Source organism: Hibiscus syriacus, unplaced genomic scaffold (genome assembly GCF_006381635.1).
Source record: "Hibiscus syriacus cultivar Baekdansim isolate YM2019G1 unplaced genomic scaffold, ASM638163v2 tig00111708_pilon, whole genome shotgun sequence".
In the NCBI taxonomy this organism is placed as follows: Eukaryota; Viridiplantae; Streptophyta; class Magnoliopsida; order Malvales; family Malvaceae; genus Hibiscus; species Hibiscus syriacus.
In genome coordinates this window covers 2,304,771-2,416,087 of record NW_024063159.1, presented here as the reverse complement: position 1 = coordinate 2,416,087, position 111,317 = coordinate 2,304,771, and the positions used below count along the sequence as shown (strand labels likewise).

The following is a 111,317-nucleotide window of genomic DNA, read 5'->3' as shown; positions in this document are numbered from 1 at the left end:
TTAATTTACTTAATTTTAATTTTTAATTTCATATTTTTTCAACTTAGTCCTTAAAATTATATTTGTATCTGAAATTGGCCTATACTTATTTATATTTTTGTAATTTACTTCAAACCCTATAAACAACCTAATAAAATTCATTTCAAATTCTACAAATTCTACATAATCTCCAAACCCTATAAACTTTTGTTCACCAACTTTTTAAATGGGTGCAATTTAGTCCATTTTTATATTAATTTCAAGTTTGTATTTTATAATTATTTCATTTTGATCCCTCATCCATAGTGTTGTTTAATTTATTTATATTTTTGTTTGTAATTTCATTTTTGTTCAGTTTAGTCCTTAACATTATATTTTTATCAAAATTGACCCGTAATTATTTATATTTTTGGTAATTTACTCTAAATCATATACAATTAAAAATTACAATTTGATGTTCATGAAAGGTGAAAAATAATTAACCCAAAAATGACCCGACCTGAAGTCAATCCGTATCCGATAAGATCCAACATGAATCTTGTCTGTCAATGATGCGACCCAATTTGAACGAGATCCGACCTGAAGTTCATCTTAACCTGAACTAACCTGGTATTTAACTACTTTGGACCTGAACCGTGTTGACCTGAACTGACATCGAACCCAACTGAAATTAACCCTGCCTGACCCGAACTTAATCTGACCTGAAAATGACCCAAACTGATTTGATTCGGACTTGACCTGATCTAAATTGAACCATTAAATTGATCTGATACAACATGTATCCGATTTAACCTGACCTAATAGGATCCAACTGAAATATGAACGAAGACCTAATTTCACATTCCTACCCTTCTCATCCATCAACATAATATCTATGTATGTGCCTATATAAAAATGGGTTATCCTCAAACATTATAAAAGCCTGGCCTGACCCTTTGATTAGGCCCATTGTTATAAACTACTTCAAAAGAAGAGGAAGAAACATTCACGTTCTCACCCCCTAAAATTAAGGGATAATGCTGTAGAAAACGTGATCCCATGAGGGTACTTTCCCAGATCTGCTATACCAATAACTCCCTCATCTCATTATAGAATATATTCCTACTTTGAATTTAGGATCTTGATACGACATAAACTTTCTCATATCATAACATTGTCACACAATAAATAGAAGTGTGTTTTTCTTGTTAGAACCGTGCATATGCACTCCACCCATCGACATGACCAAACTTCTTTTTCTATTTTACAGGTTTACACACATCAATTAAGATATTTATCTTCATTATCCTCTTGTATCCCAATTAAATGAATATTATATCATATTTTAAAAAGATATGATAAAATTACTTAATTATTTTACAACGTAAAATTATAAGGAAGATACAAGAACCAAACTACTTCATAGGAACTGTTGTTATTCCTAAAGGTCATTAATTGAGCACCAAAGACTACAAGGATAATTGAGCTTTTATTGTCGAATAGTTGATAGTACTTAGAAAAATTACTACTTTGTAATCACCTTAACTTAAATTAAAAAAAAAACTATAAGGAATATCATGAATGAGCATCGAAAAGTACACCCAATGTAAAGGGATCGTCTACCACCCATCACATGCCATATATTTACGAATGTTGTTCTTATTGACCAAATGTTGATGATACTTGAAATAAAAAAACATATCCACGAAATAATTCTGAAAATTCTTTTGTGTAGCATTGTGATTCGACTCCGGTTATTAAATATCATCTTCCTCGTCATTAATATTCATATTTTTCATAAACAACTTCATTTCTATGATATTGTTAATTGAATCCTAAAGATTTTTTATGAAAAAGAAAAAAAAATAAATGTGCTAACAGGCATAATCGTATCAGAAGACATAAACAATTCTTAGATTATGTCGTAAAAGTAGGTTTCACCGCCTAATTCTCACTAAAATTTCTACTGCAATCATGATAACACTTGAAGTCAAAAACAACATAATGTGTTTTAACGAAACATTAAAAAAACACACACACACACATGGATATGTTAATCTTATCTTAAAATTTTGCATTGACATAAAACTAATATTTTTACTTTTATTTAAGAGAGAAAAATATCCCAAACCAATCCTAAATTGACACAAACATTAGTTGCGAAAGTAGCTTATGCTATTCATTAAAATATTTACTTTTGGTCAAAATATTCATTAATATATTTAAGGAATCTCTTTTGATAGTTACCCTTTCCCACTTGGCATGGAATTCTCATACTTCACCCCCCTATTTACCACTTATGGACATCCAATTTCTCAAATTGATAGCTGATGTTCCTTTTACACAACACCTGAATTTTAACTTGAATGATATTATTATTATTATTATATTTAAAATACTATGAGTTCAAACATACTAAATCGTATTTTATTTTATGATTTCTGAGTAAAGTGGTGTCTTATTAATTTATGCATTGTATTAAAAATTATTATTCATCTTTGAAACCCCTGAAATTTGAGGATAATATATGTTTACACAAATATAACAAATAAGACAACTAAATTAAATATCAATCAACAAATATAATCTTTATATAATAAATCTTATAATTTTTATATTTTTTACATAAATTATTTTATCACTACACTATTTATTTGATTTGATAATAATCTTGTTTTTTATTTTATTTAAATAGTTTGGGGTGATTAAAAGTTATTATCTATTTAGAATCTTTCTTGACCATTAACATTATACACACAGCCTGTAAACAAAGTTGTTCGAAATCAAAATCTTCAGAGAAAACAACACTCCCTTCAACATTGAGTCCGTTTGATGTGTTTATAATAATATTATTATTTTTAAATGAATATGTATTTGACTGAATTTAGGAACTCCTTACGTATCTATTTTATTTCATTTTAATTGTCGGTTATACCAATGGAATGCTGAGGCATGCGAGATTATTGCTCCATAAGCCATTATTAAGCACTTTAGCCAACATAAATCAGTTTGGCGGATAAGAAATCTTTATGTTGCCTCCATAGTATCCTCCTCCTCCATTCTAGAAGCTGAAACTTGTTGCCTCCACATTGGGTTCTTTTCACTCGAATATATACTTAAGTAAAATGTGAAAAAGTGAAAAGGGGTTTATCTATCCATTTGTCCAATTGCTTCTAAAAGTTACATCTGGAAGGTCAATGATATCCGTTTTCTTTAATCCTTTGAAGCTAGAAAATTTTTTAAGGATAAGAGAAAAAATATAAAAATTTGAAGGATTAAAATGTAAATTTATTATAAGGTTCTTGCATTAATGCAAATATCACAATATGCCATTTTGAAAATGCTGATTTTCTCTTGTGTAGCTAAACACGTGATTAAATAGTTATTTTCAATTTTTAATTGATTATAGAAATGGACGAGTTTGCCATGTTCAATGAGCACTGCTGAGCGTCATTAACGATGAATCTTTTAAAATTTTAAATTTTTATAAATTAAATTTACGGTGATCATTGTCAATAATACTCAGTGGTGTTCGTCGAACATTTTAGAATTTTCCTTATATAAATTAATATATAAGACTCAAAGGCAATAATCTATACTGCTGAAAGTGCTTATTTTTGCTAAACTCATACATTTATAGCAAAATTTTTTATTCTCAGCTTTGACTAATGTTAGAGCATTGATTGTTAAATTTTTATAAATTTTAAAAAATTTAATTTTTATAAATATTTTTCATAAGGACTTGACGAGCACCGTTGAGTATCACTAAAGATGAGTAATATTAATTTAATTTATAAAAATTTAAAATTCTAAATGACTCAATGTACACTTATAAATTAGTTAAAAATTAAAAGTAAATTAGTTAAAATAAAATATTTATTATAATTATTTTCCATAATCTTTTTTAGGTAAAATATAATAGTGATCACCTAACTATTGTTCCTTTTCATTTTGACCGGCATTTTTTAAATTTTGTCGATCGGGTCACTAAACTATTTAAATGTATTCAGTCAAGCCACTTGCCATTAACAATTAACGAAAACGCTAACGTGGTAGTAATAAAATTTGTATAATTACACATTTAATCCTTATTACTTACACAATCTATAAAATTGGTCATAATTTTAAATTTATTCAATATATTTTGTCCTCCAATCATATACCTTCAAATCTTTTATATTGTAATATTAACAATTGATACACTGAGAATTATAATTTGATGATTTTATCATGTCAATTGTCTAATGACTAAATAAGATTTTTAAAAATAAAATTTTTATTTGAAGAATTATAATTTGATGACTTTATCAATTAATTGTTAGAAGTTCATCAATGATAAAAAAAATAATGTTTTACTTACTCTTTAAAGAAAATTTTAAAAATATATATTAATAAATATCAAAATTGTAACACAATCTTCGTATAGATATAGATATAAAAAATATTAAATAAAAACATCAAAATAATAGAAAATATTATAAGTATCATTACTCGAAAAAAATACCACGTGAAACTTGGTTTATTGTATACATACTGATATCAATAACTACAAAATCATCTCAAACAAGTTTCGTTGTTGATCCATCGGTTTTTTTATTTCCCTTATTTTAAATTATCAAATTATAATTAAAAAAATTGAAGTTATATGATTGGAGGATAATTCTTTGTGTATCATTTGTTAATATTACAATATAAAATATTTGAAGTTATATGATTGGAGGATAAAACATATTGAATTAATTTCAAAATATGACCAATTTGATAGATTGTATAAGTAATAAGGACTAAATGTATAATTATACAAATTTTATTAACTACCACATCAACACTTTGTTAACGTCAAGTGACTTTATTGAATGCATTTAAATAGTGTAATGATCTGATTGAAAAAATTTCAAAAATGATGGTCAAAATGAAAATGGGCAATAGTTAGGTGGTCACTGTTATAATTTACCCAAAAAAGATTATGGAAAATAATATAAATATTTTTATTTAACTAATTTACCTTTAAATTTTTAACTAATTTATAATTATATGTTTAGTCCTTCATAATTTAAAATTTTTATAAATTAAATTAATAGTGTTCATCGTTAGTGGTTCTCAACGCTGCTCGTAAGCGTTGTAAAATTTTCCAATAATTTTATGGTGCTTGTTTGTGTTCAACAGTTTTGGATGTTGACTATTTTCTACTTGTAATATGTTATGGATATGATTATATTTGGAAAATAAGGCAACAAATATAAGTGTTACACGTGAAAAGAAACTATCCGAAGAATCCAAGAATCAAGAGATTTGACATTCTTTAAGAATCCATGTAGATTTGTTTTACTTCATTCTATATTGGCTATAAGACCCCCCTCCCCCCTTTAAGGGTATATTGTGAAGACAATACTCTAAATTTTTAGGAGATTGAAGAGTTTGAAGCCCAGTACACCTTGCTCTTCTTGACTTGGTGTTTTACGTGCCCTTGACCCATACAAGATTTATCGGTTTGACTTAGAGATGAGGAAGGAAATTAAATGATTTGATTTTTAAAAAATGAGTACCATTTTAAATCTGATCTGAAATAATTAACAGGTTTGTAAGTGTTACATTTAACACATTGATTTTGAAATTATATTTTACTTTTAAACTCCACAGTTTTATAAATATTTTTAATTAGAAGAATGATCATAAATAATTATATTTTTTATTAAACTAAGGTGATTATAAAATAATATATATTCTACATAAATAATAATATTTTAAAATAAAATCAAATCTCTAATAAAAATGTAGGCAAAATATTTTAAAATAGAGTTTTCAAATTAACATAACGACTAAGGGTCCTACGAATATATACCTCCATAAAGAAATATGTTATTGTATTGTGATAAATTTTATGCTAAAATGTTCAAAAAAAAAACTTTTATGCTAAAACTCCTCGCATATGTTTTTGTTTTGACTCGATTATCATTAATAATATATTAACTTGCATCTGACACCATTGGTGGATAATCTATAAATTATTATGTAAATCTTAATTAGGTTTTGGGTATGCCCTGACCCTGGAATGGGGAGCCACCATGACCTAAATTTTTAAGTGACAAAAAAATATTATCAATTAAAAAAATATATATTAACTTATATACGGAAAAAATAATTTCATACAATGAGCTTTTCGGAGTTTAGTGGTCCACAATTTTCTAATATATCACTTGAAATGGATAAAGTTAAGCAGGTAAGTTATATATCATGACTAAATAGCTTAGACATAAATTGTAATGACCTGAAATTTCTAATATATTATTTTTGTGTCTTATATTAGTTTAAATCATTCTACAATTAAAATTAAAATATATATATTATATTATGTATAATCTTTCTACCGTTAGTATAAAACTTAATAATTGAGAGAGAATTTAAAGCAGTATATCAAGGGTGTATCAGTAATCAGATTTTCTGGTGTTATATATTGTACTCACTCATGCCCGTATCTATAGCTTAAAGTTCACGTGTACGTCGGGGTTCATGAGATGGAGGGAAAGAAGAAGAAAGAGAAGAAGATTATTTGAAGCTGAAGCAAATTAAAATCTTGGCTTGTTTACAATTCAAACCCTATCTTTTCCAATATTTATTTGCTTTTTCATTCATTTTTCTCCCTTTTTTTCAATTTGAATATGATTCATAATTTCATATATACGAGGATTGCCTTGTGAGTGAAGAAAAAATGGTAAGAGAATAAAAGAAAAGGAGTACTAGAGTCAATGAGAACGGCATCAGCCTCTCTCTTATGCTTTATACATCATTCAATCTTTAAAATATTTGTGTTCAAGTACTATTCGAAACCGTTGTCTACTTAGACCCATCAACCAACTCTCTCCTTCCCTATATTTTAAGCAAACCCCACATCCATCGCCATCATCATCACCACCATTTCCCACTCCACCTCTCTTTTAATCCCATTCTATAAAAGTGGTGTCCACTAATCGTTAATATCATCAAACTTATACTTAACAAAAATAACCCACCCAGGTTATCGTCATCGTTGTTGCTGTTGTTGTTCGATAGCATCCGAGGTTTATCTTCTCTTGCAGGAGATATTTATTGGATTTGATGATGAGGAAGCCTGATTTGTCGATGAAGGGCGGCGACCATAGTAACGGTGCTACTAAAAAGCATAAGAAAGGGTTATGGTCGCCGGAGGAAGACGAGAAGCTCGTCAACTATATGTTAACCAATGGCCAGGGTTGTTGGAGTGATGTGGCTAGAAATGCTGGACTGCAGAGGTGCGGCAAGAGCTGCCGGCTCCGGTGGATCAATTATCTCCGACCTGATCTCAAACGGGGTGCGTTTTCGCCTCAAGAGGAAGAGATTATCGTCCATTTACACTCCATTCTTGGCAACAGGTGTGCTTCTTTATCATCCATGCAAAGCTGGTTATATTTTATTAGATCTTTTTTCTACTGCAAAATTTTATGAAAAAAAACCCTTATTGTCAACTCTTTATTTTCTTTCCCAATCAGCTTTATGTGCAAAACCCTAATTTTAAATCACCTAGCTAGGTTATTAGGTGTTAGGTATGTAGTACACTTAACGTTAATTTCAATGGTGACCAGTGTTACTTCGTAGGAAATATTCTAATTGCTTGCATCATCAGGTAAAACGTCCTTTCTACCTTGTATATGCCATTCATTTCATTGACAAAATAAGCTCATTATAGTATATAGTCCCCCCAACCCTGATTATAGAATAAAGAAACTTAGGGGGCGGCCATCAGGGACTTGAAAACATGGTATAATTATGATAAATTTTCAAATATGGTATAATTTTCTTTCCCCACTCCAAATATTTTCAGTTAATTAATAGATATACTAACAATTATAATTCTGTTAATTAATATTTTCTTCTTCTTCTAGTAATAGAGAAATAGTTAAAAGAAAGTTAACGAGCAGCTAAAATTATATTTTTTAATAGTTTGAGTGACTAAAAGATAACATTTGTTCAAAATTTTTCTCATCCGATTAATAATGCACACACTATAAACACAACTGTTCGAACTCGAATACTCTAGAAAGAACACCATCCTCTTTACATGAGTGCAGGGGTAAAATATATTATTTTTACAATCTTTAACATAAATCGTAATTTAAGTTTTCATTTCACCTTTACATAAATATAAGGGATACCAAGAACTCAAAATCTAGATGTCGTGAATATACGTATATTAAAAATTAAGTTTAGGGTTTCAAGAGAGGAGAGGGATTTCCTGATGAGATGGACAATGATGAGACGAGTTATGATGAATCATACGAAGATGAAGAAATGTGCAACTTTGATGTGATGAGCAATGATGTAGAACAAGTTATCCCCAACAACATAAAAGGCATAGGCTCAGTTAAACAATAAACCTAAGATCTGTTGCATAGCTAAAGTGGATTTTGTTTATGTTATATTTGGTGCTTGGATCTGGTTCAGTACTGAGTTTCGCTTTAGTGTGGCGTTTGCTATTGGTGTTTTTTGGTTAATTTATTGGCTTTTCGTTTCGATTTTATGTTTGATTTTAGTGTTGTTTGGTCAAATTGTATGTACACTTTTCCCCATTTAGGCTTAAGGAGGTTTTTAACGAGACATATAATTTGATCCGGTATTCGGTTCAATTTTAATAAAACTTATTTTGTCGAGAAAAAAAAATTATACCTACATAAAACGATACTACTTCTTAAGCTCCCGAAGCTTATTATTAGGAAATAATATAAATGAGACAAACCATGAAGGGCAAAGTGATAAGAAGATGATGTGGGAATGACGTTTAGAGTAATTTAAGGATCAAAACAGATAAGAACCAATCAACAGCTCTCTTTGTCGTCTGGTCGCTAATTTTGCACATGCATGCCATAAAACACTCTAATCATGTTGTTGGTGGAGAGATAAGAAACAAAAGTAACTACAAAAATTAGAAAGAAAAAAGTTTATGGAGGAAAACATAATCCATACACGTGAATCAGTCAAAGTTTGTTCATTTTTGAATACTCTATATATGGAAATATAAATTATAAAGTTAATAAATTTCGTAAAAATTACAAGTTGTTTGTAATTGTCGTATCAATAATCTACAATGACATCTCTTGTGTAGGATTTAAGCATCCATGCATTTTATGTATGCAAGAAACATGCAAAGACCTAACGTCGACAATTTTTCGATATAGTATTGATGGAAATGGACTGACTCTAACCCTTTTCAAACCCCTTAATCAGGTGGTCTCAAATATCGGCTCGCCTTCCCGGTCGTACTGACAATGAGATAAAAAACTTTTGGAATTCAACGATAAAGAAGAGGATGAAGCATCTGTCATCCACCGCCTCGCCCAACGCCAGTGATTCGTCGGCGTCGGAGCATAACAAGGAAGTCATGGTGGGGACGGGGTTCATATCGATGTTTGAACAATGGTATTTTCCGACGTATAATGACTTATCGTCGAATTCTTTCTTGCAATCCATGGTCCCGAACCACAGTGAAAATACTTTGCCGATGCTCGAGCATGGTCAGAATGCAGTCGGGGCAGCTGCTGGATATTTCGATCTGACAGGTTCAGGTTTCGCCGGTGATAATGAGATATTCGCAAGTGTTGACAATGGGAGAAAAAGGGAACTACATGTTCCTCCATTAGAAAGCTTTGGAGAAGACCTAAAAAGCACTGAAAACACAATTCATAGGAACATCAACATCAGAAACAACAACAGTACTAACATGTCGGAAAACATAAACAGCGCCGATGTCGGGAACTTTTGGATAGGAGAAGAACTAAATGTTGGAGAATGGGACTTGGAGACTTTGATGAAAGATGTTCCCCCCTTTCCTTTCCCTGATTTCCAGAGCTCCATATAATTAATTATAATATAATGTATGTATGTACGTATTTATTTGAGCAGATTTTAGAAAGAAACATCTCAAGGAATATTATTGAGACTGATGTAGAAAGCGATGCCAAGTGGAGAGAGAAAATATGTTAGATAGAGATTACTATAACATTGTGGTAAAAAGATATAAATAATAAAACTTAATTAATTTATGCCTTCGAAAGGAAGCATTGCATGCATATAACTTCATTAATAGAAATGGAATGTTTTATTAATAAACATATAAATAAAATATCTAAAATATATGATATAATTTAAAAAATTTATGAGATGGTTGTCTCGACCACCATCCCGGTTCATCGCTATTTGGTCACTTAGTTAAACTAAGCTAACGGTTGACGGGTCCATTTCTATAATAACTACTTCGGGAAGTCTTAGTTAGCTTTGACTTCAATTGTCGATTTGTATCATTTTGCATTGTATAATTTGTTAGTTAACTTAGCTAGCCGTTAATGGTTGGCCCTCTAGTTGTAAAATTAATTATAAAGGTGGTGATAGTTCTCATTGATATCCCCAACTAGAGATGAGAATAGTATGAAATGATAAAGGTTTATTATTTTAAAATTTAAAGTTTAACTCCTAAAATGATTTTAATGGTAAAAGATAATGTTATCTCCTAAAAGACTCTAGGTTTAAATAACTATATTTGTAGGATGTATATTACCGATTAGTTAAAAAATTTTGAATATGTACTACCTTATAATCACATATTATTATAAAAATGAATTTTTTTTATATTTTTAATTTTAATACTTGATACCTTTCTATTATACTATTTAATTTAGAAAAATTGGTCCCTTCTTTAATTTTCTTTTCAATATTATCATTAATTATCATATAATTATAAAATAAAAACTAAGTCTCGTGAACTTATATTTTATAATCAACTTAGGGCAAGTTGGGTATAGCTTTTAAAAAGTGAATTTTAAAAGTGCTATAAAAACAAACTTTTAAAAGTGTTGTACACAAGTGCAATTTAAAATTTAATTGTTTGAGATTTCTGTTTGAGATCGTTGTTAAAAGTGAATTTGAAAAGATAAAATGTTCATCATAGACATTATGTTGTAAATTTAAAAAATATAGCATTCAAATTATAGTTACACTTATAAATAAATCATATCATTTTAAACTATAATGGATTCGAAAAATATATTATAATATATGAATTATATCAATTTAAATATAATAAAAATATAAAAAGTACAAATAAAAATATAATTATAATAAAACTATATTCTATGTAATTCACTATTAGTTTTTCAATATATAAATCATGAATTTAAATAATGAATTTTATTTATCTTTAAATAATTAAAATAAATTATTAAAGGGTAAACTACATGAATGACTACATAACTAAGGTATGGGATTCAAAATGATTACTGTTTTCAAAATTGTAGTAGTTTTACCACTGTACTATTTAAATGAAGCCAAAAAGACCACTAGTTGTTAGAAACAAAACGGCGAGACTGACGTGGATTTTTTTAAAAAAATTATTCCACGTTGGTTTTAATAAACCTCCACGTCAGAATACAACATAGACAAAATGAAAAAATCATGTGGAAAATTTAGGCATTTAAAGGAACCGTGGATTTTTCATCTTAGTATTTCATCCATTCTTTCTTATCATTTTGTGGAGAGGAAGAAAATCCAAAGGGGTTGTAGACGGCAATGGATGCAAATTTGGCTCGGGTGTGATTCTATGGAACTCGTTCTACGCTAACAACAGGTTGGACTGATGAAATTTAAGGTAGGAGATTTTGGGTTGTGGAAAATATGAAAAAGGGGTAAAGGGTTGTAAATTTTTTTGATGGTATGATCCACCGGTGAACCATAGATCAAAAGTGGTTATTGTTGGTCTTCTTAGAAGGGTTGTTGCTATGGATAAAGAAAGGAAGAAAGAAAGAGTTCTTGTATTTTTCTTCTGGGTACTGTGCTTTTGTTGGGTTTCATTTTGGGAGCAATCTTCTATTAATATGGTGGGAATGTGGTGGTTGTTGCTTGAGATTTAGAGTGCTGAAAATTTTCTTTTTCAAATGGAATGTTTGTTACCTAGGTTTTTGTAATTTAAAGGGTGATGTGTTTGATGTTATGTCACCAATTTCCATAAAAAATTAATTCGGAATATGTAATAAAAATATCTTTTCATATTAAGTTGTTGTTGTTAAATAAGAATATGAAATATGTAATGGTAAAGTAATAATGTCAGTGAATAAGAATATGAATTAAGAAAGTTGAAAAACACAAAAATACTTCATATCATAAATCCTTTAAGTTTGAAATGTAATCCATACATCACATAATGTTTAACCAATACATAATCACATCTTTAACTTTGAAATGTAATCCATACATCACATTTAGTCTGTGAAACATCAAAATAGTGACCAACTAAAGTAAGTCAAACAAAAAAACTTGTTTGGTCAATACAAAAAAATGAACCAACTGCTAAATATTGGTATCAACAGGGTCAAGGATGATCAATCCTTGGAGATGATTGGGTGTCACAACTCTCCTAACTCATATGTATGGAAGGGGTGGGCATCCATCTTATAACATAGCCTTGCGAAGATTGAGAAGGTTGAGTTGTTGTTAGAGTTGCCCTTAGGGAAATTATATATGATAATAAAGTCGTTTGTTGTTTTGTGATAATAACATTTTTCATGATCATGAAAATTGTCATAATATAATAAAATAACAATAATAACATAATTTTTTTTTGTTAATATCGATTTTTAAAAGAAAAGTTCAAAATTTTCTTTCATAATTATAATTATTATATTTTATAGAAAAGTGTATGAATTATAAAAGCCTTGGTCATAATAAATATATAACATCTATTATATTTTCGATTATAATAAACATAACACGATGAAAAATATAACCACAAACACATTTAAATCCGTAGCTAGACGATCAAACAGCCTAACGCAGTTAAACAACAAAATTTATTGAAATAAAAACCATTTGTGTGAGAATTCATACCGAAACAGAGAGAGGATCATGAAATAGAAGATATCTAACAAACTATAATAATTTAGGATAGTTAACTTTACAAGGCTTCGTTTTAGTGTAGTTGATTAGGATACTCGGCTTTCACCCGAGAGACCCGGCGGTGGAATTTATACGCGGAGTTTTAACTTTGGGCTACTTCTAATATGCTTGATGGGTCCAAAAATAGGGCATCACTTCTTCTCGGTTGAGCTGAGCTGAGCCGAGTTTGAAGCCCAGACCCATGCGCAATTTTCTTTTTTTAATCAGATCTCGACTTAATTCATAAACATTTCTATTTGAAAATGCAGTCAAGGACATCCGGCTGTTAGTGAATCATTTTTTTTTCAATCGACTATACATGAACGTGTTATAGATGAAGCTCGGAATCTCCTCAAGCAATATGACACAAATAATAAATTTGAATTCGGGTTTTACTCGACCAATATGTACTTGTTACATTTCATATAAAAAATGAAGAAAAACTCAAAGATTATTGTTTAGTTATTCAACGTAAACCAATTTTGCAATGTAGAATTATGTGATAGAAATCCCCTCGAATTGAAGTATGATGGAAGTGAGGCTCAAAATTTGTGTTGGAGGAGAGGAATTGATGGAAGTGTTGAGTGAGAAGGCAATGTTAGATTAGATAATATCCTCTGGGCTGTGTGTTCCCGTAGCCACATAAAACCCGACTCTTGGCCTTTCAGAAGAGTCACTGCGGAACTCAGCCACCTTGCCATTACGAAGAAGAAGACGACTGCCCTCAAGATTTTCTTTTTCCTAGCAAAATGGCTCTTCCTATCCTATGTATAATTATGTTATTAATCTATAAATTCAAATTAAAATAATTTTCCATGTTGCTATCACTAACTCGGCAACAATGGGCTCCACCGCCCACACATCACATGCTGAAACTAAGGGTGTGCAAAATTTCCCGACCCGGTTAATTCGACCTGCCGACCCGTCGACCCGGATCTAAAAAAACCGGATAATTCTCTAAAAAAAAATTACTCGGCCGGGTCGGGTACCCGGCCCGACATTTCCCGGGTCAGGCCCGGGTCACAAAATCTAGTTTTTTCAGGTATCCGGTTACCCGAGTACCCGATTAGTTTTTATTTTTTTTTTATTTTTTATATATAATTATATAAAATATAATGAATTATTTATATTATGATTATTATATTTTGTATTTCGAACTTTTAAATTTTATGTTCGGATATTAGAGTATGTAATTCGAAGTTTCGAACATTTAAATTTGTGTATATATTTTTTAAAATTAATAATTTGAAAATAAAAAATTAAAAACCGGGTATCGGGTACCCGATTACCGGATACCCGCAAAATCTAAGTACCCGTAACATCCGGGTTAAGACACGAATCGAGAAATCATCGATCCGAAAATTCCGGATACCCAAAAATTCGGGTACCCGAATTTGCACACCCCGGAGCTACACTTGCCGTTTTCTTCTGAATTGCTGTGGCTCTTGTTCTGCCACTTGAGGGCTTCCTCGTCATTTCCCTCCTCCCTCATTTCCGTCCCTTCATACGATATGCCCAGGCCAACATAACTTCAACACTCCCCTAGTGTTCAGTGCTCTACTGTCAGTCACCCAGCGCAGAAAAATCCACCCCAATCATACTACGCCACGTGGAAATCTTTCTTCACTCTGACCTCAATCATACTATGCCACGTGGAGTCTCTCCTCTCATTGATCCACTTACTCCCCCACGTCATTAGGAGGCACCGCTCCATCCAATAAATGAACGACACGTACGGACTTGGAAAATATGCATAACCATAGAAAAATTTGGAACCTCCTTGTAGACCCAGACGCGCATCACTGTCATTTTCTGTTATATGGAATAAACTATAAAGTTCCCACCTCAAAAGCCAACCATATATTCCTAAACCTCGCATCCACCGTCTGATTAAAATCAAACGGCCAGATTTAACCCTCTCCCTCGTTCACCCTTTTTAAATATTAATCTCCGCCTCTTCCTCCATTTATCGTTTCTCTTCTCCGCCGTCGACGCTACCGTTTCAAAGATGGCGTCCGCCGCACTCACCTCCTCCTGCCCTCTAGGCCATTCCCGTGTCAAATCAATCTCTTTCTCTTCCAGATCATGTCTGAACCCGGTTTTTTCCCCTTCGGTTCTCTCCAAATCCACTCCGAACAATTCCAGCTTGATTAAAACTTTGAGTCTCACTCCAATCATTTCTACTAACAGAATCCAGAAAAGTCACCGGAAATTAACAGTCAAAGCAGCGGCATCAAGTCCAGCTGCCACTACCCCGCCGCCGCAGCAACCATGGCAAGGTGCAGCAATGAAGCCATTGTTGGCGTCGATTGCTACAGGTGTCATCCTATGGTTCCTTCCCGTCCCATCCGGTGTCTCCCGTAATGCGTGGCAACTACTTTCCATTTTCTTAGCTACAATCGTTGGCATCATCACTCAACCATTGCCACTAGGAGCAGTGGCATTACTCGGACTCGGCGCTTCTGTCCTAACCAAAACCCTAACCTTCTCTGCTGCCTTCTCCGCTTTTGGCGATCCCATTCCTTGGCTCATCGCTCTCGCCTTCTTCTTCGCCCGCGGCTTCATCAAGACTGGACTTGGTAACAGAATAGCTTACCAATTCGTTTCCCTATTCGGATCCTCCTCTTTAGGTTTAGGTTACAGCTTAGTCTTCAGCGAAGCTCTACTAGCGCCAGCAATTCCGTCCGTATCGGCACGCGCAGGAGGAATTTTCCTCCCTTTAGTCAAATCTCTCTGCGTAGCGTGTGGAAGCAACGTGGGTGACGGGACGGAAAATAGATTAGGATCCTGGTTAATGCTGACATGTTTCCAGACTTCCGTTATTTCTTCTTCCATGTTTTTAACAGCAATGGCGGCGAATCCTTTAAGTGCTAATTTAGCTTTCAATACCATTAAACAGCAGATTGGATGGACGGATTGGGCTAAGGCGGCAATCGTGCCGGGTTTAGTTTCGTTGCTTGTTGTGCCTTTGATCTTGTATGTTATTTATCCACCATCGGTGAAGACTAGTCCCGATGCGCCAAGGCTTGCTAAGGAGAAGCTGGAGAAAATGGGACCGATGACCAAGAATGAGATTATCATGGCTGGGACTCTGTTTCTAACTGTATAATATTATTAATTACCCTTTGATTAATTATGAATATGGTTATTGTGTCTTGTTTATGTCTAATGCTTATAAAACTTGAGTAGTATGTTTTGTCCGCTATCACAAATCTATCAAGTTGAAATGTCGCACTGGAAAAATAATTGTAGGGGACCGTATTGGTATGTGATCACGGTTTTAGCCACATTTTAGTTGGAGAGAAGAGACATAATTTTGTGCCATCGTTTAAAGTAGTTAATCTAGTTTAATTATCAATAGGTGTCGAGTTTTAGGTGTTGATTGTGGTACTTGTTTTGTTGGATTCTACATATAGTTTTCAAGCTTGACCTTAAGGAACTGGCACGTTGCAGTTGCTTTTTAACTTGTCTTTCCTTGCAGAGCTACACTTAGAAAGTATTGGGTAGATTAATTTGGTGAATTAATATGGAATACTTCTGAAGATTGTTAGCTATATGTAGGATTTTGAGGAAATACTGCAATCTATCGGGTTTTCCATTTGTTATGTAGCTGGATTCAAACCTCCCGTTATCAAGACTGTGATTGCATTGCAGAAAGCAATGCTGCAATTTCATTAGCTGCAATTTCATTATTTATTTGAATCCTGTATTTCATTCACCTTTATATTCTTCAGCAATAACTAGATTGCTCTTAACTGATGAATAGAATTTTAATGCTATTTATGGTTGTATTTCTTTGTGCTCTCATTTGATGCAACTCTTTACTGTGCATATGATGGAAAGAGTAATAGTAGCTGCGGCTACCAATGAATGTAAAAGCTACACATGCGAGAGCTTGTATATTCCAATGAGTTTTCACATACCTTCCTCTGTTGCATTAGGTGGGGCTCTGGATTTTTGGAGGGATGTTAAATGTGGATGCTGTTACTGCTGCCATTCTTGGGTTATCTATCCTACTTGTGACGGGGGTAGTCACATGGAAGGAGTGTCTCGCTGAATCAGTTGCATGGGATACACTTACATGGTTTGCTGCACTCATTGCTATGGCTGGGTATTTGAACAAATATGGTCTCATCGCATGGTTTAGTCAAACTGTTGTTAAGGTTTGTTCCGTTTTCCTTTTACTCTTATTTTATTTTCTTTCGGTCATGTGCATGTTACTATTACTTCGTACCGAATCACCTAAGTACCATCGCCTTAATCTATATCCAGTCCTTCGCTTTTTGCTGAAATATAGTTGGTATCACTTCATGCTTTCCTCGAAATGAAAAAACAGAAAACAGTTGGCAATTTATAATTCTTTTAAAAGAATGCAAAATGTTGAAATACTTGTGCTTTACACTGTAATATATCTAAATAGTTTAGTATCTTCCTCTGCTGTTTTTTCAGGTTGTCGGTGGGTTAGGTCTTTCATGGCAAATGTCGTTTGGCATTCTGGTTCTTCTCTATTTCTACTCGCATTACTTCTTTGCCAGCGGAGCCGCTCATATCGGTGCCATGTTTACAGCCTTCTTGTCCGTGGCTAGTGCTTTGGGCACTCCATCGTATTTGGGAGCCCTTGTTCTATCATTCCTCTCCAACCTCATGGGTGGCATCACTCATTATGGCATTGGATCTGCACCCGTTTTCTTTGGGGCTGGCTATGTACCACTAGCCAAATGGTGGGGTTATGGTTTCCTAATATCTGTTGTGAATCTTATTATCTGGCTCGGAGTAGGAGGCATCTGGTGGAAGGCTCTCGGCTTGTGGTAATAAAATTTGCAAATACACTTGAGGTAGAATAATACCTCACCTAACTTTGCAGATCGCAGTTTCTTCTTCACGTCGAAAGCAGCTTTGTCTTTGATTCTTTAACTTTCAGAAATAACCTTTTATGTCAGGGTTTAGAGGGGTCGAAAATGAATATATATATATATATATCTGAGTTCGAGGTCCACAAAATAGAGCAAAAAAATAGATCTTTACCACAAATTTTGCATTTGATAATATTGTTTTGAATGTGAATTTTTGGTTTTATCATTATCTGAAGCACTGCGACAGTTTTTGTGTTCCTCATAACCTCACATGAACATCCTACTTTGGCTTTTTGTTAAAAAAATATTTTTTACTACAAATTATCTTCATATCTTTAATTTAAACCTATGTTGATTTGATTTCCCATGAATAGAAAGGTCCACCACTTACCACCAACGTTGGCCAGCATTGACCGTCGTCAATAAATATTAGAACCTAAAATTTTCAGTACACCTTTTATTTATTCTCGTACACAAAAATTTGATGTATGTTCAACTAGAAAATACTTCGATGTAAAATTGATTTATAGAAATTTAAGTCTAGATATTTTTCGGTGAAACGAGCACATGATTCACATTCAGGAGGTAAAAAAAGAGTGGATTGAAATTTTTAAAGTTCAACTACTATCAACAATGACAACTAATGGTGGTCGATTACAATAACGTTAAATGGTGACCGATAACAGGGATTTAGATAGAATTCTAGGTCAAATTGATATATCATCTTAAATTTAGAGGTGAATTAGAAATTAACAATTTTATTAATATGTCACGCTATCAAAGTAACAAGAGTTAACTACTCAATAATCAAAATATGACAAATGAACAATATAATTAACTTAAACATATATATTTTTAAAATTGATGATAAAACTAGATAAAATTGAAACAAATGTGAGTAAACTTGTAGCTTACCCAAATATAAAATATTATGTTATAAAAAAGATATTATAATTATTATCAAGTGACCTCATAATTATGAGGCCCACACCATGTTGTAAGTGAAGCCCTTTTTTATTACAAGAAATGAAACCCACCAAATTTTAAGAGAGGAGAAAACCCTCCATTATTAGTGGCTCTCACCATCATCTCATGTCGTGAACTATCATCGTCCATCACCCTAAACTTTTATGCATCAACAATAATTATTTTTTTTAAATTAAACCACTAATTTTAAGTGATGTCAGTTCTTGATTTCCTTGTAAAAATTATATATATATTAAAAAATTGAAAAATGAAATAAAAAACAAAGGGTCAGTTAAATAATAATAGAGATGCTCCCCTTTAAGATTACGTGATCTTTTAAAGTAAAGAAGAGGATAATGTGACTGTAAAGGAAGCAGTGAAGGTCAATTTTGGTCTAATATGGAATCTTAGTTTGGAAAGTTAAATTAGAAAGAAAGAGATGTCGTCTATCATTTAATTTAATATTGCACAAAAATGGTAGTTGAGAAGACTCCACTATGCCCATATGATCATGCCAATTTTTAACCTTTACATAAATAATGTACCATTTCAATAAATATTTAAGTTGTTGAATTCTTAAAAATTAAAATAAAAAATTTTATATAATATATATTAAAGATTAATTTATTATTATGTTAATTAAAATTTCTTTTTTTTAAAAAATAGTAATGTCATAATTAATTATTTTGAATTTATTTAAATAAAATATTCCTTTTTTTAATACCAATTTACTTAATTTTAATTGAGAGACTTAATAAATTATTTTACATGATGGCTTTTCATATAGAATAAAAATACAAAAATTCTTAAATTTATGTAATATCGTAATTAATTTATTAAAAAATTATATATTTATAATAAATAAAATAGTGTAATATATATTATTATGGAGTTAGAATTTCGTTTGATTGAAATGACAATCCAGCTCAGTTGGTAGAGCACAAGGTTCTTAACCTTGAGGTCGTGGGATCGAGTCCCACGGAGAGCATTTCATAATTTGGAGGTCTCCCACGAAAGCTGTTCTCAACCTGGTGTTGGGGTAGCTTACTATCTTACCTCCCCCTTACCCCATTACATATGGGAATAAGGGTCAGCTAATTTTTTAATTTCGTTTGATTATTGGTGTGGCCATAAACGATAAAATTACATTAGACGCAATTTACCCTTACTTCTACTACTTTTGTCACACATTTATTTCGTACCTATTTCTATGCTCACGGTTCCCTCACTTGCATCGCACAACAGCGTCTCAAAAGCACTAAACCAGAAACAAACAAGGGGCTTAAAGGAAAAAGGGTTCTTGCATGTGTCAGCATAATTTGGCATGATCTTATCACTTGCAATAATAATTTGTTCTTTAATAACGAGTGTTTTCATTCATTCTCTGCATGAAACAGTGGGCCACTTGCCCATTGCAGAGGATTCTAATGCATATGGCTGTTACTTTCTTCTTCATGAATCCGATACTGCCAGTTCCAGGATTTCTAGTATTCTAATTCTTTCCAAGATCACTTGTGTCTTCTTCTCCACCAGACGAAATACATCCTTCTAAATTAGTTGTTCAAGTTTTTTCTCTCTCTCTCCCTTTCTTTTTCCTGTTTTAAGTCTATTTAAGTGACACTGTCTTCCGAGTGTTAACTCAGGTAGGTGGTGAGTTGATGAACACCTTTGGTCATTTGAGGTTTTCAAAGTCCAAATTCTTTTTGACAGTTTCACATTAGTACGGTGTTTCTTCTGGGCGTTGTATTAGGTAAAACAATATACGGTTCTTTCTATTATTATGGAAAATTGCATAAACAATATAACTGACTAGGGTTCTTTAATTTATTATATAAATTAGGCTCCCCAGGTGTTCAACAATTTATAATCTTTTAGGCGATAGAATCAGGCTGAGGGACTCAGTTCTACGAAGAAGATGAGCTATATCCATCTAGTGTTAAGATGAGATTTCCCGTTTTCATTCTCTTCAAGGATATCAGGCAGGTTTCCCAGAATTTGCTTTGCATGCATTTATAATCAGATTTATCTCTGGAGAAGTTTCCCTTAACAGATATTAACAAAGGATTAATGTGTGATATTCTGCAATTATATGAGCAGACATGTTTTTAAACTCGACCAGCTCGGATAGGAGATAGCACAAATTGCTTTGCCTGCAGCGCTTGCTTTGACAGCTGACCCTATTGCTTCTCTGGTTGATACTGCATTTATTGGCCAAATAGGTATTTTTTTTTTCATTCTTTACGTCTCAAATACGCCTGCAGTTTCTTTTCGGTTTATCTTCTGGTTCATGTAGGTTCTGTGGAACTCGCTGCTGTAGGAGTTTCTATTGCCTTGTTCAATCAAGTGTCGAGAGTTGCGATATTCCCGCTCGTTAGCGTCACGACATCGTTTGTGGCCAAGGAAGATGTGACCGGAAGAGTGGATTTGTTGGGAAATAAAAAAAAAACCGAGTAATTTCCCTATAATCATATTAGTGATAATTCGAAATAAAAGTAAAAAAATAATACCCGAAATTGATAATGGAGTTCATCCAATTGTGTTTACGTCTCCGGACTGCTGCAGATCTTTTACTAAAGAGATAAAATTTACAGGTGTTTACAAAACACTCACAATTCACAAGAAAACTCTCTAAACTCTTTAGTGTTGGGAGAAAGAAATGATTTGGGATAATTTTGAAGCTAAATGAGCTAGAGTATTTATAGTTGAATCTTATAGACTAATCTTGTAAATACCCTAAAGTGCAATGACTAATTGTATGATTTAACCATTATAAAAAAATCAACAATATCAGCCCCTTTTGACTTTCCCATTTTCGGTGCCAAACATTTGTTGAAAACCAATTTTACGGTGCCAAACATTTGTCTTGACTTTTCAACTTCAACAATCTCCCACTTGAAGACTGATTTTAATCTGTCTTCACACCTCGATCAATGCAACAACATTTCTAGTCTTGTTATTCTAGCATGCCAACTCAAGCTGGACACAACTTCAGTTTGTCCGTGGTCACCGTCTTTGTCAACATGTCTGCCGGATTTTGAGCTCCACTAATCTTTTCAAGTTTCAAAATCCCATCTTCCAGAAGAGACCGGATAAAATGATACCGTAATTGTATATGCTTCGTCCTGGAATGGAAAGACAAATTCTTTGCTAGATGGATAACACTTTGACTGTCACAATACAAGACATTGTTTTCTTGTTTCTTGCCTAACTCTTCCAAGAAACTTTGGAGCCAAACCATCTCCTTGCTGGCTTCCGTAACAGCGACATATTTTGCTTTAGTTGTGGAGAGAGCAACTATCTTCTGTAGTTGAGAAACCCAACTCATTGCGGTTCCTCCTAGAGTATAGACATACCCTGTAGTGCTCATTCTAATGTCAACATTTTCGGATAAGTCAGCATCTACATAGCCTGTCAATATCGTATCTCCACTTTTGAAACAAAGTGCTTTGTTTGTGGTACCCCGTAGATATCTGAGGATCCATTTGACTGCTTCCCAGTGTACTTTGCCTGGATTATTCATGTACCTGCTAACAACTCCCACTGCTTGAGCAATATCTGGTCTGGTATAAACCATGTCATACATCAGACTTCCAATTGCTGAGGCATACGGCACCTTCACCATGTGTGCATGTTCTTCCTCCGTCTTTGGTGACTATTCTTTGGAGAGTCTAAAATGAACACCTAAAGGTGTACTTACTGGTTTAGCATCTTGCATGTTGAACCTGAAGAGTACTTTGTTGATGTACTCAGCTTGTGATAACATCAAAGTCCCCGACTTTGTGTCTCTCTTAATCCCCATCCCAAGAATCTGCTTTGCATCGCCCAGATATTTCATTGCAAACTGCTTTGATAATTTTCGCTTCAAGTTTATAATCTCTTGCATGTCTGAACCTGCAACGAGCATGTCATCAACGTACAACAATAAAATAATGAAGTTGTTGTCGAACTTCTTGATATAACAACAATGATCTGTTTGGTATCTGGTAAAACCACTGCTACCCATGAAACTATCAAACTTCTTGTACCACTGTCTAGTAGCTTGTTTTAAACCATACAAGCTCTTCTTCAACCTGCATACCAGATTTTTCTTTCCTGCCTCTATGAAGCCTTCTGGCTGCCTCATATAGATTTATTCCTTCAAATCACCATGAAGGAAAGCTGTCTTTACATCTAACTGCTCAAGATGTAAATTTTCTGCAGCTACAATTTTCAACACCAGTCTGATTGTAAACAGTTTTACGACTGGAGAGAAAATTTCATTGTAGTCAATACATTCTTTTTGCTGAAAGCCTTTGACAACCAATCTTACTTTGTAGCGTTTGCTCCCATCGTGCTATTCTTTGATCCTGTAAATCCACTTGTTATAGAGTGCTTTCTTGACTGGTGGTAATTCAACTAATTCCCACGTCTGATTTGACATAAGCGAGTTCATCTCATCTTTCATGGAAGACTCCCACTTGACTGAATCCTCTACCTGCATTGCTTCATCATAGCACTCTCGTTCACCATTGTCAGTCAACAACAAGTAGTGTAATGAAGGCGAATATTAGGAATTCTGGAGGAGCGTCTTAGTTCTCGTGTGCCTGGTTCTTCTTGAACTGCTTCAGGACTGATCTGAACATCATTTCTAGAAATCTCCTCGAACTCAGCAAATTCCTTTGTTTCAGCTTCGGTATTGGAGCTACTTGATTCTATGGTTGACCTGTCTTTGTACATCACATTCTCATTAAAAATGACATCTCTACTTCTGATGATCTTCCGATTTTCGTAGTCCCAAAACTGGTAACCGAACTCATCACCACCATAACCAACAAAGACACATTTGTTGGACTTGGCATCAAGTTTACTTTTTTCAGCAGAATTTATGTGTACGTAAGAAATACAACCAAACACTCTTAAGTGTGAAAGGTTTATTTCTTTTCTACTCCAAACTTCTTCTGGTATTCCGCCATCCAAAGGAACTGAGGGCCCACGGTTGATCAAGTAAGCTGCAATGTTGATAGCTTCAGCCCATAGCAATTTAGGCAAGCCGGCATGTATAATCATGCTTCTGGAACGTTCATTCAGAGTTCTATTCATGCACTCTGGTACGCCATTATGCTACGGTGTCATGAGAACTGTTGTCTCCATCTTGATCCCATTGTTTACGCAGAAATATTTGAATCTACTATTTCTGTACTCTCTTCTATTGTCAGACCTCAACCGCTTGACTTTCAAACCAGTCTCATTTTCCACCATTGCTTTCCATTTTTTGAAGGTATCAAAGACTTCTGATTTCTTCTTCAGAAAATAAACCCACACATTTCTTGTAGAATCATCAATGAAGGTGACATAATATAGTGAGCCTACAAGAGATGGAACTAGAGATGATCCCCATACATCAGTATGAACCAACTCTAACTTTTCTGCCTTGGGCATCTTGACAATCTTTGCAAAACTGGCTTTTTTGGTTTACCAAATATGCAATCCTCGCATAGCCCGACATCTATATTATTTAGATCTGATAGCTTCCGTTTTGATAAAAGTGTCTTCATCCCTTTCTTGCTAATATGGCCAAGCCTTTGGTGCCATAGGTTTGATTTTCCATAAGCATATGCTACTGTAATGATATTCTCTAAATTTGAGGTTACATAGAGAGTATCAGTCTTCTTACCACGAGCAATGACGAGTTCTCCTTTGGTAATATTCCATTCACAACCTGAAAAGGTTGTACTATATCCTTCTCCATCAAGCTGTCCTACAGAAATCAAATTTCTTTTAAGATCAGGAATATGTCTCACACCTTTCAGCGTCCAGGTGGTCTGGTTTGGCAGCTTTAATCGGATGTCTCCTTTTCTGATGATCTTCAAGGTTTCATCATCAGCTAGATGAACCTTCCCAAAATCACCACTGACATAATTCTCCATGATTTCTTGGCATGGGGTGGAGTGGAAAGATGCCCTTGAATCTAAGATCCATGATTCAATTGAACTGTTGATGCTTAGAATCATGACATCACCTATCTCTTCTATCATGTTGGCAGATTCCTATGCACCGGTATCTTTCTTCAGTGCTCGACAATCTCTTTTAAAGTGACCCTTCTTGCCACAATTATATCAGGTAAAATCTTTCTTTCCCGTTCTAGATTTTTCCCGTCTAGATTTCGATCTGCCACGATTTGAATTTCTTTATGAAATTCTCCCTCTAGACTCTGTGTGCAAGGCTGAGCAACTTGATGCTTCACCCGATTCTCTCCATCGAATTTCTTCACTCAATACCAGATCCTGAACGTCGTCGAATTTTAATTTGTTGTTTCCCGACGAGCTGCTAACTACTGTAACAGTAGCATTCCAACTGTCTGGTAGAGATGATAAGAGAATTAAAGCTCAAACTTCATCATTGAATTTAATTTCCACGGAACTCAATTGAGTTGTGATTATGTTGAGTTCATTTAGGTGTTGAGCCACTGATGCCATTTCCGCCATCCGTAAATTGAATAATCGCCTCATCAAATGAACTTTGTTTGAGGCTGATGACTTCTCATACATACTGGAGAGAGCCGCCATAAGACCCGTCGTGATCTTTTCCTTTTCTATGTTAAAAGCAACATTGCAGGATAACGTCAGTCGGATAACTCCGAGGGCTTGTCTGTCGAAAAGAGCCCATTATTCATTCTTCATGCCCTCTGGTTGTTTTCTTGAGAGAGATTGATATAGATTTTTCTGGTACAGAAAATCTTCAATCTGTATCTTCCAAAAACCAAAGTCCGTACCAACGAACTTCTCAATTTTCACCTTCCATTCGTCTGCAACCATCGCTCTTACTCGAATCTGGCTTCTTTTGGATCGTTTCTGACAATTCTTGCGAACCACCGTGTATTAGAACACCCCCGTCGACAAATTTGTATCGCCGACAAAATTTGTACTATTCACGAAATTCACTATTCACATGAATAGTAATGAATAGTAGCCTCATAACAAAATTGACAAAATTCACAACCAAAACTCTGATTACTAGTTGTTGGGAAATAAAAAAAAACCGAGTAATTTCCCTATAATCATATTAGTGATAATTCGAAATAAAAGTAAAAAAATAATACCCGAAATTGATAATGGAGTTCATCCAATTGTGTCTACGTCTCCGGACTGCTGCAGATCTTTTACTAAAGAGATAAAATTTACAGGTGTTTACAAAACACTCACAATTCACAAGAAAACTCTCTAAACTCTTTAGTGTTGGGAGAAAGAAATGATTTGGGATAATTTTGAAGCTAAATGAGCTAGAGTATTTATAGTTGAATCTTATAGACTAATCTTGTAAATACCCTAAAGTGCAATGACTAATTGTATGATTTAACCATTATAAAAAATCAACAATATCTGCCCCTTTTGACTTCCCCGTTTTCGGTGCCAAACATTTGTTGAAAACCAATTTTACGGTGCTAAATATTTGTCTTGACTTTTCAACTTCAACAAGATTCCGAAGCACGAGAAAACTATTACATAGAGACAGGTTCATGTGTAGATACTGAAAACAACGAGTTAATACCTCGAAAAGGCATGACTGCAGTTGTTGGTCTGATCAATTTCATTTGAAAGTTTGAACATGTGAACATTAAGTAATCCTATGGTGTTCTGATCTTTAAGATGACTATCCATACCGGGCTAAAACACATGGAAGCAGTTTCGATGTTGATAAATTCGAACTCGAAAGAAGGCATATCCCATCAGCATTAGTACTGGTTATTCGTGGCATCTTTGGTCTCCTCCAAGCCATATTTCTAATTTCTGGAGAAACCGTTATTGAACTTCATGCAAATCGGTTCAATAAGTAACCTAGATTGAGATAACAAGAATAATGTCTTGAACCTATGTTTTTATTCAATGCCTTAATATTGGTGACACGGGATTTGTCAATTTTGTGCAGGACTCGCCCATGCTAAACCCTGCACAACAGTACTTGACATTAAGGTCAGTAGGTGCTCCTGCCGTTCTTCTCTCGTTATCCATGCAAGGCGTCTTTCGAGGATTTAAAGACACTAAAACTCCTTTATATGCCACTGGTATATGCTACCAATAGAGTTTTCCGTTATCATCTCCAACTTTTTTTAGCACATCTAATGACTATTTTAATTGTTCACTTTCTAAACTTAGTTGTAGGAGATGTAACAAACATTATTTTGGACCCAATATTTATGTTCGTTTTCCGTCTGGGTGTCAGTGGTGCAGCCATTTCTCATGTGATATCTCAGTAAGTTATATCCAAATCATCGTCGACCAATAGGTTGATCATGCTATATATAGATATTTGATTACCTGTTAATGTCTATGGTAAATTGCAGGTACCTTATGTCAATAATACTCTTGTGGAAGCTAATGAGCCAAGTTGACCTCTTACCCCCTAGTTTAAGGCATCTACATTTTGGTAGATTTCTAAAGAATGGTAATTTTAATTTCACTTCTATCAGGTCTCCAACATCAATATTGTTTTTCCATTTTCAGTATGAAGATGATCATGTTGAAAATTGAATATTAGCCTAAATAAGTTCACACCTAAATTAATTTGATGTCATTGCTTACATCAATTTAGTTTTGATGTCATTGTTTACATCAATTTAGTTAGGTGAAAATTAAGTATTTTTCTCATGTTTTAATTTCAATAGTTTAGATTATTTTGTGATTATTTTAATGAGTTGATTAGATTTTTTCTTGTAACCTATAAATACCTTACTTGTATTTGAGTTTTATCATCCAACAATCAAATCTTAATTATAAGCATTTGAAAGCTTAATTATAAGCATTTGAAAGCTTTCTTAAGAGTTCTTCCATTTTACAATTTTGTGAGATTATTCTAAAGAGAGTTTTTCTTCTTCTTGATCAATTAGAGTTTTTACTCTATTTTGATTCAACAATTGGTATCCGAGCCACGTTTTTTAAGGTCTCTTGAAATTCCAAGTATGCTCTGTGGCTGCAGTTTTTAACTGATCTTCAACATCAAAAACGATTTCTTGAGATTATTGTCAGGGTTATTACAAACCTTGTGGAGCTTCTTTATGTTTAGAGTAATCTAGTACTCTACACGTTTGTTACTCAAGCTTGTTCGGTGTAGTCAAAGCCTTGCCGTTAAGATGGGTGATCTTCAAGTAGTTGGAGGAATCAAGAAGTTCAACAACAAAAACTACAACAAGTGGGCAACATGTATAGAGTCATACTTACATGGTCAAGACCTTTGGGAGGTTGTCGGTGGTGGTGAAATTACACAACTGATGGCAAAATATACCAATTGCATCTTACGAAAGTGGAAAATTAAAGCAGGTAAATCAATGTTTGCTTTAAAGACCACAATTAAAGAAGAAATGTTGGAGCACATCCAGGATGTTAAAACACCAGATGAAGGATGAAAAACCTTTGTTACACTTTTTTCGAAGAGGAACGATACAAAATTACAACTTATCGAGAATGAACTTCTATCAATGGCGCAATGTGATATGACGGTTGCCCAATATTTTCACAAAGTGAAGCAGATATGCCGCGAAATTTCAGAATTAGATCCGACAGCTGCTATTGGGGAACCCATGATAAAAAGAATAATTGTCCATGGTTTGAGACCCGAATATCGAGGGTTTGTTGATGCTGTACAGGGATGACAGACACAACCATCGCTTGTTAAGTTTGAAAATTTGCATGCATCTCAAAAAGCCATGGCCAAGCAAATGGGAGGAGTCTTGCTGAAGGGTGAAGATGAAGCATTCTACACCAATAAAAGTAGAGGTACTTTTCAGCGGTATACTGACAGTGAATCTAAAAAAGATGGTGACAAGGTGAAAAATTACCAAGGAAAAGGAGGCCCTCATTCAGGGGGAGCTTCCAAGAATCGCTGTAATAGTAAAAAGTTCAATGGCAAGTGTTAGAACTGAGGGAAAATGGACCACATGGCAAAAGACTGTTGGACCAAGAAAAAGCCTATTGAAAGTAATATTGCTACTTCCAGTTCGAAGGAGAATAATGAAGATGGTTGGGATGCTGAAGCGTTATTTGCTACGGAGGAAGAAGAATTAGCTCTCACGGTAACAACACTAGAACGGATTGACTACAAGAATTATTGGATCGTAGATTCGGGCTGCTCAAATTATATGACGGGTGACAAACATAAGTTGCAAAACCTGTCTGAGTACAATAGAGGTCGTGTGGTGGTGACAGCTGACAATTCAAGATTACCGATAACTCACATCGGTAAGACGATAGTTACGCCTCGATATAATTCTAACCATGTGCAACTTCAAGATGTTTATCATATCCCAGGAATGAAGAAAAATTTGCTATCTGTGACTCAATTAACATCATCAGGCCATTATGTCTTATTTGGTCTCCAAGACGTGAAGGTTTATCGTGACGTCAAAATCTCATAAACACCAATAATAGAGGGACGACGTTTGGAGTCAATCTATGCGATGTCAGCAGAGTCTGCATATGTAGACATGACAAATAAAAATAAGACATCATATCTATGGCACATGCGGTTAGGTCACGTTAGCTATTCCAAGCTAAGTGTGATGATGAAGAAGTCGATGCTTAAAGGGCTTCCTCAACTAGACGTGAGAATAGACACGGTCTGTGCGAGATGCCAATATTGTAAAGAACACCAATTATCATATGACGAGTCGAAGTTTAAAGCAAAAGAACCGTTAGAGTTGGTTCACTCTGATGTGTTCGGACCGGTTAAGCAACAGTCAATTAGCGGTATGCGGTACATGGTAATATTCATTGATGACTTCTCTAGGTATGTGTGGGTTTTCTTTATGAAAGAAAAATCTGATACATTCTCAAAGTTTAAAGAGTTAAAAGACTCAGTTGAAGGAGAAGTGGGAAAGAAAATATGTTGCTTGCGCACAGACAACGGAGGAGAATATAGATCAAATGAGTTCTCTCAATACCTAAGGGAATGCCAAATACGTCATCAGTACACTTGTGCCAACATGCCACAACAGAATGGTGTAGCAGAAAGAAAAAACCGGCATCTTGCAAAAATTTATCGAAGTATGCTACATGCAAAGAACGTACCTGGAAGGTTTTGGGCTGAAGCAATGAAGACTGCAGCTTTTGTGATCAACAGACTTACTCAACCAACGTTAGGATTGTTTTACCTTTTGAGAAACTACTTTCGAGTATTTGGTTGTGTATGTTATGTGTTTTTTCCTGATCATTTACGAAGCAAGTTTGACAAGAAAGCTGTTAGATGTATCTTTGTGGGATATGACAACCAGAGAAAATGATGGAAATATTGTGATCCAATGAGTGATAGATGTTACACGTCACAAAATGTGGTATTTGATGAAGCATCTTCTTGGTGGTCCTCAGAGAAGGAGATGTTGCCAGACTCGAGAGAATTTAGAGACAAGCTGCAACAAAAGATAGGGGAGCATACTGTTCAACTTCAAACAAGCTCAGATGAATCAGGAGATCTAAATGGCGATGATATCGAACAAAGAGTGACTTAGAATCCTTGGCAAACTGACATGTATTAACAACCAAACGAAGAATGTGGGCCTAGTGAAACAGAAGAATCAATTTCACAATTTTAACTCTGAAGGTCAACAAGAATACGAAGGACAAATCCCAAATATGCCAATGCAACTATAATTGAAGAAGTAACAGAGCCTGAGACATTCGAAGAAGTATCGCGGAGTTCTTAGTGGATGACAGCTATGAAAGAAGATATCAATACACTTCAGCAAAATCAAACTTGGGATCTTGTATCAGAGATAAAAGATGTGAAACTCATATCTTGTAAATGGGTTTACAAAATAAAGCGACGTCCAGATGGGTCAATCAAGAGGTACAAGGCACGACTGGTAGCTCATGGTTTCTCACAACAGTATGGACTATACTATGATGAAACATTTAGTCCAGTGGCTTACAACCGTACGAGTCCTACTTGCACTTGCAGCCAACAAAGACTGGAATTTGTGGCAAATGGATGTGAAAAATGTTTTTCTTCATGGAGAGCTAGATCGAGAGATCTACATGACCCAAACGATGTGTTTTCAGAGTTAAGATCATCCTGAATATGTGTATAAGTTGCAAAAAAGCACTCTACTGATTGAAACAAGCAACTAGGGCGTGGTATAGTAAGATTGATGAATTTCTAATGAAAAGTGGCTATTCAGTAACACATGCAGATTCTAGCTTGTTTATCAAACCTAATGAAGGTAAGCTAGCTATCGTGCTAGTGTACATGGATGACTTAATAATAGCCGGTGATGACGAGGTAGAAATTCTTCAGACGAAGGAGAATTTATCAGTTCGTTTCCAGATGAAGGAACTTGGACAACTTAAGCACTTCCTTGGTCTAGAGGTTGATCGCACACACGAAGGAATATTTCTGTGTCAACAGAAATATGCTAAAGATTTGTTGAAGAGGTTTGGAATGCTCGAATGCAAGTCAACTTCAACGCCAATGGAACCAAATGTTAAAATGTGTGCACATGAAGGAAAAGATTTGGAAGATGCAACAATGTATCAACAATTGGTAGGTAGTCTGATCTACTTAACCTTGACCCGACCTGACATTTCTTATGCAGTTGGTATGATGAGTCGGTATATGCAAAATCCAAAGAAGCCTTACTTGGAAGCAGTTCGAAAAATACTGAGATATGTGAAGAGTATAATTTATTATGGTCTTTTGTACAAGAAAGGTGAAGACTGCAAGTTAGTTGGTTATTGTGATGCTGATTATGCAGGAGATCATGACACCAGGAGATCAACAACTGGGTATGTGTTTAAGCATGGCTCTGGAACAATTTCATGGTGTAGCAAGAGACAACTGACTGTGTCCTTGTCAACTACGGAAGCAGAGTACCAAGCAGCAACAATGGTAGTTCAAAAGAGTACATGGTTGATACAGTGGATGAATAATCTACATCAACCAGTAGATTATGCAATTTTGTTGTACTGTGACAACCAATCGGCAATTTGGCTGGCGGAGAATCCTGTTTTTCATGCAAGAACTAAACATGTGGAAGTACATTACCACTTTGTTAGGGAAAAAGTTTTGCAAGAAGAGATTAAGATGAGGCAAATCAAGACAGATGAGAAAATTGCTGACTTGTTACTTGTTTACAAAAAGCTCGAGTGTTTGAAAATTTGAACATTTCCGTCGTCAGCATGGTGTGATTCAAATAATGGAGGCTAACATTGAGGGGAAGTGTTGAAAATTCAATATTAGCCTAAATAAGTTCACACTTAAATTAATTTGATGTCATTGCTTACATCAATTTAGTTTTGATGTCATTGCTTACATCAATTTAGTTAGGTGAAAATTAAGTATTTTTCTCATGTTTTAATTTCAATAGTTTAGATTATTTTGTGATTATTTTAATGAGTAGTTTAGATTGTTTCTTGTAACCTATAAATACCCTACTTGTATTTGAGTTTTATCATCCAATAATCAAAGCTAATTACAAGCATTTGAAAGCTTTCTTAAGAGTTCTTCCCTTTTGCAATTTTGTGAGATTATTCTAAAGAGAGTTTTTCTTCTTCTCGATCAATTAGAGTCTTTACTCTATTTTGATTCAACAGATCACCTGTAAGTAACATTTAACATATGAAGAATTCGAATTGAAAACTATATGGTGCATTTGCAGGATAGGAATAGGAACAGGGCCTTGGAAGTTTCTCAGGGGCTGAATGTAGTTTGGACGAGCTTACTTCCTGTCCAAATCTTGCTCACATTGATCTTGATTATTAAGAAATGTTGAGAATTCTTTGAAAGAACATAAAGGGCTATCGAATCTATATATTACCACGTCTAATAAAGCATAAAACTACAATAAATAACAAAATATTCAACCAAGTCTGATAAAATTCTTCCATAAATTTCCCTCATGTAATGCCAAAGGTCGACAGTTTGTATTTATCCATCTGATCGTTGCCGCCACTCGCACATCAAATGGTAAAAAACAGTCTTTGAAGCATATATGAAAATGTAATCCATGGATTTATTCATTATTTTTTTAAATAATATAATATGGTTACAAGGTAATATATGTTCATAACATTTCTCAATTACGAATGACACATATACACCTTGCAATTAGGTAAAAATATACTCTCTTTATCCACTGAATTCACTTAATAAATTCAACCGATCATTTTAAAATTTAATAATATTTATATGAATATGAGATATTGATAAAATGAACTTTAAAATACATTTTTAAATAATGTAGTAGACGTATGTGAAAAACTAACGGTGAAATTTGAAAAGGAGGTCGTGATGTTCGAGGGGAAATGAAATGTCAAATTGTTGCTAAAAATAAAAGGAAAATGGAAAGATCGATTGAAATCATGTTTAAGTTAAAACCTATGTTTCACTGATATGAATATGGGGACGGATACGAGGATGGGATAGGAAACGATAATTTTTAAAATTACAGGGTAGGGGACGACAAGGGTACGAAATATAAAAAAAATTAAAATTATAAATAGATGTAAAAAATCTTAAATAAAATCAATACTTCAAAGAAAATTAGAAAATAAAATCCATTAGTAAATCACAATATTAAAGTATCAAATCTCAAGACTCAAACAATAAATTAAGTCTAAAATAATATTAAACAATATAAATCAAACATTTTTGACATATTCCAATATCGACTCGCTCTCCATAAATAAACCATAAACAAATAAAAACATCTTCCTATATGTTGTAAATAACCTTTTAGACAATTATGTGTTCATGCATCTCGAGTCCAATGTGGCCTGTAATATAAACATAAGCCACACATTAAATATGAATTTATAATAAAAGCCCACCAATTAATTTACACTAGTAGTATTATAAACAAGCTTGGAAGACTCATCTTCAGAGTTCAATTCCTTCCTTTTTCTCATACCTCCACACCTAACAATCTGCTCAGTCATAGTAGATTCCTCTATGAACTTATCTCAAAAACTCGAAGTCTCTCTAAACCCGCCCAGGCTACCCATTCAGAGCCCCAACTCACTTCCGGTTACAATAATCGAGTCAGAGCTGGGGTTAATCGAGAATGGCCAAATCTCAACAAGGCTATAAGCTGAAGGATTTGCATTTGAAAATAATGAGTCGTTGATCAATGGAGGATCCATATTGAAGGACACTTTTTCATAAGAAATGGAATGAGGCTTGGATCCAAGATAGGTTCTTTAGAAAATGTGGGGAAAAAGTGGGTTTTCTTCTTCTTTTTCACTGGTTAAAGTTTGGGTTTTGATAGGATTGGATAGTGAATCAAAAGGGTTTAATTTTGTGATTGCAAATTGATTTGGGTAGTGTTCATTTATGTTACTCCTTTCCAAGTGGTGGTTATTCTGTTCAGTCTCTACTGGATACACAATCCACGCTTCAAGAGCAAGTTTTCGTCAGTGCCTGTCAACTAAAATTACCCCTGGGGATACATGTGATAGTCACATGGCGTCCCCAAAACATCCCTATATAAGAATCAAAATGTCCACAGGTAAGTTCAACCGTACCCTGCTACATGGAAGGTCCCCGGTATGTACCCCAGCCATCCTCATGTCGTCCCCGTGTTAGAGATGTATCGGGTACTAAAACGTGGGAAGCATTGTTGTCCGCGTGCTTCATAGGTTAAAACTTTACCAAGATTAAGAAAAAAAACACAATCATCCAAACATTTCGTTTCTCCTTATATTTATATTACACAATTTTGTGGGACTCGCCACTGCCAGTTCCATTGTCATGCCAATTGTCACCGTCAACAAGCACCGGCCGAGCGAGCTACTCTCGCGGTTGGCCTCTGTCGACCATGAGGTCAAGGTCAGGGCCCTTCACGAGCGTAAAAACCAAATAATCGAGAATTGTACCAATAAGCTTTCTTTCCTCAAGCTCGGTGTCGTTCCTGCCGTTGTCGGAATCCTAACTGATTCAATCAATGAAGTTAAAAAAAATAATAACTGCAACAACACCATTACTAATAACATGATAGTCCAGTCAATTGCTGCTCTCGGTAGCTTTGCTATTGGCTTCAATGCCGGAGTTCAAGTTGTACTTGATGCGGGCGCCTTCCCTAATCTGTTGGGGCTTCTCGCGAATCCTAATAAGAAGGTGGTTATTTTCTACATTTCTTAATTTTAAATATTAAAGTTTGCATGTAAATTTGAAATTACAAAAAGGAGGATACTAGTTTTCAAAAAATTGAAATTGTAGCTAGTTTTCTTTCGTTCCTTTTTAATTGATCCATATATGTATAATATATATTAGTTCGTTTACATTTTTTTAAACTTGGATTTAGTCGAAAGAAAAGAAGTTTGCTTCTTGTGTAACTTGACATCAATTTGAGATTGAGAAAATTTGGAAACAACAAAAAGAGGCTGGAGAAACTAGAATTTATATCAATGTCCTTCTTCAAAAGGAATATGCTTATTTAGATTATACTCCTAAATGCGATGATTATTCTCTTAACCCAGTTAAGGTGCTAATGCCTCTGTCAATCAAGGTCAGACGATAGAATTTTATGGTAGGGATTGAACTTATAAAATTTTAGGGGCGAAATATATTATTAATAGAAAATACCTAAATTATGAGAATTTCAAATTTTTAGGGGTGCCCTTCCCACCCCCTTTTCTCTTCTTCCCTTGGTTCATCTGTGCCGCCAAATATCTCTATTCTATTTATATGATGTTTCTTTGAAGATATCTAGAAGGATGAGATATGGTAAGTTGTAATCTATGAAGCACGAGGACAACAATTCTTCATACGTTTCAATATCTGATACATCCCCAACACGGGGACAATACGGGGACGACTGGGGTACGTACCAGGGATGTGTCACGTAATAGGATATGGTTGAACGTGTTGGAGGAAAAATCAACAAAGGGGGAGCAGTTTTTCAACAAAGGGCACATAATTTTGTGCCCTAATTTTTTATTAAAAATATAATAGGGTTAATTATATTTTAGTCCCTATATACTTTAGGGTATTTACAAGATTAATCCCTAATATTCAACTATAAATACCCTTACCCATTTACCTTCAAAATCATCCCAAATCATTTCTTTATCCCAATACTAAAGAGTTTTCTTGTGAGTTGTAAGTGTTTTGTAAACACATGTAAATTTTCTCTCTTCAGTAAAAGATCTGCAGCAGTCCGACGACGTAGGCATAATTGGCTGAACTCCGTTATCAATTTCGGGTATTATTTTTCCGCTTTTATATCGCATTCTCACTAATCTGGTTATAGGAAAATTACTCGTACTCGGTCTATTTCCCGACAACTGGCATCAGAGCTTTTGGTTGTGAATTTTGTCAATTTTTTTGTGAGGTTACTATTTATTACTATTTACATGAATAGTGAATTTTTTGAATAGTAAAAAAAAAATTATCGGCGATACAAATTTGTCGACGAAGGTGTTCTAATACACGGTGGTTCACAAGAACTGTCAGAAACGATCCAAACGAAGCCAGATTCGAGTGGGAGCGATGGCTGCAGAAGAAGGGAAGGTGAAAATTGAGAAGTTTGATGACGCGGACTTTGGCTTTTGAAAGATGCAGATTGAAGATTTTTTGTACCAGAAAAATCTATATCAACCTCTCTCAGGAAAACAACCAGAGGGCATGAAGAATAAAGATTGGGCTCTTCTCGACAGACAAGCCTTTGGAGTTATCCGACTGACGTTATCCTGCAATGTTAATTTCAATATAGCAAAGGAAAGATCACGACGGGTCTTATGGCGGCTCTCTCTAGTATGTATGAGAAATCATCAGCCTCAAACAAAGTTCATTTGATGAGACGATTATTCAATTTGCAGATGACGGAATGAGCATAAGTGGCTCAACATCTAAATGAACACAACACAATCACAACCCAATTAAGTTCCATGGAAATTGAATTCGATGATGAAGTTCAAGCTTTAATTTTCTTATCATCTCTACCAGACAGTTGGAATGCTACAGATCAAAATCCAGAAGGGGAAAATCAAGAACGGGAAAGAAAGATTTTACCTGTTATAATTGTGGCAATAAGGGTCACTTTAAAAGAGATTGCCGAGCACTGAAGAAAGATATCGGCGCACAAGAATCTGCCAACATGACAGAGGAGACAGGTGATGCCATGATTCTAAGCGTCAACAGTCCGATTGAATCATGGATCTTGGATTCAAGGGCATCTTTCCACTCCACCTCATGCCAAGAAATCATGGAGAACTATGTCAGTGGTGATTTTGGGAAGGTTCATCTAGCTGATGATGAAACCTTGAAGATCTTCGGAAAAGGAGACATCCGATTAAAGTTGCCAAACCAAACCACCTGGAAGCTGAAAGGAGTGAGACATATTCCTGGCCTCAAAAGAAATTTGATTTCTGTGGGACAGCTTGATGGAGAAGGATATAGTACAACCTTTTTAGGCTGTGAATGGAAGATTACCAAAGGAGCACTCATCATTGCTCGTGGTAAGAAGACTGGTACTCTCTATGTAACCTCAAATTTAGAGAATATCATTTTAGTAGTAGATGCTAATGAAAAGTCAAACCTATGACACCAAAGGCTTGGCCATATAAGCGATAAAGGGATAAAAACACTTTTTTCAAAAGGAAAACTGTCGGATCTAAAGAATGTAGATGTCGAACTATGTGAGGATTGCATATTTGCCAAACAAAAGAAAGTCAGTTTTGCAAAGATTGGCAAGACACCCAAGGAAAAAAAGTTAGAGTTGGTTCATACTGATGTATGGGGACCATCTCCAGTTCCATCTCTTGCATGCTCATTATATTATGTTACCTTCATCGATGATTGTACAAGGAATGTGTGAGTTTATTTTCTGAAGAAGAAATCAGAAGTCTTTGATACCTTCAGAAAATGGAAGGCCATGGTGGAAAATGAGACTGGTTTGAAAGTCAAGCGGTTGAGTTCTGATAATGGAGAAGAGTATAGAAATAGTAGATTCAGAGATTTCTACGCAAACAATGGGATCAAGATGGAGACAACAGTTCCCATGACACCGCAGCAGAATGGCGTAGCAGAGCGCATGAACAGAATTCTGAATGAACGTGCCAGAAGAATGAGGATACATGCCGGGTAGTTTAAATTGCTATGGGCTGAAGCTATCAGCACTTCAGCTTACCTGATCAACCGTGAGACCTCAATTCCCTTGGATGGTGGAATACCAGAGGAAGTTTGGAGCAATAAAGAAATAAACCTTTCATACTTAAGAGTGTTTGGTTGTATTTCTTATGTACACATAGATTCTGCTGAAAGAAGTAAACTTGATGCCAAGTCCAACAAATGTGTCTTTGTTGGTTATTGTGGTGATGAGTTCGGTTATAGGTTTTGGGACTACGAAAATCGAAAGATCATCAGAAAAAAGATGTCATTTTCAATGAGAATGTGATATACAAAGACAGGTCAACCATAGAATCAAGAAGCTCCAATACCGAAGCTAAAACAAAGGAATTTGTTGAGTTTGAGGAGATTTCTGGAAATGATGTTCAGATCAGTCCTGAAGCATTTCAAGAAGAACCAGACACACCAGAACTGAGACGCTCCTCCAGAATTCCTAAACCAACCCAGCGTTATTCGTCTTCTTTGCACTACTTATTGCTGACTGACAATGGTGAACCAGAGTGCTATGATGAAGCAATGTAGGTGGAGGATTCAATCAAGTGAGAGTCTTCCATGAAAGATGATATGGACTCGCTTATGTCAAATCAAACGTGGGAATTAGCTGAATTACCACCAGACAAGAAAGTACTTCATAATAAGTGGATTTACAAAATCAAAGAAGAGCACAATGGGAGCAAACGCTACAAAGCAAGATTGGTTGTCAAAGGTTTACAGCAAAAAGAAGGTATTTACTATAATGAAATTTTTTCTCAAGTCGTAAAACTATCTACAATCATACTGGTATTGAAAATTGTAGCTATAGAGAATCTACATCTTGAGCATTTAGATGTGAATACAACTTTCTTTCATGGTGATTTGGAGGAAGAAATATATATGAAGCAGTCAGAAGGCTTCATAGAGACAGACAAGAAAAACCTGGTATGCAGGTTGAAGAAGAGCTGTATGGTTTAAAACAAGCTCATTGACAGTGGTACAAGAAGTTTGATAGCTTTATGGGTAGTAGTGGTTTACCAGATGCCAAGCAGATCATTGTTGCTACATCAAAAAGTTCGACAATAGCTTCATTATTTTATTGTTGTATGTTGATGACATGCTCGTTGTAGGCTCAGACATGCAAGAGAAACTTGAAGAAAAAATTGTTGAAGCAGTTTGCTATGAAGGATCTGGGCACTGCAAAGTAGATTCTTGGGATGAGGATTAAGAAAGAGATAAAGTCAGGGACTTTGATGTTATCACAGGATGAGTACATCAACAAAGTAATCTCCAGGTTCAACATGCAAGAATGTTAAACTAGTAAATACACCTTTAGGTGTTCATTTTAGACTCTTCAAAAAACAGTCACCAAAGACGGAGGAAGAACGTGCACACATGGTGAATGTGCCGTATGCCTTAGCAATTGGAAGTCTGATGTATGACATAGTTTGTACTAGACCAGATATTGCTCATGCAATGGGAGCTGTTAGCAGGTACATGAATAATCCGGGCAAGGTACATTGGGAAGCAGTCAAATGGATCCTCAGATATCTGCGGGGTACCACAAACAAAGCACTTTGTTTCAAAGGTGGAGATACGATACTGACAGACTATATAGATGTTGACTTAGCCGAAAATGTTGACATCAGAAGAAGCACTACAGGGTATGTCTATACTCTAGGAGGAACTACAGTGAGTTGGGTTTCTCAACTACAAAAGATAGTTGCTCTCTCCACAACTGAAGCAGAACATGTCGTTGTTACGGAAGCCAACAAAGAGATGGTTTAGCTCCAAAGTTTCTTGGAAGAGTTAGGCAAGAAACAAGAAAACTATGTCATGTATTATGACAGTAAAAGTGTTATCCATCTAACAAAGAATCCGTCTTTTCATTCCAGGACGAAGCACATACAATTGCGATATCATTTTATTCAGTCTCTTCTGGAAGATGGGATTTTAAAACTTGCAAAGATTAGTGGAACTCAAAATCCGGTAGACATGTTAACAAAGACGGTGACTACGGACAAACTGAAGTTGTGTTCAGCTTCAATTGGCATGCTATAATAACAAAACTAGAAATGTTGTTGCATTGATCGAGGTGTGAAGACAAATTAAAATCAGTCTTCAATTGGGAGATTATTGGAAGAAAAGTCAATAAAGGGGGAGCAGTTTTTCAATAAAGGGGCACCGAATTAAAAATATAATAGAGTTAATTACATTTTAGTCCCTTCACACTTTAGGGTATTTACAAGATTAGTCCCTAAGCTTCAACTATAAATACCCTTACCCATTTAGCTTCAAAATCATCCCAAATCATTTCTTTCTCCCAATACTAGAGAGCTTTCTTGTGAGTTGTGAGTGTTTTGTAAACACCTGTAAATTTTCTCTCTTAAGTAAAAGATCTGCAGCAGTCCGGAGACATAGGCATAATTGGCTGAACTCCGTTATCAATTTCGAGTATTATTTTTCCACTTTTATTTTGCATTCTCACTGATCTGGTTATAGGAAAATTACTCATACTCGGTTTATTTCCCAACAGAACGTACTTGGGAACATTTTGATTCTTACTCGAGGACGTTTCGAGGACGCCATGTGACTATCGCATGCGTCCCCAGGGGAAATTTTGGTTGACAGACACCAATGGCAACTTGCTCTTGAAGCGTGGATGGCGTAGCCAGTAGAGACAGAAAAGAACAACCACCACTTAAAAAGGAGTAACATAAATGAACACTGCCCAGATCATTTGGAATCCCAAAATTAAACCCTTTCTATTCACTATCCAATCCCCTCAAAGCCCAAACTTTAACCAGTGAAAAAGAAGAAGAAAACCCACTTTTTCCCCACCATTTATAAATAACCCATCTTGTTTCCAACCCCCATTCCATTTCTTATGAAAAAGGGTCCTTCAATATGGATCCTCCATTGATCAACGACTCATTATTTTCAACTGCAAATCCTTAATCTTATAGCCTTGCTAAGATTTGGCCTTTCTTTATCAACCCCGGCTCCGACCCGATTGTTGTAACCGGATGTGAGTTGGGGCTCCGAATGGGTAGCCTGGGCGGGTTTGGAGAGACTTCAGGTTTTCGAGACAAGTCCATGGAGGAATCTACTGTTACTGAGCAGAGTGTTTGGTGTAGAGGTAGGAGAAAAAGGACGGAATTGAGCTCTGAAGATGAGTTTTCCAAGCTTGTTTCTAATACTACTAGTGTAAAGGAATAGGTGGACTTTTATTGTAAATTCTTATTTTATGTGTGACTTATGTTTATATTACAGGATACATTGGGCTTGAGATGCATGAACACATAATTGTCTAAAAGGTTATTTGCAACATATAGGAAGATGTTTTTATTTGTTTATGGTTTATTTATGGAGAGCGAATCGATCTATGAATATGTCAACAATGTTTGATTTATGTTGTTTAATATTATTTTAGACTTAATTTATTGTTTGAGTCTTGAGATTTGATACTTTAATATTGTGATTTACTAATGGATTTTATTTTCTAATTTTCTATGAAGTATTAATTTTATTTATGATTTTTTACATCTATTTATAATTTTAAAATTTTTTATATGTATTACCCTTGCCGTCCCCGTACCCTGTAATTTTAAAAATTACCGTTTCCTGTCTCCATCCCCGTATCTGTCCCCATATCCGTATAAGTGCAACATAGGTTGTAATGAGGATGAACTCTTTTATTTTTCTAGGAAAAGATGATTGCGCGTTAAAATATGTCATGCAATAACCAATCACTGGGAGATATTAGAGCTATTATTTGTTTTGGAAATAAGTTTATAGTATTCTTTGTCAATTTGATTAAAAAAATTTAAGTGTTAGTTTGTTTTGATGGACAAGTTAAGATAAATTGCATAAAGGAAAGAAAGAAATCACTATATAAGATTGTAAGAAAGGAGGCTGCTCTTTTTATGTACTATTAACTCATTGTCTACTCAACTGAGCCAAACCATCTAAATTCTGAATGTTGTGATGACTTATATGGTAATCATTTTCTCTTTTTAAATTCCAATTCGTATAGAACCCATTATGTTGTTATTGTGCTGTCTAGTGTGATTTGGTGCAGTCTGCGTCAGTTTAATCCATCTCTTTTCAGTGTCAGATTTGAGACTTTCAGAAAGATTCTTTACCCCTTTTGACCATTTCCAATAATATACTTATGCATGTACATATAAGGGAAGGACTCTAGTTTTAGGCTTTCCTTGAGTTTTCTATTCCTTTTTCCATATATGGAATGCCTCTCCCCACTTCTTGCAAGATATAGGGATCAAAACTAAAATAATACATATTTTACTTGAGCTTCTTGACGACCCTGGTCAAGTTGGAGATGAGGCTCCTTTTGCTTTCTCCGCTTTAATTGCACGAAAGGAGGATCTGCAAAAACTGGCTCTTGAGGCCAATGCTATTGATAATCTATACCATCACTTACAAAAAGGCTCGTTGCACCCCAGACATTTTGAGGGAATTTTGCTTGCACTAGCTGATATGTGCTCAAAGTTGGAGAGTTGCAGGTCCAAATTCCTCTCATTGAAGGTTTTTTTCTTTTCTTTCTGGAATACATTAGCTTGATGCATCTAATTGTTTTCTATTTCATGATTACCTTTTGTCGATTTCACGTATCTGGAAAATAACTATACACACTGAATCTGTTTTGCTTGGTTTCAAAACAGTAGAATCTACAACATAGGAGATGCTTAGAAAAATGAGATAGGTGATGGATTCTATTAAATGCTCAAATGTCTAGTAAGCTTAGACAAACAAAACCCTAGACATGATATTGCAGAGTGGAAAATAAAGAAGAAAAAATAAACGAAATCCTCCAATAGTCATGCTTACAATATTTGGCACGAGTAAAACAATAGATAATACCATGTGATAAAGAATCATACTTGATTGAGATTTCTTAATCTTGTGATAGACCAAACCAAGTCAAGACTTGGCCTCCAATGGTATCCACACGGCGACAAATCCTAAGCCTTCTTCAAAGAAGGATCAAGAACAAGTGCTAGCAAGTTTTGTTTTACAAACAAAAGCTAAGATTCTCTCAAAAACACTTTGGCATTTAAACTGTTATGCATTTCCTTGAAAGGTGTTTTGGCACTTTAAAAAAACCCGATCAACCAAATCCTCGCAAAAGACATGTTTGGATGCTAAAAACTTGATTTTATGGATTTTTCAACAAGGAGAAACATTTTCAAACCAAAATTCGTAGCAAGCATACTGAAAATTCTGCACTTATGTTCTTTGGAGAAAAATACACCAAAATCCATCCAAAACAAACCAAAAACATGTTTCAACAACTCTTTGTATTTTGCAATCATGATTAAATCAATTTTAAGATAGTATGGGCCATTTTTAATGGGCTTGTTCTTATAACAGTTAACCTGTGCTATTACGCAGTATCACTATATTTCAATTTATGAGATTGGTAGCTTACTCTACATGTAAGGAGGCTTAACATGTACTGGTCTCTGAGCATAGTCAATGCTATCTTTTGACAATGCAGTGATCTGGAATAACTTTAGAACATGACTTTTATGCATAAGGATCTCTAATTATCACTCTTAAATTTCTATGCAAGGCATGTTCCAAGAGTCTCATCCAATTGGTACTTAACAACTCATTATTTTGTTTATCTTGATGGACAACCTTTAATCACATTTTCTAAGTGATTCATATGCATTATTGCTAGTATATCTTTTTCAATCCAATTGACTCTTGGGCATACTCTTAACATAAAAAAGTCGCTAGCATCATTGCTGAAATATTGTTCAGTGGAAATTGCAGGCATAGAAGAGATCATACCTTGGCTATTTTTTCTGCCACCAGTTCTTTATCACTGTTAGGTGATGGAGTTGGTGGTGACCTGCGCTTAGCATTGATAGAAATAGATTTTCTCCACTTGCATCATGCTAAAACACAAGCAAAAATGCATCATAGATGTCTACTGTTGCTTCTTGAAAAGCTAAAGGTTCTTTAGTCTTATGTTGCTGAGTGAACTTTCTAATCTTGGTGAGTGGATCACTTGACACTGTGCTGGGATGAAAAAAGTAACGTCAAAGCTCCAAAACAGTAGTTACTGCAATTTGACAAAATATTTATCCCTGGAAATCTTGGATTTGTACCTGAGGTGTCTATGGTGACCCAAAAGTAGATCTCACCTCCCAATCAGACAGATTTTATGTTTTCTTTTTCTATCTTTTGGCTACTCTAAAACGGTCCATTTAAAGTTATAGATTAGATTTCAAAACTTTTCAGCATGTCTGCTGTGTTCCCTTGAAGCAAATGTCATGGTAATTTTTTTAAAGGCGTTCTCTCGTGCATTTTTCTGTAGATTCTTTTAAGTCACTCTCTCAATCAAATCTTATTGGTGATTCTTATTTGTGTGAGTGAGTCTTCAACTACATTGAAGTTTCTAATATTCTCATAATGTAGGTGTTGAATTTGGTAGCAGATGCACTAACTGATTGTAATGCTGGAGTTCGCACTGCAGCTTGTGTATGTTTGAAAAGTGTCACTCGATCAATCAAGGTTGGTGATATTATCACAATTAATCAGTATGTTTTTTTAACTTCTATATGCAAATATAGCTGATGCAATGCCAATACAGAATTTGAGTGCAGGTTATTTTATGAATGAAATTATTGTGATTCCGTTGGTTCTGCTTTTCCTTGACCCTTCGATTTCTGTCCAGGTAATAAGTTGTTGAAGTAGCATTATAATTGGTAGGTTACATGTGTTGTATTGTCTAAAAACCAAAAGGGAAAGAACCTGCATATATTACACGTGTCAACATTTCAGTTGTCATCAGATTTCAAGCCAATTTTGCTTTCCTAATTTCGTTCTTAAATCTATACCTCTGACACTTGAGTTGACTACGGTTAAATATAAAACATATCATTGGAAAAAAGTGTGTAAGATCAACCTAATTCTAGAAGAAAGATTTTGGTTTCAATCTAATTTCGTAAAATTATATTGGCATTTGATAGAATTAATGACATTTATTTTTTTTCTTTTTCTTTTTAGTTATGTTTTATCTGGTTCAGTGACCCGGTTCAGTATTAATGAACAAGGGCTTTAGGTGGGAGGAGAAATCAGAAAGACATGATAATCTTCCCTTGCTAAATGTACCTGTATGGGTTGTTTCTCTATTCACCACTTTTCAATGCAAAATTACTGAGATGCAATTTGGTATTGCCACAACTTAATTTTATTGTGTTATTGTAAGTTTGGAAGCTGCAATCTTTTGACCCGAAGTATTTGTTCAACCTCTGCTATATGCCTATATTCGTTTTTTTTATCAACTTAAGATTAATCATTAAGAACCACATTGTGGTGATTAACTTTTGTATTAACCGTACAACAATTTTTGTTCAATATTTCCTGCTAATCCACTTTGTTCCACCAGATCTCATAGCTTATGAATTGGGTGGATGTTAATGTCCATTAAATCTTTTTTGTTTCCAGGTTGTTGCACTGGGTGCTGTTAGCAACATTGTGGTTGATTTTACAACTCATAAATCTGTTTTTGTACAATGTGGAGGGATGAAACAGCTGGTTCAGTTAGCAAAGTCTATTGAATCAGCTGTCAGGTCAAATGCTTTGTGGGCTTTGAAGAATTTTGTATTCCAGGCAAACAACAGGGTGACAGAAGATGTTTTCTCAGAGCTCACTGCCTTATCTGTGGTAATAAGATTTACAATTCTTCATTTGCTTTCTAGCTTATGTGTTGACACAGATTCAAATCAAGTTGCTGCTTAATATGCATAATACATTGCAGACCCGGAGCCTTCTGTACAAGAGCAAGCTTTGGCCATTGTTCGTAATCTAGTTGATGGATGTATAAACTTAATTGAGTTCGTATTTGCTGAAGATGGCCTCATATTAGGGGCCACTGGAAGACAGTTACAACGTGCTTCAAAACCTGAGATAGGCATACATGTTACTATTTTCTGATCCTATTTTTTAATTGTTTAAAATTTAAAATTGCTTTGAAATTGGATTGAAGATCACACATCTTTACTTATCCCCAAAAAAAGGAAAAGGAAAATTACATCTTTTTGTTCATTTTTGTCTTTGTAACCAATAGATATTTCTCTGTGTAATATAAGATATTAGTAAACATCTAGTCATGCCGCTTTCATTTGATGTCTTCACTTGTATTCTACTTCAATATATTGAAGCAAACATTTTGTTTTGGAAATATAACCGTGAGTACTTTTTGCACAAACTGTTTAACAATTTTTCATCCTTATCTGGAATGAAGATTGTCGTAACCGGTTTTCGTCCGGGCACAAAATTTTACTTGGTGAGAAAAATAATGTGGACAAAAATGATTTAAAATAAATGTTTTTGGAGTCGTCATCGACTTTTTTTGGATTAGGTAAGTCGAATACCTAAAAATCATCTTTTAAAAGTGTTTTTAAGAAAATATTATTTAAAAGATAAACTGATCTACGTATAACCAAAAATTCATTCTTTTAATAAATAAAAGGGATTCGTAGTCGGTTATGTTTGGGGAAGGATTAGCACCCCCATAACGCCCAAAATTAGTACCCGTTGATTATATATTGTCTCTATTAGTAGAAATATAAGAATTCGAATATAAATTTATTTTATGATTCTTTTATTTTATATTCAATTGCATAATTATATTTAAAGAAAATTCTAAAGAAAATAGAAAATATTTCAATATTTCCAATAGAAGAGAAACTATTCCCTAAAATTTTTTAGGACGAATATTTCTCTTTCCAATTGAAATAATAAAAATCTAATAATTATTTCCAAGAAATATTATTAAACTAATTTGATATAACCCAAAAATAAATATATTTTTTAAGTTTTTTTATAAGTAATATATTTATTATTTTAAAATATCAAAATAGAATATCTAATTACTAAGACAATATTAAAAAATATTATTCTTTAATTAAATTATAAAATTAATTAAATTAATTAGCATAAGATATTAAAAATTAATATTATAATTACTTAAGAAATAAAATATATAAAAAAATAGAGTGAAACATTATAATAAATTAAAATAAAAAATCATGGGATTAGGATTTAAATATAGTAAAACAAAAGTTAGTGCTCTTATTAATATATTTGAAAGTGTAGTATCCAATATAGTGCTCTTATAAAAAAATATTAAAGTAAAATAATATAATTAATTTAAAAAAAACGTGAACTAGGATTAAAATATAACAAAAGAAAAATTAGTGCTCTTTCTTTCCAATTTGTTATTATTATTTATTATATATAAAATATATATATTATTAGAATACATGTGACTAAAATAATAAATATTATAATTCGAAATAAAAAATAAATAATAACCAAAATAATAATATAACATAGAAATAAATAAATTATTAGTCAAAATTCGAAATATTATAAAAAATATATATATTAATAATGTGGTTTAACCATAATTAATTAATTGGAATATCATAATGAATATATATATATATATATATATATATATATGTGTGTGTGTGTGTGTGTGAATAACAAAAATAATTAATGGATTATATATAATAAAGTAAAACATAGAGATTAAAATAAAAAAAATGAAAATATAACAGTTAATTTCGAAATAATAATAAAAACAGAGAAATCAGTGACTAAACTGTAAATAGGCTCATAAATTAGAGGGATTATTTCATGATTTTCCTTATTTTAAGTGAATAAGTAATGAACTCCAAAACTTAGGGACCTGACGTATGGTTTACCCAAAAATTTTATAAACATAAAACTCATCTTCTTCCTCCTTATTTCATACGCAGAACACCCCAAAACTTCCAACTATCCTATTTTCTGTTTTATTTATTCATCTATTTAACTTATTTTTTTTAAAATAAATAAAAATAGAATATAAAGCTGGAAAAAATAAAACCAAATATAGAAATAACCTTTGTAGAGCTTTTTATTTCTGACTTTCTTTGTGTAATTTGCTAGATTTCTCCTCTATTTCTCTTGATTTTTGTTTGTGTCAATTTTACATTTTGTTCTGGGGTTTTTATAGCCCCAGTTTACATGAAGAATCAAAGATGATTTTTCCTTTCTCCTTGCATTTGTGGCTACTGTATAGGACCAGCTGTTGTTGGTGGAAGCTGCTGGAATTTGTTGTGGTGGAGATGCTACTGAGTTACTTGAAACGTGGAGGGGCTGTTGGAATTTGTTGTGGTGGAGGGGCTGCTGCAATTGCTAATTGGAGCAAGGAACCAGCTGGATCAAGGTGAAAAATGGTGATTTCAGCTGCCCCTCTTTGCTCGTTGCTGTGGAACAGGAATGGAGCAAAGACATAAAGCACCATTTTTAGCTTGAATTGTTCAAACTTTTAAGCTATGCGTTCTTCTTATTAAGAACTTTTCGCTCACTTCGGACGAGTTTTTCTTCAGATGAATTCTTCTTCAGATGAGTTCTTTTCATTATGAACTTCTTATGGAAATATTGATGTTGATATATTTCCATATGCAATAGAGTTGAGCAAAAGGTTGAATAAATTCTTCAGATTATAAACTTATTCTTCCTCTTTAGTTGAGTTCTTCTAATTACGAACTCTATCTGGAAATGTTGATCCTCGAAAGAGATGTTGTTGATTCAACTTCATATGTGATGAATTAAGACTAGGTTAAACAAGTTCTTCTCATTATGAACTTCTTCTTCTTCTTCAGATAAGTTCTTCTCATTATGAACTTCCTCTGAAAATGTTAATCCTCAAGTGAGGTTCTTCTTTTATTCATTTTCGTTAGATGCTGAATCAATCTAAGGTTGAACAAGTTCTTTTCATTATGAACTTCTTCTCCCTCTTCAGATGAGTTCTTCTCATTATGAACTTCTCCTAGAAATGTTGATGTTGATGTTGATCTATCTCTTTCTGTGATAGAATCAAGCGAAAGGTTGAATAGTTCTTCTCATTATGAACTTCTTCTTCCTCTTCAGATGAGTTCTTCTCTTTATGAACTTCTCCTGGAAATATTGATGTTGATCTATCTCTTTCTGTGATAGAATCAAGCGAAAGGTTGAACAGTTCTTCTCATTATGAACTTCTTCTTCCTCTTCAGATGAGTTCTTCTCATTATGAACTCTTCCTGGCAATGTTGATGCTGATTTATCTCCTTCTGTGATAGAATCAAGCGAAAGGTTGAACAGTTCTTCTCATTATGAACTTCTTCTTCCTCTTCAGATGAGTTCTTCTCATTATGAACTTCTCCTGGAAATGTTGATGCTGATCTATCTCTTTCTGTGATAGAATCAAGCGAAAGGTTGAACAGTTCTTCTCATTATGAACTTCTTCTTCAGATGAGTTCTTCTCATTATGAACTTCTTATGGAAATGTTGATTCATCGAGTAATGAATTTGAGTAAAAGGTTGAACAAATTCTTCTCATTATGAATTTCTTCTTCCTTCTTCAGATGAGTTCTTCTCATTATGAACTTTTTCGGAAATGTTGATCCATTGAGTGATGGATTTGAATCTTTGCTAAAATCTTTGAAATTCCTGCCAAATATTCAATATGGATAAAATGAATGAAAATCCCCCTATTTTGCAAATGTATAAATATGATGCATGAATGTTAAGTTCATCTTTATTTGATTTCAAAGTGGTGAACTCGGTCATCATTCACTTAGTCAAAATGTCATTTCAAGCTGGTATTTTTCCTTTTTTTTGGAAGAGACTCTATATCCTCTTTGCCTCATTTGCATTAAAATCTCAGAAGAAATGTTTTATTCACGAAATTCTTGCTGCTATCATAATTATGGTCTTGTTGCCCCATTTTATCATGGATAACACCATCTTTCTTTGCTTGGACTTGTGTAGGAATCCAATAAATCTTTCTTCTTTGAAAAGAGAATCTATCATCTTTGAAGAGAGAATCTATCATCTTTGTAGATGTAGATATGTATGACTCAGTAGAGATTAATTAGGAGAGTAGAGTCTGTTCTGATTTGACTCTTGAAACACATCATAAAGAGGATTTATTCTAATTCCTTTCATGTCTCCACATCTAATTAGATCTCGAATAAGGCAATTTGGACCATATCATGCTGAGATGCTTAACAACAACCTTTCGTTCAACCTTAGTTGGGTCCACTAGTTTATTGTTGTTAAAATTTATGCTTCCTTTCTGTGGAAAGAAATCCTCATCATATCTCATTTTTAACCTTGAGATTGAAGAAGAAAAACTTCATTTTGGGTCAATAAATGGAAATACCATATGATTGCAACATTGGTTCAGCACCAAAATCACTGGTTCGTAAAACATTTGACAACATATCATCATCTCATGTGGTTTCTACTCAGAATATTTTTTTCTGCTTTTCTGTTTTACTTGCTTCCAAATAACTCTATGATGGTAATAACGTGTTTGCTTTTCAACAATGATTGCAAATGTTGATAAGACGTACCTTGGATTCCATGCACTTGAAAGTATTAACAGAAAGTAATAGCTAAAAATATTTTGTTTATTTCAAGATTATGTTAATCCATTTACAAGGTGTTTATATGAATGAATAAATTGAATTTCGAAAATGAATAAATTGAATTTCGAAAATGAATAAATTGAATTTCGAAAATGAATACTTGGAATAAATAATAAATATATATAAATGTATTCAAAGTCGTGACAAACATAGGAATGATAAAAATTCAAATGACTCAACAAATTATTAGCATAAGTATTTCTAAACTAATCAATTTGATATAATTTAGAGCAATGAGGTAAGCTTATGTCTGAAAGATCTCAAACGTTGTCAGAATACTTGTACATGTAAAGTTTCGCCCAATATATCAAACTCTTAAGAAGGTTTAATTGCCAGAGGCCTAATATCAACATGCATTTGAGAAGCCCTTTCAGGTTTTCAACTCAAATCCTTCCTTTGGTCGCAAGACGACCTTTGTGGGTTTTTATCTTGACCCTCATTTTCTATATATTTTTTCATTTTTCATTTTCATTTTTTTCATAATTATTTTCTTCTTCAAGCATAATATTTCTTGACAGAATCTGAGTTTATTGGGTTTCTCAGAACTTTTCCATCCATTTCTGCTAATATCAACGCTCCTCCGGAAAAGGCCTTTTTTACAACATATGGCCCTTCCCAATTAGGCATCCATTTCCACGGAAATCTTTATGTATAGGCAAGATCTTTTTCAGCACTAGATCACCCTCTTGGAATTCTCTTGGATGTACTTTTTTATCATGAGACTTCATCATCCTTTTCTGATACATCTGGCCATGGCAAATAGCTTTCAATCTCTTCTCCTCAATAAGGTTCAATTGATCAAATCGAGCTTGGATCCATTCAGACTCATCTAATTTTACCTCTCTCAAGATTCGAAGTGATGGGATCTCAACTTCAATCGGTAAGACTGCTTCCATCATATAGACTAAAGAAAAAGGCATTGCCCAGTAGATGTTCGCACAGTAGTTCGATATGCATATAAAACAAAAGGTAACTTCTCGTGCTAATCTTTGTAAGTTTCAGTAGTCTTTGTAATGATTCTCTTGATGTTCTTATTTGCTGCTTCAACTGCCCCATTCATCTTTGGGCGATATGTCACTGAGTTTGCATGCTTGATCTTAAACTGTGCACAGAGTTCAATCATCATTTTATTGTTCAAGTTCATAGCATTATCTGTAATGATTCTCTCTGGTAGCCCATACCGACAGATTATTTCTTTATTTATAAATTTGCAAACTGTAGACCTCTTAATATTGGCATATGAAGTAGCTTCAACCCACTTTTTAAAATAGTTAATTGCCACTAGGATGAAACAATGTCCATTTGATGCTTTTGGTGAATTGCCCCAATGACGTCTATTCCCCACATAGAAAATGGCCAAGGTGATGTCATTACATGTAAAGTTGATGGAGGTGCATGAATCTTATCCACATATATCTGGCATTTATGATATCTCCTTGCATAATCAATGCAATCTGTATGCATAGTAGCCCAATAATAACTATATCTCATTATTTTTCTAGCCATGGAAAGACCATTTGCATGCGTTCCACATATCTCACTATGTACTTCCTCAATAATGCTTCTGGCTTTGCTAGTATTTACACATCTCAATAGCATTTGATCATTGCTTCTTCTATACAAAGTTTCACCATCAAGAAAGTATCCAGCAACCATTCTTCTCAATGTTCTTTTATCAATCTCAGATGCATTTTGTGGATAGCTTTGATACTTAATATATTGCAAGATATCATAATACCATGGTTTGGCATCTGCCTCTTCTTCCACACTGTAGCAATGTGCAGGAATTTCATATACTTGCATTTTGATTGGCATCATATCAACTTTCTTATTTGCTTGAAACATAGCAATTAATGTAGCCAAAGCATCTTCCATTTGATTTTCCTCTCGAGGGAGATAATTGAATGTGACGTTTTCAAATTCTTTCACTAATTCGAGGGTAAGATTTCGGTATTCCAATAATTTGGGATCTTTTGTTTCCCATTCTCCTCATAGTTGATACACCACTAACGATGAATCTCAGTATATCTTAAGAAATTTAATTTTCCTTTCTATGGATGCCTTCAATCCCATGACACAAACTTCATATTCTGCCATGTTATTGGTGCAAAAGAACTCCAATCTGCTTGTGAAAGGATAATAAATATTTTCTGGAGAAATCAGCACTGTCCCAATTCCTCTTCCCAAGGCGTTGGATGCTCCATCAAAATAAAGCTTCCAGGATTCATCATTTGTTCTGACTTCTTCATTCATGGATATACACAACAAATCTTCATCTGGAAAATTAAAACTCAGAGACTGATAAACATCTGATACACGACTGGCCAAAAAATCAGCTATGACACTTCCTTTTACTACTTTTTAGTTGACATATACAATATCAAACTCGGATAACAACATCTGCCATCTAGCCATTTTGCCTGTTAAAGCTGGTGATTCCATTAAGAACTTTAACGGATCAAGTCTAGATATCAGCTAAGTGGTATGATATAACATGTATTGTCTGAGTATTCGAGTAGCCCACACCAAGGCACTACATAATTTTTGTATTGGTGGGTATCGAATTTCACAATCAGTAAATTTATTACTCATATAATAAATGGCATTCTCTTTTCTTCCAGATTCATCATATTGTCCCAGTACGTATCCCATCGAATTTTCAAAGACTGTCAAGTAGAGAATTAACGGTCTGTCAGGCACTGGTGATACTAAAATGGGGGCATTGGATAAATATTTCTTAATAATATCCAAAGTTTCTTGACATTCATCATTCCAGACTTCAAGATTATTCTTTCGAAGTAATTTGAACACCGAATCACATTTGTCAGTTAATTGAGAAATGAATCGAGATATATAATTTAATCTTCCCAAAAAGCCTCGAACTTCTTTTTTCGTATTGGGTGGTGGAAGATCTTGAAATGTTTTTACTTTATCTGGATCAATCTCAATTCCTTTTTGGCTGACTACAAATACCAAAAGCTTCTCGGACGTTACCCCAAAAGTGCATTTAGCGGGGTTGAGCTTTAATTGATACTTTCTCAATCTCCGGAAAAGCTTTCTTAGATTTTGAATATGTTCTTCTTCAGTTCGGGACTTGGCAATCATGTCATCCACGTATACTTCAATTTCTTTATGCATCATGTCATGGAACAGAGTTACCATTGCTCTTTGATACGTTGCCCCTGCATTTTTCAATCCAAATGGCATTACTTTGTAGCAGAATGTGCCCTACATGGTTACAAATGTTATTTTTTCCATGTCTTCAGGGTTCATTTTTATCTAATTATACCCTGAAAAACCATCCATGAATGAAAACCATGCATGTCCTGCAGTATTGTCTACCAATGTGTCTATGTAAGGTATTGGAAAGCTATCTTTTGGACTAGCTTTGTTAAGATCTCTGTAATCCACACACATTCGAACTTTCCCATTCTTCTTTGGTACTGGGACTATGTTGGCTACTCATTCTGGATATTTGGCTGCCTGTAGGAATCCTGCATTAATTTGCTTTATTACTTCCTCCTTAATATGCAACAACATTTCTGGCCTCATTCGTCTGAGCTTTTGTTGAACAGGTTTATACTCTGGACTGATCGGAAGTTTGTGTACCACTATATCTGTACTCAAACCAGACATATCTTGATAAGACCAGACAAATATATCTTTGAACTCTTGGAGGAGATCTATCAATTCTCGTTTTATCTGGGCTGACAAAGTAGTACCAATTTTCACTTCTTTCATTTCTTTATTGGTTCCCAGATTTACAGTCTTAATCTCTTCTTTATGAGGTAAAATTTGTTTGACTTCTTTTTCTATCATTTTTAACAATTCGGCAGGAACATCACATTCTATTTCAACCTCTCACTCATTGACTTCCTCCAAACATATGGGCCGCTCTAAATTTATCTCATGATTAAATTTAGGAATAATCAGGCTATTAACATTGTGACACCTGCAAATTTAAATCAGACATATTTCTGAAAAGATATAGTGAATTTATGAAGTAAATATAAATAATGAGAAATAATGAATGTAAAAATGTAAAATGTAAAGAATGATTGCCATTTGAGAATTTTAAGAAAACTTCTTGTATTTGATATTAAGTGAACTTAACAACTTCCCTTACAAGATAACAAAAACTTTTTATATTCTTGGCTAAAACATAAAGATTAGTTTTGAGTATTACTCTATGTTAATACTAAAAACTATAGGGAGATCTTCGGCATTCCAATTGTTGAGTGTTTCACCAGGAAGACAAGGGCGAATTCCAGCCAAGTATTTGCCAGTCTTGTTGTCATTCATGATCATGTTGATAAATAATCCTCTCATAGCTTCTTCAACCATGCTTTGATATTTTGTAAACTTTTCTTCTTTAAGAGCATCAACAAGTTGTTGTTCTACATTAATCATTCCTCTTGATTTGAACGTGGTCTTCAACTGAGGGAAAGACATACGTTCCCAAGGGATTTCTTCTCCTTTCAGCCTTGCCTTTCTATCTTCGCCTCTTCTTTTCATCTCTTTATTCCTTTGTTGAAAATTAGGCTTAAATCCTAGCCCAAAACGATCTTTTTTCATCTTCATACTCACAGGAACTGAGCTTCCCTGAAGATTCTTTCCCAAACCTTTCCCAGTTTTAGCTCCAATGCCTAAAGTCTGTCTTACAGTCATTTTAGTGCAATCAGACAATTTAGGATGTGGAATTTTGCTTCCCTCAGCAATAAAGGTTGCATTGACAAATTCCAAAGCTCGAAAAAAGCATTCGAGAGCATCATCATTGGTTTCAATATACGGAGCATCATTTGTCACGGAAGCGATGATTTCTTCCTCAACTCCTACACATACCAGTTGACCGTCAACAACGAACTTCAGCTTTTGATGCAATAAAGAAGGAACAGTTCCTGCAGAATGAATCCATGGCCTCCCTAATAAATAATTGTATCTAGGGTGGATATCCATTATCACAAAGTCAATATTGTACACGACTGGTCCGATCAGCAGTGGTATTTCCATTTTTCCAAGCACCTCTTTTTGAGTTCCATCAAAAGCTCGCACTATGTTCGGATAATTCTTCATGTGCGTTTTATCCACCGGCATTCTTTGAAGTGTAACCAAAGGCATCAAATTAAGAGCAGATCCATTATCAATTAGTACTCCTGGTAACACATGACCATGACAATGTGTGGTAATATTCAAAGCTTTCACTGACCCCATTCCACCTTCAGGTACTTCATCATCAGTGAACGTTATGTAATTATCAGAGGCTATGTGCCCCACAATCCTGTCAAGCTTGTTGAGAGATATATCTTCAGGAATAAATGTCTGATTAAGTATTTTCATCAAGGCATTTTTGTGTACTTCTGAATTCATCAACAAATCAAGAATTGAAATTTGTGATTGATGTTTATGTAGCTGTTCAACCACACTATATTCGTTATGCTTCAGAAATTTTAAAAATTCTTGTGCTTGTTTTTTTGTTACGGGCTCATTGACTGTTGGTGGGGATTCATCATCAAATACCTTTTGGGGTATTATTGTAGTTTTTCCCTTTGTTTTTGCCTGTTTTGATGCATTTGATGTCTCGGGAGAATAACATCTCCCACTTCTTGTAAAGAATCCGACTTCACTTACTGCTTCAGATGTCGAATCCACACTCTGTATTTTCTCTTCTTCTTTTTCTAGAGAAACAGATCCTCCTACCATTGAAACATTGGTAGTATAATTCCAAGGTATCATGCGAGTATCTTTATATGGAAATGGTAAAGGAGTCGTGATAACCACTTTTGGCTTTATTGGTGCAGGATTCACTGTAGATGATTTCACAGTAATAATCACGGGATCACTCGCTCTCTGCTTAGGTTTAGAATCTTCTGATGCACAAACATCATCTTCTCTTTTTCCTGATTCTTCTTCAAAGAACTCTATCTCCTTGTCATTTATCAGTTTTTACACCAATCCCCTAAATTCAGGGCATAGTTAAATTCCATACCCCTTTTCTTGATGATATTCACAATAATTCTCACCTTCATAATGTTTTGGCTTGAATTCTTGTTGAATCATACCGGATAATGAGAGTTGTTGAAATATCCAACCAAAGGGAGATTGAATTTCAGAAATGTCAGTTTTTGTTTTCCCTCTGTTTTCTTCCTGGATTACGTTCACGCTTTTTATCTCCATGATTTGGCAACGGATGATTTGATGTAGCCGGCGAATTGAATTCCAACTTTCCAGTATTAATCAAATTTTGGACCACCCATTTGAATGCCAAACAATTTTCAATAAAATGACCCGAAATTTTTTCATGGTAAATACAATGCGCTTTTACATCATACCATGGAGGGAATGGTGGTTGCATGGGAACCAACAGATAGGGCCGTATGACATCTGCTTTTAACAGCGAATCATAGATCTCAGCATAGGGTACTGGTAAAGGTATAAAAGACAGCCTTTCACTTTCCCTTCGAGATCCTTTGGATTCTACTCAATTAGTGTTTGTTTCTTCCTTTTTAACCCTTGGTTGGGTTATCGTAACACTTTTTGAGGTATCTTTGTTATAAGAGTTCGCATTGTTAAATTCATTATCTTTCCTTCGATACATGGGTCTTTTGGAACTAGACCCCTCATTTGATTCAATTTTGCCACTTTTCATGACATTCTCAATGAGTTCTCCCGAAATGACCAGATCTGTAAAATTTCTGGTTGCATTCCCCATTAAATGGCTTAAATATGGAGCCTTTAAAGTATGGACAAACATCACTGTGGCTTCTTTCTCTGATAGAGGTGGCTGAACTTGTGATGCTGTATCACACCATCTCTGGGCATACTGTCTGAATGTTTCGTTGTTCTTTTTCTCTAAATTTTGGAGAGTACATCTATTAGGGACCATATCTATCATATGGCGGTACTGCTCTAGGAATTCTTTTGCCAGATCCTTCCATGATCTAATGTGGGCTTTGGTCAGTTGAGTATACCACTTTAAAGCGGGTCCTGTCAAACTATCTTGAAAGCAATGAATTAACAATTTCTCATCTTTTACATGACCTGCCATTCTGCGACAAAACATGGTAATGTAGGACGAAAGGCATGTAGTATCGTCATATCTTTCAAATTCAAGGACTTTGAACTTGATGGGGAGGATTAGGTCTGGGACCAAACTTAACTCGCTAGCGTCAAACCCATAGAATGATTCAGTTATTTCTAGGGATTTCATTCTTTTCTCCAAACTCTTGATCTGTCTGGTTAATTCTTCATTGGCTTTTTCTTTCTCATTCAGATCGGGTATTAGATGCTCAACATTAAATTCACCTATCTTCATATCTGACATAAGTGGATTCTTGCTTGAAGATGCGGGATCCACTTGTTGATTTTCATTAGGTTTGGTATCTTGCAATGCCGATGTACGAGCATGGATTTGAACAGGTGTGGTACCAGAACTCTATTTTTTGCATAATACTGTCTTGTGAGTTTGCAATACTGGCCTCAATTTTCTCTAATTTGATTCTCATTTCTGCTTGTTCTTTAATATGTTGTTCCTTAAGACGGTTTATCTTATCTTCCATTATCTTACTTGCTTTCCTAGTACCGTACGGGTATTGAGTTTCTTGTTTGGCCAGGATAACTGCGATTGAAAATCTTCTTCGTATTATTTTTTTTCTTAATGAATACTTATGAGTAATGTATGAAAAATGAATGTATGCAAAATGGTATTGATATTGAACTGATTCCTTAGAACAACTTTTATATTAGAAACAAAGTTTTTATTATAAAACTTTTACAAGTACAACATTATAGATACATCTGAGCAAATTCCCCTAATTGTTGTATATGTTCAAGTAACTCAAAGACCTTATGAGCTTCTTCGGTTTCTGGCTCCAATTCTTCACTCAAAGTGGTAGCTTCATATGCCAAGTCCACTAAATATTGTGCCACTCCCTGAATTTGCTCCAAATACTTTGCAATGAGGTCATCTCTTTGTTTGACTTTCCATTGAGCGCGTTCCCAGCGATAGCGCCATTGCAAAATTCCTTCATAAGGGACAATAGGGAGTTGATTCGCCTTTCTCTGAAGATCTTGGAATTTGGCTTCCAATTCATTCACTTGTTTCATTAAATTTTTAGCTTCTGAGTTATTTTTTTGACCTCGCAGTGTAATTTCTAACCTTTCAATCTTGTTTTTTAATCTTTGGTTTTGACCTTGATTTTCCAATAGTCTTTGCTCCAGTGTCTCATTTTCTTTAGCAATCATCTTAGTCTGGTGTTTGCTTTGTTTGAGCTCATCTTTACATTCTTCAGCTTTTCTTTTCAGACTTGTCAATTCTTGTTTGCTTGATCTTTCGGCAATCTGAGTCCTTACCACCCGTTGGTAGTGTAAACACTAATTTTTTCCTTACTATTTTTATTATTATTATTATTATTATTATATATTATTATTATTAAATAAATATATATATATATATATATATACAAAGGCCCAAGATTAGGGCCTGATCACGAGCTAGCCCAACAATAACCCTAAAACAACTAGGGTTTCTTTCATCATCAGCCAGCCGTCCTAACCAATGGTCCAACATCCCAGCTGCCTCTCCAGCTTCCAGACGCTGCTGCCGACGCCTCCACTGCCAGATGGTCCAACCAGTCGCTGCCGACGCTGCTTTTGCCACGCCACCTCGCCGCCGTAGATTCCAGAACACCAGATGGCAGCCCAAATCGAGCTCCATGGTGAGTCACCAGCATAGCTATGGTGACTCACCTAGACATCCCTCTCGGGACCGGTCCAAACAGAACCTCGTGGTGGCTATAAAAGCCACCATACCTGCGAAAGAAAAAAGAACAGACAGCCAACAACAAAAAAAAAACAGAGGGAGAGATACAACAACAACGAATAGCAACCACAGCAGAAAACCAAAGGAAAAGAGAAGAAGAAGACTTACCCTTGAAGCCTTTGTTGCCCTCGGAAGCCAAATATTGCCAAACCGCCGTTTAAGCGAAGGTAGAACCCTTCGGTTTTGTTTAGATCTACTGCTATTGAGAGGGTTTTTAGAGAAATAGAAGTTAGATTTGTGCTTAAGGAGAAATAGGGCTTCGCTTAAGCTATTTTCCAAATTCCGGCCACCATTCACAGTGGCCGGCGGTGGTCGTCGGCACCGGGATACGACGACCGGCCTGTAATCAGGCTCCCTCCAGGCGGAGTTTGAAGAGAGAGAGGAGAGAAAAATTTTCTCTCTATTAGAGAGAGAAAAAGAAATGAAGAAATGAGAAAATGGCTTAAGGGAGAAGCCGGTTATAGGGTATTTATACCCGGGATGAAACGACGCCGTTTTATAGTGAAACTGTGCGTTTTAGTAAACCCCGTCCGTGACCCTTCAGGTTTTGTAGAATTCCATTTTAGTCACTAAATCAAATTTATAAGTATTCTGATTCGATCTTTTAATTTTATCTTATTCTTATTTTAATCATTAGCAGTAATTATATAATATTTAGGGTAATTACCCATTTTAGTCCCTCATAATTTTTATAAATTTTATTTTAACCCTGAAATAATTAATTAAGGCTAAATTCAAATTAGGCCCTTGAATTTTAATATTTTACATTTAAATTATAATGTTTTAATTTTTTTTTATATTAATCACTAAATTAAATAATAAGGTAAAATAGCATGTTTAGCCCCTGTAATATTAAATAAGTAATTATAAATTAGGTTATTAAAACATATTATAATTTAGTCATTAAGTTTAATATTTTCATTTATTATTTATATTTTACTACTATAGTTTTAATTTTAGTCACTGTTTATATTTAAATTTAATTTATTATTTTAATTTTATATGTTTATTTGAAATATGTTTAATTATTATTGTTAAGTATTATTATATATAAATATATATTAAGTAATATTTATTTATTTATTTTATTTTTATATAATTAAATAAATATCTTACATTTATAAATTATATATTAATCTATTTATTATTATTATTTTTTAAGAAAAATATTTTTATATTTATTTATTTTTTAATATCAAAGAGAAGAGCTATCTTAAAGCACCTAGAAGTCCTTTTCTGATATTTTCAAATAAATAAATATCTTATTATATTAAAATAAATTTTTATTTTTTAAGAAAATGTTTTATATTTATTTATTTTTTAATATCAAAGAGAAGAGCTGTCTTAAGGCACCTAGAAGCCCTTTTCTGATATTTCTAAATAAGTAAATATCTCTTATATTTATATATGAATATATTTTTGTAAAATTAAATTTGCAAATAATAGAATTATTAATTAAATATATTTTTAAACTTTTAATTTTCTAATAATAGAGACAATTTATAATTAAAAAGTACCAATTTTGGGCGTTGTAGGGGTGCTAATCCTTCCCTAAACGTAACCGACTACGAATCCCTTTTTATTATTAAAAAGAACGAATTTTTGGTTATAAACGCAGATCAGTTCATCTTTTAACTGATGTTTTCTTAAAAACTCTTTTAAAAGAAAATTTTTAGGTATTCGACCTACCTGACCCAAAAGGCCGATGGCGACTCCCAAATTATTTTAAAAACCATTTATTCACATCACTTTTTCCCGCCAAATTTAATATTTCGTGCCCGGACGAAAACCGGTTACGACAGCTTGGCGACTCCGCTGGGGACCTATCAAACTTTAAAATCAATTATAAATTGTCTCTATTAATTAGAAATTAAAAATTCATTTATTTAATTTTTAATTCTTTTCTTTCAAATTTTTATTATTTATTATTTTTATATTAATATTGTTTTTTTTATTCAGGTATTAATTATTTTATTTATCTGTTAGGGGTTTGAATATTTCTCCTCACACACAACACTTGCATTGCATAACATAAAGCTCTATAATTGAGCTTGTCCCTTTTAAGTGGGAGTGAAAGCGACGTCTTCGTGAGAATTTATTCTCCGTGTCAGACCTAGCCAGTAACTTTCGGGATTCATATGCTCTATGTCTTCGTGAGAATTTATTCTCCGTGTCAGGCATAGAGAAATGTATCCCCTCGAATTGAACTCGATCCACTTTAGTCTGTGATGGACTAGGATTGAGGGTTAACAGCCCAAGGGGGCATCAACAAGGACAATTCGAGTACCTTTACTCCTAGAACTGAAACTCTGCATATAATAAACCCTAGAAATTCACCTAATCTAAGACAGTACTGAACCTCTGTTCATAGGTGTACACAAAGGAGAAATAAGCTCCAGCTTTTAATTTATTATTATTTTTTTCTCCCTGAATAGATGCATGCGAACTAGAAATCATGCGGTTAGGTTAATGTTTCCAAACAAAGCATGGAACTAGAAAGCATGAGGTTAGGATTTATTATATACCATGATAAATAAATTAACCATTTTATTCTTTTTTATTTTCCCATGTATGTTATTTTTGCTCTAATTTGTTTAAATTATTTTCTTTTGTTTGCATTGCATGATCATGACCAAAAGGTGTTAACTGAAAAGACTGTTCATCAAATTAGAAAGAAATCATAAATGGACAAAAAGTTCTATGATCAAACAAAATATGATGCGGCCAAGAAAAGACATCCTGAGGGAATTTTGAAGATAGAGAAAAGCTATTCACCCAAAGATTGTATGCCCATTGAAGAGCAAAAGGAGATACGAGAAATAAGAGAGCAGATGACCAAGATGATGGATAGAATATCTGTTTTGGCCAAAGGAAAAGAGATTCCTACACAGAAAGAGAGAGAGCTCAATGAACCTAACCCTGCAGTTTCAGATACACAAGGGACTTCGATTCTTAACCAATTTGAGAAATTAAAGACAGTCATCATTCGTATTCACAAATCGTTTGGAGATACCAAAGAAATGGTGACGACTGTACAAGTTCCCAGAAAAGAGAAGAAATCATGTAATCAGAAATCATCAAAGTTTGGTCTGCTCCCGACATCTAAAACTCAGGTTCAATCCAAGACAAAAGGCGGTTCTCATCTTAATACTATCCCCATATCATATAAAGAGTTGTATGAGAAGCTATTTGAAGCACGAGAAGTGGATCCATATTATATAAAACCGTTCCAACCTCCGTATCCGAATTGGTATGACATCAACGTTCATTGTGAATATCATGCCGGAGCTCAAGGACATACCATCGAGAATTGTCTTGCCTTCAAACGCCTAGTCCAAAGTCTTTTGGATCATGGAACCTTACAATTTAGGGTAAATGATCGACCTAGTTTGGTAACCGAGGGTCCTGATAGATTAATACCAAAAGTTTTCAAAGGTAAGAATATCAGTAGGGGCGCCCAGAGAAGAGAAGATTTGTTGAGGTTTGAAGCTCAAATACGTCATTTAAAGATTGAAAACGATAAATTGAGCACCAAAATGGAAACCATACATGAAGATTTCCAGAAAGTCAGTCAAGCCTTTCAAAATGCTGGTATAGGAAACACCCCAGAAGAGTGGATAGCAGGGGTCACCAAACTGAAAAAGAGTTGTAACATACATGAAGATCTTGTCCAAAAACTTTTTGAACACAAATGTTCTCTCACAAAGGAAAATGATCAACTCCAAGAATTGACATAGGAGATGAAAGAACACCAGAATATCATGGAAGAAGCTGCAGTCCAGACAAGCAATATGGCCCATAAGCTGATAAACTAACTTGGTTTTAAAGAAGAAAATGGAAAAGTTATTCCCTATATGTAAAGTTTTGTTAAAATTAGGACTGAAAGTTGTCCCCTACATGTAAAAATTTTGTTTGATGTACTGAAGCTTTTGTGTTTAATGAAATTTGTTCTAAGATGATCACTCTTAAGTAACACCTTTTCATACATGCATTTACATTTTGTATCTGTGCATTTTCATTTTGTATTTTTATTTTTTATATCTTTGAATTGCACATTTTGCATTCTTATTTTTCAATTTATGCATTTTTCACATTTTTATTTAAGTATTGTCATGTATTTTAATCATAAAAACATGTTAATAATTAATGAAAGGTTTTGTAACAGTAAAACCAAGGTCATTCATTCATATTACTTTACTGTCATCATGAAAACAATGGAGCAATCTTATAAGGGACTACAAGATCAGTGGCCAGAACAATTGATAGGGTTACCTCAGGATACAAGGAAAGAAGCATCAGATTTAGTACCAGATGGATCAGATCAAATTATTCAGGGAATGGAATCTGATAAAGAAAAGATAACTGCTAAAGAGAAATCGTGTTACCAGATTGAAGAGTCGAGACAGATAATATACCCTAGGGCATTCCACTTGAACCCAAAGAATAGCCTCATTAATTATTCACAATATGAGGAGAAAGTCAAGAGGACAGAGAAAGCAATCAGAAACATGAAAGATGTTAATGCCTACCACAAAGAATTAGAGGCAAGAGAGCTTAGCTTGGTTCCAGATTTGATTATTCCCCATGAATTCAAAATGCCTGATTTTGAGAAATATGATGGCACAAGTTGTCCCCTAATCCACCTAAGAATGTTTTGCAGAAAAATGGGAGGATATTTAAATTCTGATGACTTGTTAATTCACTCTTTCCACGATAGCCTTGTTAACCCAGCAGTAGTCTGGTACAATCAGTTGACCCAAGAACAGATCAAGAAATGGGTAGATTTAGCTGATGCATTTTTGGGACAATATCGGTATGTTAAAGGCTTAGCTCCAACACGTATGGATCTTCGAAGAGTAAAGAAGAAAACCAATGAAAGATTTCAAGAATATGCCTTAAGATGGAGACGAGTGGCAGCACAAGTTCAACCTCCCATGTTAGAAGAAGAGATATCACGTATGTTTCGTGATTCCCTTCCCGCTCCTTTCCGCGAGTTGATGCAGGCAAATCCGACAACTGAATTCGAGAATCTTGTGACAAGTGGAGATTTAATTGAGAATATAATCAATGAAGAAAACTCAAAAGTCACATCCAAGAGCCCAACGGATCAAAAAGCGAAAGCTGATGATGTGAATGTATGTCGCATCCAGAATCCCCGCAACTGCAAAAGAAAAAGAGCAAGTAATTGTTCGGATCGACCAAAGAAAGTCAAGCGATCAAGAAAAACTTTGGAAGTGTTCCAAAATTCTATTTCAGACTTGTATCCTCATTTGGTTAAAGGCCAATACATCACACCAAGACCAACTAAAGTGACATCAAATCCTTCTGCTCATAGCTATGATCAAGATAGAGTTTGTAATTTTCACTTGGGGGTATCCGGGCATTCTACAGGCAATTGTAGGCCACTGTTAAAAGAAATTGAGATGCTTGTTGACAAAGGGGTTTTGACACAAGAAATAATCAAGAAATGGGGGGCAAATAAGGATGAGAATCATGATCCTATTACATACCCAACATTAGAGGAATAATGAGGCATGGCAAAATAAATAAGTGGAAGTGTTATCTACCACTGTAGTACCTTTCTACTTTCAGCATCTTGTTTGAACTTGTTTTTTGTTCCTTTCTCCGCTTTTTGTGCAATAAATAAATGTGTGTTGCTTATTAAGGTTATGAGCAAGGAATCAAATTTTAATCTTGAAATTATTGAGTATCAAGTAGATTAAATATTCTTTTAATTTTTCAAGAGTTATAGATTTATTGGCAAGTGATAAAATTATATCTTCAATATCTCATCCAACACCAATTACTCGACCTTTACCAAAACCAAATCCTGACACTACATTTATCTGAGACTCTGAAGAAATGTCTCTACCTGTTTTTGAGACACAAACTCTAGATGTTTACCTTCTCAGGTAGAGTCGATTGATTGATGATACTACCTTCCACCATATACATGACTTTAAAAGTCACACATTTGTCCTTCCAAACACAAAACCATCATAAACCAAAAGACCTCAAAAGAACCAAAATTTCAATTATCCGTGAATCTGACTGCAAGAAGAGACGAGATGAGGCATCAGAGACCAACTCATTGATGATAATTTCGCATACTCAAAGAAGAAGGGGAAAGTGATTGATTGAAATAAATATATCATGCATTAATTACATTTTTCATGTAAATAAAGTTAATCTTGAATATTCATCCCCCTGTGGATACCTCTTTTTACAAAGGTTTCTGTGTATGAGATGATGAACGGCATTGTTTCATTTATCCTTTAATATATAAATATATATAGATCTTTTGTTATCCCCATTTGAGCCTGAATAATGTTTCTTCTGATTCAACCCTAACCAAGGATCACCCTCCACATTAGGGGGCAAGGTGAAGGATATTTGCTCATAAAGAATGAAGATTGTCAATACAGTTTTATTGCGAAGACAAGTTTCCATGAAGTCAAGAAAGTTTTGAATTACAAAGTATGTCAAAAACAGAGTGCTTGAAGATCAATCCAATCAAGAATAATGAAAAACCTCCAAAATGCAAAAGGAAAATGAGGTGCTCAAAGCAGTTGAAGTATTATACTCATCCAGCAAAGAAAAAAAGAAAAAAAAAAGAAAAAAAAAAGAGAAAAAGGAAAATTGAATCAAGATGAGTGATTTATTGAGTCTCAAGTTACAAGGTTGATCAAGTACAAACAAGAAAAGCAAGAAATGATGAAGATATGAGAAAATGGAAATGAATCCAAAATTTGGCAGTCTAGAAGGATCCAGATGATGGAAAAATCCCCAACAAAGCAGATCCAAGTTAAGCAAGGCAAGGTGATGGCATCAGAATGAATTGATCCTTGGTTTGATTACCCTTAAACACTTATTTGGGCCTTTTTATTCTTTTCTTTCGTAACCATAAGCCATGACCTACGTTACGTACCTGAAAAGTCCATTTTAATCATACATGGATTTTTAAGTAAAAGAGAATATCTTTAGAATTCATTCCGCCTCTCAAGATTGATTTTTATTTGCAAAAATTGGTTTTTAAAATCTTTAATACATGATAGGAAAAATGATAAAAGGGGGGTTCAAGATGTAAATTTTTAAATAACATCTTAGAACCAAAGGAGGATTTGAGTTGAAAACCTGAAAAGGCGTCTCGAATATTGAATGGTGCAACAACGACATAAGAGACGATTTTAAGCTCTTAATAAAGCACCGCACATCCCAAAGACGTTCCTGAGATTCTGGAATCAAGAAGTATCTCTACAAGATGAGCATAACAACTATTTCTTCAAGTTAGTGGAAGCCCGAAGCGACATACTAAACCAACTTGAAAGAATCTACTTTACCAAAATCCACCCACACCTCAAATCAGTCAATAATTTTGACACTTGCCATAGGACTATTATTTTTGAATGATTTAAAAGTGTAGTTGATTTATTTGATATTTATTAAACTCATTGTTTATGATCTGATTCTATTGTGAACTTAAGAAGGGCAATACTTTGTAAAAGTCTTTCAGTCTTCAAAATAAACAAAGGAGGAAAAAACATTTTCAAACAGGACAGTCTCAAATGAGGAAGGTCCTTGAAGCAATTGTTGCTTATTTTACCTCTGTAGTAGAAAAAGAATGAACGAGGCCAGAATAATGAAGCACTTCACATTTTTGAAGGCAAGTGGTCCAAGAAGCCAGAAAGTCTGGATAATTGAACTTGTGACACTCCCCTATGACATTATTATCAACTCATCAAAAAAGATTATCTCATGCTGAGGGCGATAAGCATCACCAGACAGATTATTTTCCCAAATCATCAATTTATGTTCTCTAGAAGATCACATTATAACCATGAACAAGTCACTACCTGCACTCTGGTTATACTATGACGCTGGCTCAAGTCTTGATACATCATTGATACTTCTTCTATGCCGATCACTTTCTTTGTGAAGAGGATACCCATTATGTCCTTCAGAAGATTGCTGAATTTGAATTTGAGGACTTATGTCACAGAATAAGACATTGGAACAAATTCTACATTTGTATGCCGTACAGGGTTCCAAAAGTTGAGATAACCAGTTTTACCATCAAATAAACCTTTCCATGGTTAGGGAAGAGTGGGATAAGACAGTGTGTATTTTGGAGCAGCAGAAGAGACAGTCATTGTGGTAGTCATTGCAAGAAAATGCACCAGCAAAAATCTTCTATTTTATCCTGATGATGTTTATTTCTTCCAGTAAGGTTGTTACACTGGATGTCACCGACAACAAGGTCGAATTCGACAAATCTACTCATCAATTGCTCCAACCGATCATCATTCAGTTCTTGCATATCTGTTTTCAAAAATATGCCAAGACAGTAGAAGACAGCCTCTGTATTATTGATCCCAGAAGAAAAAAAAAAGAGACAGGACATTGATATCACCAGAGAACATGTCTCTAGCAGCTCCTTATATATGGTTTTTAGGGAAACCTAGAAGCATTTCTACCTCATCAGGTTCAAGTGGAACAACTTTATTTCTTCCAACCCATACCAGATTCCATTTCCGGCACTCATCAATAACATACTTCTGGACACTCGAAGGTAGCTCATCGTCATAAAGCTTTAAGAGCCTTACAGATCCTTTCTGTCAATCTGGAACTTCTTGTACATGTTTGTAAGCAGTTCAACTTTGTTCTTGGATCCCATGAAGACTATCATTTCTTTTTCAATGGAAAAATATCATGTATAGTGCATGGAGAAAACAAGATAAGAGGAAATCTGTTTTCAATTGGCAGATTATGAATATAGCCTATTTTTAGTATAACAACATGAAAATGCTTCGAATCTACAAATTCTGGCTTTACATCGAATAAGTATTGTGATATCCCAGTCCAAACATTAAATAGAACAAATGAATTTGCCAATAGCATCTTCTGGAAGTGTTCTTTGAGTTATCTGATCTGGTTTGGCAGAACCAATCAGTGAATTTAGAAGATGAATTTGTCAATAGCATCTTCTGGAAGTGTTCTTTGAGTTATCTGATCTGGTTTGGCAGAACCAATCAGTGAATTTAGAAGATGAATTTGCCAATAGCATCTTCTGGAAGTGTTCTTTGAGTTATCTGATCTGGTTTGGCAGAACCAATCAGTGAATTTAGAAGATGAATTTGTCAATAGCATCTTCTGGAAGTATTCTTTGAGTTATCTGATCTGGTTGGACAGAACAATCATTGAGTTTAGAAGATGAATTTGCCAATAGCATCTTCTGGAAGTGTTCTTTGAGTTATCAGATCTGGTTTGGTAAAACCAATCATTGAATTTGGAAGAGGAATTTGCTAATAACATCTTCTGGAAGTGTTCTTTGAGTTATCTGATTTGGTTTGATATAAAACCCAGGACCAATCATTGGAATTAAAAGATGAATTGCATGATCGTCTTCATTAATAAGCTTCTTTTCAAGCTTCATCTGCTTCTTCCTTTTCCACAAATCATAGCCCAAGTTTCGCTTTTGTTTGTAATTGGGATCATTGCATAATGGCTTCCTATCTTCTACCATAAGAAGTGCATCAGCAGCCTTAGTCATTTGAGCAGCACATATAAAATCTGTCAATTCTGCAATTGATGAATCTGAACCACATCTCTCCATGGTTATTGAAGTTTCAGCCTCTGAGAATCCCATTTTTGTCAAGTATAACAGTTTACTCTCCTCATCAGAATCAGAATTCATGATTTCCTCGATATCAGAAGAACTATCAATATATGTGAAATCATCCTGAAAGATCACTTCATAATCAGATGAGTTGTTATCAGAATCAACATGCTGCATGGGTGCGGATTTTTGATGAGCTTGTACCATTGTATATGTAGTCTTGCCATTGCATCAGATTATTGTTTGCATAAATTGGTTTCTCTCCCACAGAAAAGTATATTTCAGATATGGCCTTCACTGAAAGATGATAAGCCACTGTGTCAGCCTGGAACGGATTACCAAGCTATTCTTACTTCACTGTCTGACTAAATCCCTCCAGATACAGAAAATGGTCACCTCATTCAGAAGACACATATCTCAGACGTTTCTGTTAGAATGATTGAATACTTCTTAAGTTTGTGATAACATGAAGAGAATTTCAGTTACTTGATAACACTATTGTTTAGTGACACCAGAATGAGAGTATTCAAGATAAATAGATTTGGGGTACGAATAAAGCTACAAGTCCCTATAACAATTCATTGTCAAAATTGGACCTCGTGAGGATCATGACATTCCATTCAAACAGAGATTGAGAGTGAATCAGATAAATCTAGAGGGACATCTTAAGGACCCATTTCAATCAGAATCAGAACTGTTGATGCATTTTGAACACTTGTATTAGCCAATGTTGGGGCATGCTGAAAGCCCATATTATCCTATGTCAAGATCATTGACTTGAAAAAATATTTCCAATGAGATAGAAAGATATGAAGAATGAAAATGGTGAAACAGTGATAGTCGAACTGACTATACATAATTGCTTCGTTCATCAGGCAGTTATATTATGATCATGTTGTTGAACAAAATCTACTCATCAAGTATGTTTTCAAATACCTAATCTTCTTAACCGTATGTCACATGACAGTGTGTTCTTTGATAAACTACATTACGGTTGCATGAATAAAGATGATCCCCAGGTAGACTACTTGATCCAGGGTTCACTTCTTTAAGATCTCAGCATTGAATTTGGCCTTCTGTGTGTCGGTAATAACTGAAAATATTTCTTTGAGATTCCTAGTAAATAGTTTCAACCATACTATTGAGATTATGAAGCTATTTTTCATATCAGTTTTTGCTTCCGTGATGACATTGAAAAGGGAGACTCGACTCTCACTTATATTACTGTTATTCCCGTTGTTATTTGGGATCATCATTGCTAGCCGAGATGAACTGAGTTTTCATCTATTTTGGTTTTATCATTTATATTTCATCCCCAGCTGCAAAAATTCCACGGATATCTTTCTGTACATTGATCCTACAGTTGATGTGTTTCTACTTCCTACAAAGATCATTACAGAAGAAAATGTGATCAGTATCACATTTGTCTTTGCCCGAGATGATATCAAGATCAGTTAGTATCTCCTATTCAATTCGAAACCAGCATATCTTGTGAATTTGACCAACTTTTTGGTCATACCAACATTACACTTGAATCCCCACTAGTTTTTGTTCTCAAATGGTCTTGTGACATCATTCAAAAGCTTTGGACACTAGGCAAAGAGATTCAATGTTTGAGAACATCTGAGCAGAAACCACAAAAAAATGAATGTGTTGTCAAATGTTTTACGAACATCTGAACAGAAACCACAGGAAAGGATGAATGTGTTGTCAAATGTTTTACGAACATCTGAACAGAAACCACAGGAAATGATGAATGTGTTGTCAAATGTTTTACGAACATCTGAGCAGAAGCCACAGGAAAGGATAAATGCACTATCAAATGTTTTACGAACCTGCTATTCTGATGCTGAACCAATGTTACGATCATATGGTTTCCATTTATTGATCTAAGATGAAGTTTGTCTTCTTTAACCCCAAGATTAGAAGTGAGATATAATGAAGATTTCTTTCCAAGGAAAGTTGAAATTTTAAACAAGAAACTAATGGGGTCAACTAAGGTTGAACTACAGGTTGTTGTTAAGCATCTCGACATGATATGGTCCAAGTTGCCTTATTCGAGATCTGATTATATGTGGAGACATGAAAGGAATTGGAATAAATCTTCCTTGTGATATGTTTCAAGAGTCAAATTAGAACAGGCTCTACTCTCCTAATAAATCCCTGCTGAGTCAGGCATATCTACATCTACACTCTTCAAAGATGATAGATTCTCTTTTTAAAGATGATAGATTCTCTTTTCAAAGATGAAAGCTTTATGGGATTTCTACACAAGTCCAAGCAAATAAAGTTGGTTTTATCCAAGACAAAATGGGGCATCAGGGTCATAATTTTGACTACGACAAGAGTTCCACAAGTGAAACATTTCTTCTAAGACTTAAATGAAGCAAAGAAGGCACCACGATACAAGTTGATCAGATGATTCTGTAGAAATGCAAGCTTGATAGCATAAGTTGCTACACTGATATCCAGAGGTAACCCTGGCAATAAATGATGAAGTGAAGGAAGACCAAGTTTACCACTTTGAAGTCAAATGAAGATTGCATCAACATTCATGCATTCATAAGAACATCATTTGCACAATAGACAATGCATTACATTGATACATCTGAGTGTATTCAAAAATGAAGTTTTACAGATCTTCGGAAGAATAAGAAGATTCATGGTAAGAAATACCTTACAAGAAGAAGGTATTCAAAACCGTAAATACAGGAATCACGCAAACATCTGAAGAATAGATGGACGTAATCCACAAAAATGAGCATTATTTTGAGATTGGGGCATGTTACCCAATCAACATGTTATTTTGAAAAATAATGAGAAAACGATTTCCATAGTTTCTCATTCAATCTTTTCTAAAAATGAAATTGTTGAAAAGTAAGAAAACGATTTCCTTAGTTTTTTTTTACTTAGTAAACTATTTCCCTCATCTGTAAGTCCTTCAGTGCATGATGTTTCCAAAAAGCCTTCGGGAGCTTTTTGATGTTCTTAAAGCCTTCGGGTCATCTGTAAGTCCTTCAGTGCATGATGTTTCCAAAAAGCCTTCGGGAGCTTTTTGATGTTCTTAAAGCCTTCGGGTCATCTGTAAGTCCTTCAGTGCATGATGTTTCCAAAAAGCCTTCGGGAGCTTTTTGATGTTTCCAAAAAGCCTTCGGGTCATCTGTAAGTCCTTCAGTGCATGATGTTTCCAAAAAGCCTTCGGGAGCTTTTTGATGTTCTTAAAGCCTTCGGGTCATCTGTAAGTCCTTCAGTGCATGATGTTTCCAAAAAGCCTTCGGGAGCTTTTTGATGTTCTTAAAGCCTTCGGGTCATCTGTAAGTCCTTCAGTGCATGATGTTTCCAAAAAGCCTTCGGGAGCTTTTTGATGTTTCCAAAAAGCCTTCGGGTCATCTGTAAGTCCTTCAGTGCATGATGTTTCCAAAAAGCCTTCGGGAGCTTTTTGATGTTCTTAAAGCTTTCGGGTCATCTGTAAGCCCTTCAGTGCATGATGTTTCCAAAAAGCCTTCGGGAGCTTTTTGATGTTTTCAAACCCTCAGGGTCATTCATAAGACCTCTGGGCAGAATGTTTTCAACATTTCCATATTACTCAAAATAAGCTAAATGAAAAAAATTATTGTCTTTTTCGTCTTTGCTCTATTCTTGTTAACACAAAAATGAGCAAAGAGGGGCAGCTGTAAACACTAATTTTTTCCTTACTATTTTTATTATTATTATTATTATTATTATATATTATTATTATTAAATAAATAAATATATATATATATATACAAAGGCCCAAGATTAGGGCCTGATCACGAGCTAGCCCAACAATAACCCTAAAACAACTAGGGTTTCTTTCATCATCAGCCAGCCGTCCTAACCAATGGTCCAACATCCCAGCTGCCTCTCCAGCTTCCAGACGCTGCTGCCGACGCCTCCACTGCCAGATGGTCCAACCAGTCGCTGCCGACGCTGCTTTTGCCACGCCACCTCGCCGTCGTAGATTCCAGAACACCAGATGGCAGCCCAAATCGAGCTCCATGGTGAGTCACCAGCATAGCTATGGTGACTCACCTAGACATCCCTCTCGGGACCGGTCCAAACAGAACCTCGTGGTGGCTATAAAAGCCACCATACCTGCGAAAGAAAAAAAGAACAGACAGCCAACAACAAGAAAAAAAAACAGAGGGAGAGATACAACAACAACGAATAGCAACCACAGCAGAAAACCAAAGGAAAAGAGAAGAAGAAGACTTACCCTTGAAGCCTTTGTTGCCCTCGGAAGCCAAATATTGCCAAACCGCCGTTTAAGCGAAGGTAGAACCCTTCGGTTTTGTTTAGATCTACTGCTATTGAGAGGGTTTTTAGAGAAATAGAAGTTAGATTTGTGCTTAAGGAGAAATAGGGCTTCGCTTAAGCTATTTTCCAAATTCCGGCCACCATTCACAGTGGCCGGCGGTGGTCGTCGGCACCGGGATACGACGACCGGCCTGTAATCAGGCTCCCTCCAGGCGGAGTTTGAAGAGAGAGAGGAGAGAAAAATTTTCTATCTATTAGAGAGAGAAAAAGAAATGAAGAAATGAGAAAATGGCTTAAGGGAGAAGCCGGTTATAGGGTATTTATACCCGGGATGAAACGACGCCGTTTTATAGTGAAACTGTGCGTTTTAGTAAACCCCGTCCGTGACCCTTCAGGTTTTGTAGAATTCCATTTTAGTCACTAAATCAAATTTATAAGTATTCTGATTCGATCTTTTAATTTTATCTTATTCTTATTTTAATCATTAGCAGTAATTATATAATATTTAGGGTAATTACCCATTTTAGTCCCTCATAATTTTTATAAATTTTATTTTAACCCTGAAATAATTAATTAAGGCTAAATTCAAATTAGGCCCTTGAATTTTAATATTTTACATTTAAATTATAATGTTTTAATTTTTTTTATATTAATCACTAAATTAAATAATAAGGTAAAATAGCATGTTTAGCCCCTGTAATATTAAATAATTAATTATAAATTAGGTTATTAAAACATATTATAATTTAGTCATTAAGTTTAATATTTTCATTTATTATTTATATTTTACTACTATAGTTTTAATTTTAGTCACTGTTTATATTTAAATTTAATTTATTATTTTAATTTTATATGTTTATTTGAAATATGTTTAATTATTATTGTTAAGTATTATTATATATAAATATATATTAAGTAATATTTATTTATTTATTTTATTTTTATATAATTAAATAAATATCTTACATTTATAAATTATATATTAATCTATTTATTATTATTATTTTTTAAGAAAAATATTTTTATATTTATTTATTTTTTAATATCAAAGAGAAGAGCTATCTTAAAGCACCTAGAAGTTCTTTTCTGATATTTTCAAATAAATAAATATCTTATTATATTAAAATAATTTTTTATTTTTTAAGAAAATGTTTTATATTTATTTATTTTTTAATATCAAAGAGAAGAGCTGTCTTAAGGCACCTAGAAGCCCTTTTCTGATATTTCTAAATAAGTAAATATCTCTTATATTTATATATGAATATATTTTTGTAAAATTAAATTTGCAAATAATAGAATTATTAATTAAATATATTTTTAAACTTTTAATTTTCTAATAATAGAGACAATTTATAATTAAAAAGTACCAATTTTGGGCGTTGTAGGGGTGCTAATCCTTCCCTAAACGTAACCGACTACGAATCCCTTTTTATTATTAAAAAGAACGAATTTTTGGTTATAAACGCAGATCAGTTCATCTTTTAACTGATGTTTTCTTAAAAACTCTTTTAAAAGAAAATTTTTAGGTATTCGACCTACCTGACCCAAAAGGCCGATGGCGACTCCCAAATTATTTTAAAAACCATTTATTCACATCACTTTTTCCCGCCAAATTTAATATTTCGTGCCCGGACGAAAACCGGTTACGACAGGTAGGTTGACTGAAGACCATTGAAATCTATCCTGAGCTGTTTTTCAACTTCATTAACTTGATCTACTCTCCCTTTATAGATGTCTATCTCAATTTCTTTGTAGTATACTTCCTCTTCCAGCTTTTGTAGAGTTTTTCTCCATTACTTTCTTTCGATCTTAAAGTCTTGCTTTGCCAGTTCTAATGGAGATAGTATAATTCTCAAATGTTCTTTGATGGGTAGGACATTCTCAAAATTAACTACTGGAATGTTGTCATTGATTCGATTAATTCTCCATTGTTCATATTCGAGTGAGAGCTTTTGACTAAAAGTAAATAAATTTACTCGATGAATCCATTTCCAAGCCTCAACAACCTTTCTGATCTTTTCCTTATGTTGATCACTTCTGAATGCAAATTTTGATTCAGATAAACCTGATGTCACAGGAATAAACTGCCTTGATCTATATTGTTTAGAGACCATTAAAGGTGTATATCCTATAGAACCCCATATGCCAGGCAAGGGAACCCAATCGTACTCTCCACACTTATACATTATGTTTGAAGAAGTATTCCATGAGGCTCGCCATAATACGTCATTATCTTCGAGATTTAAAAAGATATTCATTCATTTTCCTTCGTCATAACCTCTAGGCCATTTGCAAGAAAGGAAATCTTGTAGAGGTGAGAAGCCTTCTAGAAATACCCGTCCAAGAGCTCTTTCTTCATGTTTAAAATGGTTCAGAATCCATACCATTAATAGGGGTGCACAGCCTATAAAACGTCCCTCTCTTTCTCGTCTACAGGAATTCAAGGAACGAAATGTTTCAGCTAATATGGAAGGAACTGGATCTGCATTTTTGTTTAATCTTTCAAACAGGTCTACAGTTGATATTTCCACATGCCCCAAAATCTTCGGGAAAATGATTAATCCATAGATTCCTAATGCCAACATATCAATCTATTTTCTTTTGTCTGGATGGCGATAGATTACTTCTTTCAAGGCTGACCAAGTAATGTATTCACTATCACCCTTTTTCTTGATATTTCTTGTAGCCCATTCTTCACTCATCCCGGTCAATAAAAGCATTTTCTTCTTAAATGGAGCAGTATTAGGTGACTTGATATATACCCTATCTTCATAGATTCTTGGACAACGAATAAGAGCTCGATATTCTTCTATAGTGGGTGTCAAACCTACCTTACCAAAAGTGAAGCAAGTGTAGGCAGGATTCCAAAACTGTGATAGAGCTCTGAACAAATGTCGGTCGATAGGAATGTCCAAAAGATAAACAATGTCACCATATAGTTGATAAAATAGTTATTTGTCTGCGGCTTCCCATTTCTCCCAGATTTCTTTCAACTCACCTAGATTATTTTGGCGAACGTTGATATGTTTATATTTAACCAGATCTGACACGTATCCATGTGATAGACTATTTCCCTTGACAAGTTGAGATTGCTCAAACCATCTTAAAACAATTGCATTGTCTTCTACTTCATAAACTCTATGTTCTATATTTCTAGCTTCCTATATGAACATCAATCATAAATCAACACCATGGTATGAAAAATGTAATGCAAAACAAAAATAAATCGAAAAAATAGAAAATAATCATAAAAATCCTAACTTCATGCAATCTAATTCCTTAAAGTAATATTATGTAAATTAAAAGTCTCAACATGCTTTTCCTTGTGTGCTAACCTTACAAGAGTTATTTGGGTTAGGCTCTGTCAAGTTCTAAGTTTATTATATGATGGGTTTGGCTCTAAGGTGAAATCGGTCATCGAATTGTCCTTTGTTAGTGCCCCCTTGGGCTACAAAACCCTCAATCCTAGTCCATTACAGACTTTCGGTCAAATCGAAGGAACACACTTCCTTATGTCCATACGGAGGTGAAAACCACACGAGGAATATAAGGTGTGAGCTCAAAGAATGGTCCCCTATCCCATACGGAGGTGAAAACCACACGAGGTAATATTTTCTCATTCAAACTAAATAGGATAGAGCGGGATTTTAGTTCATGTCATGATAATGCAGTGTCCAGTGTGTGAAGGGAAATTCTCTAACTTTTAACAAACAACCATTAAAAATGAATACTAATATTTTTGTCAATAAAATATAAATGTTAGTATATAAGGATATAAAATAAAATAATAAATAAAGAAATAAAAAATCGTAAATTAAATAAATCTGAATTCTTAATTTCTAATTATAGAGACAATATATAATTGATTTAAGGCTTGACCAACTTGTTCCCCAGCGGAGTCGCCAAACTGTCGTAACCGATTTTCGCCCAGGCACGAAATTTTACTTGGCGAGAAAAATTAAGTGGACAAAAATGATTTAAAATAAATGTTTTTGGAGTTGCCATCGACCTTTTTGGATTAGGTAAGTCGAATACCTAAAAATCATCTTTTAAAAATGTTTTTAAGAAAACATTATTTAAAAGATAAACTGATCTACGTATAACCAAAAATTCATTCTTTTAATAAATAAAAGGGATTCGTGGTCGGTTACGTTTGGGGAAGGATTAGCACCCCTATAACGCCCAAAATTGGTACCCGTTGATTATATATTGTCTCTATTAGTAGAAATCTAAGAATTCGAATATAAATTTATTTTATGATTCTTTTATTCTATATTCAATTGCATAATTATATTTAAAGAAAATTCTAAAGAAAATAGAAAATATTTCAATATTTCCAATAGAAGAGAAACTATTCCCTAATATTTTTTAGGACGAATATTTCTCTTTCCAATTTAAATAATAAAAATCTAATAATTCTTTCCAAGAAATATTATTAAACTAATTTGATATAACCCAAAAATAAATATATTTTTTAAGTTTTTTTATAAGTAATATATTTATTATTTTAAAATATCAAAATAGAATATCTAATTACTAAGACAATATTAAAAAAATAAATAAATATTATTCTTTAATTAAATTATAAAATTAATTAAATTAATTAGCATAAGATATTAAAAATTAATATTATAATTACTTAAGTAATAAAATATATATAAAAAATAGAGTGAAACATTATAATAAATTAAAATAAAAAATCATGGGATTAGGATTTAAATATAATAAAACAAAAGTTAGTGCTCTTATTAATATATTTGAAAGTGTAGTATCTAATATAGTGCTCTTATAAAAAAAATATTAAAGTAAAATAATATAATTAATTTAAAAAAACGTGAACTAGGATTAAAATATAACAAAAGAAAAATTAGTGCTCTTTCTTTCCAATTTGTTATTATTATTTATTATATATAAAATATATATATTATTAGGATACATGTGACTAAAACAATAAATATTATAATTCGAAATAAAAAAATATAAAATAACCAAAATAATAATATAAGATAGAAATAAATAAACTATTAGTTAAAATTCAAAATATTATAAAACATATATATATTAATAATGTGGTTTAACCATAATTAATTAATCGGAATATCATAATGAATTTTATATATATATATATATATATATATATATATATATATATATATATATATATATATGAATAACAAAAATAATTAATGGATTATATATATAATAAAGTAAAACATAGAGATTAAAATAAAAAATAAAAAAATAACAGTTAATTTCGAAATAATAATAAAAATAGATAAATCAGTGACTAAACTATAAATAGGCTCATAAATTAGAGGGATTATTTTGTGATTTTCCTTATTTTAAGTGAATAAGTAATGAACTCCAAAGCTTAGGGACCTGAAGCCTAGTTTACCCAAAAAATTTATAAACATAAAACTCATCTTCTTCCTCCTTATTTCATACGCAGAACACCCAAAACTTCCAACTATCCTATTTTCTATTTTATTTATTCATCTATTTAACTTTTTTTTGAAAACAAATAAAAATAGAATATAAAGCTGAAAAAAAAATAAAACCAAATATAGAAATAACCTTTGTAGAGCTTTTTATTTCTGACTTTCTTTGTGTAATTTGCTAGATTTCTCCTCTATTTCTCTTGATTTTTTTGTGTGTCAATTTTACATTTTGTTCTGGGGTTTTTATAGCCCCAGTTTACATGAAGAATCAAAGATGATTTTTCCTTTCTCCTTGCATGTGTGGCTGCTGTAGAGGACCAGCTATTGTTGGTGGAAGCTGCTGGAATTTGTTGTGGTGGAGGGGCTGCTGCAGGTGCTAATTGGAGCAAGGAACCAGCTGGATCAAGGTGAAAAATGGTGATTTCAAAGATATCATATTTATTTTGTTTTGCATTGCATCCTTAACCAGTTGGAAGTTCTCTTAGTCTCACTCAAGATCTTACAACCTTTAACTTTTTCCTCTTTCATCAAATTATTTATTATATTTTTGATTTTTTGAAATTTTGATGGAGAAGTTGCCATTCGAGGAAAAAATTTGCAGACTTGATAGTTGGCTACTTGGATTTGACAAGTTGCCTGAAGTTCTCATGATATTATTTTATATTTAATGATGCAAAGCTCATTTTGTTATGGCATGCATATAGAGTATATTATGAATTAGCATACAAGCAGATAAATATCATCTAGGAATTCACTATATATGTTAGTTTTCATGTACTTGTTTTTTTTCTCTTGAAGTATAATGCTTGTGCACCTAAATAAGCTGTACAATTGTGATTATTTGTGCAACAACTGTCAAAATTTTTGCTATTATCTTTCAAGGATTTGATTTAGTTTCATATGTAGTCAAAAGGAATTAGATGTCATAGATGCATATCTTGACAATTGAAATGACAAGATTAATATATGAAAACACTATGATTTTATAATGTTAATTGTAATTTTCTCTTTTAGCTTATTTTGAACTCTTTGCCCTGTAGGGATGTATGCACTGTGCAATGTGGCTAGTGGGAATGAGTTTCACAAGGAAGCAGTAATCCAGCAACTCTTTACACAGACGAGTGAAAAGAATCAATCTTTTGTGATTAAGTTTTTGCAGAGTAATGATAGCCAGCTACGCACAGCAACTATCTGGACAATTGTGAATCTTACTTGTCCATCGAGTCCTGGCTTGAAAAACTGCGCAATGCTGGGATAACTTCTCAGATAAAGAATATGCTTAATGATCCTTGTGTTGATGTTAAGGTCATTGGCATTTTATCTCTTGAACATATTTTTTGTTGGCTTCACTTTTCTGGTTAACCTAACAGAAATTTTTGTGTTACAGCTCCATGTGAGAACGGTTTTAGGGCAATCTATGGCTTTCGGGGACAACCAAGCATGTCCATGTTTATTCATTACTCGGAATACGAAAAAGCAAAGAGATTTTGAAGCCGTTAGTTTCGTCTTTGCCGCCTTTCTTTTGTAAGATATTTTCAAGGCTTTCTCCTGTGGCTTGTAACAAATTGGTGAGTTTTTGGTTGATTTTAATTTCTTTGATTGAAAATGGTCATTATACTGGACTTTGCAAGTGCTTCATCATAGAAGTATAAAACACTAAGTGGGCTAAGGTTTATAATTAATCAAATTGACAAAGTTCCCCTTTAGATTAACAATTGAACAAACGTATCAAATATATCTCTGATGACTTATTATAATTGGATTTACAAATGCAGTCATTCACTAATGGCTAACACTTCCTGTTTGCGATACTTTTCTATTGCAGGCACTACACATTGCTTTCGGTTACTGCCTTTTTCTCAGTTGAAGCAGTGGGAATTGTTATCGGTCAGTTTTTTACATTAAACAGGCATTTGAGGGATTCATACATTTTGGGTTGCTATTTCCCTATGTATTATCAATTGAACATTGTATTATGGTTTTAGGTGAGTAGAAGAGAAATCGAGAAAGAGGTAATAGGAATAGAGAAGAATTAGAGAGTTTTCAGAGAAGAAATGTTTGTTCATTCATAACATGAGGAAAAATACATCATCACAGCTTGTTTTATTTAGTTACAATACCAGAATCCTAAGGATGCCAGCTAGCTGTCCTTTGTAATTGAATCTAACAAATTCATTCTTTCTCATTTGTTTTGCAGACATGGGCTATTGGGCTTAGCTATTTTAATTCCTTTGGGCCGCTCTTGTTGCTTCAGATCCGCTCCACTCCTGATCCGCTCCAGAGGTAAGTTGTCTTCATTTCTCTCACGTGTCATAATTCCCAATCTATCATTCTCAATCCCTAACCCTCGTCTCATTTCACCCAATTCTCCTTCATCCTCTTCGCGTTCACGCCCTTCTCCTCCCACCATGACAATACCCACCCCTCGAGAGGATCCTTGTCCACAAGGATCAAAAAGACGAAAATTGGCCTTGGAGCACTGAATAATCTTCCCAAGTGTCATGTGAGGCGTCCAGGTTAGTCCATCGAACGAGTAACTGAGTAACTGGCCTGTTATTTCGATTTATAATTCTCCTTCCCAAAATTTGATTGGGTTCTATGCGAAACTGACCTTCTTCATCGACCACAGGAAGCTCTGTCAAAGATGTTGCGACTAGCCCAATATGCCTCTTCAACATACTGACATGAAAGACTGGATGCAATCGAGAATTTTCAAGTAATTCTAACTTATATGTGACTTCTCCAATTCGTTCTGTAATTTTGTACGACCCATAAAACTTAGCTGCTAACTTCAAATTCTTTCTTAGGGCAAGGGATGTTTGACGATAAGGTTGCAACTTCAGGTAAACCTTATCACCTACTGCAAAACTTCTTTCTGAACGCTTTTTATCTACCTATTGCTTCATTCGGTTAGCAGCCTGTTCTAATTGTTGTTTCACCATTTGTCTGATTTCTTCCCTGCTTTTCATAAGTTCACCCACAGAATGGACTGTAACATCTAGTTGCCAAACCATTATAGGAGGCTTATAACCATATAGAGCCTGAAAAGGTGTTAGGTTTATGGTTGTGTGATAGGTAGTATTATACCACCACTCAGTATGAGCCAAACACTTAGCCCACTGTTTAGGTTGCAAAAAACAGAGGCCTCTTAAATACTGCTCAAGACATTGATTAACCCTCTCTGTCTAACTATCTGTTTTAGGATGGTAAGTAGTACTGAATAAAGTTGTAGTGCCCAACTGCTTCATTAGCTCTCTCCAAAAGAGACTAGTAAATGTTTTATCTCTATCTGAAATAGCCATTTTAGTTTGACCATGGAGCTTGTAGACATTGTCTAGATATAGCTTAGCAACCTCAACTGCAGTGTAGGGATGAGACAATGCCATAAAATGGCTATTATTTGGTAAACTTGTCTACTATCACCAATATACAATTTTTCCTTAAAGAAGTAGTTAAGCCTTCAATAAAATCCATAGTAATCACCTCCCAAACCTGTTGAGGAATAGGAAGGGGCTGTAGCAGTCCTGGTTTATATATATGCTCCACCTTAATTTGCTGACAAACTGTACAAGATTTAATATAAGTGACTACCATAACCTTAAGCCTAGGCCAATAAAAATATGATTTAATCCTTTGATAAGTAGCTTGAGTCCCAGAATGACCTCCATGAGGGGAGTCATGTAAAATTTGAAGAATTTGTAGTCTAAGAAACCCAGTAGAACCAATGTAAACTCTGCCTTTAAATTTGAGTATCCCTTTTGAAAATTTCCAATTAGGATCAGCAGTAGGTGTCACAGTCAAAATATTGATCCAGTCAGCAACTAATTTATCATCCTTATAGCTGTTTTCAACATCATATACCCAGCTAGGACATAGCTAGACATTCACCAGCATCTTCCCATTGCCTTGACAAAACATCTGCTACAGTATTGGACTTACCTTTTCTGTACTGTATAGAATAGTCCAGACCCAATAATTTAGTCTACCCTTTCTTTTGAATTATGGTTGTCAGTTTCTGCTCCAGTAGATACTTTAGAGGCTCATGATCAGTTTTAATAATAAAAGGCTTACTCTCTAAGTAATGACTCCACTTAGAAACTACTAATAAAATAGCAAGATACTCTCTTTCATAGATAGAAAGGGCAGCATGTCTAGGACTTAGAGCCTTACTTAGATAAGAAATAGGTCTTCCCTCTTAAGATAGCACATCACCAAATTCTCCTGGACTAGCATATGTTTCCAAACAGAAACTTTTACTAAAATCAGGTAAAGCTAAAACAGGAGCAACACATATAGCCTGTTTTAAATTCTCAAAAGCAGTCAAAGTTGTAGTAGTCCACTGAAAATTGTCCTTAGTAAGTAGTTGAGTCAAAGGCTTACTTATAGAACCATAATTTTTAATAAATCTCCTGTAGTAACCAGTTAACCCCAAAAATCTACGCAGGGATTTTAAAGATTTAGGAAGAGGTCAATTCCTCATAGCTTCTACTTTGGTAGGATCTATAGCTACTCCAGCTGCTGAAATAATATGCCCCAAATATTCCACCTGAGTCTGTCCAAAGAAACATTTGGACAGCTTTACAAATAACTGATTAACTTGCAAAACCTCCAAAACTAGTTGTAAATGAGTAATATGTTTTGCCATAGAATTATTGTAAACTAAAATATCATCAAAGAACACCAAAACAAACTTTCTAAGAAATGATTTAAACAAATCATTCATTAATGCTTGAAATGTGACAGGAGCATTAGTTAGACCAAAAGGCATTACCTTGAATTCATAATGCCCTTGATGAGTTCTAAATGTTGTTTTGTAGATATCCTCCTCTTTAATTCTGATTTGCCAATAGCTTGACCTTAAGTTAATCTTGGAAAAATAAAATGCACCATATAGCTCATCCAATAGATCCTCCACAACCGGAATAGGGAACTTATCCTTCATTGTCAGATTGTTTAATTGCTTATAATCAACACAAAACCGCCAAGTACCATCCTTCTTCCTAATTAAAAGACATGGAGAAGCAAATGGACTCTTGCTAGGTTGGATAATAGAAGAAGATAACATATCAGCAATTTGTTGTTCCACTTCAGTTTTCTGGTTATGAGGAAATCTGTATGGTCTCAAATTAATAGGACTAGATCCATGTTTGAGAGGAATAGCATGATCATGAGCTCTTCTAGGTGGTAACCCCTTAGGTTCAGTAAAAATAGAGATGTACTTCTTTAAAAGAGGTTTAAGAGCTTGAGAAATGGGTTTAGGAGTCTCTGTCATACTCAGTTAAACCACATATCCCAAAATAGTTGTTTTTGAAGCTGTTATTTTTAGTAAGGTAGCACCTAAAATCTGTTGCAAAAGCAGTGAAGGTTGTTGCACTTGTATAACAATATTCTCCCCCTGATGTTTAAAGCTCATGGTCATCTGATTAAAGTCTATCAGAATTGGACTAAATAATTTCATCCAATCCACCCCTAACACCATATCACTTCCTCCCAATTTAAGGAGTCTGAAATCATGTATGAAAGAGTGTCCTTGCATCTGCCATTCTACTTTGTTGCATTTAGCTGAACTATATAGTTGTTGACCATTAGCTACTGTAATAGCCAAAGGGTATGGAGTTAGGACTTGAATGCCAGCATCAGCCCATTGAGGTGTCAAAAAGCTGTGTGTACTGCCACTATCAATCAGTATATTCAAGGGTCTGCCTTGAATTGTTCCTTGAATCCTCAATGTGTTATGACTAATGCACCCAGTGATTGCATTCATAAAAATTTCTAAGCTTTCCTCTTCTTGTATGATCTGTTGGTATGAGTCAGCAGGAACAGATTCTGTAGGTATAGGATTTTCCTCTTCAATCATCATATTAAAGTTTCTTGTTTTACATTGATAGCCTGGCTGAAATTTCTCTCCACACTTAAAACAAATGTTATTCTGCCTTCTGTAATCAATAAGATTATATTTAGGATTGGAAATTGGTGTGGATTTATTAGGTATGGGTACTGAAGTTATCTTGGAAGTAATAATGGGGTTTGGGTAGGGTGGGACCTTAAAGGATGGTCTCAACTTTCTGTTTTCAAACTCCACGGATAACTCATAGAGCTTAGCTTGTTTGCATGCCTAAGATAAATTTTTAGGATCTAAAGCTTTTACTCTATGTTTGATGTCTTCTCTAAGTCCACTTATAAAAAGTAACACAAAGAAATCCTCACCCAAAGTAGGATTTTGTAATAGCATGTGTGGTTGTAACTCCTCAAACCTTTCTTGATAGTCTTCAACAAATCCTTTTTGAGTAATTTTAGTGAATTCCTCCACAATGTCAAAAAAAGACATGTCACTAAATCTATGGCACAAATCAGCTTCAAACTCATGCCAAGTTACATGATGCTTCTGCATAATATAGCCATTAAACCATATTACTGCTTTTCCTGTAAGATACATAGTAGCCACTTCTACCCTTTGATCTACAGGAACATTGCATAAGGAAAAAAATACTTGAGACACTTCTGAAGCCACCCCCTAGGATTTACCCCCTCAAAAAATGGCAACTCTATTTTGGGTCTATGCCACATAGTTCCTGAACTGTTAAATGAACCCCCTGTTCCACTGTTTTCAGTTTTCAGTTTCTAGTCCCAGCATAACAGGTCTAATATTATTGTTTTCACCCATTAAATTCTCATGCCTATAACTGTTCTTAAGGGCTAAACAAGCATCAGATTTATCCTTCAAGATCCCCGGTTCATTAGTTTTATACGAAAATCATGATTTATCCTTAACTACCGTCACCAAAACAGGATTTTTCTCCCCATTTTTAGAGCTATTATGAGAGTATACCTGATCCCCTGCAAGCTGCTCTTGTTCACCATTTCTGCCAGTTACAATACCAGAATCTTAAGGATGCCAGCTGGCTGTCCTTTGTAACTGAATCTAACAAATTCATTCTTTCTCATTTGTTTTGCAGACATGGGCTATTGGGCTTAGCTATTTTAATTCCTTTGGGCCGCTCTTGTTGCTTCAGATCCGCTCCACTCTTGATCCGCTCCAGAGGTAAGTTGTCTTCATTTCTCTCACGTGCCATAATTCTTAATCTATCATTCTCAATCCCTAACCCTCGTCTCATTTCCCCCAATTCTCTTATATCCTCTTCGTGTTCACGCCCTTCTCCTCCCACCATGACACATTATACATGTAATAGTATACCATGTGAAGTTGCAAATATAATATTTTCTGTTAAATTAGTGTATCACTTTCAAAAAAGCTTTGTTGTTATGTATTTCTACCGCTAGAGTATGTTTCCTTTTTATTTATGAATGCTGCCATTTGGCTAAACTGTTACACTTTTGAAATTTGAAGTCTCTGTATTACTTTTGGAAGATAATCGACTCTGCTGAAGTTTTTCATTTTCATATAATCACGTAGCTTTTTATTCATCTTTATTGTTAGAAACATGGGTCCTTTGGTAGTTGTAAATGAGGTATCAATAATTGTAGGTCGTTTGGAATCAGTTTAGTGAAAATATGAATTTGGTTGAACATTCGAGTGAGTCAGTTGTGTATTTTAAGGCTTGACTTGAGTAGTTCAGATGTTTAATTGAGTTCTTTTGAAGGATATAGACAATCTTCCCATTTATCATTGATATATGGAAAAGAGAAACCGTCCCATAGCTTCGTCAATAGTGCTTTGTCCTTTTCTCCATTACATAAAATATGAAAAACTTTATTGTATTCGTCAAAGACATACCAAATATTTGAAGGGTATAGGCAACATTAACCATATTTCAGAGTTATCTACTGTAATTGTCAAAAGTTATGAAGAATACCAAGATCAACTTCAACTATAGGGACAGAAGCAACCTTGGGCAACTCTTCTCCTTTGTTATTCTGCTACCCTTCAACAGAGGATAGTCTTCAATTCTTAGAACAGAGAGGGATTCCGGAAGCTCTGGATAGGCATGGATTGAAGGTGAGGGGCATACGAATTTAGAGCTTTTTAAGAAAGGTGAGACGTAGGAGTGCTTTATTGTTGAGTGATCTCCACTTGGGAACTTCATCAATGTAAAGAAATGCAACGTTGAGGGCAGGAAACCTGTTGCGGAAGACGTTTATCGGATAGAGTAAAATCGCAACTAATAATTTGAGAAAATAAAAATGAAGATAAAAGTGACACAAAATTTACGTGGAAAACCCCTAAATAATATAGGGTAAAAACCACGGGCAACGGTAGAAGAATTTCACTATGAGAAAAATAGGAATTACAACCTCTCTCGATCTACCAAGGAGAAAACAATGATAATTCTCTCTTGATAAAAAGGAGAAAAAACTCTCAAGAAACTCTCTAAATTCTCTCTAGTATTGGAAGAAAGCTATAATGCTTTGGGATGGTTTTGAAAGCTAAATGAGCTAGGGTATTTATAGTTGAAGCTTTAAGAACTAATTTGTAAATACCCTAAATTACAATGACTAATTGCATAGTTTTACCATCAAAACTTTTCAACAATTTGATGGCCAAATTTGACCAATTTTGCATCCCCATTAATGTCACCAAATTGCCACCCATAATGTTGACTAATGATGCAATTTGGTGTGCCAATTTTCAACAATCTCCCACTTGAAGATTTGATTGGAACAATCATATCTTCACACCATTCTTTCTACCTTGTACCTTTCTGTTGCTTACGTCTCTGACGAATGAAATGGTACTGAACTCGTATGTGCTTTGTCCTTGAATGAAATGTTGGATTCCTTGCTAGATGCAAGGCGCTTTGACTGTCACAAAACAGAGAGACATACTCTTGATTGTGCCCAAGCTCCTCCAATAGCATCTTTAACCATATTGCTTCTTTACTGGATTGTGTAGCTGCTACATATTCTGCTTCTGTTGTGGATGTAGCCACAACTGAGTACAATTTTGAAACCCAGCTTACAGCTCCACCAGCAACTTTAAACACATATCCTGTAGTAGATTTGCTTTTATCCAAGTCCCCTGCATAGTCAGAATCTATATACCCATTGATTAGTAAGTTTGATCCTCCGTAATATAATGCAACATTTGAGGTCCCTTTGATGTATCTCAGGATCCTCTTTACTGTATTCCAATGCTTTTTTCCTGAATTCGCCATGTACCGACTAACCACTCACACTGCTTGTGCAATGTCTGGTCTTGTGCATATCATAGCGAACATTAAACTTCCCACTGCTGATGCATACGGTACTCGAGATATCTCCATCCTCTCTTCTTCACTGCTAGGACTCATACTGGAGGATAATTTGAAGTTAATAGGAAGACGGGTAGTAATTGGCTTACAATCTTGCATGCTGAATCGTGGCAAGATTTTCTTCAAGTAATTCTTTTGTGAAATCCAAATCTTCTTATTACTTCTGTCTCGGTGAATTTGCATCCCTAGAATCTTGTTTGCTGATCCCAAGTCCTTCATTTCAAATTCCCTAGCCAGTTTTTCCTTCAATTCTTCAATATGATCTTTGTTGGGTCCTGCAACTAACATGTCATCCACATACAACAGCAAAATAACAAAATCGTTATCACCAGACCTCTTGAAATAAGCACAAGGGTATGCATTAAGTCTGTTGTATCCAAGGCACATAATGAAATAATCAAATCTCTTATACCAACACCTCGGCGCCTACTTTAGACCGTACAGAGATTTATTTAACCTGCAAACCAAGTTCTTCTTTTCTTTTTCTTCAAAACCTTCAGGCTGGAGCATATAAATTTCTTCTTCAAGATTTCCATGAAGAAAAGCTGTTTTAACATCTAGCTGCTCTAGATGTAAGTCCAATGTAGCACACATTGCCAAAACTACTCGAACTGTTGTTAGTCGAACCACAGGAGAAAATATTTCATTGAAATCAATACCTTCTTTTTTAGCATATACTTTGACCACCAGTCTTGCACGATACCTCTCAACTTGATCATCACCATTTCGCTTGATTTTGAAGACCCATTTGTTACTAATTGGCTTCTTTCCTTGTGGTAGTGGCACAAGGTCCCATATATTATTTTTATAAAGGGCTTCAATTTCTTCTTGCATCGTCATCATCCACAGTGAAGCATCTGAGTTGTTTATTACCTCCTGGTATGTTGATGGCTCACCGTCCTCTGTTAAAAGGCAGTATGCAATATTACCTTCTATAACATAATCTGAGTGCCAATTGGGATGTCTTCTCATACGATCTGATTGACGAGTTGTTGCAGCTTCAGAACTCTCTGGTTCTTGTTCATCATGTACTGGTTCTGCTTCAAAAGAATCTCCTTGTTCAAACTTTTTTTCCACATGTATCTGAGTAGTCTTTGACTTTTCAGCGCTATCATCGTCTTCTTTTCTTTGTAGTTTATCTTCTACAAAGATAACATCTCTACTGATGATCACTTTGCGGGCAGTGGGATCCCACAAGCGATACCCCTTTACTCTATCAGCATACCCCAAGAATTTGCATTTCCTGGATTTTGGATCCAACTTTGAAATTTCTTGGGAGTTGTACATCACGTACACTATACTTCCAAATACATGGAGGTTTGAATAATCAGCTGGTTTTCCAGTCCACATCGCTATTGGTGTCTTCAGCTATATTGCAGTTGATGGAGCTCGATTCACTAAATAACAGGTGGTATTGACTGCTTCTGCCCAGAATGATTTTTCTAGGCATGCATCCCTCAACATTGCTCTTGTTCTTTCTAACAAGGTTCTGTTCATTCGCTCTTCCACTCCATTTTGTTGAGGAGTGTTCGCCACTGTGAACTATCTTTTGATGCCTTCTTTCCTGCAAAAGTCATCAAATTCTTCGCTTGTGTATTCTCCTCCATTATCTATTCTGAAACACTTGATCTTATTTTCAGAATTAAGTTCCACCCACGCTTTGAAGTTTTTGAAAGTTGAAAACACGTTTGACTTCTTCTTAATAGGGTGCACCCAACATCTCCTGGAGTAGTCATCAATAAATGAGACAAAGTATTTTGCTCCACCTAGGGATGTTACTGGTGCTTGCCATACGTCAGAGTGAACCAATTCTAGAACACTTTTGCCTTTATAATTTGATGTGTTGAATTTCAACCGGTGCTGCTTACTTGTTATGCAATGCTCACACAAAGTAAGTGATACCTTTGTTAAGCCTGGAAGTAGCTTTTGCTCCACAATGACTTTCATTCCTTGTTCTGACATGTGTCCAAGTTTCTTATGCCATAGCATTACAGAAACTGAACTACATGAGGCAATAGAGGCTTCTGCTTCTAGCAATGTGTCTCCCTTCAGCATGTACAAGTTTGCAGTTATCTTTTCACCTTACAGCACCACAAGCGCTCCACGGAACACCTTCATGATTCCTTTCCGTGTTTCAATCTTGCTAGCATTATTATCCAACAATCCGTAGGATAATAAATTTTTCTTCAGACCTTTCATGTGCCGCTCATCTCGAACAACTTTAATTGTTTCATCATACATCTTCAATTTGATGGTTCCCAGGCCAACGATCTCTAAGGCATGATCATTGCAACTATACACATATCCTCCTGAGACAGGTTCATAATGATGGAACCATTCTCTTCTTGAGGTCATGTGATATGTTGCTCCCGAATCAATGAGTCATATATCTGCAAATCATTTTCTTCATTCCACGGTGGTTGACGCTTCACAGCATAGAGCATCTCCATCATCTGAAGTGTTTGCGGTATTGCCTTATGGATTGGAGTTTTTATTTAGACTCCAACAATCCTTCTTTAAGTGACCCTTCTTTCCACAGTTGTAATACTTTAAATTCTTCTTGCTTCTCGACTTCGATCTACCATGTTTGTGACTGCTGCTTTGGCCACGTTTTGTTGATCTCCCTCTCATCATTGTCATCGTTGTCAACGCTTCTGCTTGTTGCAGATTTATTTGTCTGTCTTCCTTGTTCTTGCGCCGATTTTCTTCTTGTAGAACAGCAGCTGCAACGTCATCGAAGACTAGACTGGTGACATTACTGTTTGTCAAGTTGATGATGAGTTGATCATACGAATCCGGTAGACTTTGAAGTAGAATTTCAGCACGTTCTTGTTCTCCTATTTTACAGCTTAAGGATGTAAGCTAAGAAAATAAAGTGTTTAGTGTATTTAAGTGCTCCGTCACTGAAGTAGATTCTGGCATACGGAGAGTGTACAATTTTCTCTTAAGGAAAATTTTATTGTGCAGCGATGTGGCCTCGTACAGTTTGGTGAGATGATCCCATATCTCCTTAGCTGTCTTCTTCTCCTCGATACTTGACAATACTTCATCTGCTAATGCTAGATGAAAGTTTGTCATAGGATTTTCGTCCATTTCGATCCATTTTTTGTCGTCTGTGAAATCTACTAGTCTTTCGCTGATAGCTGCTAGACAACCGTCTTTCCTCAGGATGGCCTTCATCTTCAATTTTCACAATGAGAAATTTCTCCCATTGAACTTTTCAATATCAAATTTCGTTGTCATTGCTTCGTTTACGGATAGCTCCCACTATTTCACTATCGTGAATAGTTCTGTGGAACCTTCAAAGAATGGGTAATAACTTCTTACTTTCTTATGTTGGAGGATCCGCCTTTTGGTGGCAACCACAAAGACAATAAGCAGATATTACACACTCTAATCTGGCTCCGATACCAATTGTTGTGGAAGACAGCTATCGGATAGAATAAAATCGCAACTAATAATTTGAGAAAATAAAAATGAAGATAAAATAGACACAAAATTTACGTGGAAAACCCCTAAATAATATAGGGTAAAAACCACGGGCAACGGTAGAAGAATTTCACTATGAGGAAAAATAGGAATTACAACCTCTCTCGATCTACCAAGGAGAAAACAATGATAATTCTCTCTTGATAAAAAGGATAAAATAACTCTCAATAAACTCTCTAAATTCTCTCTAGTATTGGAAGAAAACTAGAATGTTTTGGGATGGTTTTGAAGCTAAATGAGCTAGGGTATTTATAGTTGAAGCTTTAAGGACTAATTTGTAAATACCCTAAATTACAATGACTAATTGCATAGTTTTACCATCCAAAATTTTTAACAATTTGATGGGCAAATTTGACCAATTTTGCCGTCCCATTAATGCCATCAAATTGTCACCCATAATATTAACTAATGATGTAATTTGGTGTGCCAATTTTCAACAAAAACCTTCATCTGCAAATCACAAACCATGAGGTTTGCGGTTAACTTTTCACAGGAGGAGGCCGAGAATGAGTTCAAATTGTAAGGCAAACCACCTTTGGAAAATGACTCAAGTTTGGGACAGTTGCATATCTTCAATGAGTTTAGAGACGAGGAAGAGAACCTGATTAGGTCACTCTGCAACTGAAACTGACAGATAATTTATATTACATCCTTGTATATTAAGATGATTAAGTTTTGGTAATTGATTGCAGAGAATAGCAGCTAAATGATACCTGCAATGTGTGCAGGGAGGCATAACTTGACCACATTGGCAATTCTAGTCTCTTGCACATCATGATATCAAGTCTTTTCAAAGTGGACAACGTCGCATCTTGATGTGACGGCGGAGATGGACAATAGCTTGTTTTTAAGCTCTTCTAATCAAAGGCGATGTATTGTCTCTATTGATTGCAGAGAATAGCAGCTAAATGATACCTGCAATGTGTGCAGGGAGGCATAACTTGACCACATGGCATTCTAGTCTCTTGCACATCATATCAAGTCTTTTCAAAGTGGACAACGTCGCATCTTGATGTGACGGCGGAGATGGACAATAGCTTGTTTTTAAGCTCTTCTAATCAAAGGCGATGTATTGTCTCTTCAGGTAGAGATTGGTGAGTGGAGCATCCTCTGATTGTAAACTTGTACAATCCAGGAACAACATGCTTCACAGACACCTTATCTGAATATCCTAAATGCAATTCATAGATGGTTGGAAGTGAACCATGAGTTGCTGACAGTCAATGATCATTAATTTTCTCAATGAAGACAGTCCGTCCCCCCCCCCCCCGGAACCCCCAGCTGGGGACATTTCCTTATATGAAGCTCTCGGAGACGTGGCAAATATCCTTCTTCAATATCAACTCAATAAGGTGCCCTTTGTCCTTAAATGTTGCCTGCAAAGCATCTCTTGGATTGACAACATCTTGAACATGAAAACAGTTCTACTGCCTGTAAGGTGCTGAAGCTCCTCTAATTCTCAAAGGCTAGATCAATGGATCCGCAAAATAAAAGCAGATAGTGTTTCTAGATTTTCAAATTAGCTCATTTGTATTGGCATCCCTTTGTCTCAGTGTCCCAATAATATCGAGGTGATGCAAGTCGACAAGTCTTGCCATTTTGTTCGACAACTGATAGAGTGAGCCACAGTCAGTAAATAACAATGTCAGCAGATTGTACAAAGCACATACGTCCTACGGCACTCTCAATTGCAGTGCATGACAAATCCAATTAGTGGAGAGGGGGCAAGTCTCCGACAGAAGCAGGCAAATCATACTTGAAGTTAAAACCTGCAAGCATTTTAATGTTGGCAATAGATCACGATATACTCGGTAAGGTGGTAGTTCAAACCAATGAAAGGGGTTTAGAGGTAGGAAGGTTCACAGATGTTTTCATGAACGCATCGACCGTTCGGAAATCATTATAAGTAGTTTCGGAATATTTAACAATAAAAAGTGAATATTTTGATATCAATATTGGTATGAATGACTATTGGTGACGAACAATGTTTTATCGATAGCAACGACCAAATGAGTTGATGAATTCTACAGATAAGAAAGATAATGACATTGTCCTCGTGTTGTTAATGATTCAACATCCCAGTTACCAAGAAAAACTAAGTTGAAAATTTTAATGATAAAATTAAAAATAAAAGTCTAAAGTTCAATGTTTAGTGATAGTTTGTTTTTCTTCAGAAAAACATTTATTAATGATGTAGTTTACCCTTTAATTAAACCAACTGATTGAACCATTGCACACTAAATACCGTAGCCAAAGTTGATTGAATGAATAAGTTTGGCATTCATCAGTCCCAAAACCTCCATTACTTCTTTCAATAAAACAATGTTACACCATGGGTAATATTCATAATTTATATACAATTCATAGCATACAGAGTTCAACCTGTAAGTGAAAACATTGTTTGGGACCAAACATGGAGATTCTATAGAAAGGATGGATACCCAAGGCTAAATTAAAGGGAAAGAAGAATCTAAAACAACTGCAAATGCATCCCCTCAGCCACTCTTCTCAGGGTTTGTATCATCGGAGGGCCAAACCACAGTTTCCATTAACCGCTCGTGCATCAGCTCCAAGTTCTCTTCCGAAATCTCGTTGTATATTTGAGCATAATCACATTTCTATAGATAAACATACATGCATGCATGCATGCATGCATACAATGTCAGGGGATACTGCAACTTCTTTATGTAAAAACTAGTGAGAGATGTTCAATTTACCTTAATCCCTTTGCCATACAGATGAAGCCGTGTTATCATCACTCTTTCAGCAAGCTCTTGATTCTCCTATGAGTGACATATACATCAGTTCTACATGAGGTCAGCTGGTTTGATTTTGATATTACGTTCTTCTAATATTAGATTCCTATTCGAATTTTGATATTACATTCTTCTAATATTAGATTCATGTTCGAATTTATCCTAGTTTGCTTAATAGATAAATATTTTGTTTGCTTGTTTATAAAGTAACAGGTAACAAACATTACAAGTGGCGGAAATAGAATGAAATTGTTCAATATTTTGAATTATTATCTTTAAAAAATTCAAAAAAAAAATAAAAACCCTACAACTTGTTTAAAAATAAATATGGGATAAAGAATTTGAAAATATATCAAGATGATGAATAAAGGTTATTCTATGTCAATCAACTTCAATGGTTAAATGGATGGTTGTTATTTTTAGATGTTTTAGAGACTGCTGAGTATTTGAGCATTCATCATCAAATGGTTAAGAGTCTTTTGAATATATACTATCAATTATAATCACTCTAGATTAATAAAAAAAATAAAAAATTGAAGTAATATAGATTTTAGGTATTTGAATGCGGACCTAGGATTTTATGCTAGGGGCTAACTTTTATAATTTTAAGGGAAAGGAAATCTATAAAATAATTTAAGAGGCATAATGATAAAAAAAAAAGTATACTTGAGGACGCAAATCAGCCTTTAAGCGAAAATTAAAAGAGAAAGAGTACCTTACCCGGAATCTGTTTGTGCTTTGTATAATTTGCTGACACTGTTATTAGCATATTGTGGTTCACTCATTCAGTTGCCGATCTACAAACACCAGCTGCTTTTATACAAATGGGAAAACTTGTCAACTTGCGTCGCCTTGATATTAGCAGGCTCTAGCCTTTCAGAACTTGGGGAGCTTCGGCAACTTAGAGGCAGTCTAGCTATTTTCAATCTTCAAAATGTTGTCGATCCTAGAGAAGCTTTGGTGGCAAAATTTAAAGACAAAGAGTACCTTACCGAGTTGATGTTGAAATGGAGTGGTCATACTCTTGATACATCTACTGAAAGAGATGTACTGAGAATGCTTCAGCCTCATACAAACTTGGAAAAGCTATCCATTGAATCTTATGGTGGCACAAAATTTCCTGATTGGTTAGGGGATTGTTCATTCTCAAACATAGCATCTTTGCAGCTTAGCCATTGTAGATACTGCTTCTTATGGCCACCACTTGGGCAATTACCATCCCTCAAAGAGCTTTTTATCATTGGATTTGACGCTGTTGAGAGGGTCGGAGTTGAGTTCTACAGAAACGGATTATCTACAGTCAAGCCCACTAGGCGGCTTTGAAATTTTATGGTTTGAGAGGATGTCGGAGTGGAACGAATGGCTTTTCTTCGAAAAAGATGCTGAAGAAGGATATTTTCCACATCTTCAAGTGCTTCATATACAGAAATGTCCCAAGCTAAGTGGGGCTCTGCCGGACTACCTTCCTTCATTGAGAAAATTAATGATCATTGATTGTCGGTAACTCATGGATTCACTTCCGCATACTCCAACCGTCTACTAATTGCATTTAGGGTATTCAGATAAGGTGTTTTTGAAACATATTCTGCCTGGACTGCACAAGTTTACAATCAGAGGATTCTCCACACTTGAATCTCTACCTACAGGATTAATGCGTTCCCTTAGTTTACGAGGGCTGACAATCTGTGATTGCCCATCTCTTTCGTCGCTTCAAGATAGTATGATGTCCACTTTGAAAAGACTTGATATCATGTGGTGCAAGAGACTAGAATTGCATATGTGGTCAAGTTATGCTTCCCTGCAAACATTGTGGATGTCCTTTAGCTGGCTTTTCTCTACAATGGTTATCCCTTGTTCCCGTATGTAATGGGGTAAGGAGAGATAAGATAGTAGGCTACCCCCAACATTAAGTTGAAAGCAGCTTCCGTAAAAGATCTCCAAATTATGAAATGGCTTCTATAGGATTCGATCCCACCTCAAGGTTAAGAACCTTGTATTCTACCAACTGAGCTGAATGATTATTTCCCAAATATCCGAATAAGAGGATATAATTTAAATTCTCTTTCGGTTTCAGTTTCAGAGGGCCTTAATCTGGTTCTTCCATCTCTCAACTCCCTCATAAGTCATAATCAGTTTGAGCCCAAAATTTGAGTCTTTTCCAGTAGGTGGGTTGCATGCTCCTAATCTCACAATCCTTGAAGTTTCCGACAGTATGGAGCTAAAATCGCTGCCTGAAAATATGCACTCCCTTCTTCCGTCGCTGAACTCGTTGAAGATACGCAACTGTCCCGAACTTGAGTTATTTCCTGAAGGTGGTTTGCCTTCGAATTTGAACTCATTCTCTGTCTCCTTTTTGTGAAAAGTTTACTTCAAGCTTCAAGCACTGGGATTTGCAGAGACTTGGCTCCCTTAAATACTTTAGCATCCGGGGAAGATGTGAAGGTGTTGATTCTTTTCCAGGGGAAGGTTTTCTGCATTCAACACTAACATTTCTTTACATTGCTGAAACTCCCAACTTGAGATCACTCAACAACAAAGCACTCCAACATCTCAACTCCCTTAAAACTCTCAAAATTCGTTGATGCCCTCACCTTCGATCTATGTCCGGTTCGGAGCTGCCAGAAGCCCTCTCTGTTTTAACAATTAAGGACTGTCCTTTGTTGAAGGAAAGGTTGCTGAAAACAAAGGGGAAGATTGGCCTAAGGTTGCTTTGGTCCCCATAGTTGAAATTGATGATGTGGTTATATGAGCTTAACACATCAGCTGCACAAAAGTTTCATCATGGTAGTAACTTGCAACATGTATAAATTCATATAATCCCATATCTGTAAACTGCAATTTGTTATCTATTTGCAATTGGATGCTTAACATATTATGTTATAAATACGTTTAAAATATGATGTATTTATATAAATTTTGACATGATGTAATCTTGTAGCTGATTGGGGTAGGCTGTTATTTGAAGCTGAGTTTAGTATGAAGCCCATATCAGTAGGCCAACTTCACTTTAGCCCAAACCATAGTAAATCCAGAACGGTTCTCTCGTTTAATCGTCTCCTTCCCTAAAAACACAGACAAATATCGCATAAAAGGGTAACTTCAAATCTGGGTTTCCTTCCTTTGAATCGCCTCATTTTTTTTCTTATTTTCCTTCCCACCATATTCTTGTTTCTAATTATTGGGTAAATCGCTGTCCCAACATAATCAGACTCTTCTTCCTTCCCCTTTTCACTTTTCCTTAATAAGAGAAGAGTAAAGTTTAACATGTTCTACAGAGGGTAAAGTTCACTTTGCCATTATTCTTTTTTTATTCTTACGTGTTCTGATTCATATCTGTGATTTTATTTTCTGAGCTTTTTTCTTTTAATCTGTTCTCTGAATTTTTTGAGTCTGGATTTATGAATTTTACAGTTGCGTTTTATTTTTTTGATTTCCTCCTTTTTCTCTTGGATTGTAATTTATGCGTACCTCAATTTTGGCCGTGCTGAGAGAACTAAAAGAAAAAAAAATGAAAAATTTGAGAGAATGGGATGGGCATCGAGCTTAAATGGCTTAAGATAATAGTTATAGAATTGATTCTTTTATTTTCCCTATTTTAATCTTAAACACTGGTTCCAGAGGCATTAGAAGGCAAATTATTGTCTCTATTAATTGTTTATGTAAGTTTTCTGCTTGTTCTATGAAGCACCATCAGCTTAAAATGAGTTGATCCTTTTCCTCAGCTTTTCTCGTTTACCAGCAAGTTAGACATCTGTTTTGCACTTCAATTTGCTTGGTTTTGTAGGTTTGCATTAGTAGTTTTAGTGTTTTGAGCATGGTGACATTTTTCTGGATGCTAATGTTTGGAAGGCAAGTCACCCTGCAGTGCATATGAAGCTTACCCAAGGTTCCATAATACGTGTTGGATACCGTTTTTAAACTTTAGCTAACAGGTTTTTCGGTCTTTGGTGCGTATAAATGTATGCCGCCTTTACGTCATGCTTTAAAACAATATAAGATATCATGCTCATGTTTGAATCTCAACAAATCTCATAGGTTTGAGAACTTTCCCGTCCAAGTACCCTTGTTAACTTTCTGAGTTAATGTCGATACATGCCCAGAAGTCCACACTCGACCACCCCCTGCATTTCTGTAATTCTTAGCGTCCAAGTTTCCATGGGCTCCTAGAGCCCTAGTGCACCATCTTATATTTTGTACTATTCATGATTAGATCCTAGGCTCCTTGAGACTTAGAGGGAGATTTCAGTTACATGGGGCTTATATAAACCTTTAATAGTCAACTGTTTAACGAGTATTTTGGTTGGTAATTGCTCAAATATATAAAATGTGATTAGTCTTTTGAATTGAGTGTAACTAAACTGAAAAGACTATATAATCAAATTGATGAGTCACTTTATTTATGGTTAGCTGTGAATTATATAAAATTAATGCCATATATTTGATTTTTCTTTTTTCTTTGAATCACTGAAAATACAAGTGTCAATCCTTGCATTGCTATCCTATTGAGTTTTAATTACCAGTGTTAAAGAATATATATCAATATTTATTGAAGTATTGACTGGTCTTCTGTATTGCCTTCATGATCTTTGGAAAACGAAGTAAATATACTGATGGAGCTGATGTGCATGAAATGGGCGCAAAACGTCAGCGGATCATTGGTCAAGGCCCTTCATTCTATGGTAATTCACCAGGTTCAAGCTTTATGTACACTGCCCCTCCTCCTTCTTACTCATATGTCAGCCAACCTCCACCTTTCCCTGTCGTTCGACTTCGTGGTCTTCCCTTCGATTGCACAGAGGTTGATGTGGCCGAGTTCTTCCATGGTCTGGACATAGTTGATGTCCTTTTTGTCCACAAAAATGGAAAGTTCAGTGGTGAAGCTTTTTGTGTTTTGGGTTATCCTCTTCAGGTTGATTTTGCCCTTCAAAAGAACAGACAAAACATGGGCAGGAGATATGTAGAGGTTTTCAGAAGCAAGAGACAGGAATATTACAAGGCAATAGCCAATGAAGTGGCTGACGCTCGTGGCAGTTCACCTCGCAGAAACGCCCCAAGGGCCAAATCTAGTGATGAAGCAAAGGAATCCGCCGAACATACGGGGATATTGAGACTGAGGGGATTGCCGTTTTCTGCTGGAAAAGATGATATAATAGACTTCTTCAAAGATTTTGTGCTATCAGAAGATGCAATTCATGTGGTGTTGAATTCAGAGGGGAGGCCAAGTGGAGAGGCATTTGTGGAGTTTGAAAATGCAGAAGATTCGAAAGCCGCAATGGCCAAGGATAGGATGACGCTGGGGAGCCGTTATATCGAGTTGTTCCCTTCGTTTCCTGAGGAGATGGATGATGCAATTTCCAGAGGAAGGTGATTCTTCTGAAAATGTTTTTATTTGCTATTCTAAACTTATCTTTGGGGCTGGAAAATTTTCTTTAGTAGTTTTCTTGGGTTAGAAAGATAAAGTGTTACTGTCCGGTACCTGTGAGTTATATGCTATTATGGGTTAAATACAAGAAGCTACTATCTTTCATTAGGCTTTTTATGGTATACTTGTAGTCTTTGATTGTGGCCCGGCAAACTGATCACTTGGTTGCAAGTCCAACTTCCTCTGGACAGTTTAGGGCAATTAGCTGACAGTAGCATTATTTTGATGTTAGGCATGACTTGTTTCCATTATTTATAATCTTCAAAATGAAATTTGTTTTGATATTTTGTTCCTTCCAAGAAGTGTCCCCAGAGCATGTTTTTGAAATTCCCCAACTTGTTGAAACGGTCTAGACATAATTTGATAACATTAAAAAATAGATCGGTTATTTTAAATCTTCTAATTTCATATTATTCGTATAATTTTTAGATTATTTTAAAAATATAATGACTAAAATTGGCCAAATTAAAATACAATGATTAATCTATAACTTGTGCACATATTATGATGACCAATACCAAAATTTTAGCCAAATTAATCTTATTGTTAGCAAAATTAAAATCAAAATGATAAATTTAGCCCAAAATGTTTACCTCTATTATTTTGACCATTATTTGTTTTAAATTAAATTTAACCCTCAACCTTTTAAAAAGAGTTGGGTGTTATTTTAAATAAAATTATTAATTAAAATATTAAATTTTTAGTGTGATAGATCTGAAATTAAAGGACTAGATCTAAAATTTTCATACTTTATTTTAAATAAATTTGGGTATATAAATTTTCTTAATTTTTTTACTTTTATTAACATATTAAATTAAATTTAACATTTTTTAAAATAACGAATGTTGAATTATTTCCTTGGGGAGTCCCGCACACATGCTCCTGATATTCTACATGGAGTGCCAAGTATATTCCCGGATATATTGGGGATGGGTGGGGGCCATATTCTCTTTAAATTTTTTTATATTTTATATTTTTCTATTAGTAATTTATTTTAATCTTTTAAAATTTTATAAGTTCGTCACCTAACACAAAATCTTTTGTTCATACTTAATATATTCCATGTAATATTTTTAAACAAGTTTCTTTCTAATTTTTTTTTTAAAAATTGAATATATTTATAAATTTAAATTATTATTATTCCTATGATATTAAGGATTAAGTTTATTATTATTTCTCAAAAAAAATACTGTTATTATTCCCAAAATATATCTACCCCTTTCCCAACGGACTAATGTTTAGGGCAGCTCCATAAAAAAAATATAGACAAAAGGATACATGAGGTCCTTATATTTGTCCCAAAAAATCAATGTAGCCTTTGACATTTTTTTCACTTAATGTGGTCTTTGAATTTATAAAAAGAACCCAATGTGATCATTTGACCAACGTTTTCCGTCGTTTACTGTTACGATGTTGATGTGGCACTTCACAGTGCTAACATGGTGATCTACAATGATGACATGGCAGTCCACAGTGACTGGTGATGTGGTAGATGGGCTAAATTGGTTTTTTTAAGTTCAAAGACTAAATTATTTTTTTTCAAAAGTTTAAGGGCTTATTTGATTTTAAAAAAAATAAAAATATTTTAAATTTAAAATATAAAAATATCCAAAATTTTAAATATAATAATACCAAAACTAAAAATTAAATTACTAAAAAAATTAAAAATATATATTATTTTGTTTTAAAAATAAAAATTAAATAAAACTCATATCAAAATTTGCCTCTAAATTCTAATATGAATTTTATTTTATTTTTATTTTGTTGAGATGTATTTGTTATTTCTTGATTGTTTTTAAAAATAAATATTTAAATTACAAAAAAAAAACTCGAACACATGAAGTTCATATCTTCCTTGATTTTATAAAGTTGTATCTAATAGAATTTGGTGGCATAATGTGATATTATCACTTTTTCATAAGATCAAGTTTAAGTGAAGTTTACTTCCCTTTATCATGTTGTATTCACTAAAAATGTTCATCTTAATCCGATAACTATTGTTTATTTTTTAAATTATATAGTTTCATGATAATTTATAAACAAAGTAGTATTTGTTCTAAATACTCTTAACCATTTGACAATGAACGTTTAATCACCATACTACAGTAGCTAGTGCTCAAACATGTGACCTTTAGGAACAACAATGGTTCTTTTAACCACTGAGGTAAGTTGATTCATGTTTAATTCATTTAATTCATTTTTATAAAATTCCAGTGAAATAGAATTTAAAAAGACGTTTAGAATTTAAGATAATTAGATGTAAATATATAAAATAAAATTTGTGTAGGAAGAACAAATTTATATTTATATAAATAAAAGTCAAGTTAAATTCGAGGTAAAAAAAGTAATAGTATATATTTTAAATTTTGAATAATCTAATTGTTATTTTTTGTATTATTATATTTAAGTTTTTGGATATTTTATATTTTTAATTTAAAATATTTTTATTTTAAAAAAAATCAAATAAACCCTTAAACTATTTAAAAAATCAATTTAATCCTCAAACTTAAAAAAATAATTTAATCTATTTATCACATCATCAATTACGTCACTAAGTGGCAGCGGTGACCCCTGCCCAAAATCTTCCCACTCAAATATTAACACCCAACAATTGTAAGCTTGTGAAAGATGTCTCCCACTCTCCAGAGTTTCATGCTCAATAACTTTGCCTTGTCTCTTGTAATTTGATTTTCATTTGTGTTTTACAGCAAAACCCTAAGTCCATCCCTATTCACCTTCCTTTTCTTCAATCTGATGCTTGGTTTTCTATGAATCACCATCGCCTTCAAATGATCCATTTTTGGCCTGCGATTTCTTTTACTCGTCTCTCAAAAGTTTGAGGTTATTCACTTAGCTTTTGTCTCCTTACTACTTTTCAGTCAAATTCAGTAGAGCTTAGATTTAAAGCACTCACCATGTTTAACCGTTTAACAAGTACTGGGATGGAAGAATGAAGAATCTCTTCATTCACCTTGCAAAATCACTTGTTCTCTCTTTCTCCCAAGCTTAGTATTGTAACTGTTCATCCACTACAAGTTTCCTTTTGATTCTGTCTTTCAATGGCACCCACCGGCAGAAGAACATCAAGAAAAACGAGCAAGCCGCGAAGAAGTCGTCACCAAAGGAAGCTTGACAAGCCCAGTATTCAAAAGACATCAATATTGTTGGAGGATTTGCCTTCCAATTCTTCCACCATGAGCTCAGATAATCTTTCCACCAAAGGAGTTGATGATCATATAAGTCCTTGCTCTACGCCGAAAGCTCCGAGGTTTCGTATACCGAAGGTGGAAACATGCCCTCTGGCACCCAAGAAACAAAGGGTTCTCTCCAACTGCTCATTGCAATGAACACCTATTGCTTTCTTTGCTCCTCCGGATTTGTAGCTCTTCTTCTTCTTTGCACATGGGGATATCTCATTATGATGCCACAAACATAAACGCCCCTTCATTAGTTTTAAGATTAGGTGTTTCTTCAGTTTGATTTTACTGAGTACAGTTCAAGAACTTCTTTTATGAGTGATCTAGGAAGAGTAGGGAGAGGGAAAAGTTGGTAGCTATTTTGCTTAGTTTTTTAGCAAATTTTTGTTGGGTTTTCAAGTTTGTAGGGTATGCTAATCACTACATTTAGCTGGGGCTCCCTCTCCAACTAAGTTTAGCTTTAATTCCTTCTTTTTTATATATTTTTCAAATGTATTGTGTCGTAACCGTTTTTCGGGTGGGCCCGAAATTGGGCTTCGACTTGGATTAAACGAATTGGAGTCGTCACCGATCATTTATTTTAAAGCAAATGGGTTGATCGGATACCCTATTTCTTACCTGATCTGCGTCTTTTCAAAGATGTGTCAGATTCGGGAGTCGGTTACAATCAAGGAAGGGTTAGCATCCTTGAACTGCCCTTTCGGTACTACAAAATTTTCAGTTGTCTTAAATTAAGAAAATTGTAATTTAAAATTAAAAGGTAAAAATATGATCACAATTACTTACCTTAGATAGTTTTAAAGGTATACCCTTAAGAGAGCCAAGAAACATGTTAGATAAAAAGGTAAGAAATAAATAAATTAAATTAAAATGAAGAAAAAATAAATTAAATAAAAGATAAGATAAAGAAAAACAAAAATAAAATAATAAGTAATATATAAAATATATAAAAAAAGAAAAAGAAGAAAAATATATAAATAAAACAAATAAATAAAATAATAATAAAAAGTAAAAATAATATATATATATATATATATAATCTAAAAAAATAAAAATATATACTAAAGTAAAAAAATGTATAAAATGTAAAAAAATATTACACGAAAAAAAAAGAAAAGAAAAATAACAAAGCAATTAAATAAAATGAGTAATAAGGAAAATGTGCGTATAAATAAAGTTAAATAAATAAAATAATAATAATTAAAACGTAAATGTAAGGGATCGAATCAAAAGGAAAAACAAATCGATGGGCAAATTTTGAAGAAAAAAATTGATTTAGGGGGAGAATTGAATATTTAAAAATAGGAACTCGCCTCGGGGGTAGATCTAGGTTCGAAACTTCGAAACCCACCCCTTTTTGGTCATCAACGCAACCCACGTTTTGGGTTATTCGAACCAAATCTCAAGAAAAATAACATGCACGTGCGAGAAATGAACAAATCAAGGTAAAAAAAATATGTTACCTTTTATTTCCTTTTCGAATCGTTTACAATAGTTTTGCATTTGTATTTTTACGTGCTTTCCTCTGTATTTTGTATGTAAATCGTGTGTTACAATAGTGAGTTACAATGGCTATTTATAATGCTTCTTGATCATATTTTTAGGAGTTTGAATCATAGTAGAACTCTATCATATTTTTAGGAGTTTGAATCCTAGTAAAATTCTATCATATTTTTAAGAGTTTGAATCCTAGTAAAACTCTAACGCTATGTTTGTTTTATGAATCCCACTAAATCAGGGTTGTTGAGAGTGTTGTACCCGAACAAAAAGGTATGTTGACAGCTGTCCCTCTTTGCCCATAGTCGTGTAACAGGGGTAGGGCAAAGATTAAAAGACATTTTTCGTTTGGTGGAGTTGAAAATTGACTCTGATGTTTCAATAACTCCCTGTCGAATTGAGTTGCAGATGACTCCTCCGTCATGAAGTCGAGTTCATGATATGGAATTAAAGTCGTAGTTCGGAATTTGAATCGGCACGTGGCTTCTCGTTACCCTTCGGTCTTCTTCTTGGATCGGAATCGAACTCATAAATCTTCGTTGACATATAGCTTTTCTTGACTTAAGCTATGTTGTTTGAAAATGGTTGCTTGCCACTAAGGCACGGCTAACCCAAGTCTTCTTCTCGACTTGAAAACTTCGACTGCAACCGGAAAGTAGTGTGATTGATTTGTCATCGAGCTGAATGAAATCGAACTCGATAATTTTGTTGGTAGATAACCCTTCTTGCCTTGAGCTATGTTGTAAATTTGATTTGCCTCTGAGTTGAATGTAATCGAACTTGAAGGTCTTTGATGACTGATAACCCTTCTTGCCTTGAGTTATACTGTAAATGATGTGCCTTGGAGTTGAGCGTAGTCGAACTCGAAGGTCTTTGTTAACAGATAACCCTTCCAGCCTTGAGTTATGCTGCAAATGATGTGCCCTCGAAGCTGAGTGTAATCCAACTCGAAGGCTTTGTGTTTCAAGAGAAACATTTTCAAAGTTTTTTTTTCAAGAGAAACAAATTTCGAGGGTTTTTTGTGTTTCAAGAGAAATTGTCTCAATAGGGACAAAATTTGTTTCAAAAGAAACTGTCTCAAGAGAGACAAAATTTAGTTCTAAAAGAAACTGTCTCAAGGGAGACGAAATTTGTTTCAAGGAAAAGATATTCAAAGATTTTCAAAGATTTTGTTTCAAGGGAAACTGTCTCAAGAGAGACAAAACTTGGAAATTGTCTTAAGACAGACAATGGTGAGCACGATTCCCTTCGTCGTGAAGTTGAAACCGTGGATGGCCACTTCGTTGTGAAGTTGAGCCTTGGAATTGGATATCCTTTGTCGTGAAGTTGAAATCCAGTATGTTGTTTCGAGGCCAATATCCTTCGCTGTGAAGTTGAAATTGACTTCGAAACTGGAAAGTTTGTTGACAAACACTCCTTCTCTGAGTTGGATATCCTCCGTCGTGAAGTCGAAATCCAATCTGGAGATGGATATTGCTTGTGTGTACGATTCCCTTCGTCGCGAAGTTGAAACCATGAGTGGCCCCTTCACCGTGAAGTTGAGCCAGGAATTGGATATCCTTCTTCGTGAAGTTGAAATCCAAGTAAGTTGTATTGTTCCGAGTCCAATATCCTCCGCCGTGAAGTTGAAATTGGCTCTGGAACTGGGAAATTGTTTGTTGACAACCAGCCGTCCCTTCGCTGTGAAGTTGAACTTGTGTTGTCTCGAGTCCAATATCCTTCGCTATGAAGTTGAAATTGGCTCTGAAACTGGGAAGCCCCTTCGTCGTGAAGTTGAGCCTCAAAATGGCACGATATCCTATATCGTGGAGTTGAAATCGTGGATGTGTGGGTACGATATCCTCCGTCGTGTAGTTGAAATCGAGGATGGGCCATTCTTCGTGAAGTTGAGCCTTGACTTGAATATCCTTCGTCGTGAAGTTGAAATCCAAGTATTGTATGTTGCAGGTGGACACGATTCCCTTCGCCGTGAAGTTGAAACTGTGGATAATCCCTTTGTTGTGAAGTTTGGCTTTGAGCTAGATATCCTTTGTCGTGAAGTTGAAATCTACTCTCGAGCAAATTGTGTCGCTTTGAATCCAATATCCTTCGCTGTGAAGTTGAAATTGACTCTGAATGAAATTGAAAAGTTATTTGTCGACAGACAATTGCCCCTTCGCTGTGAAGTTGAGAAACCACCATCAATTTCTGAATGTGCTTTGAATCGAGTAACTTTCGTCTTGAAGTTGAAACTTGACTCTAAAGTTGCAAAGATTATGTATGTGAAAAAAATGATGCTCTAAAATGCATGCATAATGAATTAGTTCTTGTTTTATTCATCGGACAGAATCTCATTTTTTGTCTGCTGGTTCCTGTACGTGGAGGAAAGACCTTAGGAAGATCTGATAATTCACATCAGGATATTGAATTCCCAAAGATGTCCCAATATTCGGTGTTGAATCTCAAAAAATGCCCCAATATCTGATGTTGAATCTTCAAAGATACCCTCATTGTTCCTCATTTCTTGCTTCAGCATTGATTCTAAGTATGAGCTTTGTGTTTGAGAGCCACATGTCATTTACCAAGATCCACTCTAGAGATATTGTCTTGTTTTGAAAAAAAATGTTTTTCTTTCTCTTTTATTTTTAAAGTTATGAAAATATCAAAAAAGAGTTTCGAAAAATGTTTAATCAAAAGTTTTGAAAATATTGCCCCTTTCACGGTTTTACATTTGAGACAAATCATAAAACTAGAGTTCATTGAATATCAAAGAATTAATTACATTGTTAATCCTTCAATAAATTATAGCTATTTGACACGTGCCAAGATCAAATCTATTTTTGGGAAATAGTTAAGTCAGGAAATGATAAAAAAGTCTCAGGTTATTGTGTTTGGTCAAAGGTTTGACATTTTTGTTTATTTGATGCTCAAAGGTTTGATGGGATAGCTTGTATGCTCCTCTATTGGAAGTGTTCTCCGATTCCCAGCTTTCATGGTCACGCTCGGATTGTGCGATGCCTTATCAAGGAATTTGTACGATCGCCTCAGCTGCCCAATTTTTGTATTCAAGCTGCCTTTTCAGGTTTTCAACTCGAATCCTCATTTGGTTTCAAGACGTCATTCGTAATTTACGTCTTGAACCCCCTTGTTATTTTTCTCTATCATACATTAATTACACTGTTTTTTGCAAATAAAGATTAATCTTGATGGGCGGGATGAAATCTGAAGATAGTCTCTTCTGTTTAGAAAATCCATATATGATTAGAAGGGACTTTTAAGGCACGTAACGTAGGTCATGGTTCATGGTTATGAAAGAAATGGATAAAAGGCTCAAACAAGTGTTTAAAGGTGATTGAACCAATGATCAATTCATTCTGATGTCTTCAATCATATCTTGCTCAATTTGAATCTACTCGTATGTGTGTCTCTCTTGATGCTCTATGATCTTCGAGTGGAGTGATTCAGTGATTCAGAAATGATTGTGCTTGATCAATCTCATTTGATGCTCTATGATCTTCGAGTGAAGTGGTTCATTGATTCGGAAATGATTGTGCTTGATTAATCTCATAGTTTGAATTTCGATGCGTCGTTTGAATCGAGAGAATCTTTGCATATGCATATTGTCTTCTTTTTTCTTCAATTTTCCTTTGTTTTTTCTCTTTTTATTTTCTCTTTTTTTTTTCTCTTTTTTTCTCTTTTTGTTCTGATTGAATCTTCGCACTTGGCATTTGGTTCACCTTTCGGTATCTCATTTGAATCAATGTCTTCACTCATGCGAGCAGATTTTCTCCACCTTGCCCCCCAGTGTGGAGGGTGATCCTTGGTTAGGGTTGAATTAGAAGAAAAATACTATAGGCTCAAAAGGGGAACACAAGGGATATATATTTTCTCCTGTTGTGAAGGGGTAAAAAAAGAAAGTCGTTCATCATTTCATACATGGAAGCTTTCACAGAAGAGGTATCCCCAGGGAGATAGATTTTCAGGATTAATTTTATTCACATGAAAACAGTGTAATTAATGCATGATAGAATTATTTCGAGTGAATTATTCTTTCTGCTTCTTACCCCCAACATGTCTCAATGTTCAGGCTCCCTGCGAGATGCCCCAAGTTGTGTCTTAGAAGAATGCTCATGTTCAAATGAACAACTCAATGCCTTGGGTTTTAATGGTATAAAAATGTCAATTTTGAGTCTAAAAAGACAATGGTGTGATTTTATTGACTCAAAGAAAGGTATGGGTGTATCAAAAAGATAAATGCATTGTTAAAAAATTTCAAAGGGAGGTAATGTCAAAATTTGGTCTTTTTGGTAATGACCATGAGTTATTTTGGGTAAAGAATAAAGGTATTTTATTTTGGGGTTTGAGACATGATAAGAAATATCTAATCTTGCCATATGTAGAAAATCTATAATTCTTGAAGAATTAAAAGAATCCTTAATTCATTTAATATTCGAATAACTAAAGATTAAAATTTGTTCAATTGCTCTACCTTAGAAAGTAACATAAATTCAATCGTTTAAAAGATTAAGCAAACATGAAAAATCAAAGACGTGTTCAAACAAAATAATGCTCTAAGTGCAAATGGTATATGCAATGTCCATTTCTTTGGTTATTAATGCCCCTGAATTCATTAGGTTTTGGATCTTGCGCTTCGGTGCCTTATAGTTCTTTGAGGAGTATCTGAATCTTCCAAAAACATGAAATGCTATTATAAATAATCCTTATTGGGGACAAAAATGTTTTATCTTTTAAGAGACAAAAATATCCTGACAGCTTCTGACATGTTGACTAGTCTTCTGTCTTCGTCTGTCACCGGTTGAATAACCTGTCGAACTGCTCCGGCTTCTCTGGATGAACCGTGCAAATGTTGAGTTGCTTTTTGTACTAGTCCAAGAAGTTTTGAATGACTGCATATCTGGCATTTATCTTCTGTTGAACATGTTCTCAACGAATACATCATTGGAGCCCTCAATTGATAAGAACTATATGAAATTCATTTGTCTGTTTCTTGAATTCGTCAGCAATGGTCTCCAATTTCAGCTATCATTTTTCCATTGGTGTATTTGAAGGGACCCCCAAGATCAGTAACCTTCATCTTGCCCCTGCAACCTCTACCAGTCAGTTCTTCCAAGATAGACTTTCATTGTGCTTGATGTTGACCCGGTTCATTCTGAGTCCTTTATAATGCAGCAGAGTAATATAATATTCAATTGTGGGCACCACTTCTTCTGGATTGAATGTGACACATAGTCGCCTTGTAGACTGTCCTCTGCATTTTCATCTCTTGTATTACAACCCCTTTGTCCATTAATGCAAATTATTTATGTCTAACAAACACGTTTTTGGTGGATCAACACCTCTTTTGAATGATGTAAATGATGAAAATAAAATAAAAAAGAACAAAAATGAAAAGAGTTAGTGAGACAACAATAATTAAATCAGTCATAAAAATAAAAGTCATACCCCGCATGATATATACCCCACATGCTCATGATTCTTACCCGGACATGATCTCTATCCCGCAAGTTGATTTTGAACAAGTCCTAACCGCATAAAATTCTAGTTCACATTCTTTGAATATGAAATAAAGCATGAAATAATATCAAAGCAGCCTAGGGTTTGGAAATGAGGTTTTAGGGTGAGCTCTATTTCCCTGTACTCTCTCGGTTTAGGTTCTAAAAAAAGTACCCGAGTTCTCCTTGCTAGTGCCCCCTTGGGCTTGCCAGACCCTTAGTCCTAAGCCTATTACAAGCTTGTGTGGACTAAGTTAAACTCGAGAGGACACATTCCCTTATGTCTGTGTGGTGAATAAATTCACACGAAGACATAAGATATATGAATCCCGAAGGCTACTTGCTAGGTCTGTGCGGTGAATAAATTCACACGAAGGCGTCGCTTTCACCCCTACTTAAATAGGGTTCAGAGCTCGAGTTTAGAGCCTTAAGTGAAAAACAAGCTCAGAAGACTGAAATCATTAGAAAACAATTAGTACAACTATTTACTCGAAAATATAATCAAAAGTAAACAATAAGGATCGAAATGTTACCTTAAAATTTAAACTTACCCTTTTCGTTAAAAAGATAACTGGAAATTACCTTAGCTTGACTCACTTACTTGTCCCCAGCGGAGTCGCCAAGTTGTCGTAACCGTCTTTCGAGTGGGCCCGGAATTGGGCTTCGACTTGGATTAAACGAATTGGAGTCGCCACCGATCATTTATTTTAAAACAAATGGGTTGATCGGATACCCTATTTCTTATATGATCTGCGTCTTTCCAAAGATGTGTCAGATTCGGGAGTCGGTTACAGTCAAGGAAGGGTTAGCACCCTTGAACTGCCCTTTCGGTACTACGCAATTTCCAGTTGTCTTAAATTAAGAAAATTATAATTTAAAATTAAAATGTAAAAATATGATCCCAATTACTTACCTTAGATATTTTTAAAGGTGTACCTTAAGAGAGCCAAGAAACATGTTAGATAAAAATGTAAGAAATAAATAAATTAAATTAAAATGAAGAAAAAATAAATTAAATAAAATGTAAGATAAAGAAAGCAAAGATAAAATAGTAAGTAATATAAAAAATATAAAAAAAGAAAAAGAATAAAATATATATAATTAAAACAAATAAATAAAATAATAATAAAAATTAAAAATAATATATATATATATATATATGTAATCTAAAAAAATAAAAATATATACTAAAGTAAAAAAATGCATAAAATGTAAAAACAATATTACATGAAAATAAAATAAAAAAATAACAAAGCAATTAAATAAAATGAGTAATAAGGAAAATGTGCGTATAAATAAAGTTAAATAAATAAAATAATAATAATTAAAACGTAAATGTAAGGGACCGAATCAAAAGAAAAATAAATCGATGGGCAAATTTTGAAGAAAAAAATTGTTTTAGGGGGGAGAATTGAATATTTAAAAATAGGAACTTGCCTCGGGGGTAGATCTAGGTTCGAAACTTCGAAACCCACCCCTTTTGGTCATCGGCGCAACCCACGTTTTGGGTTATTCGAACCAAATCTCGAGAAAAATAACATGCACGTGCGAGAAATGAACAAATCAAGGTAAAAAAATATGTTACCTTTTATTTCATTTTCGAATCGTTTACAATAGCTTTGCCTTTGTATTTTTTCGTGATTTCCTTTGTATTTTGTATGTAAATCGTGTGTTACAATAGTGAGTTACAATGGCTATTTATAATGCTTATGGATCCTATTTTTAGGAGTTTGAATCATAGTAGAACTCTATCATATTTTTAAGAGTTTGAATCATAGTAAAACTCTATCATATTTTTAAGAGTTTGAATCCTAGTAAAACTCTAACGCT

General features: G+C 34.4%; 3 protein-coding genes, 1 long non-coding RNA gene and 2 pseudogenes across 4 annotated transcripts; 5 read left to right on the top strand and 1 right to left on the bottom strand.

Annotated features, from left to right (window-relative positions):
* Window positions 1–7,053: 7,053 nt before the first annotated feature.
* On the top strand, window positions 7,054–9,826 carry LOC120168073 (transcription factor MYB46-like). Its single transcript, XM_039176911.1, has 2 exons — window positions 7,054–7,346; window positions 9,196–9,826. The coding sequence occupies exons 1-2, from the start codon at window positions 7,054–7,056 to the stop codon at window positions 9,824–9,826; spliced, it is 924 nt and encodes a 307-aa protein (XP_039032842.1).
* Window positions 9,827–14,741: 4,915 nt separating this feature from the next.
* LOC120168118 (dicarboxylate transporter 1, chloroplastic-like) lies at window positions 14,742–17,848 on the top strand. The gene is made up of 3 exons (XM_039176946.1): window positions 14,742–15,994; window positions 16,833–17,054; window positions 17,341–17,848. The coding sequence occupies exons 1-3, from the start codon at window positions 14,900–14,902 to the stop codon at window positions 17,701–17,703; spliced, it is 1,680 nt and encodes a 559-aa protein (XP_039032877.1). The 5' UTR covers window positions 14,742–14,899; the 3' UTR covers window positions 17,704–17,848.
* A 2,295-nt stretch (window positions 17,849–20,143) lies between these two features.
* Window positions 20,144–27,217, top strand: LOC120168072 (annotated as a pseudogene).
* Window positions 27,218–40,817: 13,600 nt separating this feature from the next.
* Window positions 40,818–80,338, top strand: LOC120168071 (annotated as a pseudogene).
* Window positions 80,339–93,365: 13,027 nt separating this feature from the next.
* LOC120167962 lies at window positions 93,366–93,908 on the bottom strand. Its single transcript, XR_005520088.1, has 2 exons — window positions 93,841–93,908; window positions 93,366–93,741 (listed from the first exon to the last, which is right to left on the bottom strand). It is a non-coding gene; the product is annotated as an uncharacterized LOC120167962 (long non-coding RNA).
* A 3,019-nt stretch (window positions 93,909–96,927) lies between these two features.
* Window positions 96,928–99,528, top strand: LOC120167956 (heterogeneous nuclear ribonucleoprotein F-like). Its single transcript, XM_039176843.1, has 2 exons — window positions 96,928–97,157; window positions 98,479–99,528. Exons 1-2 carry the CDS (start codon window positions 97,144–97,146, stop codon window positions 99,245–99,247), a joined length of 783 nt encoding a protein of 260 aa, XP_039032774.1. The 5' UTR covers window positions 96,928–97,143; the 3' UTR covers window positions 99,248–99,528.
* Window positions 99,529–111,317: the final 11,789 nt, after the last annotated feature.

Excerpts from the sequence above, each read along its gene's own strand:
- LOC120168073 (XM_039176911.1), top strand. The coding sequence starts at position 7,054 with ATGATGAGGAAGCCTGATTTGTCGATGAAGGGCGGCGACCATAGTAAC. Across the intron at positions 7,347-9,195 it reads CACTCCATTCTTGGCAACAG|GTGGTCTCAAATATCGGCTC; the intron begins GTGTGCTTCTTT and ends CCCCTTAATCAG.
- LOC120168118 (XM_039176946.1), top strand. The coding sequence starts at position 14,900 with ATGGCGTCCGCCGCACTCACCTCCTCCTGCCCTCTAGGCCATTCCCGT. Across the intron at positions 15,995-16,832 it reads CTGGGACTCTGTTTCTAACT|GTGGGGCTCTGGATTTTTGG; the intron begins GTATAATATTAT and ends CTGTTGCATTAG. Across the intron at positions 17,055-17,340 it reads TTAGTCAAACTGTTGTTAAG|GTTGTCGGTGGGTTAGGTCT; the intron begins GTTTGTTCCGTT and ends CTGTTTTTTCAG.